Source organism: Schistocerca serialis, chromosome 8 (genome assembly GCF_023864345.2).
Source record: "Schistocerca serialis cubense isolate TAMUIC-IGC-003099 chromosome 8, iqSchSeri2.2, whole genome shotgun sequence".
Lineage (NCBI taxonomy): Eukaryota > Metazoa > Arthropoda > Insecta > Orthoptera > Acrididae > Schistocerca > Schistocerca serialis.
The window spans coordinates 278,462,474-278,606,652 of NC_064645.1; the positions used below are offsets into that span (position 1 = coordinate 278,462,474).

At 39.7% G+C, this 144,179-nt stretch overlaps 1 protein-coding gene across 3 annotated transcripts; it reads left to right on the forward strand.

The window, feature by feature from the left end:
- The first annotated feature begins 5,336 nt into the window (after positions 1-5,336).
- On the forward strand, positions 5,337-116,575 carry LOC126416262 (host cell factor 1-like). Of its 3 annotated transcripts, none has more exons than XM_050083892.1 (7): positions 5,337-5,564; positions 17,026-17,159; positions 68,211-68,719; positions 68,837-69,109; positions 69,220-69,381; positions 93,142-93,346; positions 116,157-116,575. In XM_050083892.1, exons 2-7 carry the CDS (start codon positions 17,027-17,029, stop codon positions 116,246-116,248), a joined length of 1,374 nt encoding a protein of 457 aa, XP_049939849.1. In that variant the 5' UTR covers positions 5,337-5,564; position 17,026; the 3' UTR covers positions 116,249-116,575. The 3 variants fall into 3 exon arrangements, with proteins under 3 accessions (XP_049939849.1, XP_049939850.1, XP_049939852.1); XM_050083893.1 differs by having other exon boundaries at positions 68,840-69,109; XM_050083895.1 differs by lacking the exon at positions 17,026-17,159.
- Positions 116,576-144,179: the final 27,604 nt, after the last annotated feature.

Sequence of the window (144,179 nt, forward strand, 5' to 3'; positions counted from 1 at the left end):
TCTGTAGTGTGGTGAGTGCAAAGTCAGAAATCCGTACTCAGCAGGAACATTCTTTTTTACTCGAAGCCACCTGTATAGTGTTTCGATGTCAATGGCTTGGAGTCAGATGTGGCTGTTTAGTGCACATTGAGTGACATACACTGAACAGTGGAATGATGCAACAGCTCAACAGAAGCTGACGAAGACAGCGCCCTTACTGACCCAGGAATGTGTCACACTGCAGCGTCACAAACCATTGGTGGGCATCTGCTGCTTGTGGCCTTTGGTAGCTGGCAGAAATGTTCTGACCTCCCAGTCTCCCCAAGTTGAACTCTCTGTCCACAGTGTCTGATGGTGGCAGCCACTGGGTAGCCTCACCTTGTATGCAAATATATATTTAAAAAATTATTATTAGTCAAATTAATTACATTATTGTCATGTTTGATTTTTATGAATTTTGAAGTGAATGAATTGTCTTTCACTTTTAATTTACCGATTTTGTAAATTGTAAGTCAGTGGTGGTGTGAGCTTACATCGATTTCACTTGCTTTACACCACTGAGCTTTACAGAATTTGGTTATATGCTTCTTCTTCCTCCATGACTACTTCTCATTTTTGACCATGAATACAATACTGATTTTTATCGGACTTCCTCTTCAGATGCAGGCAGTTACAGTGACATGACATTCGCATAGTGTACGGAAGAAAAGAAAACTTTCGTGGTTTTGCACTAAAAGGAACTCTCACACGTCATACTTTCATAAAAATCATTATTCAGGTAACACAATGTCTACTACACACTCCTCACGAGAATACGTCTTCTCCCCACAGGAACTAAAGACAGAGTCTATGTAATAATTGATAAAAAAAATGAATGAAGTTTTTATCATTTGTCATTTGCCTTCCGGAGTAGCAAAATACATCCTTTTCGACGCTTACAGAGGTCGCGCTAGTGTTTATTATCATTGCTTTTTAGCTTTTGTCGTAGCTTGTTGGGGGTTTCCTTGTGTATCTATACATCTGGATGATTCAGTTCGATGCCCAGCACTATCAGGTTTAGCTGACAGCTTGTAGATCACTGGCTTTCCCTAGTCAGCTGGTGTAATTAAACCATACATTCAATCGATGAATCAGCTTTGCTTCTCTTAAATCCTAATCCCGTGATGAAATTAGCGAATTTATATTTGAGCAATATGGTGCTGGTTTCAGGCCATGTAAGCTTTTCATTAGTCAGCATACTTTTCTAGAGCCATCATTATAACCTTCAGGCTGTGTCATAAATATCGTTTCCTTCAGGTCACTTTAAAGCAAAGCAGTAGTCACATCTATTTGTGCAATGTTCATCTTCTCCTTCGCTGCAACAAGAGTAATGTTTGAGTAGTCAACATCTTCGCCACGGGGCTGAAAGTTGGTTCACAATCGAATCCTTTCTTTTAAGAAAATCCTTCGATAACCAAGCTTGCTTTGAATCTGTCAACTGATATTCAGCATTCTTCTTCAATTTGTAGATCCACATATATGGACTTGCCCTTTTTTCATGAGGTAAATCGTCCAAAGTCCAAGTTTCATTTTCTTGGTGTGCCACCATTTCTTGACCCATTGCTGCTTCCCACTCATCTCATTGACTCATATTCATGGCGTCACAACAAGATTCTGGCTCACAAAAGATCATCAGCTGCATTATGTAGACTTGAATTTTTTTTGGCGATCTCTCAGTTGTGTCCCAACCCTTTATTCATCAGAATGTTCTAATTTCTACTCAGTTTCATCCAGTTAATCATCACAGCTATGGAACACATTTTCTCTTGGAAAACTAAATTCCACTTTGCTCTCTACTTCGTCTGACGACTCTTGATATTTCCTAAGAGGGAGATCAAGATCCACAGGAATTAATGGACTTTCCTTTTGCATAATTCTCTCTTCATAGATAACATCCCATGATATTGTTAGCTGATGACTTTCTTCACACTAGATCCAATAAACATCATCACACTCACAGCCCATCATAATCCTTTTTACCACTTTTCGATCCATTTTCACCATTAATTGTTTTGGAATGTGAACATAACATTTAGGCCCTCTTATACATAGATGCTTCATGGCAAGCTTCTATTGATATCATATTTTGTATGGAGGTTCCCCTACAGTATTGGAAGGTCCCATTCAATTCAGAATGTCTGTTGCAGAATTTCTTATTTCAACCCAAAACGACTGAGGAATGTTTCTGTGAGCATGCATCGTAACCCTGAGTGTTTCATAAAGAGTATGATTTTCTCGTTCACTGCATCCACTTTGCTGTGGAGAGTATGCCATAGTGAAATGTTGGAATATGCCTTACATCTGTTGAATCTCCATTGTCTGTTTATTGTTGAACTCTCCTCCATTGTCACTTAAGAGGTTTTTACTTGTATGCCCAGCAGTCTTTGCTTTGGTTATAAATTTCCTTAGGTTATTAGGAACTTCAGATTTTTCCTTGAAAAAGTAAATGGCTAGAAATTTGCTGTAATCATCTTTGAATACAACAAAATATGATACTGAGACTTGGATTTTTGAAAACCACCACAGACATCCATATGAATCAGCCCTCATGGTTTAGAAACTCCCTTCAACACTCAAATGGAAGCTGATGTGCTTTACCATAAATACAGCCTTCACAGAGCTCAGAGCACAATCCCACATTTATGTTCAAGATCTTGGAGAGTAACATCTCAACATATCACTTAGTGTGATATCCAAATCTTTCATGCTCCAATTAGTAGTAAGTTTTCTCGACCAATTTCATATACTTCAGCAAGAATAAGAGGTGTAATGCTTCTAATCATTAATTTCAATAGTCCTCCATAATGATACTGATTGCCAACTATTTTTGTAAAGTAATCAATTTTAAAATAACATTTTTCTGTTGTGGATAAAAATGTACTTTTTGGATTTTTTTCTTGTGCTACTAAGACAGACAACAGCTTCTTTTTAATTTTTGGTACATATCATACATTACTCAAAGTGATTTTGTGCCACATTCAATTCACTACTGCTCCATTTCTGTGGTGCCCCTGCCAGCAGCCTCAGCAGCTGATGTTAATGTATGTAACGGTATATACTGTAGAAAATGGTTCAAATGTCTTGAAAAAGTTGTCAATATTGGTGATACGACTTATTGTACCATTAGCTACAGACAGCTACCAGTATCACACTCAGATGACATAATGGTAGACGTCTCAGCAAAGAGAACCATGTCCATATCTGGAGTTTCAGCAACTTCTGACACATCACTTTTCTGATGCTTTTGTCACTGAACATTCGTAATCTACTTTTGGCATTTTTTGATCATGTGATATGGCGTCTTACAATGATGGCAAACAATTTTCTTTTTCAACTGTGGTTGTTTAGAGACTTGTTTCAATGAGTCACTTGCAAGTGTCTCTTGAGATATAGAATCTCCTCCTGTACTCAAGAAAGCTTTCTTGTATGGACAAAGTCGAGTTGTCAGGCTGTTAACAGTCCCACCATTTTTTGTTATAAGCATTCAGCTTGATTTGAATGAGAAATACTCATCTGATAGCATACCTAAAATTTTACAAAATAAAAGTAAATTGGGCAATTCTGGATTATTTTCTACATCTTTGGCCATTTCTTGTTTCAAGTCATCCCACACATTTTTCAGTTTTGATATGTGAGTTCCTATATCATCATTGGAGTGTTTCACAATTCCAAAAAATCATATTAAAAGCTCATAAACTTTATCTTCAGAAACACTCTCAAATACTTTATGCTGTTCAGCCTCCACTCCTCCAGATGTATTGAGATACATGTTTTTCTGCAATGTTTTCTCTGTTATATTCGTAGTCAATACAATTAAAGCATTGTTGTCAGCCTTAAGATAATTATTTAATGCTTTCTTACATATCTCTATTTCCTGAACAGAAGAATCTTCTGCAGAGTGTACAGGTTTAACTAACCTACCTTCAATAATGTCAAGCACTTCAGGAACACAATGTAGACAGGCATTTGGTTTGTATTTCCATGTATTCCAGTTTGATTGCCATTCCAACCAATGTTTATCACTCTTGTCGTATCCATAGTCGAAATTCTCAAGCTGACTCCAAAAGTTACTTTGACATATTAAAGTCGTAATATGCTAATTTCAAAATTTTCGCTTCATTTGTGTACGAAACTTACAACTTATGTTTCTTCAATTCACTTTAAATTACACAGTAGCACATCTGGGCCCATGACCTGCTTGATTATTTAGGAATAGTACAAGTTTTCAACATTTAAAAACATTGGTTTATTAAAAGTCTGCTCATTAGCGCTTGACAAGATAACACTTTTGTTGCGGCAATAAGCATAAACCAGACTGTTGCTGGTACGACATAAATATTTAAATGTCATTCAATTTATTAAATAAGACAGTTCACAACATGAAATTCTAACATGTTGTATCAGAATTGAGAAATCAACAACGATAGAGTTTATGAATGATCAAAGCAAACTTCATAACATGTGTTCTTGATTAGTTTTCTGTGGTAAAGTGCTGAGAAGTGAAACAACATTTCAAAAAATCGACATTTATTTGCCAGCGAAAACATATAAATACAAACACATCAGACTCTATTAATAGGGGAACAAATAGAGCTTGTTTGCCTTTACAATCATGTTTATTTTTCCTCGTATGATTTAAAATATTTCTCCTTCATTAGAGCTGACTTTTTCGCTTAATATATTGTTTTATGAAAATTGCGTCACCAGCTTATGTTCTAATTAATATACAGCATAGCTATCAGTTCTGTTATTGTAAAACCTAAATAATTTTTCACTTCCAAGTATTTGACCTCGTTTGTGGAAGACCACTCAATGAAAAAATATCCAAGTCATCATAGAACATTTGCAATTTGATACGAACACAAAACGACACAAATCCACTATTCTAACATGAGTGAGCGCGGCAAATATAAGTTAAGTTTCAATGTTAGCAGATACCCTCAACACTCTCTTCCCGAGAAACTTTACCGAGACGAGACGCCGTGTACGAATGTCGTCATTGAATATGCATTGTTGAATTTTTTGACGTGACGTGAAGGCCAGAGTGAATTGACCTTTATTCAAGGAGCGGTTCCCAATACCAATTAAATTGGCGGCCTTTACTTAACAGTATTACGAGAACAACAGTGAAATATGACGTGAAAGGATGCTGTTGTACTACATTGTGCGGCAAAAAAAAGTTATCGCAATGAAATGCTGGTCTTCTGCTAGACGGTGATATTTTTATTAAGTCTCTGGAAATGATGACATCAAGGATAATATTTAAGCAAAAGTCGATCGGGATATCGTATCGATATTTTGGAAGATTAGATGAGTGAAATATCTTACCTCGGCGTCGTATGATGGCGGAATGCGCGAGTTTCTGTGACAACAGTTCACAAATATTGTTTATTGAACTGTGTTCATTTTGGAAATTGTGTACGTAGAGAAGTTCGCGCGAAAGTGGGCAAGTTGTTGATACCGTTTCACAACATTTAAAAGATCTTTGGATGTAGTTACTGTAGAAAGAGTATTTTCTGCAAACTAACGAGCATCACCAAACCTAGGTATGTGTAGTATATCTTTTAAGTACATTTGCGCGTTCGTCAGTATAAACATTTTGTTGAAGTGTGTTTGTTTTTGAGTTAAATAGGACCTTCGTGTAATAAATACATCTTTGTGTTTATTGGTGGCAACCGTAATATTAAATTGTCACAAACCTCATGAACATAATGAAGTATACCTTTTGTTTGTTTGTTTGTTTTTACCATTACGCAAGTTATTATGAACAGCAACTGATAAGTGTCGCGTAACGTTTATATATGTGCTGTAGCAGTAGACATTCAAATTAATGGCATGATCTTCATCTGGTTGCGAAAAAATGTATCATGAAGTGTTTGTTCTAATCTTAGCAATCCAGGCACAGACCTACATTTATAACTCGATGTAAAAAGTATCTGCTGTAGTATCCATTATTGCAGCTGCCTGAGATAACTTAATGGCGAAACGTTATTTGTGTGTGGGTGTAATGGAAAGAATATTATGAGGTTGTATTCGTCAGATTGATGTTACAGATGTGTACTCATCAGGAATTCGTGAATTTTGTCAAAGTTAAAGGTTGTATTTGCCTCTGGCGATAATCGATTTAGTTATTCAAATGTGAAATAGATAACGTACATAGGCTAATGAAAAATAATTTTCCGTTGATTTCTGGTTGAAACGTCTTTGTTGTGATGGTAGTAAAACAGCTGAGTGAAGTGGCACAGATGTTATCGCACTGTACTGTTATTAGAAGTAAGTTAGTTTGAAAAGGCGAACGACCGAATTCTTTCTCACTCTTATGTAGTCATAACTTGCTCTCCATCTCTAGTAACTGTAGGTCTATCGTTGATAGGACATTGATCCTTTCTTTCTTCCTCAGTAGTAACATCATGTCAGTTGAACACACTGATTGGGACTAGTTTTTCAGTTGTATGCTTAGCCATGTCATAGTGAGTGTAACACAATTCCTGGTTTGTAAAAAAAGTAGGCCTACAGTTCATTATTTTTGTGAGCACTCATCCCAATTTTCTCAGGAGACTCACGTTTAAGAATTCGATATGTAGTGTTAGGTACACTTAACTGTGTAAGGCTCGTGCTGCTTCAATTTGTCAAAGTTAAAAAACATCCTAACCTTTCCATGTCAGATTATATTCACATTTGAGGTGTTTAGCAGTCTGTTCATTTTGTAGGTACTGTCACAACTCATGTCGCTCAGAATATATTACTTCGCCTTCAGGAGCCCATGAAGTCAAGGCATTAAATATTTTGCTGTGGAGCTGTATGATGGAGTACACCCAGTATAAGATGTGGGGGAGGGAAGTGATAGTTCATATTAATTTCAGATTTAATGCTAAAAAGGTGTAAGATATCATGATAGTACACTTGCTATGAATAAGCAACTGTTATGTGTCCCAGTTATCTCCAGACTGATACTGAATTGATTGCACCTCCCTGTCTCAGAAGGGGGGGGGGGGGGATGTGACTTTGGTGTATCAAGATGTTTTTTTGTTCATTTTATGTATGTATTTAAAACTCTGAATCGACATGATTTGCTGGTGGTAAGCAGTTTCATTGCCCTTATTGCTTTTCTTCTCCCCCCCCCCCCCCCCCCCTCCCCAAATATTCAACTAAGTAAACTCGTGGAAACTATATAAGGCATTTGTTCATTGCTATCGCCCCATATTTCAAAGATAATATTGCTTTGGGCTTATGTTCTTATGCCTCTACAGCTAACCCACACAGTTGATCCTCCCTCTCATTTGTCATCCTGCATTTGTCTGTAAATCATATTTCTGCTTGTTTTGTTACATATCGGCAATAAATCAGCTTTATCATGTCCTTTAATGAAAACACAAGGGATGGAACATGGCATGCAATACCACCTGTCAGCTTTGAGCTATGACGTCATATGACATCTCAAAACACACACTCACACGATTGGAAAATAGCAACCAATAACTTAATTGTAAACTATTTCGTAACACATATAATCACAAAATATAGAGTCATGCAAACTCTTAATAATAAACATCAAATCTTATGGACAATTGTGGGAAAATAGAGATTTTGCATGGGGGAAACTAATATCTAATATAAAAACCACAAAATCATATTAAAAGTGAGCTATACAATATGCGGCAACAGAAACGAGAAATAGTGAAAAATGGCAAAAACTAAAAAGAGTATCAACAACCTAAATGGGATTATATTGCTCACCTCGAATGACCAGTACCAATAAAGAAATTGAAATACACACCTAATGAAAAGTGACAAAATACAGTACTGATAACATAAATTGAGCCCACCTAGGAAGAAAAAGTCGTGAAAACTAACGAATCATGGTATCATGAACCCAAGTTGAACCGTATAGTTCAACTTGAAAGACCAATACCGGTAAAGAAATCGCTATACACATCTAGCAAAAAGTCACAAAAACTAATGACATGCAGTATCAACAAGTTGAGTTAAACTATATAGCTCAAGTTGAAAGACCAATACACATAAATAAAAACCATATGCCCACGTAGCAGAAACTAATGAAACATGGTAGCAATGTCATTGACCGACACTGTCCATGTTGCCACAAAACCGAAACTTGCTTATATAACTGTTATCGAAAACCTGGCCTCACCAATGCAGATGAAATAAACTCCGTGATCCCTGTCACTGACAATCTACGTAGTTGCCAACAACTACCAATACAACAGAAAATTACATAATACCTCGTTCTACATACAGGGTACAGCAGTGAAACCTGCGTTTGTTATTAGTGCGCGGAAGCATTGGGAGTAGTGGGGGTGAATAACCGAGGTCACCACTGCATTCCCCAATACCAAGCATTTCAGTAGCCACGGAGCGGTGGACTAAGCAACAGTGGTCATTTTCAGTGAGTTTTCTACCAAATTGGTAGCTATGTAGCCACTCAGCGTCGTTTCTGATCACATTTTCAAATTAATCGTAATAGGCTGTTGCCTTCGGTTAACTCAATAAAAACTTGGGCCAAAACCTTTGAAAACGTTGGTCAAACAAAAAGAAAAAGAGGTGGCAGAGCGCAGAAAGTGCGTACTCCCAAGAATGTGGGACATGCAAGAATTGCTGTGGGAAGAAACCCCACAAGAAGCTTGTTCTGAACCTCTGGATCAGAACCCTCACCAACTCCATTGAAAACCCCTGCACTCAACCAGGGTAACAGTTTGGTGTGCAATGTCCTCATCAGGAATAATAGGCCCTTTTTTGTTTAGAACGAAAGAGGGCAATGTGTTACTGTGGATGCTGAGTGCTATTCAACAATGTTAAGGTCATTCTTCATACCTCAGCTTCATCACTGTGCAGTGAATTATGAAACATTATTTCAACAAGATGGAACAAGAAGTCACACAGCCCATGTGACCATTAATGTTCTTAATGAAGTTTTTGCTAACCTGGTGATTTCCTGATAGTCTCAGATTTGGCTGAAATTTAGCACACCAATGCTACCAAGTGTGGAACACTCGTGTACAAAATTTTAAGGCCCCTGCCAATTAGTTCGAGAATTATGGCTTGTGAAAGAAGGTGGCGTGACCCAGAAATTGCAACCCGCATCTGGCAATCTATCTTCAGACCCAACTTCAGGTCTTAATAACTTTGGAACTATTCCACACAGTCCAGTGAAATTTTTACAACTCAGTAACATCCATTTAGAAAAGACACTCCATGAATCAAAACACCAACAACATATTTCTGAGGGAAAATAAAAATTCCAAAATGTGATAAAAAAATGGGGTCTAGTGCAGCAGGGGATACAACCCGTCGGCTTTGAACAATGACGTCATTCCTTAGTCATAGATCTTAATGTCTTCACTTCGAGGCATAGATAATAAAGCAGTTCTGTGTTCTAATAAGCTTTTGCTGTGATGTTTCAATTTCGTTTTTTTACTGATTGCTTAATAAAGTAGGATCAGTTTATTCTATCTCGTGAGATTTTTTTTTTTAAAGCCAAAAGACACTTATCAGCTACTGAAGGCAGCTACAACACTAGAAGAATCGCTTCTCGGCTTTTGACAAGATATTGCTTAATAAAGTAGGATCAGTTTATTCTATCTCGTGAGATTTTTTTTTTAAAAATCCAAAAAAAAAAAAAATTGCTTAATAAAGTAGGATCAGTTTATTCTATCTCGTTAAATTTTTTTTTTTAAAGCCAAAAAACATTTATTAGCTACTGAAGGGAGCTACAACACTAAGAAGAATCGCTTCTCGGTTTTTGACAAAATATTGCTTAATAAAGTAGGATCAGTTTATTCTATCTCGTGAGATTTTTTTTAAAAAAAGCAAAAAAAAACACTTTTGCTTAATAAAGTAGGATCAGTTTATTCTATCTCGTGAGATTTTTTTTTTTAAAAAAGCCAAAAAACACTTATTAGGTACTGAAGGGAGCTGCTTAATAAAGTAGGATCAGTTTATTCTATCTCGTAAGATTTTTTTTTTTAAAGTCAAAAAACACTTATTACGTACTGAAGGGAGCTAGAACATAAAGAACAATTGCTTCTCGGCTTTTGACAAGATATTGCTTAATAAAGTAGGATCAGTTTATTCTATCTCGTGAGATTTTTTTTTTAAAAAAAGTCAAAAAACACTTATGCTTTTGACAAAATCAATGTTTATCTCTCTCGCATTCCTTTGTTTCTCAACATTCTCCTCAGCTCTTTCATCTCTGTAATACATGCTCTCTGGCGACTTGTGACGTCATTGTTCAAAGCCGACGGGTTGTATCCCCTGCTGCACTAGTCCCAAAAAATGTAATACATTAGAAGGTACATATTGTAGGTGCCCCCTATGCCAAATATAATTCACTCAAAAAGGGTATAAATTTTCTTCTGGTGAACTTAATGGGGCCTAAACACACACAGAACTCATCTTGCCCATATCTGTCACACAGAGTTACATGCACACAAAAATACAAAAATTTGAAAAATTACCTGAAATACATGGATTTTCTAAGTGTGGTAACACAAAAGGGACAAGTGATATCCAAGCCGTATTTCAAACACTGCATAAGTAGGCCATAATATAATATATGGCAAAATTTCAACTTGTTATTGCAAGGCGACAGAGATGTATTTGGTTATGTTTCTTTTAACGCGATTTAGCAAGTAATAGTGATGATGCAGACAGCTTGTGTCAGATAAAGCTGCAGCAATTGTTGGGAACCATTCGGCAACAGAAAGTTAAACAGTGGTAGTTTTAAGGGGCAGAATGAGTCGTTGTTAGGCAGAAACAACAAAGGAAACAAGCAACAATACAGGTTACTCGTGTTTTTAAGATTCTGGTTCAGACTGGTCAGTGCTGTTGTGGAAAGTCAGTATGGAGGCAGAAGAGTGTACTAGTGGTGCTTTTGTTCAAGTAAGTTGCAATATTGGTAGAGCACAAGCTCTTGAATGACATAAAACAACATATGGAACAAAATGTGGCTTTCGCTTTGTACTGTATGATCTGGATGAATCAGACCAAGATTTGTTGCTATGGAGATCCAGGATACATCCTGTGGGCACAAGAAGTACAGTTCCAGGAAACTTTAGTGTTTGTTATCATCATATGAAAGTATTTCTGGATAAGTATTCTTTCCTACAAACAAGTTGTTTTGATCCATTTCAGATTCATAAGAAGACAGTGAAGTGTAGCCTCAGAGAAATTGATATAAAATCAGTATTGAAAGTGAATCAGTGCATGGGACTTAACATGAAACCAGGACAAAAGTTATGTTCCAGGTGTGTTACACTGCTAAAAAATGAAGAATATTCTGATAATTTACATGACAGGGACAAAGAGTATCAGCCACCTACAACCACAGCGGATGAGCAATTAAATACATCAGTGACTTCTCTTGGTTTGTCTCCCATGAAGACACTCAAAGTTGGGAAAAGAGACAGGCCCAGCTATGGTAGAAGAAAACTACAAGAAGCTCAAATGGACTTAAAACACAAAATAGCTGAAACACTAACGGTAGAAGAGGAAAAACTACCTGCTCCAAAGGAACAGAAATCATGCCAGAAATGCTCTGATTTTGACAAAATTGTGCATGATTTGAAAGAAAAATGTGCCGTATCCACACGCCAGAAAAAAGTAGCTATTCTTACCCATGCACCTTCCAGCTGGTCCATTGTCAACACTGCATTGGAATTCAATGTTTCTACATATAAGGTAAAGCAAGCTAGGAAAATAAAAGCGGCCCAAGGAGTGCTTCCACAACTTCAGCAGGCTCAGGGTAAGCAATTGAGCTCAGAAATAAAGGTGCTAGTGTCGGAGTTTTATGAAAATAATGACTACAGCTGAATAATGCCTAGAAAAAAAGACTATGTAACAGTGAAATTGGAAATGTACGTGTACAGATGCAAAAAAGGCTGTTGCTATGCAACATATCAGAACTATATGTAGAATTCAAGGAAAAGTATTCCAATACCAAAGTAGGTTTATCATCTTCTTTCAATCTAAGGGCCAAAATAGGTTGTGCCTGTAAGTGCAAGGGGCACACACAATGTTTGTGTATGTGAGACCCATCAAAATGCTAAGCTGATGTTTGCTGCTATAAAGGATTCTGGTCTGGATTACAAAGGCACAGTGAAGCGCCTAGTGTGTGACATCAGTTCCTACCAGTGCATGATACACAGGTGTGAAAAGTGTCCTGGTAAGGCAAATCTTGCAGAACACAGGAATAACAAACTGTATGGTGAACTATGTATGGATGACGATGAACTTGTTTCTTATAAATAATGGACACACATGGATTGCACAAGTCTTAAAACAAAGTAAAGTGCAGTGGAAGATTTTGTTGAAATGTGTTGTCAAAAAATGGACAAACTGACCCCACACAGCTTCACAGCAACAGCACAATCAGATTGTCTCCAGTTTTGTAAGGATAATTTGAAACAAGATGAAATTATAGTAATACTAGACTTTTCTGTAAATTATGTATTTATAGTTAAAGATGCCATTGAAGAATATCATTGGGAAAACATTAAAGCAACTCTCCAGCCATTTGCGATTTATTGTAGAGGTGGATCAGGTGATGTGTCTGTCATGAACCTGTGCGTTTTTAGTGATTGTTTAATTCGTGATGGCATTGCAGTTAATGCCCACATTCGTGCTGTCATGGCATATGTGAAAAACAAGCTGCCTCACATACATTTTGCGAAATACTTCAGTGATGGGGCAGCTAGTCAGTACAAAGACTGCAAAAATCTCATAAATTTGTGCATGCATTACCATGATTTTTCAGATTCTCGCAGAATGGAATTTTTTCACAAGTCATGGTAAAAATGTATGTGATGGTATTGGTGCTACCATTAAGTGCATGGCATCATGAGCTAGTCTGCAGCACCCTACAGAAGGTCACATTCTAACACCTCTTCAATTATTTGCCTAGGAACAGAAAAATATCTCTGACATACAATCATTCTATGTTTGGAAAGATGAGGTGAAATCAGTCAAAGAGTTGCTAAAAAGCAGACTAGAACACATGAAAACTGTTGCCGGCACAAGGAGCCATCATCACTTCTCTCCAGCTGACTCTGACAATGTACAGATGAGCAGACTGTCCGGTTGTAGCTTTAGGTTCATGCACAACATGTCTCTTCACAATGTGTCTGACTCAGGATTCAGAAGCAAAAGCAGCAACATACAACCAGGTTGCTATGTTATTGCTGTTTATGATGACAAATGGTACTTAGGATGTGTTGCAGAGTGCTCTGATGCAGAAGGTGATGTATTTGTGAACTTCATGGCGCCAGCAGGTCGAGCAAGATCATTTCATTGGCCACGTTTGGCAGACAGGTGTTGGATTCCTTTTGAACATATTCTTATGACAGTTCCTGTTCCTACCACAGTGTCAGGAAGACAGTACAATTTGCCAGTCAATGTACAGAGTACAGTAGCTAAAGTGTGGGAGAACATCTGTTTGAAGCACAATCGACTGGTTTTTAGCAATTAAGGTGCAGTAAACATTAATGATAGGTTGTGTTAATCTGTCTATATGTTGTTGCTTAGTGATTAAACAGTTGTGAGAGAGGATAAGAAGAGGCAGAACAGTTTACGATATTTTTATATATATATATAAATTTTTTTTTTTTTTCTTTCAAAATTGTGTTGTGGAACAATGGCCACATCACCAAATACATCTGTCAACTTCCATTGTACACAAATGTCTTGCAATAATATGCTGAAATTTTGAGATATATGTCATTATGGTCTACTTACGCAGTGTGTGAAATTTGGCTTGGATATCATTTGTCCCTTTTGTGCTACCACACTTCGAAAATCCATGTTTTTCAGGTCTAATTTTTCAAATTTTTGTATTTTCGTGTGCATGTATCTCAGTTTTTGTGACTGATATGGGCATGATGAGTTCTGTATGTGTTTATGCCACATTAAGCTTATCACAAAAAAATTTATACCCTTTTTGAGGGAATTATATTTGGTATAGAGGGCACCTAGAATATGTACCTTTTAACGTATTACATTTTTTAATCACATTTTTGAATTTTTTATTTTCCCTCAGAAATATGTTGTTGGTGTTTTGATTCATGGAGTGTGTTCTCTAAATGGATGTTACTGGGTTGTAAAAATTTCACTGGACTGTGCGGAATAGTTCCAAAGTTATTAAGACCTGAAGTTGGGTCTGAAGATCGATTGCCAGATGTGGGTTGCAATTTCTGGGTCACGCCACCTTCTTTCACAAGTCATAATTTTGCAACTAATTGACAGGGGAAACTAATACTTTGTTCACGAGTGTTCCACACATGGTAGAATTAGTGTACTGAATTTCAGTCAAATCTGAGACTATGAGCTGGAGCCCCTGGTTGAACTGCCATGGAATGACCCTATGGGGTTACCTTAAGAGAAAAGTGTATGAAGAAAGGCCTCATAGCATTGATGATCTCAAAGCAAGAATCCGGCAGCAAATCAAGAGAATTCCTTAGGGTATGCTCCATCATGTGATGGACAGCTTCGTAAATCGCCTGTGAGAATGCCATGATCGAGAACGACGCCACCTTGCTGATGTTATTTTCAAACAATGAAAAAAATGTGTAGATGTTTCTTAAATGCTTTTCAACGTAGAATAAGAGTGTATGAATAAACTTTTGATATCTGCATCCGTGTTTATTCTACACTCATTTAAAAAATGTAGGTTTGACTGCCGCACCTCGTCTAAGAGGTATAGTCATGTAGGGCACACATATTCATATACCATACATACTACACTCATTTAAAAAATGTAGGTTTGACTGCCGCACCTCGTCTAAGAGGTATAGTCATGTAGGGCACACATATTCATATACCATACATACTACAGCAAAAATAAAAACATGCTTATCAACCAAAGTTAGCCAACACATAAGTTGAATGATCTCATGATAACAAAAACAATATTTCATCAACACAAACTCCCAAGCAGAAAGCCTAGACTACTCAAACCAGGAACCCCTCCCAATAGAATGCTATATGTTGCACCCCTAACAATGCCGTATATGCTGGTTGTAGATGCAACAATTTTAATATATATTAACCAAATAATTGTAGGAATTTAATCCTACTCCAGATGTCATTCCCCATTGTGACATGCAGGGACCTACTTGTGAATGTTGCTGTCACATCCAGAACTAACAAAAAAAAAGTAAACCTAAAGCTCTGACCATGACCAATACAGTCCACTAACAATTCCAAATGCAAATATCAGTATATTGCCCATAACTGTAAATATCAAGATATTCACTAATTAACTGCCATAAGCTCTTCCAACATTATCATCGCAGCAAGCACTCGGGAAGTTCAATATTACTAAGAAGTCCTGGAAAAAAATTCAGAAACATAAACAACACAACACTATAGAACAAGTGCGCCACCATGTACTCCCAGTGCTCCCTCCTTAGAAACAATAGATTTAAAAATACACCTCACCACCATGACGTAGCTCAACAGTTACATTATGGGTCAAAGCAGGATAGTGGTACTGGCTATGTCGTCAGTCAAAGCAGGATAGTGGTATTGAACATGTCATGGGTCAAGCCAGGATATTGGTACTGGACATTTAAGTTGCTCTAATGCTGGTATCATCTATGGACAACATTGACTATGCTTAAGGCAGGTGGTTTGGTAAATCATTTATAAAAATTCAGGCTAATGGAGAGCCTAACAGAGAGCCTTGAGGTAATTTATTACTAATTTTCCTGTGGCCGGAAAATACATTTTCATGACATTTCACCTGTCAACATACTAGAAAAATATGATGTGAAATAGTTGTAGGGAACATCATGGATACAACATTTGTAAATTTGCTAAGCAGCAACTCGTCGTTTATCAAATCAATGACCTGAAGAGTAGGAACAGCCCACATTTTAAATAATTTTGATTTATAGCATTTTTAACCCATTTTGAGCATTGACTATCATTTTATTCATATTTTAAAAAGTTAAGTAACCTTTCATGAACATTTCTTCTAAAGTCACTAGAGAAAACTATAACATTATAAATACTAAACTAATTATAAATACAGAGACCTCTCACAGAAAAGCAGAAGCATTGAGTTGTTGGTAGGCACACACAAAAGAAAGAAAACTTGCTATCATTGGTATACTTTGAAGGTTTTGACAGAATTGCTTGCTGAAACTTACTTGCAGGAAGCGAAACATTTAGTAATGCCAATAGACAGACATAGAACATGCCATTATCCCATCTGTTGGAACTATTAATTCATTACTTGACAAGGCGAGAGCAATAGGGTGAAAGAATGTTTTGAAGGAAGGGTAGATCACTTGGACCCCAGGATGAGACAGACCACTTGTTTTTAGAGCCTTGATTTGAGGAGCTCCTAAAGTCCAAGTACAGCATGTTGACTATTGAGACTTTGTGAAATTACCTATAACATAAACAGATATCGGCATACATATTTTGAATGGACAGTAAGGTAGTAAGATACTTGACATCAAATGATCCCTAAGAAAGATACAGATACTTTTCAGTGAAAATTCAATATAGGATTTTAAGAAATAAAAGCTGTTAAGAATAGTATTAGAATAAAGTGTCACATGCTACGTACATTAAATTACTTACATTTTACAAAGATTTGTACACGTTAGACTCTAGATCTAGATATAAAATTGAATGTATTTGAAATTTCATTATAGGATAACTACATATTAGTAAAATAGTGCTAAAACAGACTATTTTTTTCATGCTAAGAAAACTGAGTTTTGCTCTTTTTTTTCCCCTCTGTTTTTGAGTGTGTTTGTGTGTGTCTTTGTCTTGTTGAAAAAGACTGTGAGTGAGCGAGTCAGTAAGAGAAGAATTAAGGAAGATATGAAGAGCACTGTTGATTTAACACAGCTTTTCTCGTAGTTTTTGTGTCCTTGGTCAAGTGATATACGTCCATTCAACATTAATCCCACTTCATAGTTTTATGAGAAATATTTGAAAAATATATTTAATGACTGTTTTTCGTTTCCTGTAACAATGAAGGATGGAGGTAGATGTCAAAGAGACATCTGCAGCTGGAGATACCAGTGATGGAGCAGTTAATGCACATGAAGAGAGGGGAGACGAGAGTGATGTAAAAGATACTGTGATGAATATCACAACTGAGAATACTGCAGGTGATGATAAAGCTATTCTTATTTTTGCATAGACATACTGAATTGGAATGTATTGGGCAACTAATACTAAACCAGCGCAAACTGACACAAGAAAAGACACAAGATTTGTCAATTTCTTGATTAAGTCATATGATGTGTGGTGGATAAAAAAGATTACCTCCTTCTCCCACAGTACTTTTTTGTACGTGATAGATGTATACAGAACTCTGTATACAATAAATGCAGAAATGTGCCAGTAACTTTTGAAAAATCCATATCCTACTGTAATACTCTCCCCAGTTAAAAACCCATTGGTTAAACTAAGTTGTACAATTCTGTCAAGCAAAAATAGAAGACAGTTCCTGAATCTTTAAACAACTGTAGTGTAAGACAAATACTCCTAACTTATTTTTGCAATTTTAGATCTGTTATGTTTGTTGTTTTTATGCTATAACTAACACCTGTGTTTTGTATCCTAATTAATTTTCACTTTGCATTTTGTAAAATACCTGTGAAACAATACTGTTCAGATAATTCATTTTATCTGGTTACCATTCATTTAGCTTAATGTCAGCTTTTCCATTCGTCTTGTGTAATTCATTATCTGTGCCAGTTCAGGTGCATATTTTTCGCATTTACCAGTCAAGTGGAAACATACTGTTTATGAGAGTTGTTGAAGGGTTGATTGCCAGTCCGTAGTGGAGGAAGTAGCGTGCACTGAATAAATACAAGGTTTATGGATGTGTTTGGAATTGATAGGTCTAGGTTGTATTGCCCGGCAAAGTAAACCGAAGATTTGATTAAGGTGGAAACTCCTTCATGTTTACAGAAGCCAGCAGAAGAGAGGTAGTTACAGTGTACACTTAAGAATCCTTAAAAGTAGGTCACACACACTAACACCTTGGATAGCACAATCTTTAATAACATTGACATACATATTTTATTTGGCAATGCTTCTTGCTCGCTGTCACTGTAGCTTCATTTATTCACAGTGTAATGTGCATGAATTCTTGTTTTATCTGAGTGAACCTTTCAACTCCTTAATTCTGTTGCTTCATCTTTCCATAAAAATTTGTGCCTTTCTCTGAAACTAGATAGTCCATGCCATATGATGATTCATTTCCTCTGACACCTTTTAGAAACCAAATCCCATGGCCAGAGTAATTTGTCTCGTAGTATCTCTTAAAACTTTAAGGTAATATTCTGTGTGCCAAAAGTTGTGAAGGTTTTGCAAAGATAGTTTATCTTAGTAACATTCACAATATCGTAGATATTTTTGGCTAATAACAGATTTAATTCATACCCTTAATCAGCTATTTATTGTGTGCACTTTAGCCTCATGCCATAGTTTTCACATAATCAGCTTACTGAACTGTAATATTTTTACTGCATATTGTGTCACAATTTATGTCGACAATGTTACTCCCTCTTCTACTTGGCATAAGTAAATTTAATGATATTAACAGCAACTCATTGTGCCTGCTATAAGGTATCAGTGAAGGGGAGCAAGAAAAAGTTACTGATTTAAAGATTGGAACCAAAAAGCTTGGAAGATGATAGTTAAATCTAAACTTTTCGTTTCACTGGAACAGTTATTAGTGATGACTAATGTTAATAAGCACATCTGCTACTCCCACGGCTGCCTACTTTTCTCCATTCAAACAATTAAACATTGCTCCACCCAACAGAACCTAAAAGCTCCAAGGACATGGTTATCTTAGTACTGCTACCTTGTATTCCCCTACTACATCTTTTCCCAAATTTATCCAAAATCTTGGAAAGCAAAGGGAGGAAAAAATCAGGAAAATAAAAATCCCATAAGATTCTGTGCAACACAAAGTTAATGATTTATCCACACTTAAGCGCCACTATTACAATATCATATTCAGATTTATCAGATAACATCATAGTAATTACAAAGTGCATCAGACAGATCGTCATAATACAAAATAAAGTTGAGGTCTCTTCATCAAGAAATTGTAACAGTTAATGAAAATAGAGTTAATTAGTAAGTAAAGAAATGTAATTAATATTAAGATAATAAACAAAATGTATGAATATCTTTCTCACAGTACTGAAGGTACGTGGCTATTATATATTCAGGAATGGAAACTATTGAATCTAAATGATTATTAACTTTATGAATATAATGGAGGGACACATTCCACGTGGGTAAAATATATCTAAAAACAAAGATGATGTCACTTATCAAACGAAAGCGTTGGTATGTTGATAGACACACAAACAAACACACACGCAAAATTCAAGATTTCGCAACCCACGGTTGCTTCATCAGGAAAGAGGGAAGGAGAGGGAAAGACGAAAGGATGTGGGTTTTAAGGGAGAGGGTAAGGAGTCATTCCAATCCCGGGAGCGGAAAGACTTACCTTAGGGGGAAAAAAGGACAGGTATACACTCGCGCACACACACACATATCCATCCGCACATATACAGACACAAGCAGACATATGTAAAGGCAAAGAGTTTGGGCAGAGATGTCAGTCGAGGCGGAAGTAAAGAGGCAAAGATGTTGTTGAAAGGCAGGTGAGGTATGAGCGGCGGCAACTTGAAATTAGCGGAGGTTGAGGCCTGGTGGGTAACGGGAAGAGAGGATATATTGAAGGGCAAGTTCCCATCTCTGGAGTTCTGATAGGTTGGTGTTGGTGGAAATTATCCAGATAACCCGGATGGTGTAACACTGTGCCAAGATGTGCTGGCCGTGCACCAAGGCATGTTTAGCCACAGGGCGATCCTCATTACCAACAAACGCTGTCTGCCTGTGTCCATTCATGCGAATGGACAGTTTGTTGCTGGTCATTCCCACATAGAAAGCTTCACAGTGTAGGCAGCTCAGTTGGTAAATCACGTGGGTGCTTTCACACGTGGCTCTGCCTTTGATCGTGTACACCTTCCGGGTTACAGGACTGGAGTAGGTGGTGTAAAACCTGTCCCGTGCACCCTCCCACCACCACCTACTCCATTCCTGTAACCCGGAGATGGGAACTTGCCCTTCAATATATCCTCTCTTCCCGTTACCCACCAGGCCTCAGCCTCCGCTAATTTCAAGTTGCCGCCACTCATGCCTCACCTGTCATTCAACAACTTCTTTGCCTCTGTACTTCCGCCTCGACTGACATCTCTGCCCAAACTCTTTGCCTTTACATATGTCTGCTTGTGTCTGTATATGTGCGTGTGTGCGAGTGTATACCTGTCCTTTTTTCCCCCTAAGGTAAGTCTTTCCGCTCCTGGGATTGGAATGACTACTTACCCTCTCCCTTAAAACCCACATCCTTTCATCTTTCCCTCTCCTTCCCTCTTTCCTGATGAAGCAACCGTGGGTTGCGAAAGCTTGAATTTTGTGTGTGTGTTTGTGTTTGTTTGTGTGTCTATCAACATACCAATGCTTTCGTTTGGTAAGTGACATCATCTTTGTTTTTAGATATATTTGATTATTAACTTTTGTCTAAATACTCTTCCCTTTATAGTTTCATATCTTTCTCGTTTGGTTATATTCTCATTTGTACAAATCCTGTTATCAACCCTGTCATTTCTAATGGTCTGCTAAAAGTCAACAAAACCTTACACCTCATTGTCACACATACAGAACCCCTTTCCGTACTTGTGTGATGATATGTCTTATTGCCCAGTGGGGCAGGACAGCTGCACATAGGTGCCCGTGCTACTACTGGAGATTGGTGTTTGTTGACTAGTATAGCCAGGTGGTTCAGTGTGAGCAGAACGGGGTCCATACATGGATGTAGGTCAACAGCTTCTTCCTGCACGTGCACAAGTTGCATATAGTGGTGCTGCTCCACCACAAGGGTGGGAAGTGAGCAGATTTGGCCTGCACAGTGTCTGGACCCGGTGCAGTCACTGTGTCAGAAAACTGGCAGCCCTGCTCCACACCTGCGCAGGCTGTTGTCTGTCCTTTCTTCTGCCACATTAATTTCCTCATGCACACTTCTTTTTCTAGTATTGCTCCATTCTTAACCCCCAAAACATTGCAATCTCACTTTGTAGTTTAATAAACTCACTCAAATCTGTAAAGTTTTTTTCAGTCATCTCTGTGTTCTTGCTGTGACTGATGTATCACGAGGCTTGTGGTTTGTCCTTTTCTTCTTTCTTACACATTTGGTGTTCCTGAGAAGGTTGGCTTTTCTTTCATCGCCTTACATTTTGTGTGACTGTATTCTCTATGGAAAATGCAGGATGGAATAATGACAGAGGCTAGATTGCTACTCAGCACATAATGGAGATGATGTGTTGCAACCAGACACAACAAAAATACTACTGAACATGAGAGTTTTGGTTGGAAGGCCTGGTTCTGAAAAACACACACACACACACACACACACACACACACACACACACACACAATGCAGCTCACACACACATGACCAGTGTCTCTGGCTGGCCTAGGGAGCCAGAGACAGTGGTTTTGTGTGTGTGTGTGTGTGTGTGTGTGTGTGTGTGTGTGTATTCAGGAGAAGGCCTGCCTTTGATGGGGTAGGTGATGTTTGTGACCAGACTGGAGTAGGTGGTGGTAGAAGGATGTATGGGGCAGGTCATGCATCTAGGTCTTCTACTGGGGTATGAGCCATGAGGAAGGGATTGGAAGCAGGGGTTGTGTAAGGATGGATGAGTATATTGTGTAGGTTCGGTGGATGGCGGAATACCACTGTAGGAGGGAGGCCACTGTCCTTCCCACTCGTTCATCCTTACACAACCCCTGCTTCCAATCCCTTACTTCATGGCTCATACCCCTGTAATAGACCTAGATGCAAGACCTGTCCCATACATCCTCCTACCACCACCTACTGCAGTCCGGTCACTAACATCGTCTATCCCATCAAAGGCAGGGCTACCTGTGAAACCAGTAACATGATTTACAAGCTAAGCTGCAACCACTATGCTTCTATGTAGACATGACAACCAACAAGCTGACTGTCTGCATGAATGGCCACGAATAAACTGTGGACAAGAAACATGTGGACCACCCTACTGCTGAACAAGCTGCCAAATATGATATCTCTCATTTCACTGACTGCTTCACAGCCTGTGCCATATGGATCCTTCCCACCAACACCACCTTTTCTGAATTGTGCAGATGGGTACTTTCCCTGCAATACACCCTATATTCCCATAACCCTCCTGGCCTCAACCTTCCTTAGTCACTGTCCTCACACATCCAGCCCCCTCCCTGTGCTACACAGCTGTCATTTCACTGCCACACCCAGGTCTTTTAATTTCTTTTTATTTCTCTCCTTTCTACAACTTCCCCCCCCCCCCCCCCTCCCCAAGCTTCTTTCCTGCCGTCCATTTAAACTGCAGCACTTCACTGTCCGCCACCCCCACCACAGTATCCCTCCCCGCCCTAGCCTCCTCCTTACCCCCACCCAGTTGCCACTCCCATCATGCACTGCTGCTACTGCTCGCAGTGTGGTTTCAGTTGCCTGAGACTGCAGACCTATGTGCGTGAGTGTGTGCGTGTGCGCGTGGGTATGTGTCTGTCGTTCTCAAAGGCCTTAATGGCCGAATGCTATAATTGTGTTCTGCCTGTTGCAACTCAACAACTCCGCCATATGGTGAGTAGCAACTTTCCTCCCAATATTGTGACATTCCATCCTGGATTTTCCATCGTTTGATTTATCTTGTCTCTCTGGCATTTTGGGATACTTATGAATGTGTCTTATTTGAATCTGTTTTTCTTCTGGCCAGTATTCTCGTAGGAATGCTACCTAAAAATCTTATTAGCTTTCTGCTGTCATTCCTGAGCCCATGCAACAAATGACTGCATCTCCCATTACCTTCTTTGATACGGAACTGATCTTCTCACCTACTGTCCAGTCAGCAGGCCAATTTCCTTTGAAGTTTGTCAAAAACATGACAGGGTGGATCAAGCCTTCCAAAACAGATTTGCCGATGCCACTTACCAGAGAGCTGTGATGCTCTATGAGTGCGATTCCATTGTGTAAGCTATGTGACTCTGTTTGTAATTCCTTTTTGATGCATTCCTGTGATCTTATTATTGTCCTTGGTGATTTCAGTCCTCACTGTTCCCATTTGGTTATAGAGCCCACCACATTTCTCGCATGTTCTTCTACAGTCTTAACGATTTTAGCAACATCACTATGCACTGCCTTCATGTCACATTTTACTTTCACATTTTCTGTCTGACATAAACCTGTGCTCGCGCAGGTTTCCTTTCCGTAGCTGTGACTCTTTCGGATTGATTTTGTAATCCTGGTTCTCATTCAGAAATTCTTTCCTGTTTGTCTGTTGCCAATTCCTCACATTTGGCTACAAGATGTTCTAGCTAATGAAATATTGACATAAGATTTTTTGTTATGTTCGTCCTTTTCCTTGTTCTTCCTTCTACTTCTTGTTCTTCCTTTGTAAACTCATTAATGCAACAACACACCCAGGGATGGAACGCACTGCCGCCTTGGTGTCTTTGGAGGCCCAAAGTGATTTTAAGCTTGACACAGTACCTGAAAAATTGTACTCCAGATATGGTTTTTACAACTTTGTTTTCATCTATTTTATTTGTCTTTAGCACTGTAAGTAAGATTTTCCCCCACTCTGGTGTCACTTCCATCCAAAAATCCAGAATCTTTAGCTTTGTCTCCATCTTCCCATTTTGTCATCCTGGTCCTTATTTATCCTGAGAAGTACCTGTGCTCTTTTGGCCATAAAGAGAATTCGCAATGATACATGCATAACATCCACCGTTTGACTTTACTAAATATGTGAATGGTTACAACAGAGGTGACTTTAAACCTTCACAGGCTATTTCACACCCAAAAATATGGTTGTTGCCCAAAAAACTTCTGTTGCAGCAACACTAAAGATTGTTATGATAATTGGCACCTGCTCTAAGGTATCGGTGCGTGTGCCGCTTCATTCACTACTACTATAAAGGTCAGAATCAATAAAATTTTAGAAGACAATAGTTAAATCAAAGTGCTTTATTTCACTGAAACCCTTATTTCTAATAAAAAGTTAATTCATGCAACTGCTTTTTTCCTTCTCCCTTCCAATTGTCACACATTGCTCCACTAGCTTCAACCTTGCTCAACAGAATCCGAAAGCTTCAAAGACACAGAAACCTTACACTGCCCACAGAGGCACTTTCCACAATTTGGTTAGTCTGCAGTGTAATAAAGCACATGAATTAGAACTGGAATGCAGCTGTACCTAGACACGCGGCCACATTAAGTTCCTGCTGTGACCAGTTCTGTGGTTCGCTTTGTTGAATAATGCATTGGCACTAGGCTTGATTCAGACGTGGTAAGTAATAAGGGAAGGGCAAACTGTGTACTTGGGATAACAAATCCTAAATGATGTCCCATGATGTAAAGATTAAAGGACAGTGGCAGAGATGGTTATTCCAAGTTGAATGTAAAATTCTTAAAACTCATAGCATTTTGACCCGTGCCCAGAGTGGCTCTATGTTGGTAAGATGGAATTCTTACAGATAAACAACACAACTTATACGTAATCTGCGTGATTACTGCACTCATGCAGCACTTTTTTTGTGTCTACGGGGGGAGTGTTTCAGGAAGAAAAGAAAACAAACCCTTTGGCACAGAATGAGTTTTGCGGAGCGAAAGCGGTAAGTTGCTAGTCTTTCATACACTGCTGCCTTAAAGGGAAATGGAACCTGTATTTTATGCTTTCCTGTGAGAGTGACAAAAAGGGATAACTGACATCTGATTGTTATGTGTAATCAAGGGCTACATGGTTTCTACACGAAGTTTGTAGTGGTATCTCTGATGGGCTAATATTTGGTTCACCAAAATGTAGCAAAATACTTTTGCCACCCAACAAAAAAGCACAGAAAAAGTGCAATGATGGTTTGTAGAATCTTGTGTTACTGGTTAGCAGTGTGTTATTTGTCACAGTAATTAATAGTTAAATGTTAGGTGCCGGTGTGTATTTGGGTTCTGCTGTAGCTTTTATCATTGCATATATTTCGTGGCATCCTCATTAGTTATTGACTGCCGACAATTGTCATCTCTTGTAAACCCCCCCCCCCCCCCTCCCGAACCCACACACAGACTTACTTCCTATGGTTACATCGAGCTTCTCTTATTACATATTCCATGTAGTGCAATCTTGATCTTCCTCTTGCTTACCTAGCTTCTAATATTGATTTTAGTCATTCCTATCTCACTTTAAATATACAGTAGGCTGCAATAGTCCTGTCATGGCTGATTTTTATGCTTACCCTTGTAACACTCCTTTTCACAACATTTTAAAACGCGTGTGATTGTTATTTTACTGAAAGTTTGACCATGAGTGTGGTGCTATTAACTTAGGCAATTGGACTCAGAATTAATTTGTCTTCTTCAAAACATAATTAGGGTGCAAAGCAATGCGGATAGGCAAATCATTTCTGCTAGGACACGCACATTTGTAATTAACATGTTGTACAGTCTCCAACCCCATTCAGAGTTTTTAATGAGTAACAAACTTACAATAATTAAACCCATAATTTCAATTATTAGTTAACTGTCTACATTAACTATTTCATGAGAAAGCTTCTGAAACAATGTTTAATTGTAATATCGATTATGTACTTTATGGTGAGACACTAAGTAATCAGTAAATCACTGCCTTCCCTTATCAAAACATCCTGTATGGTTCTGAAAAAGGCAACCAAAGAAATTAATCTGCAACCTAACTTCATTTATATTTATGTCCCTTAAACACAAATACACATAAATGAACATGCACTTGTTACATTTTGCAAACATTTAAACAAACCAAAGCGATTAGTTATTTCCCTAGAGTGTTCATTGAGCAAAACTGTCAGAATTAATTTACTTGTAGATTACTGGTTGATTCCTCATGAAAATCTTGTTCTGTTATGACATTATGCAACAGTCAAAATTTTTGAACCTTTTTAATGAGACTGAATCTTTAAATAAAATCATTGTTTTTATTGTGCCTATCAGCGACTCAACATCTCCACTATATGGTGAGTAGCAACATGTCCTTTTCATAATATTTTTGTTACTGAACCTGGAAATAGTTTTTCAAAATGACACAAAATTCCGATAGGCCTTGTAAAGCAAATAATTGGGTTTTTTCTTTAAAATTATGAGGCTAAGGTAAATTTTAAGACTTGAACCAGAAATTTTTCACAGATAGTGTGACTTAGGTAAGTAACAGTCTGTATGCACATGTAAATTGAGTTATATTGATAAAAGAACATACAATATATACTGGCCTGCATGAGTTACAGTTTTAAAGAAAACTACATTGCATAAAGGTGTTGATGCGAAGCGCTCTGTCGGTGTTGGTGAACGATGTGTAGTTTCAGCCTCAGCAATTACAAGGCTCTCATACTGTTTTCCTTCTAATTAACAGTTGCCATGGAATACTGTTTAAACATTCAACTTCTTTATTATCAGAGCCAATGACTGTCAAAGGCAATATTTCCATGAAGTTGTACATATTTTAGCTTCAGTTACAAACCAATGTATGCTCACTATGATGATTGACTACTGCCTTGAGCTTCGTCCTGAGTTAGCGTGCTCTCCACGCTTCTTCCACATTTTCCATTGACACACTTTTGCTCATTAGCACAGAGGGACTTCACTCCAGCTTTTCCTATCCTATTGTTACAATTCTGTTTACCTTATTTATGGATGAGTAACCTTGCAATATATTCACAGGTTATCTTACAGGACGCCAACCCGTGCAATTTAAGATTGAAATTGACGAGCAGATCACAGAACAAATTAATATATTTAAATTTTTAGGGTACAGTATTACATGCATGGAATACAATTAAATACAAAATAAATTAGACCTATTTCACTATTTCTGTGGAATTTTACATAGAACACTGGGAAAGGAAATCCACAGAGACAGTCTGCTAAAGTTCTGTAAGGTTATGGCTACACCAGCACTGCTCTATGGATGTGACAACAGCACTCAGAAGAGAAATGAAAAGAGAATGAAAGCATGTGAAATGAATTTCCTTAGATATGTGGCTGGATATAAGTAAAAAGGGAAATTAAGACACACAAGCTGAACCGCAAAACATAATTGACATAATGAAACAATATCACTAAAGATGGAAAGAACATACGGACCATATACCAGATGCAAGAATTGCTATAAAGCCATAAAACAGTATAAACCAAAAAGCAAACATTAATTCGGAAGACCAATGAAGAAATGGCTTGAACAGTTTTGAAGGACACCAAACAGACCAAAAGGCCCAATCCTTGATGTAGATGACGATGATAAGCTTCTGTGTATATAAATGGTTCATATTTAATACAAAATCAGAAATAAAAATAAATAGTAGCAAAATGTACATGCATTTAGCTAAAACGCCTTCATCCAAATCACTCTGGATCTTATTTTATTACTGTGTAAGCGATGTCTGCTCAGTAACTAGGATGGCAGCTTGAACTACCAACACAGTGAAACAGTTCTGCACACGACGAGGCAGTTGTGAGCAGGCAATGTTAAGTAATCAGTTGCCCAAGACATTCTCCAGAATGTTTTGAAGAAGTGAAAAGTGTGCACAAAGTCTGTCCTTCATACCTTGACCTCTGAACGAAAACATTGATACGTCGACACCTGCAGAGGCTTGATTGAGAAGCAAAATGTATACAATTCTGTTCTGGAAGAAATCATCAGAGCTGACAAGACTTGGCGTTTTCAATACAAACCTACCACAAACGACAAAGTGCAGAAATTCACACGTGTGGTCAATGCTTTGATGATGCAGCTGACCTAGCCAATGTGACATGCTGAGTTGAACAAGATCCCAAAGACGGACTTTCCTGAGAGTGTCTCATGGTTGTGTGAATGTTTTGTGTGTTGTATTAAAGTGGGAGAGACTATGCAGAACACCTGAAGTGTTAAAACAATGACCTTAACTTTTTTAAAGTTCAGTCCCTATACTTTTTGGACTGATGGTGTATAAATGATTGATAATTATGAAAGACATAAGGTCTTCATGTTGCACTCTCTCGTGCATTCCTCAGCAAACCACACCTCAGATGAATTCAGTCTCATCCCTTCTAAAAGTGCTGAAGTAGAGTTGATATGGACATATGAACACCACCATACATACATTTTTTAAAAATATTTTCCCAGTTTCAAAGCTGTTACAGTGGTTAAGTTATATACCACCTCGGTTTGGTGAAAGCACTTACTCAGTGGACAATTATATTTATGTCATTACATATAAATATCACTCGTATAGTATCTGAGATTTATTTTTAACCTGTATGTACACTTGTAAGGTGGATAAGCACATTCTTAGGTCAGAGAAAGACTGTTACATACCACCTGTTGTATTACCATGCCTGCTAACCCATTGTCACTGGGAAATTGAGTTTTAGGTTGATGAGAGCGTTACTATGCTATTGGAAGGAGAAAATATGGTAAATGCTTATAGTTGTTCATAGTTTGAGGATCTTTAATAAAGGGAGAGCATTACTAATACAAAACAACTTTTGCATATTGAAACAAAATGTACAGTTTAATAGTTCTGGTTGCCAAGTTATAGAGCATCACATTTAACTCTTTGAAGTAACTTGATAAAAATACAGCAGCATTTGTATTACGCACATTCGAATATCCATTCCCACGTTCAACAAAGATCATTGCAAACAATGTTGTTTAGCTGTGGTGTGATAATCAAGCAAAAATACTGCCCATACTAGAAGCAGATAATATATTCAGGTTTTTGTCTTGGTCCCTATTGAATAAATATGATGCCACATTCATGATGTAGGTGCTTAATCTTGATATTACTGATAGCTTAAATATTCCCACCCCCCCTTCCCCCGCCCTCCAGTTTTCTACCGTAAAATTGTATATTTCAATTACCTTTTTGTAAATTAATCATATATTTCAAGGCAACAACCTGTGCATGGGCATACCTCATTTATGAAGCAAATAAATATTTAGTGAACACCTAGAAGAAGCCTTTTATTTTTAATTTCTTTTAACCTCTTTTTTCCTCATGTATCACAATGTCTTCGTGTAAGTCCATTGTTGCCTTGGTCACAATGAAGGTCTACATTACTGAACAGTTAAGTGACAACACATGTTGCATACCATTTAATTTTCTGTATTTATCTTTGGTTTGTGCTGTGTGCATGAGACATTTTCTTTGAAAATTGGATTCTCATTAAAAATGCGTTTTCTTCTCAATAAAAGTGGATTTTCCACCTCACAGATTCTTGGCAAAATAATGGGACAGGGTTAAAAACCTTTTCTGATTCTGGTTTGATTTTAATATTTCCATTCTGTTTCTCTGTGTGATAAACTTTTGAACATTATGTGTGGCATTCAGACTTGATTTTGCTTTTATTGTCTCTAAACAAAACCCATAAGATTGTATTTCTAACAGTACCTTGGGAATCCTTTTTTCCTGCGTGTGTTACTTGCACAGATCCTCTCCCTTTTAGAGGCCTTGAATTCTGTAATCAAGAGTACAAACAGTTCAGTTATTGTTGACAATAGATCAATGAAGTAAGTTATACCATCAAAATCATATTACCTTTTCTTTTAGATTGTTTGATTTGTAATTTTGGTTTGCTGTGTATTGCCTTTTGGTATGAAGTTAATTACTGAACCTCCAGACAACTAAGGTAAAAATTTTAATTTTAGAAATGACAAAATAGATCAGTGTTTTTTTGGTCCTTGAGCCTAATTTTCCATTTATGGAGAATTAGCTTCATGTGTGAGACATGTTTGAAAATAATTCTATATTTCAAACCATGATCCCTAAAATTATAGAAGATCAATACATGTAATGAAAAAGAAGTAGCCAGTAGCTGTCTTCAGGAGAAATAACTCACAGTACAAGCAATAAGAACACAACGAAATGAATAATAACACTCTTATATTTTAATATCACAGATTGCATTTTCCTGGCTAATGGTGGTGGTGATTTGAGGGGAGGGGGGGAGGGTCACTCAATAATCAGGCAGATCATGGGACTCCCCCTGCCCTTCTTTGAAGAAGAATAAAATGAGAGACCTGCGTATGGTGTAATATTATATTATGTTATTACATTCTGTGTACAATTACATCAGATAAGGGGGAGGGAGAGCAGAAAGGAAAGAAGTTTCGAGACTGAAAAGTATTCATATGTTGCTGGACTGTTAAATTAATGTTATAAAGAAGGTTAATTAATGTAGACAGACAAAAAGGCAGACCAGTACTTACCTTCACGTGTAATGCTTAATGATACTGTTAGAAACTTTTAATGTGATTAGAGAACTCTTATCTTTTGGAACTACATGTTCCTTCTTCAGAGCAGAAAGGGGGACCAGTCGTGAAAAAGTAAGGGGGAGGAGGGGGCAGGAGCCGTGTTAGACATTGAGTTACACTAAGATCAGTCTGTCATCTCATCCTCCTCTCCAAAAAATTATTTCTTGTCATTACATCACATTGTTTGATGTGTGACCGAACAATCACCACCATCTTGGCCTAGGCCTGCAACTAGGTTATGCAGCAGCTAGTAGCTTCAACCTACAGTTTCAAAAAGTTATAAGAAATATCTAAGCTGTGCCAGAAATGATTTAAGCCAATCTTTCTGGATGTAACGTAACCATGAATAAAATTGAACAGTCTCAAATTTGGTGTTCAAAAATTTATTGCATCTTTTCTCATTCTGGTGGCTTCTTATAAATTTCCTCCTAGTGGTTGTATGTAACTGACACCTGTGTACTGACACGCCTGTGTACTGTAGGGGGAAAGCATCCTGTCTGGTACTATTCCTATTAAAGATTTTAGCACACAACTTCCTATTAAGATAGTTGCTGTCTCGCCTGTCCCCCTTCCCCCTCCCCTGTCCTATCCTTATCTTAAGGCCATCAGTGACTACTTATTAATTCCTGGACAGTCTCCAGTCCTTCAGAGCTTTCCTTTATTTCAGCTTCCAGAGGATGAGCTTTGTGATTTTTTAATACCTGTTCCCCAATTTCCTCTTCTACTTGAACTTCACAAGTAGTTGGATATTTTCATATAAACATTGTAACAAGGAGTGTTTAGTATTTTCATTACTTAAATGTATCAGTAAAATATGCAGTTTCCTGAATGAATATTTCACCCTGCAGCCGTGTGTGTAGTGTTGTCAAACACATGGTGCCAAATTAAAACTGTAAGTCAGACTGGAGTCAAATCATGACTTGTGCCTTTCACAGGCTGTCTTACTGACTGAGATATCTAAAACTTATGAACTGCTTTCACAATATCAATTCTATCAGTACATCTCCCCAACTTTGCAAACTTCACCTAAGGTACATTTTTAATTCATTCTGGATATCTCACAACAGTACACACTTTATTGCTGAGTGAAAGTGTCTGGATACAGCCCATACATTTTTAATGGCCTATTTCTCCACAGTATTCTTTTACCAGTGGAACTAACACAGAGAGGCATGCAGAAAAGTTTCTGTAACATTTGAACAATCAAAAAGTCAGGATGGAATAATAACAATGTTATGAAAAGGATATAAGGAGATATTGAGCTGCAGATAGGCACAACAAAAAAACTGCTGTACATTGAAGCTTTTGGCCAGAAGGTCTTCTTCTAAATTAGGAAACACACACACACATTCACACCAGCATGACAAACGCACATAGGCACTATCTCTGGCGTCTGAGGCCTGACTGCGAATAGCAAGTGCACTGTATGGAAGAAGCAAGAAGCTATCTGTGGGTTGTGGGGATGAAGCAGAGGCTGGGGGGGGGGGGGGGGGGGTGTTAGCAGGGTAGGGTGGGTGAAAATGTAGAGCTGGTTGTGGGAGCCTACAGAGATGCAAAGGGAATGGGGAATGGGGTAGGGCTGCTAGATGCAGTCTGGAAATTGGGGGTGCGAGGAGGGGAGATTAATGGGTACGTTGGTGGACTTGAAGGCTGTGTAGTGCTCGAGTGGGAGCAGGGAAGGGGATAGGTGGGTGAAGGACAGGGTTTAGCCAAGTTTGTGGTCAGGGGAGTAACAGGAACATAGGATATATTGCAGGGAGAGTTCCCACTTGTGAAATTAAGAAAAGTTGTTGGTTGGAAGCATCCGTATAGGGCAGTCTGTGAAGCAGTCATCGAAGTTAAGCATGTTCAGCAACTGAGTAGTCCACCTGTCTCTTGACCACAGTTTGTCAGTGGCCATTCATGTGAACAAACAGCTTGTTGGTTGTCATGCCCATGTAGAAAGTAGCACAGTGGTTGCAGCTTAGTTTGTAAATCCCATTACTGCTACCACAGGTAGTCCTGCCTTTGATTGGACAGGTCTTACGTCTAGATCATGTTGCAGGGATATGAGCCATAATGCAAGGTGCTGGCATAGACAAGAATATTGTGTACTTCCTGTGGGCAGTAGAATACCACTGTGGGGAGGAGTGGGAAGAAAAGTGGGTATGATATTCCGCATCTCAGGGCACATCGAGACATAGTCAAAACCCTGCCAGAGAATGTGATTGAGTTGAGCTCCACTATTGGGTGATACTGCATGATGAGGGGGAGTTTTTCTTTTTTCTTTTTTTCTGTGGTCTAGTCTCAGTCTGGCATATGGTTTTAATCCATCAAAAAGTTCAAGTATCTTTCAATCTTTGTGTTAAGAAGAAGTTTACCACTGAAATCAACAATAGGAACCACTTTAATTCTGCGTATTGTCACCATAACTGCTTAAGTTGCTTACGTAACACATCTGAATATTATATAAAGAATTTTGAACTTTTGGTATTGAGGTTTATAATTTCATTTCTGGCCTCAAAAACCATGGACTTCATTAGGTACTTGCATTATTTGTTCATAAAGCAAGATGTATGATACACTTGTTTATTGAAAATGAGTTTATCACATTACGTGTTGGTGGTTCAGAGCAGTGCTGTCATAACTACATTTTGGAAGAAAATGAAGTTACACCTGCCACTGTGTTGTTGAAGCTATTGTTTTGTCTATGAAATAAAATAATGGGTGTCCGTTTACTGATCTGTCATACAAAGATGATGTTCAAATATTGTAACTACAGATTCTGTATGTTGACAGTGTAGTACCATCATGACTACTGTTAAGAACCTTTTGCACTCATATTTTTAGCAGGTTGTAACTGCTTTGGTAATTTTGTTTCACTGAACAGAAAAAACAAATTTGTATATCACGACACGGTTACGTTAGTATCTCTTCACTCGTTTGTCATTGTAATGTGCAGGAAAAAGTGTTATTTGAATCAGCAAGTTGTGTGTGAAGTACTCTAATACATTCAGCAGCATTGGAAACATACTACAGTAAAACAACACAGTTGCTGTGCCGTGAGAAATTGTTGCTATTATTGTAGGAATTCCACATGCTTGCCAAAAAGTGTAGGACCTCAAACTAAGAATTCAGATGCGATAGACAATGGTATTCATGGGCAGTTATCAGTTAATCTTGATGAAACAGCCAAAACAACTGCAAATAGAACCAAAGGCAACTAATAATATAGAAGTAGAATAAGCCTGCTTCATTCAATCCAACCTTGTGAATTTATTAAATAGATATGTTGGAGTGGTAACTTTTATTTACAGGAATAACTCCCAAATGCAAACGTGAAGAATGGAAATGGAGAAGAAACATTAGAAAAGAAGCTTATTAGAAAGGAAAAGCTTACATTAATTCAAGCAGAAAATAAGTGCAAGAAAAGCAGATCGGTTCACGTTGTGTAATAACTGCAAGGTGCAAGTGTAAAGATAAAGTATCATTAAAAGAAAGAAATTGTTTAAGACATGTTATGGCTTAGAAAGTACTGATAGGAAATGTGATTATCTGGTCAAACTGATAAAGAAAAGGAATTTGTAGCAGATTGGAAGATAGTATTACGTCCAGGCATTCTTGCACATCACTATGTACATTTATTCTTGGAAGCCAAGTAGTAAAGGTATGCAAAACTTAAGTTTTTGCTTATATTTGGAATACCGATTGGTAAGTAAAAATAGTTTTGGGGAAAACTACTCCTGAAGGTGTAGTGAGTGCAAATGTGCCAAGCACAATAATCATCAAAGAGCATCAGATGACATTGTGAGATGTATAAGAAATCATGCAGATTAATTTGATAAAGTAGAATCGCACTACATTAGAAATGATAGTTGATGGCTGTACCTAGACAGCACCCTCAATGTTTGAAAAATGTATGGAATGTATATTCAGAAGTGTCAAGAGGAGGAGAAGGAACACTTATAAGCTTGGGTTTATGAAAACATTATTAATGAAGAATACAATCTTGGATTTTTCGAACCTATGAAGTATACATGTGATGAGTGTGAGGCCTACAAGAATGCTGAACTGTAAAATAAGTCTTCTTTGGAGGAAAAAATACAAAGACATCTGAAAAACAAATACATGGCTCACGCAGGAAAAGATGTCGACAAATTGGAGGTGCAAACTGACAGAACATTTCTGTGTGCCTGTTCTTTGTGGTATCCTTGCTTTGTTACAAAAGAAAGCTGAGTACCTACAGTATAACTATCTGCAATATGGGAATATGAAAGGGAATGTGTTTTATGTGGCACAAGGGAATTGGAAGTAGAGGGAGCCCTTCTTGAAAAGGGGCACACCAAGGACAAAGGATACAGCATGCACAGTGTTATCGAGAGGGCAAATAATATTTTTGAACCACAGCTGTGGTACACTTTAGTTGCGACAGCCAAGGAAAATGAAAGAGGTATGATGTACATGAGATGTCAAAGGATTTTTTTTTCATTTCAAAGAAGCATCATTTATGGCCCAAAACAGGACTAAAGCTGAAAATAGAGAAAGGATAAGATGGTCTGACATCAGAGAGAAAGGAAGAATGATGGATGATGTCATTTAAATATGAATATGACTCAGAAAACAGTGTAATTGCTTTAATGCACAAGTTTCGAGGTCACAAGCCAAATGTACAGCTCGCTGTAGGAGACTTGCCACATGCATATTCATCATCACTGTCAGTTTCAGAAGAAAAGTTTTCTGATTTGAAGCTCCTCTGCCACAAGAACATTATTCCAACAGTTTACCATGAATTCTGTCACACTCTGATATGCCGAATAGTTACTAATATTTAAGAAGAAGAATGAAGTGTTAAAACTATTTTAATTTCAGTGTTAATTTTAACATACCGTCTTTATTTTCTCCTGAGAACTATATTTTGTTGTTATGTTGTGCTTGCATATTACTGTATTCATGTGCTGTAAAGCTTTGGAAATAGGAAATGTTGTAAAAGCATTATTACTGTAAACAGAATTTATGAAATAAAGATATTCACATTCATGGCCACTTGCCGCAGTAGTACGATCTCAGTGAAATATGACCGGACCGTAAGTGACATTAATGTCATACATCAGTACCTTTAACAACAATCCTATCTCTAAAATAACTTCTGTAAATTTTTTTGCTGTAAAGTATATAATAGTAATGAAACAGGACATTCTAAGCAGTATTTGCTGGTGTACGTTTACAGGTTGCTTTCTGGGAAATACTGTAACTTACTTTGTCATACTATAAAGTTTAAGAATTGCTAGTTATGATAGTATTGCTCTGAGCTGTTGAGATGCGTGAGTTGACCCTAATTTTAATCTTTTCTTCGTATTTACACTGAAATTGAAAATGTCCTAGATTTGATTTTGCGTTGAAGAATGAACTCTAATGCACTATTCTACAAACATATTTGCATTATTAGGCAAAGCAATAGTGGGACAAAATGTCTTGGATGTGACAGGGGCTGTAACTTGAATGAAAAATATAAAAATTGTAAGCTTTGCAAGGTACACACACTCCATTCTGTTCTGTGGAATATTTGGGTTTAAAAGTAGTTCTTAACATCCAGAATGAGATTTTCACTCTGCAGCGAAGTGTGCGCTGATATGAAACTTCCTGGCAGATTAAAACTGTGTGCCCGACTGAGACTCGAATTCGGGGCGTTTGCCTTTCGCGGGAAAGTGCTCTACCATCTGAGCTACCGAAGCACGACTCACGCCCGGTACTCACAGCTTTACTTCTGCCAGTATCTCGTCTCCTACCTTCCAGACTTTACAGAAGCTCTCCTGCGAACCTGGCAGAACTGACTTAACATTCTTTTTGTGTATAAAACTACATATTTATATAATAGAGGGAAACATTCCACGTGGGAAAAATTTATCAAAAAACAAAGATGATGTGACTTACCAAACGAAAGCGCTGGCAGGTCGAAAGACACACAAACAAACACAAACATACACACAAAATTCAAGCTTTCGCAACAGATTGTTGCCTCATCAGGAAAGAGGGAAAGACGAAAGGATATGGGTTTTAAGGGAGAGGGTAAGGAGTCATTCCAATCCCGGGAGTGGAAAAACTTACCTTAGGGGGGAAAAAAAGGACGGGTATACACTCGCGCGCGCGCACACACACACACACACACACACACACACACACACACACACACACATCCATCCACACATATACAGACACAAGCAGACATTTGGTCTGGTCTTTAAATATGTCTGCTTGTGTCTGTATATGTGTGGATAGATATGTGTGTGTGTGTGCGCGAGTGTATACCCGTCCTTTTTTCCCCCTAAGGTAAGTCTTTCCGCTCCCGGGATTGGAATGACTCCTTACCCTCTCCCTTAAAACCCACATCCTTTCGTCTTTCCCTCTCCTTCCCTCTATCCTGATGAGGCAACAATCTGTTGCAAAAGCTTGAATTTTGTGTGTATGTTTGTGTGTCTTTCGACCTGCCAGCGCTTTCGTTTGGTAAGTCACATCATCTTTGTTTTTTGATAAACTACATATTTATATGAAATTAATGAAGGTACTGTATGTACACTGAGAAGTGTTGCTATATATTAATCAAAGTGGCGGGGTAAATTGTGCCCAGACACGTGTAAACAGAGGGCATGACAGGTAAATTGAGCCACACCATTGTTTCATTGTGTTAATAGGCAGCACACAGAAATTGGCACACTGGAAGATCCTCCAACTGGGAGAGATGATCATGCAGGGTAGTATTGTATTTTGTAATCATGTTAACGCCACTCCTTTCCATTTGAATCGCTAGTGGGATGTTACCATGGCAAAAAGGCCAGCTTATCAAGGTGATAAAACCAAAGGGGATCTACATCAGTACTCCACAAGCCACTTTACAGTGTGTACTGGAGGATACTTCATGTACTCGTACCACTATCATCCCCCCCATCTCTGTTACGTTAATTCCAGACGATTGTTTGGAAGAACAATTGTCTGTAAACCTCCACAAAAGCTCTAATTTCTCTGTTTCTCATCATAGTCATTTCATGATTTGTATATGAGAGGAAGTAATATGTTGAGCAACTCCTCTTGGTATGTACATTCATGCAGTTTCAACAAGAAACCTTTCCGTGCAGCACAATACCTCTCTTGTTGCAACTGCCACTTTCTTTCAGTGTGTGTGGGGGGAGGGGGAGCTGTACACACACACATCTCCATAGCTCTTGCACTTAGTAAATAATGCTGAGAGGAAACATGCCACTCTTTGTTGTTGCATCTGGTTTAGCTCTTTTATTAAGCCAATCTGGTAAGTGTCTCAGACTAATGAACAGTTCTCAAGAATCAGCTGAATGAATGTTCTGTTGTTATTATTGTTTTCAGTCCAGAGGCTGGTTTAATACAACTTTTCAGTGCTAGTCAGTCTTGTGCGAGCCGCTTCATCTCTGCAGAACCGCTGCAATCTACACGCATTTGAACCTGTTCATAGTATTCATACCTTAGTCTCCGTCTAAAATTTTTATCCCTCAATGGAAGGGACCATTACCAAATAGACAATTTCTTAATGCATCAGGATGTGTTCTATCAAGCAGTCCTTTCATTTAGTCAGTTGTGCCATAATTTGTTTTTTGCCCCTCCAGTTCAGTTCCTCCTAATTTGTTATTCAGTCTACCCATTTAATCTTCAACATTCTTTTACACCACCACAATTCAGCAGCTTCTGTTACCTTCTTGTCTGAATTACCTATTGTCCACATCTCGTTTCCTGTACTCCAGGCAAGTGCTTTCATAAAAGACTTCCTAACACTTCAATTTACTTTAGACTAGTGACCTGCCATGGCTGTGCATGGTAGCACCTAGTATCTAGGGCCAGACAACTTGTCAAGTGTAGCAGTAATTTTCTTTGTGGGCACTTATGTTGAGCTATGATTAAACTATTGACTTTAGCTCTGGCCAGTTGCTGGCCGCTCTACTCCAGCACCAGTCCGGGGCAAGCTAAATTTTCTGTAAAAACCTTTTCTCACGTTTCCCAAGTAATATCCTCGTGAAGCATCCTCAGCCACACGACATTGGTTGAAAGCACTCTGTCACAAAACTTTGGTTTTAACCACCCTCTACCATGCAGCTGGGGTACAAAGCACCTCTACCATGCAATATCAGTAAGGTGTACCCTCTGACAAGCAACATCAGTACAATATACCATCTGCCACTCAGTATCTGTACAAAGTATCCCTGTTCCATGACATTCAGTACGAAATACCTCTGCCACATAACATTGGTGCGAAGCAATCTTTGCCACACGACATCAGTATGCAACATCCTCTGCCTTACAAAATTTGTATGTTGCGCAATCTACCCTACAACACTGGTACAGAGCACCCTCTGCCTCACAACACTGGTACAAACTGCCGTCTAGCACATAAGAATATTGGTGTGAAGCACCCTCCATCACACAGCACTAGTACGAAGAAATCACTGACACATCAATAGGAAGCACCTTCTGCCCCGCAAAATTTGCATGAAACTTTCATCATCATGCAACACGATCCTTCACGATGCAACATCGGTACAAAGCATTCTTTGCCACATAGCATTGCTACCTGCCCAACAGCAGCTCCAAGCAACACCAGCTGCCGCAATTCCAAGAATTATGCCATTCATCGCTAATGTCAGTAGCATATTTTCACTATGGTGGGAGGACATTAATTCATCATGGTTTAGCCGATTTGCATGAAATATTCATGAATTGTATACACAGACCTTACTTGTAATCAGTTCACCTGTTAGTAACTACTGAATCAAATGCCTACAGCAATCCCTGAAATTACTTGAAAATATAGAAAGGATTGTGGCAGGGGTCTTCAATTAATATACATGTAGATGTTAACAAGAACTTTTTTTTTATTTTTGTTTAAGAAATACATGTCTTGCTATTGTCACTGCGCACTTTACATCTTCCCTACTTCAGTCAGCTATCATCAGTTAATTTGATGCCCAAATAGCAAAACTCATCTGCTACTATCAGTGTCTCATTTCCTAATCAGATATGACAACATTACATTACCCTTCTTTTACTTTTATTGAAATTTATCTAATTACCTCTTTGTAAGATACTATCCATTCCAGACAACTACCCTTGCAAGTCCTTTGCTTTCTCTGGCAGAATTACAATGTCATCACAAAACCTCAGAAGTTTTGTTTCTTCTCCCCGAGCTGCAATTTCTTTTCCAAATTTCTCCTGGATTGCTCCACTTCTTACTAAATGTACAGATTGAATAACATTGGGTATTGGCCACAACTCTGTGTCACACCCTTCTCATCCATGGCCTACCTTTCATGTCCTTTGACTCTTATAACTGCAACCTGGTTTCTGCACGAGTTGTAAATAAACTTTTGTTTCCCATATTTTATCCCTGTTAACTTCAAAACCTCATAGAATGTAGTCCATTCCATATTGTGAAAAGATTTCTCTCTCATCTACAAATGCTATAAATACCTAAGATAAGTCATAAGGTCAGTATTGCCTTTTCATGTTTCTACATTGCTCCGAAACCTAAAGGTCATTTTCTACTAGTCCTACTATTCCATATATAATTCATGTCAATATTTTGCAATTATGATTTGTTAAACTGATGGCTCAGTAGTATTCACACTTGTTGGCATCTGTCTTCTTTGGAATTGGAATTAATACATTCTTCCTGAAATCGTAGGATATTTTACCTGTCGCATGTATCTTGCACATAAAATGGAACAGTTTTGTCATGGCTGGCTATCCTGACGATCTCAATAATTCTGAAGGCAAGTTGGCTACAGCATGCCACCACTTACATCTCTCAGTGCTCTGTCAAACCTTTTCTCACAGTATCATGCCTCCCATCTCTTCTTCACCTCCTGCCTATTCCCTTTCTATAATGCTGATCTCAAATTTGCATTGCATTTACAGATCCTCTATATATTCCTTCCACCTTTCAGATTGCCCTTCTATGCTTAGTACTGGCTGTCTTCTGAGCCCTTTATATTCACACAGTTACTTCTCTTTCCTGCAATGATCTCTAATTTTTGTATAGACAGCACCTACCTTTCCCATAGATATGCATGCTTCCTTAGCCATTTTGCACTTTGTCAGTTTAATTCTTTTTAGAGATCTTTATTGCATTTCACTTGCTTCATTTGCTGCATTTTTTATTGTCTCCTTTTGTCAATTAAATTCAATTTCTCTTGATTTACTCAGGGATTCATACTAGTCCTTGCTGTTTTACTTGTGTGATTGTCTGCTGCCCTCTCTATTTCGTCTCTCATAACTACCCATTTGTCTTCTATTGATCCCTTTCACCAGTTTTAGTCGAATGTTGCCTGATGATTCTTCTGAAACTCCCAACAATCTCTACTTCCTTCAATTTATCTCTTTAGTTTCTTGCCTTTTTGTAATGTCTTCAATTTTAGTCTAAAGTTTATGACCAATAAATTTTGGTCAGAGTGCACATCTGCTCATGAAAATGTCTTCCACCCATTCTTTGCCTCCATTCATTGATGACTCCTTTGATCGCCAGTAGGGGGCACGTCCCTCTTCTCTGTTACCTCCTGGCGCCCACTTTTGGCACTTGCTCCGGCGGCTTAACTTCACACTACCTGCAACTTTCCCGGTGGGTGTGAACCCTTCACCACCTTGGCTTCATGCAGTGACCCATGTTCACCTTGGCCTTCATTTGCTTCCTAAGGACACTACTCCAGCTTCCCTCTATCACCTTCAGTTTCACAACGTTCGCATGGAACTTTGCGATAATGCCTTTGTGTACACTGATGGCTCTCGGACTGATTGTTGTGTTGGGTGTGCCTGCCTTCGTCATTGGCGCTAACGTTTTTCAGTATCGGCTTCCAGCACACTGCTCAGTATTTACAGCTGAGCTCTTCGCCCCATATCAGGCCACAGAGTACATCCGGCGACACATGCTTTTCAATTGTGTCCTCTGCTGAGACTCTCTCTGTGTCCTTCAGAGTCTGTGTGCTGTACACTGCCCATCACTTAGAGTAACGGGTCCAGGAAAACTGTTGCTTGCTCACTCTTGATAGAGCTACTGTGATGTTTATGTGGGTTCCTGGTCATGTCAGTCTGCCACGAAATTAGGCTGCTGCCAAGACTGCAGTCCTCGAACATCAGCCCACTACTTCCTATATTCCCTCCAGTGATCTCTGTGTTGCCTTCTGTCAGGAGGTGGTGTCACTTCGGCATCGCCATTGGTCCTCCCTTCATGGGAATCAGCACTATATTATTAAGCCTCTCCCAATCAGTTACATTCCCACTTGGGTTTTCCGTGTGAGTTAGCAGCCACTTTAGCAAACGACATGTGGGCTGTTGACCACGTTTTACTTTTTATCTGTCATAACAATACTGCGAAGGCCATTTAATTTTTAGTTCTGGACCTCCAATTCCCTATGGTGGATTTTGTAGCCCTTTCTCCATGTCCCTGTTTTTACCTGTCTTCTCTTACGTTGATTGGGATTGGCATGTAGTTAAAAAATAACTCCTCTCTTTCTTCGTGTTGTACAGTTTTGACTTGGGCATGTATGACCCCAGTTGTTTTTGCACCCTAAAACAAAACAAACAAACCACCCTCCCTGTCCTAGTGCGAAGAAAGCTGTACTTGACATACAGTCAGCCCAGTAGCTCAGTCACGGACTGTGTACCACAGACTATACTTCACCTACTAGATTTAGAAATCTAATAATCCACGTTCCAGCCCTTAGAATGTCAGTCTTGTTTTTCCTGCTGATAGGATCCTCCTGAGTAGTTCACACCAAAAAATCTTAATCGGGGGCCATTTTTACCAAACAGAATGCCATCATCATTACATCTGCAACTAAATGTACATAACTACTCTGCAAGTCACCATATGGTGCATTCCTGACAGTACTTTACACAAGTGCTTCCCCCCCCCCCCCCCCCTTTTCCCTCTCCCTGCACGCAAATGGACCGAGGGAAACCAACTGTCTGTATGCCTCTGTACAAGCCTTAATGTCTCTTATCGCGTCTCCATGATCATCATGTGAAATATACATTGGTGGCAGTAGAATCATTCTGCAGCCTGCTACAAATGCCAGTTCTCTAAATTAACTCATTTTCCATGGGAAAAAGGGAAGAAGAAAAATATTCTCTCCAGGGATTACCATTTGAGTTCACAAAGCATCTTCGTAACACTCGCATGTTGATCAAACCTACTGGCAACAAGTTTAGCAGCACACCTCTGAATTGTGATGGCTTTCTGTAATTAGTTGCTTTGGTAATTGCATGTCCCATAGATCATTTAATCACTTCTTTTATCGAAATGATGTGGAACAAGCCAGTTTACAGGGTATGTATAAGTTATTTGTGTTAACATAATGAACAAACACATTATTTATTTAGTCCTCATATGATTACAGGATTGTGTTTTCGACTCGTGTGCATTAACCTAATTTCTACATTTAGAGCGAGCTGATATTCATCGCACCAAATGGAATTTCTGCCTTCATCCTCTGCCCTTCTACTGTCACCCAATGACCGTACTTTCCCATAAACTGCAAGCGCTGTCAGCATAGAGCTGCTCACCTATTGATGCTATCAGACTTTCCTGGGGCATTCCTGACGATGTCATATCTTTGTCTCTGGTGAACACTTGCCGTTGAGGATAACATAATGGACTCTATTACTTAAGATGTCTTCGAGCCATCGACATACCTGGGAACCTATTGCATGTGCTAGGACCTTTGTTGGCTGTCTGCAGTGAGGCCCTGAGTCAAACGCTTTCCAGAAATCTTGGAATATGGAATGTGCCTGTTGGCCTTTGTACATGGTTTGCAGGATATTTTGTGAGAAAAGGGCAGGTCGATTTTTGCACAAGTTTCCTGTGTCAGGGAAATTTATTATGTTCGAACTTTGAATATGTTCAAGAATCCTGCAGCAAGGCAATATTAAGGATATTGGTCTGTAATTTTGTGGGTCTGTTCTTTTGTCCATCAGATGTACAGGAGTGATGTGCTTTTTTCCAGTTGCTTGGACTTTGTGCTGGTTGAAACATTCGTGGTGAATGCAAGCCTAGCAAGGGGCCAATGCCATAGATGAATATCTCCACCAAACAGGAGTCTATGCAACAAATGGCAGTATGTCTGTACCAGCCTCCTGCATGAATAATTTCTTTGATGCAGAAATTTAAGCCTTTAGCTTTTTTTGCTGTCTACTGGCACACCAGACAGATCGATGGGCGATTGGATGGCAACCTTCGACCTACTTAATGATTTCGCATATGATCAGAACTTTCTCAGCTTCTTGGCAAGATCTTTCATTAAGATGTGATGGTGGAAGTTGTTGAGTGCTTTGTGTACAAAAATTTTTATAGACACGCGAATTTCTACAAACATTTCCCTGTCTACATTTTCATCTTTTTTATATAAATAGTTCATGTATCTCTTCTTCTTCAGAATTTTATGGCTATTGTTATTACTCAGTGATGGGTCTTTTCCACCTATAAGCCATTTATTAGCGTGCACTGCTCCAGAGTGCAATTTACAATCAGTTTAAATTTTATCCATAATTTCTCATCATCCATCATATTGGAACTAAGTGATACCTATTCAGTGCTACATCAGGATGCTAAAAAAATGCTTATCTGCTCTTTACAGCATAAATACTCTCATAGCCTTCTTGAAATATTTAATATCTTTAGTAATCATCACTGCTGTAGTATCACAATCGCTAGTCCCTCTGTCTATACTGACACTGTCTATAAGGTCAGGACTGTTTGTCGCTATAAGGTCTAAAATATTTCCATTATGTGTGAGTTTTAGAACCAGCTGCCCATGACAGTTTTCGAACTAACCATATAGTAGGGCTGCAGGTGCTCAGAAAAATTATGGCTGTAGTTTCCTCTTGCTTCCAACTGTTCGCAGTACCAGCACAGCAAGGTCATGTTGGCTAATGTTACACGGCCAGATCAGTCAATCATCCAAATTGTTGCCCCTGCAACTAGTGAAAATGCTTCTGCCCCTCTTCAGGGACCACGGGTTAGCCTGACCTCTACACAGACAATCTTCTGGTTTGGTTGCACCTGTGGTACAGCTAGATGCAACTGTCTGTATTACCAATTTTGGAAAATATTTTCTTCTTGTTCTGGGAAGGAAAAAAAATGCCAGATGCCTAATAGAAACCCTACAGTCTTGTTAATTGTATTTCTGATGATACATTTTGTTGTATTCTGAATATATCTGAAATTGCCTTTCATTTTTAATGCCATTTTCACTTGTTTCTTAAAAATTCAAAAACCCATTCCTGTTCAAAATGATGTGAAACCCCTCAGGTGGAGGTAAATATCCAGAACTCAGAAGTTGGTATTGTGAGACAGTTGTTTCACATGCAGCTACAGGAAAAACAGAGATAAAATTCAATCAGTTAGTGCATTATTAAAGAATAAAGACACCCATGGTTATGGTGAAATCCCAAATAGGATTTTAAAGATCGGTGTACCAAATATAAATTACCCCATGGGTATGGTGAAATCCCAAATAGAATTTTAAAGATCGGTGTACCAAATATAAATTATCTTCTCAATTTGTCTTTCAGGTGTGGTCAGTTGACAGATTGATCTATTTGTTAGTGAAATCACTTTATAAAAATGGCAAAAGGAATAATGTAGTGAGTTGCTGACCAATTTCTTTGCTACCAGTACTTTCAAACATTGTTGCTGTCTGATCCACAGGTTTGGCTTCAGGAAAGGAGTATCCACAATAAATGCAATTTATTCTTTTGGGTGTGAAACACTGTCAGAGCTAAACGATAGGTTTAGAACAGTAGGTATTTTCTGGGATTTAACAGAAGTATTTCATTGTGTGGGCCATGCAATACTTCAGCATAAATTGAAACACTGGAGGGTTAGAAAAAATGTCAACAGTGTTTCACTTTACATACAGAAAATTTGAAGGCGAAGGTTATCCTCCAGAGTCAACAAAAGAAATAGGTTTGAATCTGACTGGGGCCATGTAAAGTAAGGGGTGCCGCAGGCTTCTGTACTGGGTCTGTTACTTTTGTTGGTATACGAGGTATCCCAGAATGAATGCTCAGTATTCAGGGATATGACAGAAATGCTCATTTGAAGCAAAAAGAAAATCATATGGGTATACGTCCTATTCTGAATAGTTTCCAAGATAGAACACATTTAATGTACGTTTATACGTGGGCCAGTGGCGCACACACATGTGTCTTACCCACCCAACATTTTTGACATTTTATTCTAGCCCAACCTACCTCATTGGTTTCAGTCTCTTTGCATGGGATGTCTTTATGCCATTAAACTATGTTGCAAGCATGGTGCGTTGTAAGTAAATTAGTGCGAGGGATTGAGAGTTATCAGAGAGAAGCATTGATTAACTGTGTTTGTACGTGTGCTGGCTAAAATGCCACACGTCTACACTAACGAAGAATATGCAAATATGACGTATATTTACAGCTTCGGCAACGGTAGTGCTCCCACTGCTGTCGAAGAATATCGCCGGGGCTTTACTTTCCTGATCATAGGATGTTTGCTGAATTTTTCAGCACATTGGTTGAAACACATTTACTTCCAAGTTCCCATTTTTCTTCTGAATGTGTAGTTCAACAACGCATGCCACATGGGTTGATTTTTGTCACTGGTTAAACAACAATAACCATTTGCTTCCGTTAACACTGTTCGCTGATAAAGCCGTGCTTACGTGGAATGGAATCAACAACATGACATAATTGTCAATGGTCGCAAGAAAATCCACACGCTACAGTGGAAACAAATTTCCAAGTTTATTTTTGGATCAGTGTTTGGTGTGCCATGATCTGTAATACGCTGATGGGCCCCACTCATTTTAGAAGAATGAATAATGGGATGGAGTTACTTGTGTTTAGCCTTAATCACTGGATTGGCCAACTAACGGCATTATATTTCTGTTTATGGGTTGGATGGAGCCTGAAGTGTACAAACAAAAGATGAATAAGTAAGATAAACAGCTTGTTTGCATCATAAATGCTGCTCCCCTCATTGAGGAACATACAGAAGCACTCAGGCAGGCAACACTACATGTTCTCCTATGAATACAAATGCAGTGAAACTGCTTGAAGGATATTCAAACATTTATTGTATCTCGCTGTCATTGAAAAAGAGTAACAAAGCTGTCCTGGTATGACGGATGCATGGATTATAAGGCAGCACACACCCAAAGAAAGTAACACAGGAAAGCAAATAGTAAAATATATTATTCAACTTTGGTACCACTGGCTACAGCAGTTGTAGAATGCGGGTTTAGCGTGTCTGTTGTGCAATGACTACAGTTCCGTGAACATAAACTAAATTATGTTCTCTGAACTAAAGTCGGAAGAACACGAATCCTCTCTCTTCATGTACTATTCGAAGAACAGTTCCAAACTAACAGTGCTCAATTAAATTTCTAGGCAGGTGGTCGCTGTCCATACATGCAAATTCTATTCACAGCACTGTTTCTACTGAAGACTAATAACTGTCTACCTATTAGCCACTGTTTCCATCTCACTCGACAACTTGAAGACGTGACGAACCCTCTGCAGGAACTCCTTAGCAAGACTCGGACCGACTTACAACTTGCAGCTGGCGATGCAGTTACCTAAGTGTGCATCTCTCTTCCTGGTAGCGCTGCCACTTCAGCGGGTACGATTGTTGTGGGCTGCATGATTGATTTGTATGCGGCAATATTCCTGCTCCAGGCAGGTGTCCATGGTACTTCTGGTACCTGTCGCAAACTCTTCTTTTGTGATATCTTGTGTACACCACAGTGAATGTATTAAAAAATACACATTTTCAATTAAGACTTTGTAAAATACATGTTATAATGTTAACTAACTGTTGTACGTATGTAAACCTGACAGTGTATTGAATAATACAGAAAATAAACAACAATGTGCATCAGATGTGTTCTGTCTTTGAAAATATTTGGAATAGGGCATATGTCCATTTGAAGTTTTTTGCTTCAAATGATCGTTTCTATCACATCCATGAATATTGACCATCCCTTCTGGGATTATATAGGTGATCTGCCACTAAACATGGCAAGCAGATTTTACAGATAATACAATTGTTATAGTGAAAGATGTGGAACGTAATATAACTAATTAGCTAATAGGTTAATCAGTAACTACAGAATGTTGCTTTCAGAGAAGATTAACGCTTAACTGCAACAAAATAATGCATACGGTTTCTGACATGAAGCTCTGGTAAAAGCCAAATTTCCTTACCCAAAGTGGTCAATCAGTCAGTGAAGTCGACCCGTTTAAATTATTCTTCTTTCTACACAGTATGACATTCGAGATCTTGTGCAGAAACAGAACTCTGCTATCTTTGCACACTGTCTCTGTTAGCAGAGAAATTTACAGGTGATGCCTTGGAACAGACACATTTTATTATACACTTTAACATGGTAAAAGGAAATTGTAACATGAAGTCTTGCTAAACATTACTTGGATAAAGTCACAATGTCCATTATTACCCATATATTTCACAAAAGATCACAGTATTTGACAAGTAAGGTGTAGATCCTAGAACTGTTAGTAGAGTAACTTGTTGGTGGATAATTGGAATGATGAGATTTATTATACACACATTAACAACACAAAAACATTTAGATGATCTTTTTTACAATACAGTTTCATAGAATAAAAATGTGAAGCATCTGTAGTTACCCATAGCAACAAATATGGTTATTTAAGAAGGGAGGCATAGATCCTAAATTCTCACACATCAACTAGAGTTATGCCAGCCTAACAAATACAAAACTACATTTTCAATCAAAAATCTTGCACCAGCAGATGATGGTGAGGCTTTGTCAGAGATTTTGTCACCTTGTTTGCCAGTATTTGGTCTGAAGGTATGTGCTCCACAGTGACTCGGGCTAACTCTATTTTTTTCTCTTATAAAGTGATGTCTTGTGTCTGGGTTTGGTTTGACTCGTAGCCACTAGTGTTAGACAACTCAATTGCTGTTTTGATGTCCTGTAGTATTTTGGTTGGCTCCTTATTTTGGAGATATTGTCTTAACCTTTGATGCTGTAGAATCTCTCGACACGCTGATGTAATGAAGCCCATATATTCTGCCTCATTATTGGATAAAGCTATTTTCAGCTGTTTCTTACTCTGCTGGGATGTCAGTGCTCCTTAAAATGTAAACAGATATCCAGTTATTGACTTCCTGTCTTCAAAATCTGCGGCCTAGTCTGCATCATATTCACTTCTTATGTGGCAGTCCTCTGCTTTAGAAACGAAAAAATTCATATCCTTGGTACCTTTTTGATATCCAAAGAGCTTTTTTAGTGTCTGCCCATGTGGTATGCCCATATTATTACAAAAACAGCTGACAGTTCATATTGAATAAGTTTGGTCTGGTCCTGTTCCTAATTGAGCATGCATTAAACTTTATGTTGCTTCAGATGAGGTATATTTTTCGTAGCTTCTTGCTCTTGTTGCATTTTTGGATTCGTTTCATGAGTGAGCACTTAATTATTATCCAGTGGCATTGATATCAGGTTACACTCTTTTATACTAAACCTGTTGAGAATTTGCTCTATGTAGTGTATCTGGTCTATCCACTAATAACCTTCTTGTGGTTCATAGTAATTCAGACACTAAACAGTTAGTGTGTTCGTGAAAACCTCTTTGTCTCATGTATTTGTACTGAAAATTAGTGTATCATCCACAGAAGTAGTAACTATTAATATTTCTGAAACTTGATATTTGCAATAGACACAATGGTCGGCTGTTGACCTTAAGAAATTTGGTTTCAACAGTGTACTATCTAATTTCAAGTTCAGTAGCAGCCACCTGGCTTCATTTCATATACTCCTTGTTTTAGTCTTTTAATACCAGTATCTTTTACTTTCTTTGTAACTCAATCTGCTTTTGCAACTGTCACACAAATCTCCTCAAATAAGTCACCTTGTAAGAAAGCCATTGTAATATCTACTCATCATTGTCAAGATTGTGTTTAGCAGACAAAGCAAATAAATATCTTAATCAGGCATGTCTTATAACTGGTGCATATATTCCATTAGAACTTAGTCCTTGCTTCTGAACACAGCCTTTTTAATACTTGTCATGCTTCACAGATTTCAGTTTGGCCTTTCAAATATGTTTTAAACACCTATTTCACATTTCTTGGGTTTTCTCTGAAGGTAAAATAGCAGACTCTGTAATATACATCTTCAGTTTTGCATATTCAATGGCTTATCCTCGAACTGGGTGTTTATCATTATTCTGAACTGAGACACATCAAAGGGCAGATCGACATACTAAGATAGGAATTTTCACTTATCTAATTGTCTAGATGTTGGCTTCATCATCTTCTTTGGAGGCATGATAATGTCCACAGCCTGCACTGGGATGTAGAAAATTAACTGGTGTAAGGATTGTGAATATCTGGTAAATTTCAAATTACAAAATGAAATAGAGAGAACTTTTATCAGTTTGTACTCTGAAACTGTTCACATATTATGACACAATTTGAACTAATAACTCCAACAGTACTTCTTCCTGCAGCCTCACAGAGTAACTTAACTACCATTCACCATAACTTTCTGCCAAGTCTGTACACAGTGAAGAAATGCAAAGATACCAAAGAAAGCTAAGAGTTTACACGTCTGTCAGAGACAATAGCTGGTACATATGTAGCAAAATGAAATAGAATCGAATGTACAAAATTTTAAGTTGAAAACTCCAACATTGTTGCAAAGACATGAAATGTAAATATTTAAGCTTAAAATAATTAATTGTATTTGATTTAGTTTTTATTTGAGTTTTCTTTTGTTAATGAAGAGATCAATACCTGCTGGTATCATGGGATTCACATTGTGTTGTGGTCTTGATTACAGTACAACTCCCATGTGTGGTTCTCTTAGTGAGATTGTAATTCTTCTTGTATTGCCTTCATGCAGCGTCTTTGGCTTTGGAATTCTTGATGACTTTCGTATTGTTTCAAGTTGTTGCTATTGCTGTTATCAGTAATTGAATCATCTGTACCCGATTTCTCATTGCAGGTAGTGTTCATCAAACTACTACTTAAAGTGATAGCCTCAGATTTGGGTTCAGTTTCTTTTAGTTCAGTCAGTGTTATTCTATTTTGCTTCTTTTCTGTCAGTGAGATGGACAATTTACTTTGTGCCTGTGACTTGGGTTCTCTTTTATACTGTTTAGAAATACCTTTGTCAAAAGTAATAGCCCTCATTTTTGTGATTTTCTGGCAGTTAGGTTCAAAGTGCCTGTATAATTGTGAATCTTCACAGTATCCTACCAAGATGTTTGCAATACTTTTTTGGCTCCATTTTTGTCAGTTGTTTCTCGAAATGAGAACATATTCCTTGCTTCCAAATATTTTGAATATCAAAGATCCGGTTGCTGATGTCAGATCCCTTCTTGTCTGGGGAGGGGGGGTAATTGTCATTCACATTTTCTGTGACATTGTCTGTATGTAGAATGCAGCTCAGTTTTCCAGTTTGCTTTTCAACTAGGTTTTTAAAGTCTAGAATCAGCTGAGAGCATCAGTAAAAGGAAGTCACATTTGTTTGCCCTGTAAGCAAATTGCACATGGAGTATGCACTATAAAGGAGTCAGTGTACAGAACACCAGTGTGACCCATTCTTGAGTACTGCTTGAATATTTTGTATCCCCACTGGGTCGGATTAAAGGAATATACAGTAAAGGCGTGTTGCTAGATTTGTTGCCTGTAGGATCAGACAGCATGCAAATATTACGGTGATGCTTTTTGAACACACATGGGAATACCTGGAGGGAAGAAGACTCTTTTTGTGAGGCACTGTTGTGGAAATTTAGAGAACCAGCATTTGAGGCCAACAGCAGATTGATTCCACTGCTGCCAATGTACATTTCACATAAGTATCACGAAGATGACATGCGAGCAGCTACGACTTGTGCGGAGTCTGATCTGAATGACACAAGCACAGCCTCTGAACAGTCCTGTGTAAACTTTAGCCAGAAATTCTACCTGGTGATTTCTCATCGTGTAGGCAGGATATAAGGTCTGTTGTATAGGTTTTTGTCACCAAACTAATATCTTCTTCATGTCTTCGTGAGTGGAGGAACTTTCAGGAACTGAATGTGATAGGGAGAATACGTTATGAAGAAGTTATAAAGCCTTCAGGGCAATGCAACCTCCAGCGTTCAGTATATCTGTTGCAACAGTTCTTCAAAGACCTTTTATCAAGAGTGACACCACAGTCCAAACTCAAGCTTCAGACAGGTACAAAAACATTAACTTCCAGCTGTATCTGCAAAGGGAAAATTCCCTCTGAACTCTCAGTGCTGTGAAGCCAACAGGCCTTCCAAACAAAAAATATTCAGTCCCAAGAAACTAAGAAGCAAGTATCCTTCCCCATATAACCACCACTACCTGCCTCCAAGTAAAGAGAAAAGTTCAGCCAAAAGTCAACTAAACCCCAAGAAAATCTGTTTAAAATCATTGGATTGCCAAGTGCTATCATTTACTGATGGTGAAGATAATGTTATGGACATCCATGCCTGTGTGGAGGAACCAAATAGCGTTGTGACTTTTCCCCCTATTATCTGCTGCACATCACAACAATAGAGAGAAAATAGAAAAACAAGCCCTCACTAATCAAAGGTTACTACGTGAGGGCAGCAGATTCAGAATTCGTGTGTATAAGCTCTGACTACTAGCACAGAAAAGCCACTGTGCCTGTGTCTCAACACTCACCTTAAGGCTGCTAATGCCCTGTGCTAGACACTTAGTCTCTCCGTAGGAAATATTATTTGAATGCTGGCTGGGCTAAGGGTGGAGTGGCATTACTCATTAGGAAACGTACCAGACGTTACCTGTCCCATTCACTATAACCATCAGTGGCTGTTGTCATCTGTGTGTTGAAAATTACCAAATGCACAACATAATGCCTACCTCTTAACCCAATTGATAAAGAGGCTATTGTAGACCTAATTAAGCGATTCCCTAGGCATTCCCACTTGGTGGAAATTTTAATGCACGTTACGTGCTTTGGGTTCAGACAGCACCTGCTTCAGAGTAAAATTCTCAAAAGACTCTTTGTACAAGAAGACATCTGTCTTCTGAACAGAGGCCAAGTTACATGATTACTTCAGCCACAGGATCGTTCTTGCCTAGTGACTTTTCTTTCTGTTTGCCTGCATTCTCAGATGTTGCAGAGTGGGTAGTGGACACCAATGTACAATCAAGTAATCACTTCCATATCTGGTTATACTTTCCTGATAAAAAGACCCTGTAAAACATTTGCTTAAATGGGTGCTCATCATAGTGAACCAGGTGCTGCATTGCCAGTCAGCTTGATGGGAACACAAAGATAGTATCTAGGACTGGGTATCATTGACGCATGCACCAAGAGCGTGGAGCACTGTGAAGGTTCTGGATGAGACCATCAGTAGAAAACCAAGTAGCAATTTTGGTCACAAGGACAAAAGCGTGAGCAATAGAAATGAACAGAGAAAGACCATGGAAAGTGGAGCTGAATTCCATTACTTATTATACACCATCCACAAAAGTATGAAAATAGATACGGAGAGTCTTTGTTGCAAGCAGATCAACACATAATCACTGCCGCAGTGAATGATAAGGTTATCTTTTCCAGGGGACATAGTGTGATTAGTGACTAATAACTTCGGTAACCTAGCATCTCATAGCAACAGATACTACATTCCTAAGTCAGAAAGAAAATGCAGGTAGGGGGCAGTTGGACTATAGTTCCAATGACCAAGAAAAACAGAACCTGCCCTGTGTGAACTGAAATTGCTTTATCTGCTGATGAGGCTACAGTACCAGATGTTATTATGTGTATCAGTAAAATATGAAAAGGAAGTAACACCCTCTTTGGCATTCTTATAAATAGGATAGTGAAGACTTCTTTGTTTGTTGACAATTTTGTGATTTAATGCTCCTCCTATTGTCTCACGGGCACAACTTATCAATTACTGGTTACTAGCCAGAGAGGGTTTTCAACACAAAAGATAGGTATTAAAGTTTCAACGGAGAATACGGTGTATGTTTATTTTAGTCATATAAGTTGCAGTTTTAACGATCCAAAACTGCATTTTAATGGTACCATTCTCCATTTTAATCAGTCATTTAGATTCACGGATGTCATATTTGATCAACAGCACATTGTATAACTTTGAAGTAGCATCACTTGAAACTTTTAGACATTTTAAAGTGTTGAGGTTTCCTTTGTTGGGAGCCAGAATCTTATTAAAGTTATAAATGGTAACACTGCTGACATTTGATTGTACACATTTTATTATTTGCACTACTGAGATTTTGTCTTTTGAGCCATTATCAGGTGCAACTGGGAAAGATGTTGGTACCTTTTCATCTAGACTGAGTATATCAGTTACAGTTCAGCTAAAACTTCACACTGGAAAGATGTTGAACACAGTAAACTATGCAGGCACCAGACAGGGAATCAAGTATGCCATCCCTTGCCTCCTTACCAAACTTACTGTCTTACTATCTGATGGCACCTGTTGATCAGACACAACCTACCTTTAAAGCTAAGTCTGTCAAGTGTCTCCTGTTTTTGTCGTCATAGCTCACCCTTATGCAGAGTAATTATTCTTATACTAGCCACAAGCTGCAAAACCACTAGGGATCCAGATAAAAGTTCTTGTAGCAGAGAGCAAAGCAGCAGCACTTCACTAACCAGCAGTGGAGGGTAAATCTTTGAGTGCAAGACACTTATGCTGGCAAAATATCAAAAATTCCATAAACAAACATAAACTATTAATCTCAAAACGAATCCCAGCAGATAATATGACAACAAGTGGCCACTAAACCCTTGGCATGTGCAGTGCTGAATTGTATGCAGTCTTGATGGCTTTTGAGCAGTTGAGACTTGCTGATATAAAGACCTCCTTCATCTGCTCCAAGTCCAAGAATGCCTTATAGAGCATCAGAGAATGCTCCCAGCAGAAAATCTTTTCCAGAACCTTCAAAGTACAGTGTTGTCTGTACAAAATCATGCTAAAGATGTCATTCTGTTGGGTACCATGGTACACACTAATTCATAGTAACAAGACTGCTGATGCATGTGATGATTGAGATGAGAATTCACTGACGTCATGTGAGGTCCCTCGGCACTCAGTTATGTCAACTGCCCTTTAACTTATGGCTTCCTCCTCCATCATGATGAGCCTACAGACTGTGACATGCCATTGTTATAACTGTTCATATTTTAAATGGATGTTGTTCGTATGCTGAAATGAGAACATCAGATGCTTTGACCAGAGACAAGCCGCACCCCCCCCCCCCCCACCCCCACCCCCCCCTCTTTCTATCTCTCTCTCTCTCTCTCTCTCTCTCTCTCTCTCTCTCTCTGCCCCCCCCCCCCCCACTCTCTCTCTCTCTCTCTCTCTCTCTTTCTCTCTCTCTCTCTCTCTCTCTCTCTCTCACACACACACACACACACACACACACACACAAACACACATAGAGGGAGAGCTTTTTAATTTTTGTTTTAAAATACCTACTTATTATTTTAAAACATAATTTTAATTACATAAAAAGTAACCTTTTATGCTTTTTAGAATCACTTGTACATTATAATTTTGAACTGAGACTGTTTTGAGTTGTGCATTATTAAAATTTTTGGGGCCTATGGGCTGTCAGCACTCTCCACAGCACAAGTCTGGTCTGGAGGGAGTGGGCATTTACAGCCTCCTGTACTTTGACATTTTTACATGTTTTCAAAAAAGTAGTAATATACTTCCACAATGCAACATATGTGAATTTTTTGTAAGGAAATATTTCTTTATTTGGCTCATTAAATACATACTTCAGTATTCAGTAAGGCTACTGATAACCAGGCCACTGAGCAGTCTTAAACCACTACCATCATAACCCAGAAGCTACGTGTACAACAAGAGGCAGCAGGGACTGACAGACTTGGTAGTGAGTGAACTAATGTAACATGAACTGAAGAGCATCATCCTTTTGTGGGGCATTTTCAGCTTGGGAAATACCCAAAAGACACACAAGGAGTAAGAAACCTGACCCACCACAGAAATATTGTGTTTGGCAAGGAGAATTGGAATCCTATGTCCAGAATGAGCAGGTGTGTTGTGATGGAGCTGTCAAGATTTTGCTGCCTGCAAATCCAGTTCTTTGCACAGCACAACATCATCAGACGACAAAGGACCTTTTGGTAATGTTTCTTTATGATGGCTGGGGCCTTGTGCTGCAAATTCACGATGCACCTCCCCTTAAAGTGAGAAAAAAATGGTCAACTTGATGACACTGTTGCTGTGAACCTACTGTACTCATCTGGCTTCAGAGAATGTTGGCTGTTTCCATAATGAGGACTGCATCTTGGTTATAGATATAAACCCACACCCCATCACCAGTGATCACTGTGCACCACTGCACTCGCAACTCCTGCTGCTGTCAACACCAACTCAGTGGAGGGCACATCAAAACTTCACGTGACAAGTGTGTCCCTGGATGCAGTCTTGACTGAGTTAAAAGATACTCAGCAGAGGAAGGAAAGAAACAAACGGCGTACCACGGGAGCGGTGTGGGAGAGGGAGTGCCACTACTGCAAGGCCATGTAGCCCTGCTACAAGGTCAGTCCCCATAGCAGCAAAGAGAGCGGCAGCTAATCAAGTTTTGGCTTGACAAAGAGCGTCATAATGAAGTGCCAAGAAATTGTGGCACCTAATGAGGGTGAACGGAAGAAGCAGCGAGCAGCCCTCATCCCGACAAGGGGCGCAAACAAAAGATTACCATTGACGAGCGAGGCTGGTCTACTCTTGTAGCCACACAAGCCCCAGAGATAGAGGGCTGCCCCAAGTTGCAGCTTAGCAGCTCTGAAAGTCCCTTCACTGCACTTGATGGGATGGCAGATGGTGGTACCACACCACCAATCACCAACGAAGAGGTCCCCACCCCTTCTGCCCAACAAACTAAAGCAAAGGAACTGAGTTCAAGGCCAATCGCCTTCCAAGTGAAGGGTGACTATTCAGTTCCTGCAACAGATATTACAGTGGACAAAGCAAGAGTTCACTGCAAAATCTGCAGGAAAGTACCTCGTGCTCTTTAACCTGTATGACTGCGAGGACTACTGCAGTGTATCTAGAGGGGCATCAGACAATGAGCTTCCTTTGTACACGTACACTACAGTTTCTGACAAGGGGATCAAGGCTCTATTCCTGTAGCTTGCCATGGACTACGAAGACAGATCGCCTACAGAAGGCACTAGAGCGACTCAGGTTTTGGATTCGCACAGTGACACAGTGAAGTCCCCAAACACTGGTGAAGATGGGCCACTTCTGCTAGCTGTGCCCACAAACAATTCCATTAATTGGGGTCTGTTTGGCCTCACATTATTAATGAAGACAGACATCACAGTTGAGGACCTGAAGCCACGGCAAGGGGCGCTGTAGTGCTACAGATGTCATGTCACTGGGCACATGGCAGACCAGTGCTCGTTGCCTGACATCTGCATGAAGTGTGCTGCAAACATCCCAGCAAGCAGTGCACACTAGAAATAGAAGGCGCACTGACATGTGCAAATAGTGGTAGGTCACACGCAGCGAATTACTGTGGCTGCAAATATCTCAAAGCCATGATGGCTCACCATTGTGGCGTGCCATACAGGGTGACTCAGAGGGCAATACCAGCATGTCCCCCCCCCCCCCCCCTCCCGCCCTCCTTTTCCCCGTCCGCGCCCCAGCCAGGGTCAAGACACCAGCAGCGGAAGGATGCACACAATCAATGCCTCTCGGCATGAGCAGGGCACAAGACGATGCTGGTGCTGATGTGCCACAGCAGCTCGCCACTGTCACAGACGTGGCCTCCACACAACAAAGAGGATGGCACACCTGCACCAGAAAGCGCATAATGCATTTGCAGAGGGGCATCTTCTACACAAACTGGAAGTGCACAGCAGCCCTCTTCAGCAGAAGAGGACCAGGCATGATGCTGAAGCAGCGAAAGACAGTTATGGCGGCAATGCCGAAACTATTGCCCACAACATGTCAGTGCCACTCACTCACTTTCCTGATGGCACAAGAGGAGGTGAAATCGGCAACCTGGTTGTAGTGCTAACACTTATGTTCCGTCAAATGATGGGCATGATGGACTGCATGATGCAGCGACCACTGCTGCCATGCGGGTAGTTATGCAAGCAGGTAAGCCATCCGCTGACAGGCAGTAGATGGCACAACACCACAGTTCAGAGCACTCAAGTGTGCAAACAGTGCATTTGGTCGGCCCACCAACTTCCAACAAACTTCTGTGCTGGTGCTGGCACCAGAAGAAGATAAAATTTTGAAAGGGTCAACATGAAGATGACCAACTGAGAGGTCACAGCACAGTCTTACGAAGCTGCAGAACAGGACTGTGATTGCAGCAGCGAAAAGCAAGAGATAGCCTTTGCCCCGTATGTTTTAACAGCACTAACTTCAGAATTTGAAAGTTTGTATTTCAATCAATATTGTCAAAAGCGTTTTCTAAATCTACAAATGCTGTCAATATGGTTGTGCTTTTCTTCAACTAATCTCCTGAAATAAGTCACCGGATCAGTATTGCTAATTTCTCCCCTGCTCTCTCCCCAGACCAGTAATTCCATCCTTCTGTAGATAATTTGTGGTAATATTTTGCAAACATTACTTATTAAACTGATAGTTCAGTAATATGTCTGTCAGCACATGCCGTGTTATTACATTCCTCTTGAACAATGAGTGTTCTTTGCATATAACACTTATCCAGTATACCAGTTTGAATCGCTTTGTCATGGTTGTTTCAAGTTTCTTTCCTTAATATATCTTTTTTACACCTTTCAGACTTCCCTTCTTTTCATAGTACTGGCTTGCCAGTACCTATTTTATCTTCAGAATATTTTACTCAGGATGATACAATAGTCGTTTCTGTGTCTACCAATGTGCAATGAACTAATGTCATTGACAGGTTCAGTGTTTTTGGATAGGTTGCACTTGTAATCTTAAGTAGTGTGGCAATTCAGGTTCATATCTAAGAGACAAAGGGTGACAGCTGCCCTAGCAGCAGCAACAGCAGCAGCACATCAGAATATTGTGAGTTGACACAGCTACTCATCAAAAGCAACTTACTTTTCATTTCATCAGTGTTCTTTTGCTTCAATTCGTATATTTCGTGCATATCTGTGTATTTATCAGGCTGTCTTTAGTCTGGATAGGAACTCTGATTGCTGTGTTCAGATGTGACCCTTCACTCACAGCTACAGGCAGCACTGGCTTGAGGCTATTGCCAATGGGCATCACTGTAGAGGCTGGATGGGGCAATACAAGGGACATCCATCATGACCCACATGTCCTCTGATTGGTCCACTACTGTGGCTGCCCTGGGTACTGCCCACATTGAGGTTGATCCCTCACCGGTGGTTGAGTGGGAGATTGTTCCAAGGTGTGACTGGCAGTGAAATATTTTCCAAGGGGCTGATAGCAGGGCCTTACCAGTTCATCTGACGAGCAGGTTTCAGTTGGTATCTGCGGCTGACGAAGTCCTAAGCCAGATCATGCCACTTGCCCTGTCCTAGAGCAATCCTCCGGTCTGCAAGATCTGGGTAATTCAGAGTGTGGGGTTACCGGTAGTTGGGAGCTTCAGCATTAGGCACATCATGGGGCCCCTTAGAGATATGGCTCAGAAGGAGGGGAAGTGCATACTGAGAAGAGTCTCTCCAGGTGTGCAACAGGTGCTTCCAGATGCCATGAAGAGCACAGTGTGCTGCCAGCAGCAGGTGGTGGTCCATGTTGGTACTGGTGATGTGTGTCACTTTGGATTGGAAGAGATTCTCTCTGGTTTTGGGCAGCTAGCTGAATTAGTAAAGACTGCCAGTTTTGCTAGCAAGATGATGGGAGAACTCGCCATTTGTAGCATCGTCTATGGAACTGACTGTGGTTCTTCGGTACAAAGCTGAGTGAAGGGTCTGAATCAGAGACTCAGCTTGTTTTATGATTGTGTAGGTTGCAGATTCCTTTCAGAAGCCCACTTGAAGTGAAAATGGTTGGGAAAACATACTTGACCTCTTAGCAACAAATAATCCTGACCAAATAAGGAACATAATGGCATATACAGGGATTAGTGACCTCAAGGTTTTTGTAGCTAGACTGAATACCATAACATCCAAACCCACCAAAAATAAACCCGAAATACATTTATTTAAAAAAGCAGATAAAAATTCTCTTGGCACCTTTCTAAAAAGACAGTCTCCACTCCTTCCAGCTCGACTATCTAAGTGAGATGTGGTTTAAATTCAAAGACTGTGATTTGTTGGCAGAACACACAGAAAATGTAACAGGTCTACCAAAGAGACGGCTTACACTATGTTTGCCTGCCTCTTCTGGAGTATTGCTATGCAGTGTGGGATCTGCATCAGATAGGACTGATGGAGGACTTCGGAACAGTTCAAAGCATGGCAGCCCATTCTATATTATCGCACATGATATACGAATTGGGGTTGCGGTCATTAAAACAAAGGTATTTTTGACTGCAGCAGGAACTTCTCATGAAATTTCAATCTCCAACTTTCTCCTCAGAGTGTGAAAATATTTTGTTGATACCAACCTACATAGGAAGAAATGATCATCATAATAAAAATGGAAAAATCAGAGCTCGCACAGAAAAATTAAAGCGGTTGGTTTTCCTACAGTCCGTTCAACTGTGGAACGGTAGAGAAGCAGCTTAAAGGTAGTTTGATGAACAAGATACCTAATTCTGACTTGCAAAGTAATCATGTGGAAATAGATGTAGATGCTCATTTTTATGTGTTGTTTTCTTTCGAGTTTTAGTACTGGGCTGAATAGGAAGAGCACTTGCTGTTGGTTAACACTTACGGGTACAGCCAGCCATCTGAAGGCTGCAGCCTTGGAGTGTAGGGGCAGTGCAGAAAGCGGTGCATTGCATGCAGAGCCTCAGGTGAAACTTGTTTCACTTGTGAGTACTGAGTGGCAGGTTGTAATCCATTGTTACCCATTGACATGGAGGGTAACTGTAGGGGCTGGCCATCTGACCTTGCCATTTTATCCTGCAAGTGGATAGGTTCTTTGGCAGGGCCTGAGCATCTACATCTTTACGCCAAAAGCCACATTGAGGTGCTTGGTGGGGGGTACTTTGTGTAGCCTGAAATTTCCCCGCTCTCCTGTTCCGTTTGCAAATAGTTCACAGGAAGAACGATTGCCAGTAAACCTCCACCTGGGCTCAAATCTCTCTTATTATATCTTCACGGTCTTTTTGTGAGATATACTAGGAGGAAGCAATCTAAACTCTTAAGACAATAAAATAAAGATTCACAGCGGAGGAATTATCCTAATGGGACAGAAATTGGCAGACGTGATGTACATGTACAAACAAACAAATGATTACAATTTCAGAAAAATTGGATGAGTTGTTCAAGAGAGAGATTTTCACAAATTGAGCAAGTGAATGAAGTGTTATTCCTTCTGTGGTCCTTATGCAAGCAGTTATTTGGCTTGGCATTGATTGATAGAGTTGTTGAATGATTTGCAGAGAGATATTGTGCCAAGTTATGTCTGTGGTGCATTAGATCATCAAAATCCTGAGCTGGTTGGAGGGCCCTGTCCGTAATGCTCCAGACATTCTCTGCCGGGGAGTGATCCGGCAATTGTTTGGCCAAGGAAGGGTTTGGAAATCACAAACACAAGCAGTACAAACTCTTGTCTTGTATGGGTGGGCATTATCTTCCTGAAATGTAAGCCCAGTATAGCTTGCCGTGAATGGCAACAAAACAGAGCATAGAATATTGTCAACATATCGCTGTGCTACTGTAAGGGAGCTGCGGATGATAACCGAAGGGGTTCTGCTGTGAAAAGAAATGGCACCCCAGATCATCACTCCTTGTTGTTGGGCTGTGTGGTGGGCTACAGTTAGGTTGGTATCCCCCCCCCATTGTCCACATCGTCTCCAGGCACGTCTTCGGCCTAGAATCTCATCAGCTGGAGTAGAATTGCCTTCAGTGGTGAGTCCCACTTGAAACTGAGTTTGAACAGTCAACAAAGAATGGAGATGACCCTGACAGTCATGGGATACCAACTTGACTGTTGTCCACTATACAGCCCGACAACCAGGAGTGATATACTTTGGGTGTCATTTGTTTTCATAGCATGTCCCCTTTGGTAGTCATCTGCAGCACCCCTACAACACAGCAGTGCATCAGTAACATTCTATGCCCAATTTTGTTGCCATTCATGGCAAGCCATCTTGGGCTTACTTTTCAGCAAGATAAGGCTCTCCCACACACAGCAAGAGTTTGTACTGCTAGTCTTTGTGCTTTCCAAACCCTACCTTGTCCAACAATTTCTCTGGATCTCTCCCTAATTGAGAATGTTTGGAGCAGTAGGGGTATGGTCCTCCAACTGTCTCAGGATTTTGATGACCTAATGCACCAGTTGGTCAGAATTTGGCACAATCTCTCTCAGGAGGACAACCAACTTTTTTTTCTGACTCTTCTAGGAACTTTTGCTGTCAGAATTTTAACAGTAAACCACACTGTTATGCAGAACATCTATCTGGCAACATCTGCTACTAAAGTACGCTGATAATCTTTGTGATGCTTTCATGGTTACTACATGAACCTGTAAAAAAACACGCTGATCTTCTTTGGATCTTCTATATTTCCTCTGTAAGTCCTATCTGGTAAAGATTCCATGCTGACGAGCAGTACTTAAGTATTGGTCAAATGAGTGTTTGTGAGGTACTTTATTTGCTGATGGACTATATTTCCCGCGGATTCTTCCAATGAATCTGTCTGGCATGTCTTCCTCACAATTAATTTTATGTGATCATTCCACTTCAGATTACTCTGTGTGCATACCCCTAGACATTTTATGGATGTAACTGCTTCCAGTGATAGTTCTGCAGTCTATGTATTTGCAGTATGTTATATTTGTTTATGTTGATGGTCAATTGCAACATTCTACAGCCAGGAGGCAGACGAAGGAAGGGTTTTGTAGCTATAGAGGGCTCAAATGTTACAGTCTGGGAGATGAGTCCTTAGTACTGACAGTTCAGTAGCATAATTCCGTTGCCTAGTGACCACAGGTAGCCAGTCAATGACGGACTGCATTCAGGCAGGTAGCAGGAGCCATGTTGCTGCTCTACAAACATGACGCACCCATGCCAGAAATGTATCAGTGAGTGTGTCTCATGCAACCAATGTTGCCGTTTTGTTGTTTATGTTAACAGTTCGGCTCATAATTCACATTTGTTGTTTTTAGTGTTATTTGCCTGTTTCCTTTTAAACAATATCCAGTGCAACAATTTGTGTTGGCCCAGCATCTGATGCGAAACTAAGGAGGAGAAGTGTGCCACAAGCCAGGCCTTCAAACTCATGTGTCTGCTGGTGAAGCTACTTTGAAAAAGAAGAGGAGGAAGCAAGCTCTTATTTTGTTTTGCTCAGGTTTATAAGAGGACTGCAGCAGCATTGAAAATAAGTAAGAACACTGTTGTAACAGTAGAGAAAGATCAATGCAGTATAGATTGTGGTGAGGGTGGCGCAACAAGGCTACACACACACACAAAAGAAAAAAGCACCTGAGAAAGAAGCAAGTGACAAAGTTTCGAGAAAGACTTTATTTGTAGTCATATAGATGTATAGCTGTTATAAGAGAAGGGAACATCCCACTCTATCTATGTTACTCATGTCACTTCAGAAAGATGATCTTTTTAAAGGAAGCAAATTTTTATTACATTCAGTGCTAAAAGACATAGGTTTCAGGACTTCAGCTACTCGGTGTTTAACAGATGCAGTGTGTTGGTGGAAAGGACAGATGGAGGTGCAGACTTCTGCGCAAGGTCATGGGTGTGAGATGTGAAAATATAGTGTGGATAGATGAAACTTGTGTTGTTCCAGCCATTCATTACATACAGGCTGGAGTGATGGAATGCCTGAGGGAATGATGGCAGTGTCTTTTGGAAAATTAGGGCATTAGGTCGAATTACTGTATCATATGCAGGTACATCAGACGTTTTTGTGCCAAACTGCTTGTTACTGTTTTGTTTGGGGGGGGGAGGGGGGGGGTGATTACCACTAAGAGATGATGAACAGTGTGGTTTTTCAAAAGTGGTTTGAGACATTGCTTATGATAAATCTGACTAGTCCATCGTCATGGGCAATGCCCTTTATCATTCCGTTGTTCATTATAGGACACCAACTTTGGCAGTGAAGAAAAAAGATTTTATTCGGTAGCTGAAGCGACAAAAATGTTAATTTCAGAGAGGATTAGAAGAAGGCAGAATTACTTGAAACTGACAGAAAAGAAACCAGGAATTACTCGCAACTGTGTCAGAAAAGAAATCACAATTTCCAACATGTGTAATTGATGCGAGTGCTAAAAGTCACAGGCATGAAACTGTTTGGCTTCTTCCATACCATTGTCACTTCAGTGCCATTGAATGGGTATGGGCAGAGATAAAAAATTATGTTGCTGCAAACAATAAAAAATTCACAATCTATGATGTTGAAAATCTTCTTGTAGCAGCTGTCAATCAAGTGACAGGCAAGACATGGACAAAAATTGTGAGCAAGTACTGCAAGTGTTATCAGAGGGGCAGCCAAAAATGAATACATTGTGGAAGAGTCCGTATAAAATTTAAGTATGGGCAGTGCTAAAGGAGACTTTTAAATCAGATTCTGACAGAAATGACAGTGGTGTTTTCCCATTAGAATAACTACAACACACTCATGAAAGTAAGAAGGGAGCATGCCCTCGATCTGTATCATATTGTGAGTACCATCTTCAGATTATAACTATTAATATACTCATAAATTATTCTGTCACTCAATGTAGAACTAATTGACGTTGCTAATATTTAACATCAGGATTAAAAACTGTGAATGTTCAATGATTTGCAAAAATAGTTTTCATTTTTATTGTGAAGTTTGAAAATAACTTTATATTGCAGTATATTAGATACTAAATAACTCTCTTCACTTTTTCAAAATTAATGTATTACAAGAAGCAACTGTAAATAAATTCAAGCATACAAATATGACCTGCATGTTGTTGATGCTTTTGTTTCTGCTACTAGAGAACGCATATAAGTAGAGACCAAATGCGGAGTACCATACGCCATGTTCGGCAACATTGATGTCTGTCCGCCTGAACTGTCTGTACCAGTCTCATCTTGTGGACTATAGGTGCATTATGGAGCCCTTTTGGGAAAATCGTCCTGAACTGGAAAAAAGTCCAATGAACACCCAGTGTGTGTACTGGGGTCCTATCCAAGATGTGGAGAAGGCCCTGCCTGTGGTTAACAGGGGTGCTGGGTGCAGTCACCTTCAAGCTGTGACTGATGTCAGCACCAGTGATGCCTGTTGCTTGGGTTCTGAGATCCTCTGCAGTTAGCTGGTGGATGTGCTGCCCTCCCTCATGGGATACAGGCAGAGCTTACAGTAGCAGTATTGTTTCCAGAGATGTTTGGAGTCCTTTAGTGTGGAATCAAGTGGAAGATTTTGACCAGTCAGTTATACGATGGTCTTCGCTGCCAATTTCTGGAGCTGTGTTATGTTGTGGGAAATTGTAGGAATCCTCTAGATAAGTCAGGGCCGCATTATGCAGAAAAAGTGGATATTTGGATAGCAGAATACATGTGAAATGTACCTTCTTTCTTTTTTAAAAGAAAAAAGGAGGTTGGAAGCCAGGCGATAGTTTGAGGACCTCTGATAACCACCCTCCAGTTAATACAGACACGTAAAGTGAAACCTGATATGTACAAAGAAGGGGCATTTCAAATGTCGAGATTTTAACAGTAATTATCTGAAGCATTCATAACAAAGTCCCTGAAGTTATTGCCATCCAGGGAAGCACTCGTGCTTATACTTGAAACTGAGAGCTGGATGCAGTGTTTATTGCAGTCGACGAAAATAATTATCTGTCAGTGCCGAAATTGAGTCTGAGTGAGTGAGAAGTTACCTGGACATGAGTAACTGGCTGAGGCGAACTCAAAGTAATCGTAGGTTGTTCTCAACTGTCACCTGATTCCACTATAACTGTTGTAGAGTCATTTAAAGAAAGTCTACACTCAGTAGTGGGGAAGTACCCCTACTGAGTACTGACTAGGACATCTATGAATTCATTGCAGATGGTACAGTCAGTCTCGAAAAGTAATGCTGAATACTTTCTCTGAAAACTGTCTTGAGCATTTAGTGCAACAACTGTCACAAAATGGAAATATCTTAGGCTTCCTAGTTTCAAACAAGTCCAACAGTGTCATTACAAAGAGAGGGATTACTGGTCACAGTATCAAGCCTTAATGGTTACTAAAGTTAATTAATCCATCAGGAAGTTTAAAAGAGCTTTTATGTTGGAAAGAGCTAATAAGCAGTTGTAAGCTGAAGTTTTAAATTTCACATTTAAGAAACCATTCATGCAGGAGGATCATACAAACATACCATTGCATAGACTCCCATATGGAGTAAATGGATATAGGCATCCCTGGCATAAAAAAGTAGCTCAAAGAGTAGAAAACAAAAAACTCACCAAATCCAGACAGAGCCCATTTCAGGCATTTTCTTCATACTTAGCTTGTGTTTATTGTGAATCTCCTCTAGTGTAGCAAAAAGTCCCAAGTGATTAGAAAAAATTGCACACGGTTTCCGTATATAAGAAGGATAAAGGAATGCACCACAAAATTACAAACCAATTCCTTAATATCGGTTTGTTGTAGAATTCTGTAGTGTATTCTGCTTTAAAATGTAACAAATTCCCTTGAGAGAGAGAAAAGTTTCTCTCAGTTCGAATTTATAAAGTATCACTCAAGCAAAACTCTACTTTCTCTATTCTTGCAAATTATCCTGCAAACCATGGATGAAGGGCAGCAGACAGATTCCATATTTCTAGATTTCCATAAAGTGTGTCACACAGTGCCACACTCAGACTGTTAACAAGGAGCCAAGCATGTGGAATATGTCCCCAGAGATATGGGTAGCTCAAAGACTTCTTAAGTAAAAGAAACTGGTACGTTTTCCTGGATGCCACGTATTCATTGGAGACAAAGGTATTGTCAGGAATGCCGCAGGGAATTGTGACAGGACTGCTCTTGTTCACTGTAAACATAAATGATCTGACACACCGGGTGAGCAGCAATCTGTAACTGTTTGCTGATGAAGCTGTAGTGTATGGATCAGTGTTGTATTTAAGTAACTGTGGAAGGATACAGGATGATCTAGACAAAATTTTTATTTGATATAACGAATGGCAGTTACTGACAATGTCAAAAAATGTAAATTACAGTTACTGACAATGTCAAAAAATGTAAATTAATGCAGATGAATAAGCAAAACAATCCAATAATGCTTGACTACAGTATTAGTAGTATCCTGCTTGACGCAGTAATGTCAAGGCATAATGTTGCAAAGCAACTTGAAATGGAACGAACACCTAAGGTCATTTGTAGGATCTGGACCACGAGGTCCAGGGTTCGATTCCCGTCCAGGTTGGGGATTTTCTCTGTCTGGGGGCTGGGTGTTTGTGTTGTCCTCATCATTTCTCATGATCATATATAAAGGAAATGGCATACAGAACACTTATGCAACCCATTCTTGAATACTGCTCGAGTGTTTGGGATCCCCACCAAGTAATATTAACAGAAGACTTTGAAGCAGTTAAAAGACGAGCAGCTAGATTTGTAACTATCTGTCTCTACCAACATGTGAGTATTACAGAAATGCTGTGTGAACTCAAATGAGAATACTGGAGGGGAAGAAGACATTCTTTTTGCTACACACTGTTGAGAAAGTTTAAAAAACCACCATTTGTGACATCCTGCAGAGCAGTCTTACTGCCACCAACATACGTGTTGTGTTAGGACTATAAAAGGCAAGATACAAGAAATCAGGGCTCCTACTGAAACATGTAGTCAGTAGTTTTTTCCTTTCTGTGTTTGAGAGTGGAAAAGGAAGGGAAGTGACTAGCAATGGTACAAAATACCCTCGGTATAGTGGCTTGCAGAGAGTTTATGTAGCTGTGGGTGTATACATAGATTATCTAACGGTACAGTAGAGCTGTATGTCATCTGGAAATATGATGGCTTTACTTCCAGCCATTTGCACACCAGCATAGTAAGGACATGTTGGCTAATGTTTCAATGTGATATCAGTCCTGCCTCCACACTATTGCCACTATAACTATTGTAAAGGCTGCTGCCCCAGGATTTTGTTGTGGTGGTCGTCAGTCCAAAGGCTGGTTTGAAGCAGCGCTACACGCTAGTCTACCATGTAATACTGTAACTTACTTCCATTTGAAACTGCTTACTGAATTCGAGCGTTGGTTTCCCTCTATAATTCCCATCCCCCTCCCTCCCTCCTCCTCCTCCCCCCCTGCATACACACACGTGTGCCCCCCTGCGCGCGCGCGCGCGCACACACACACACACACACACACACACACACACACACACACACACACACACACAAAAGAAACTCTTCACTCCATTACTAAATTGATTATGTATTGATGCATCACAGTGTGTCCTGTCAACCAATCTGTTCTTTTAGTAACATTGTGCTGTAATCCCCTCACCTTCCCCTCCCCAATCCGGTCCAGTATTTCTTCATTAGTTACTCAGTCTACCCATCTAGTCTTCATGCTTGGGATATAGGTGTCCTTATCTCAAGTGTATTCTCTGTAGAATTTTCCAGTGCCTCAACAGATACATTGTGCAGATTTCTTAACAAAATTTACTGAAAATTGTGTATCCTGTTCTTACTCATTCAGAGATTTATGAGAACTTCATAAGGCCGTACACAATTTTTTTGTGTCATTCCTCATTTTCTCTTTCTTGGACAGGTGACAACTGCAGCGTCAGTAATAATAGTATAGCTGATGGGAATACTTTACCAGAAGCTTCAGAGAAAATGTCGGAGCAAGACTCGGACGTGTCGATTACAGTCCATGACAAGTTAGGCAGTGCAAGTGATGAAAAAAGTGAAGAACTAAAAGCTCCAGAGGCAGTAGAAACTGATGCAGAAATGACTGATGTTTCTGAAGCTGTACCATCATCTGGTAATGGCGCTACTTCTGTTACTACTATCACAGAAATGGTACAAAAATCATCCCCTGTAAAGGATGTCCCAATGCTAGAACCAACTATAAAAAAGGAAGATGAGGATGAACAGAAAGAGGAACATTTGGAGCAACCACAACAGCAAGCAAGTGCTGTCTCGGATCTCACTGCACATTTGGCAGCCACTGCTGTGGAACCAAAGCATGAGGATCCAGGTGGGGCAGATGCTTTGTCAACCCTTGCAAGTGCTGCTCTTGGCTGTAACCAGGCACCAACAGATACTCCTGCTGTGGTTAGTTTGCTCTTCGGCAGTTACATTAACTGTATTGATAACATGTATTGATTTGCAACAAATACTTTAATTTGATCATTTGTTTTGTTATGTTCTTATCTTTTATTTTATTTTCAGAAGCAGAGAGATGAAACAGAAAACTCAACAGCAAATAAGAAGAAAGAAAGCTCTGAATGGTATGATGTTGGTATTATACGAGGTACAAACTTCACTGTTAGCAAATTTTTCATTCCTCCAGAAGGCTATGAAGATGACAGGCCAGTGACAGAATTTTTACGTGGTTTGGAACCAGATTTCTCCAAACACACAGAGTTGAAGCTAGAGCCAGGAACTGCATACAAATTCCGGATTGCAGCTATAAATTCTCGCGGCCAGGGACCCTGGAGTGAGGTAGTAAACAATCTACTTTGAGAGACTTAAATAAATAGTTGTTGCTTGAAACATTGCAGATCACACATGCAAATTATCACCCAGAATAATGCATATCCTGTCTTTCAAAGGTCTCTGCTTTCAAGACTTGCTTGCCTGGTTACCCAGGTGCACCATCAGCAATAAAAATCTCCAAGTCGTTAGAAGGTGCCCATTTGTCATGGGAACCGCCTCCTCGCACCTGTGGTCCCATTCTTGAGTATGCTGTTTATCTTGCTGTTCGCAGTACACAGGTTAGTTTGTTCAGTGTATCGTGCGATGGTATTGTTTTGTCAGTCTCTTCACATTTCAGATAAAGCCAGTATGGATGATGACAAAATTGGTAAGAAAACAATATACATTGAAACTTTGTTTTTACATTCTCCAATTTTATAAATTTTGCGACTCCACACCATAAATTTGTAGTCCCTGTGAGAAAACCTATAAGGTCAACGCTAAAAATTTCCCAATTTTACATTTCTTCCTAGTAAGGTTTACCTCATTTCCAAGTTCTTATTCAGTGTGTCACTTGACTTTGTCCCATTTTCTTCCCATTTACATTTGATGAGACTGAACAAGTTAAAAGTGGCTCAAAAGACATGTTTCTCTCCCATGGGTGGTGGTGGAATTAAGGGAATAGGCCTTATGGAGAGGAGAGATGTGAGAGAGGAAACGCTGATGTAATCCACGATCGGTGTTGCCAGCACAACTTGCAACCTTTAGCTTCATCGTGCAATTATGATACAACTACTGTTAGGTTGTAATGGTAATGGAAAAACGAGACAATCGACACGAAGTGTTCTGGATCAAGCCAATATGTGACAAAGGGGCCCTGCCACCACCTTTGCTTGTGCCACATACAACTCGGTCTCATGTTTTTGCATGTATTTCCAATATACTGTATTCAGCAACAGTATCAATCATCAACCTTATAAATTCAAACACTTAAGTCTCGAAGAATATACTCAGTCATAATCAATGAAACATTACCCATTTCCAGCTATTTAATTATTATTGGCTGGCGATTTATTACGTCAGCCAATAGCCAGGGCACACGACATTAACATACATAAAATGAGCTCACCTACTGGATGCATGGAGAGGGGTAGGGGCCCTTCAGTGACTGGAGTGCAGGTAGGGGTGAAAGCGTATTGTGAAGTGCTGAAAATATACTTTTCGTGAAGATGATGTGCTATGACAGAGATGGCACACGGAAATAAAACGTGGGTTTTGTGGCAGAACATTTTAAAGAGTTTCGTGTTCAAATCTCACATGATACATTTGCAACAACTGCATACTCTACTCATGTATGTACATTTAGATAAACACTGTTTGGCCTTCTACATCGACGTAAGTACCACCAAATTATCAATTAAGATGAATGGGCATAGGCAGAGGGTGTATACTGGCATCATGCAATATCCTGTTGCAGAGGATGCTCTACAACATGACAGTTGTGATCTTGGTGCTTGTTTCACCTCATGCACAATCTGGAATCTTCCCCCAGACATCAGTTCCTCAGAACTCCGCAGGTGGGAACTAGCTTTACAACGTGTCCTTGTTTCTCGCCACCCACTTGGCCTTAATTTATGTTAATTTCTTCCGTCTTAGCATTTCTTCACAGTAACTACTCTTTGCTTCACTCCGTTTTAGTTTTCTACGCCTTTCATTGTCGGACCCGTCCATTTTTCACTCCCCCCGCCACCTGTGTTACATACAATGCACTTCGCTTTTCACTTTTGTTAACTCATGCTTGGTGTTCAAGCAGTAACCTCTGACTGCATATTACCCTTTAAGCTCTCAAGTTTTCAAATCTTGCCCAATGCAGTCCCCAACAATCAGATTTTCCTTCTCATCCTATGTGGTAAGCCTCTCCTGACGCTCAGTTTTGGGCGACTTTCACAAAATCCACCCCTTTTCCTAGACCTTCAGAAATTTATTGTTTTCATTATTACATGTATATACTTTGCATCACACACTGTAGATCATAAAGATTGGCAACAGTGATAGAGGGTGTGAAGCGAAACTGTAGCACCTGAGCTTCCTTTCAGATTTACGTTTTACACAGTGTACAGAAATTCACTGAGCCGACTTCTAATAAGCTTGTAATGTCATTTGGGGAATCAAACTCATTTTTTCACGTCTGTTTCTGTCGTTAAGCCTAAAATAACACTTTAACAGTGGTGATTCTATGAAAGCTCATAAGAAAGCATTAAACAGTAACAGCAATGGTGACAAAGTATGCCATTAAGCAGATGTCTGCATTTATGCTTATGGGTTAACCACTTAGCTGTTGTGATATTTTTGGTTTAATTCAACACGCTCACCAATTTTTGCTTTTTTCTTACTGAGCACAAAGGATGATCTCTCAAAAATGCATGTTTTGAACACACAATTTGTAGTCATAACATGTCAGAAAAGTCTAGATTACCTTGTATCCAGGTACCAATTCCAATTTTTTTGATGAGTTCTTACTTGCTGTTATGCATCTTTTACTTTTTAAGAACTGATGAAATTCATTGCCACAAATTATTGTATAAGCATTGTATTGTACATTTAATTTCCTTCACTTGACAGATTTTATGCAAAGTATTGGAGAGAATTGTGATTTTTAATCATATATGCCAATTACATGTGTTTTTGCTCATATTTAGGGGAGTGGGGGGGTTAGCATTTTCCTCAATTCTGCACTATCCTCCATTTTGGGTTTTTATGTCTGGATCACGCAAAACCATAAAATAGGGGTTTCACTGTATTTGAATTCTGAGTAAATAGCAGTGCCATATTGAATAAAACTTTTTAAAAATTGCTTATCACAGCATAGCTAGCTTCACAATAATAGTTGTACAGTAATTATATATCAGATGCAGAAGATTCAACTATATGTTTTACTGATAGTCTACTAACTGATGCAATCCCTGATTTGACTTTATGCAATCAAATGTAATTACATGCCACATATCCCCCCCCCCCCTCCCACACACCCTCTGCCCGTCCTTTTCCCTTGCATTTGTACCCTATGCTGACTTGCATTTAGCTTTTGTGAATAGAGTTTTGTTATTTGTAATTGTTGCCACAAGGAAAGTAGGGCTTCTTTCATATTTGTATTCAATATTTTAGTAGTAGGGTGTTTAGGGAGTATGTTACGCATGTGCAAATTCAGGATCAGTTCGCCTTTGTCCGTGAATAGCTGTAGATGCATTTGGTCATGGTTCCAGATAGCTGCCTTGGGATGCAGAGACAGTGAAGAAACCAACGTGCCATATGATGTACATAGCGTGTTCCATGTCCTGCCCAAGGCAGAACATGGCACATTCGAGTGTGCACAATTAAGTTGCACCACACTGATCTCAAAGTGTGTGACCCTTGTGTGGCCAGTTCAACTAGTTCAACAATCTGTTTGCAGCAGAAGTATTTTAAACATAGTGGGTACAAATATGCCTGACCTAATGAACAGCGTCATCCAAGATGTATGGTTTAGAGAGAACTACATCATTATAGCCAAGATGTTTTCTAAAGCCAGTGAATCTGTCAAGAACGAGACTTTTTATTCTTGATGGAGCAAACAAGCAATCATTAATACCCTGTTTACAAAATTGATGAGCATACATTACTTAGAAATTGTTGTCAAAGTTTTTAACTTACCATGCATCCCACGCTGGGTAAGGAACTGTTGACTAAGTCAGTTAAGGATGAATGTATCAAAGGAAAAGTCCCTCAAGAGTACTAAAAACAATGAGACAGAATTGCTGGTAAGGACTTGCCGTCTGGAGGTGAAATATTTAGTACTACATTAGATACACATAAAAATACACACATTCTTAGCTCTGGAATTATTACTTCCTTCCTCTCGCCTCCTCTTCCATACGGAGGCATACAGGCAATCATTTTTCCTTCACTCCATTTGTGTCTGGAACACTAAAGGGAATGACTGGTAGTGGTGCATAGTATACTACTCTGTGTGCTTTAATGTAACTTTGGTGAGTGATAAAATTAGCGTTGTCACAATAGATAATACTTTACAAAATTGAGCTAAGCTTCTCCGCACAGGTTCCAAAGTGGATTGGTCAGTCAAACTGTACTGATTTTTTACAACCAGAAAAAAACAGTACAGATGACGGGCTAATGACTGCTATCAATTTCAAGATGTCAGTATAGAAAAAAATTGCTCTTCACTCTGTCAAACAGTAAAGTTATAATTATAGATCATCCCTCTCAGCTTAGCTCTCAGGAAAACGCAACACCTGCACATTACTCTTAAGAAGAATATGATTCACTGATTTGAAAATAATGTATTATACAGCAAAAATATGAAGTTTGACCTTCAAAGAGACTGAAAAGGAGTACTACATCATTATGCATTGACGAAAGTCATGGGTTCACAGTAGGTCACCGTATCTCCATGTTTGTGTAAAATGATTGTTACAGATTTATTTTCAGCCATAATAGCTATGTTTGTGAGCACTGCATGTGTGGGATAATTATTTATTTCTGGTTTCTGCTACCACTCACTCACTTATTTTATCTTCAGTCTAACATAATACAACACATTTCGAACATGTTCTGCTAATCTTCAGTCATTTATACATACACTACTGGCCATTAAAATTGCTACACCAAGAAGAAATGCAGATGATAAACGGGTATTCATTGGACAAATATATTATACTAGAACTGACATGTGATCACATTTTCATGCAATTTGGGTGCATAGATCCTGAGGAGAAATCAGCACCCAGAACAACCACTCTGGCCGTAATAACAGCCTTGATACACCTGGGCATTGAGTCAAACAGAGCTTGGATGGCGTGTACAGGTACAGCTGCAGCTTCAACACGATACCACAGTTTATCAAGAGTAGTGACTGGCATAATGTGACGAGCCAGTTGCTCAGCCACCATTGACCAGACGTTTTAAATTGGTGCGAGAGCTGGAGAATGTGCTGGCCAGGGCAGCAGTCGAACATTTTCTGTATCCAGAATGGCCCGTACAGGACCTGCAACATGCGGTCGTGCATTATCCTGCTGAAATGTAGGGTTTCGCAGGGATCGAATGAAGGGTAGAGCCACGGGTCGTAGCACATCTGAAATGTAACGTCCACTGTTCAAAGTGCTGTCAATGCGAACAAGAGGTGACAGAGAAGTGTAACCAATGGCACCCCATACCATCACGCCTGGTGATATGCCAGTATGGCGATGATGAATACATGCTTCCAATGTGCGTTCACCATGATGTCGCCAAACATGGATGCGACAATCATGATGCTGTAAACAGAACCTGTACTCATCCGAAAAAATGACGTTTTGCCTTAGGCGCTCCTGTCTGTGGTGCAGCGTCAAGGGTAACCACAACCATGGTCTCCGAGCTGATAGTCCATGCTGCTGCAAACGTCGAACTGTTCGTGCAGAGAGTTGTTGTCTTGCAAATGTCCCCATCTGTTGACTCAGGGATCGAGATGTGGCTGCACGATCCGTTACAGCCATGCGGATAATATGTCTGTCATCTCGACTGCTAGTGATACGAGGTGGCTGGGATCCAGCACGGCATTCCATATTACCCTCCTGAACCCACAGATTCCATATTCTGCTAACAGTCATTGGATCTCAACCAACGCGAGCAGCAATGTCACGATACGATAAACCGCAGTCGCGATAGGCTACAATCCGACCTCTATCAAAATTGGAAATGTGATGGTACGCATTTCTCCTCCTTACACGAGGCATCACAACAACGTTTCACCAGGCAACACCAGTCAACTGCTGTTTGTGTATGAGAAATCAGTTGGAAACTTTCCTCATGTCTGCATGCTGTAGGTGTCGCCACCAGCACCAACCTTGTGTGAATGCTCTGAAAAGCTAATCATTTGCATATCACAGCATCTTCTTCCTGTCAGTTAAATTTTGCGCCTGTAGCACGTCATCTTCGTGGTGTAGCTATTTTAATGGCCAGTAGTGTACATACATAAGAGAAATGTTACTTAAAAATAAATGGTCTTAAACGAGATTAATCTAGAACTCTTTGTCCATTGTTTGTTACTGTAGCTGCTGAAGCTGGTGTGGCGTTTGGGAGGGGGGGGGGGGGGGATTTCTAGCCATACACTTTCCCCCTTGGGCAGGACCTGCTAGAAATCGCCCCCCCTCCAAATGCCACACGAGCTTCAGTAGCTACAGTAACAAACAATGGACAAAGAGTTCTAGATTAATTTAGTTTGAGACTGTTTATTTTTAAGTGACATTTCTCTTATGTATGTATGAAATGTATGTATGTATAAACGCGTGAAGATGAACAGAACATGTTCCAAACACGTTGTATTATGTTAGACTAAACATAAAATAAGTAAGTGAGTGGCACAGAAACTAGAAATAAATAATGTTACAGATGATGGCCTGCATAGAAAATTTAATAGAAAATTTAAGAAATGTGCTGACACACATTATGTGTCATGATTGATGGGAGAGACAATGCAGATAAAATTGCAATCAGCTTAAGCAGAATGATCTCTGGCAATGATCATGGCGGCAATATCATGTTTCATATTCAGATCTATCTCAGTGATTGGGTGACAAGAAGAACAGTTAATGGATTCACCTGAAATGTTAGTTATAATTACTAAATATTTGCTAAGGCAAATAACAGGACGAAGTTCTAAAAGTAAATTTGTCATAGTGTATATAAACATGTTTTGGCCATTAAATGAGTGTTAATAAACAGGGCAGTATGCAACACACACTGATTGATAATATGTAGAATGTATCAATATATTGGAAAGCTGGGTTGGTATAACGCCATTACATCACTTTAATCTCACAAAGTCAATTACACTTACAACGTAGTCTAAACATATTCTTGAAAATGTTTTATTTTAGAGTGTCATATATCATTCTGTGTGATACGTGAACCCAAATCACTGCTGCATTCGTGCTGCATACATTTCATTCGCTAATGGACAGTAAGAATTTCAACAAAATAGACAAAAGTCGCTTTTGCAGCAAATGTCACTTTCAGTAGAGGATAGAATGACTTCCTTAAATTACATTGCCGTTTGTGCACTCAGAAGTGAATTGAGGGGTCATTGATTTAGACATGTAAAACGTTAGCAAGCACTGTTAATGTAAATTCCTATCATTATTTTTCTACTTGCAGTGATATTAACTGTCTTTATAATCAGGTTGCCACCAGTGCTTTCATCTTGGCCTTTGAGGGTGATACATTACCCGAGAAGGTCAAGGTGATGGTCTACCGCTGCTATGTAAAACCCTATGACCCTCCCCCAGTGCAGTGCTTTAAATGTTGGAAGTTCGGTCATATGTCTTCCCACTGTACTTCCAGCATCACACATCGAGATTGTGGATGCCCATCACATCCCAATACTCCATGTGCTCGCTTCCCATCTGTGTCAACTGTGGAGAGCACCATTCGCTCTGCTCACCAGACTGCAGGATTATCCAGAAAGAAAGGAAAATCTGGAGTACAAGACCCTGGATCGACTGACGCTAAGAGGAAATTTGAACACCTAGGCTACATTCTGTATGCATGGCATCGTCTTACGCTGCTGCTACAAGTTCTAGCCCCATGAGCTCTGCCAACTCCACGTCACCTCTCAGAGCCAGAAGACAATGCCTACGCCCTTGATGGTGGGGGGCACTTCCCTCCCTATTTCTCCTGCACCACCTAGTTCAGGAGCGATACTCCACCAACCATCGGGGACGTCTGTCCCCAATTCTAAGCCAGAGAAGCATACAACTCCTTCGACTGCTCTCACTAGGAAAGGGGCCCTTGGGTCACTCCCTTCCCTTCTGCTAGTGGAATGATGACACCCGCCAGTGGCTGAACAGCCCAAAAGCAGCTGATCACAGGGCTTCACGCTCATCCTCAGTCTCGGAGACTGAATCAGTGAACTCCTACCAGCCAGGGAAACCCAAGGAACAGTAAGATAAATCCAAAAAGAAGGTCCCCAAGACCAAGGGAATTGCAGTGGCACCCACACCACCGCTACCACCAAGCTCTGCATCTGTCGATGAGGTGGAGATTCTGGCGCCCGCTGAGGACCTAGATCTTGCCAGACCCTCAGACAAAATGGATATAAACCGCTCAGGCAAAAAGTCGGTAGCAGCAGGTGGTCCTGAGGTGTAAACTGCCTCATTGAATGTTCCGTGCCTTCCCAGTGTCATGATGACGTCATCCTCCAGTGTAATTGCAGTAGTTTTTTCCACCGCCTGGCTGAGCTACAGCAACTGTTAATCTCTACACCTTCTTCATGCATTGCCCTCCAGGAAACGTGGTTCCCAGCAGTGCGGACCCCTGTCCTCCGCAGTTATAAAAGTTATTACAGGAACCATAGCGGCTATAATCGAGTGTCAGGTGGAGTTTGCGTTTATGTCCTAAACTCGGTCTGTGGTCAACATGTGCCCCTTCAAAGCCATCTTGAAGCTATGGCTGCCAGAATAAGGACGATGCAGAAAATAACTGTCTGCAATGTATATCTTCCTCCAGATGGTGCAGTACCCCTAACTGTGTTAGCTGCGCTGATTGATCTACTCCCTAAACCTTTCGTACTTCAGGGAGATTTTAATGCCCATAACCCCTTGTGGGGTGGTACCATGCTTACTGGCTGAGGCGGAGATGTCAAAACTTTACTGTCTAAGTTCAACCTCTGCCTCTTAAACACTGGAGCCGCCACACATTTCAGTGTGGCTCATGGTAGTTACTCGGCCATTGATTTATCAATTTGCAGCCCTGGACTTCACCCATCTATCCACTGGAGAGCACATGACGACCTGTGTGGCAGTGACCAGTTCCACATCTTCCTGTCACTGCCCCAGTGTCAGGCCCACGGATGCCTGCCCAGGTGGGCTTTAAACAAGGCGGGCTGAGAAGTTTTCACCTCTGCTGTCACCATTGAATCTCCTTCACACAGGAATATCGATGTGATGGTTGAGAAGGTGACTACAACAATCATTTCTGTGGCAGAAAGCACGATTCCTCAGTCTTTAGGGTGCCCCCAGCGAAAGACAGTCCCTTGGTGGTCACCGGAAGTCACTGAAGCAATTAAGAAGCGTCGGCGAGCTCTACAGTGGCATAAGCAGCACCCTTCCCTGGAGCACCTCATAGCCTTTAAACGGCTCCGTGCTCGCGTTGTCCAATTTATCAAATGATGGAAGCAGGAGTGTTGGTAGAGATATGTCTCAGCCATTGGGTGCCATACGTCACCTTCCCAAGTCGGGGCAAAGATCAAATGTGTTTTCGGGTACCAAACCCCAACAGGTGTTCACAGTGTTAACATAAATGGCGTGCTACCTACCGATGCAAATGTGATTGCCGAGCATGTTGCTGAGCAATATGCTCAAGCCTCGGAATTACCCCCCCAGCCTTTCATACTCTCAAACGGCAGCTGGAAGGGAAAGTCCTCTCATTTACACACCATAGTGAATCCTATAATGCCCCATTTACAGAGTGGGAGCCCCTCAGTGCCCTTGCACATTGCCCCAACACAGCTCCTGGACCAGATCGGATCCACAGTCAGATGATTAAACATCTCTCATCTGACTACAAGTGACATCTCCTCGTCATCTTCAACCGGATCTGGTGCGAGGGCGTCTTCCCACCACAATGGCAGGAGAGCACCATCATTCCGGTGCTCAAACCCGGTGAAAACCCACTTGATGAGGATAGCTATCGGCCCATCAGCCTCACCAACATTCTTTGTAAGCTGCTGGTGTGTCGGCGGTTGGGTCGGGTACTGGAGTCACATGGCCTACTGGCTCCATCTCAGGGTGGCTTCTGCCAGGGTCGCTTTACCACTGATAATCTTGTGTCCCTAGGGTCTGCCATCTGAACGGCCTTTTCCAGACGCCAACACCTGGTTGCCGTCTTTTTTGATTTATGAAAAGTGTATGACATGACCTGGCCACATCATAGCCTTGCCACATTATACGAGTGGGGTCTCCGTGGCTCACTCCCGATTTTTATCCAGAATTTCCTGTTGCTTCGTACTTTCCATGTCCAAGTTGGTGCCTCCCATAGACGGTGGCCCATATATTGGTGAGCTGTCCTTCTTTGGCTGCCCTGCGACGGACTCTTCAGTTACCGGACTCTTTGCCATTAATTTTAGCTGACAATGCCTCATTGGCTAATTTAGTTTCACATTTTATGCACGGCGGTGGTTTTTATCATTCTATATAAATTTTATCGCATGTCCTTTGTCCCTTTGTCTTGTCCACTCTAATGCTTTTAGGGTGGATGTTTTAATGTGTCACAGAGTGGCTGGCTTTTCCTCTTTATTCTTGTGGTCGGCCAGCCATGGTTATCTGCTCTCTTGTTTTTACCCCTTCTACCTGTTTCTTGCTTCTCTCTATGGTTATTTTCTTGTTTTTGTCCATAGTAGGATTGGTTGTCCTTCTGTCGTTCTTCTGGACCTTCCTTTCTCTTTCTATTGTGTTGTATGTCTCCTTTCTTTTCTTCTTTCCATTGTGTAATTATTTTACCGGGAACAAGGGACCGAAGACCTCGCAGTTTGGTTTCCTTCCCCCCCCCCCCCCTCATTTAAACAAACGAACCACCGGGACTCGTGAAGTCGCACATTGCACTGGGATTCCACTCACTACTGTTTGATAATCATGAAGGCATACCCGTTATTGCTATCCATACAAAATCCAGTGTCATCATGAACCGTTAGCCACTCATTTTCTGGCAAGAGAGCATCTGCGGTGTGGGCACTTCAGAAAATGAAAGAAGGCAACAGTTGGTTGCCTAACGTGTTGTGGACCAATGAAACCCATTTCACAGCCACAGCTGCAGAATTTCGGATACCCAAAGTCTAGAACTGTTGTTGAAACCCTACTGCATGTTGAGAAATTCATGGTGTGGTGTGAATTTACCACATCTACATCTATGTGTATACTGTACAAATCAAACTTACGTACCTGGCAGAGGTTTCATTGAACCACCCTCACAATAATTCTCTATTATTCCCCTCTCGAACAGTGCATGGAAAAACAAACACCAGTATCTTTCCATGTGAGCTCTGATTTCCCTTGTTTTATTATGACGATCATTTCTCCCATTGTAGGTTGGCATCAATAAAATATTTCAAAATGATGGAACCCAACAATCAGTTGTCCTTTCAAAATATCCACGGGTGTACTGCCGGTGTACAGTGTCCAACGGGCACAATATTTCGGCAATCATACATGTCGCCATCATCAGGTGAACTGACGGACTGAGCTCCTGTGAATGTGCCGGCAGGGAGATCCGTATGCTATGGCTGCTCGGGGGGAACTGGGTTCGGTCGCGGCGGCGGCCAATTTAAATACCCTCCGCCCGCGGCTCGCTACCCCTGCTGTCCGCGCCCCGTGCCATGGTCACGCAGTGGAACAGATTGCGGCAGCGTCTGAGATGATGTCGGTGTGATGGCTCTGTCTGCCGTGGTCATCACAACTATACGTTTGCTCGATTTACTCTTGCTTAACCCAATCGCTGGTTCCCAAGCCTTGCTAAGATTATAGCCACAGTCATGGTTTATGAGGTCATCATTGGTGCGAATTTCGATGGCTTCTCTAACAACGCTGTCCCAGTATCTTGACGTCTGTACCAGAATCCTCGTGCGGTCCTACTCCATAGCGTGATTTTCCGACAAACAATGTTCAGAGACCGCCGACTTGCTCGGATGCATCAGTCGAGTGTGCCTGTGGTGTTCACGGCATTGATCCTCGACGGTACGCATCGTCTGACCAATATACGACTTGCCATATTGACACGGAATGTGGTACACGCCAGCCTTCCTCAAACTGAGGTCATCTTTGGCGCTCCCCACCAGTGCACGAGTTTTATTTGGAGGACAAAACACAGTTCTGACCCAGTGTTTCTTCAAAATGTGGGCGATTTTCCCCGAGAGTGCGCCTGTATATGGAATAAACGCAGTGCCTACCTCCTCCCTCGTGATTTCATCCATCTCCACAGGTTGTGCTGTAGTGGTTGAGCGGAGAGCACGTTGAATCTGCCACTCTGAGTACCCATTTTTTCGAAATACAGTTCTCAGATGTTCCAATTCCTGGGGTAGACTCTCTGTGGCAGAGATAGTGCGCGCCTTATGTACTAGAGTTTTAAGTACCCCATTCCTCTGTGAAGGGTGGTGGCAGCTGTCTGCGTGCAAATACAGATCAGTGTACATTGTCTTCTGATACACCCCATGACCTAGGGTGCCGTCAGCCCCTCTCTTGACCAAGACGTCAAGGAAAGGTAATTTACCCTCCGTTTCAGTCTCCATAGTGAATTTGATGTTGGGGTGTGTGGAGTTTAGATGTGTAAGGAAGTCGAGAAGTTTATCCATACCATGTGGCCAGATGACAAACGTGTCGTCCACGTAACGGAAAAAGCAAGTAGGTTTCCATTCGGATGACGACAGGGCTTCCTCCTCGAAGTTCTCCATGTACAAATTCGCTACCACCGGTGAGAGTGGGCTACCCATGGTGACTCCCTCCATTTGTTTGTAGTATTCTCTGTTAATAAGAGAATACCTGGAAGTCAAGACAAGCCTAAAAAGTTCAGTGGTCTTCTCATCAAACTTCTGACTAATCAATTCTAGTGACTCTTGCAGGGGTACCCTCGTAAACAAGGAAACGACGTCAAAACTCACCATGATATCTGACTCATCCAATCTGAAGCTATCAAGGTGTTTAACAAAATCCACGGAATTACAGATGTGATGAAGGCATTTACCCACATAGTCGGGGCGCGGACGGCGGGGGGAGCGCGCCGCGGCTGGAAGGTATTCAAATCGGCCGCCGCCGTGACCGAACCCAGTTCCCCCTGAGCAGCTATAGCGTACGGATCTCCGTGCCAGCACGTTCACAGGAGCTCAGTCCGTCAGTTCACCTGATGATGGCGACATGTGTGATTGCCGAAATATTGTGCCCGTTGGACACTGTAGACCGGCAGTACACCTGTGGTTATTTTGATTATCAAATATGCCGGGAGAAACTCAAGAATCACAGTTGTCCTTTCCTTTCAGGCTTTCATAAAGCAGACCTATATTTCGGCTGGTGCCTGGCTGTTATCAATACACTATTTCGTAGTGTCAATACATGTCCTAGTTCATCAGTCCCCTTTTGTTCGGTCGTCTGTCACAGTTCATTCAGTACTACTCAGTCTTAGTCTTAGTCTTGAATGAACTGTGACAGAACACCAAACAACAGGGCAGTGACTCACTAGGACATGTATTAAACCTATGAGGTAGTGCTTTGATAATGGTTAGGCACTTGCCGAAATGTGGATTTGCTTTAAAAAAGCTTGAAAGGAAAGGATGACTGATTGCTGTGCTCAATCGTTTTTAAAGTCTTGTCACATTCATTGAGTGCATTCCACATTCCAAATGGAAGGTAACTTGGTGATTGAAATTTTGTGAGAAAATTCTGGTGCAGTGAGAAACACCTTTGTTTTAATTACGTCCACGCCAAATCCTGCATCATGTCCACGACACTATCTCCCCTATTTTTCGATAATACAAAATGTGCTGCTGCTATTTGAACTTTCTCAATGTACGCTGTTAACCGTATCTGGTAAGGATCCCACACCATGCAGCTGTACTCCAAAAGAAGACTGACAGGCATAGTGTAGGCAGTCTCTTCAGTAGATATGTTGCATGTTCTAAGTGTTATGCCAATAAAACAAAATCTGTGGTTCGCCTTCCCAACAACACTTTCGGTGTTTTCTTTCCAGTTTAAGTTATTCATAATTGTAATTCCTAGGTATTTAGTTGAATTAATGGCCTGTAGATTTGATTGATTTATCGTATAATTGTAGTTTAATGGATCCTTTTAGCAGTCATTTAGATGACCTCACACTTTCCATTATTTAGGGTCAATTGCCAATCTTTTGCACCATACAGACGTCTTGTCTAAATCGTTTTGCAGTTTGTTGTGATATTCTAATGACTTTACAGGCGATAAATGACAGCATCATGTGCAAACAACCTAAGACATTCTCTCAGATTGTCTTATAAACTGTTTATGTATAGATAAGGAACAGCAGAGGGCCTATAACAATACCCTGGAGAACACCAGAAATCACTTGGTTTACTAGATGACTTTCCATCACGATATTCCATAAACGTACAATTTTACTACAGGCCTCTTGTGTGGTACAGTGTCAAAAGCCTTCTGGAAATCTAGAAATACGGAATCACATTGAAATCCCTTGTCAATAGCTCTCAACACTTCATATGAGTAAAGAGCTAATTATGTGTAGCAAGAACATGCTGACTGTGTGTCAATAGACCATTCCCTTCGAGCTAATTTCTAATGTTCGAACACAATATATCTTCCAAAATCCTGCTGCATACCGACGTTAATGATACGGGCCTGTAATATTAGTATGACTTGGGCAACTTCCCAGTTATTGGGTATGGATCTTTCATCGAGTGAGTGGTTGTATACAATTCTAAAGTAGAGAGCTATTGCATCAGCATACTCTGAAAGGAACGTAATAGGTATACAGTCTGGACAAGAAGCCTTGCTTTTATTAAGTAATTTAAGTTGCTTCACGTCTCCGAGGATCACTACTTAAAGTTATTGGCAGCTGCTTTTTATTCGAATTCTGGAATATTTACTTTTCCTCTTTGGTGATGGGATTTTTGAAGGCTGTGTTTAGTAACTCTGCTTTAGCAGCACTATCATCGATAATATTTCCATTGCTGTCACACAGAAAAGGCAGTGTTTTTGTCTTGCCACTAGCATGCTTTACGTATGCGTACCTGTGAATTTAAACAGACATTTTCACCAATTTATCAATGGTAAATTGAAGTCACCACCAACTATAATTGTATGAGTCGAGTATGTGTTTGAAATTAGACTCAAGTTTTCTTTGAACCTTTCAGCAATTGTAACATCCGAGTTGGAAGGTCAGTAAAAGGATCCCAATTATTATTTTATTCCGGTTGCCAAACATGAGTTGTATCCATACTAACTCACAGGAACTATCTACTTCAGTTTTGCTACCAGATAAACTGCTTCTCTCTGTCCATCCCCCCTTCCCCTCCTCTCTCTCCATCCCTCTTACCCCCCACTTTGCCCATCAACTTCTCTAAGCTGTCTGCTCATTCCCTCCTAGCTTCCCTTTTCACTGTCCCTCTCATGCTTCCACTCTCTCTGTCCATCTTCTCTTCCTCCTCCCCCCCCCCCCCCCCTCTTTGCTCCCCACATCACCCTATTCATCTCCCCCATGCATCCCCTTCATTATCTATTTCCCTAAACCTTCATCTCCCCATCTACCTCCTCTTCCCCCGCTCTCAGCCCCTCCTCCTCCCCCCCACCCCCTCAACATCTCCTCCTCTCCCTCTCTGTGTCCTTCGTGTGCCACTTCTCTCTGTCAGTGTCCTTCGTCCACCTTCCTTTGTCCATCCCAGCGGATCCCTGTCTCTGTGCCTCCCCTTCTCTATCCATCTCCATATCAATCTGCATCCAGCCGTGACCATCTACATGTATAGCCCCTGCAGAACAGGTGAATGAAGCAAGCATAGGCTACTGCCACAACACATCTGTCGTGCAGGGCAGCATGAACAGTGGGGGCTTGGAGAACCTTTTTTCCCGTAACAGGGCTTTCTGATTCTACTCCCCATACAACCTGCCACTCGTGCAGGCAGCCTGTTTGGTTGGCGGGCTGAAAAAACATGGTTTCGCCTGTATCTCCACTCCTGTTGGAGCTAGGAGAAACCACTGTGCTGATTTTGTAAAGTTCACTGTTTGTGTTCAAATTTTGGTTGAAATCGATCCAGGGGTTTGGGAGGAGATCATAATCATACATACTTGCAATGTTCTTTATATGGTCACACAAAAATAATCAGTTTTGTTTTCACAAGTAGATTACAGAGTAACTTTATTGCACCGTCACTACAAGCAATAAAAGTGATGTGATATGTTGCTTCGTTATCTCAGTTGGTACAAGAGTTACCACAATTAAATTGCAGTTTCGGCCACTATCCGGTCGGCTGCACTTTCAAATGCATGCACCGCCAGCTACGCCACAATGTTTCCTGCAGCCACTTTAAGTTCAAACATTCATACACTGACCCCATTTTTGTGTGTTTGCCAGTTGAATAACCTTTACAGACTTTCATAGTGGCCCGGGCTCAACATCTTCTGAACAGACTTTGTATTGAGGTTATCAGTGTCAAATGAGCACAAGGTCTAAACCCCACCATCTCAGATTTTCTTGAAATTTAGCACGTGTGTGTTGTTGGTATGGATGTAGAAAAGTATGAAACTTTACTGAGCTATGTCAACTCTTTCCTGAATTACAGAGCCATAAAGTTATCATAAATGGTATGCCTGAATTGAATTGTATTTGTAAATGGTCAGTGGTTCAAAAGTTTGTGATAAATGTAGGAAGGAAATTACTATGTTAAAAATGCGCAGTTTTTAAGTGCTGAAAATGTTGAACATGATCATTTTCACTCAAAAGTATTATTGTACATTGATACAGAATTTATAACTACTTCAGAGGTTAATCAGTCACTTAATACATCTCTTGAACGGTTAGGTGAGTCTCCCACTGAAAAGAGAAAAATGAAATACGAGAAGTATTGGAGATCTAAAGCAAGAAAAGTTTCCGCAACTGTGAAACATAAACTCTTTTTCTGCTTGTGCTGAAAGTTTGTCATCAGAAGCAAAAGTGATGTTGAGAAATGTAAAGTTTTAAAAAATCTGGAAAATAAGTTTTCCAGTTGTACAAGTTGTTCAAAAAGGCTAATGCTTCTAAAATGTTTACCAGATAATTGGAACATTAGAATGGTAATGCATGAGTACAAATGCCCAGTCAGTCAAAAAGAATGCAAAAGAAAAAAGCTTTTCAGAAGGTTCAAATTTACAACCCAGGGAAATGCTTGCCATTAGACACAGTGGGAATTGCACATTGATTTTATGAAGGATGTAATTAGCAGGGCAGTGCCAGGTATTAATGGCTTTGTGACAGTTAATGAATCAGACGGAAGTATAGCAAATGTTTTCGAAAAACATCATATTGTGTAACCTTAAAGAAGCATACAAAAATTTTAAAAAGAAGTTTGACAGCATGAAAATAAGTTTCTCTAAATTTGCTAAATTGAGACATAAACATTGTATGTTAGCTAGTCAAAGTGGCACAGACACTATTTGTGTGTGCACAGACCACCAAAACATGAAACTAATGATAGTAAATACTAAATTGAAAACTGTAACAAGAGTTAAAATTCAAAATTACAAGCAGTGCTTCACAAAAGTGCTTTGTAACACATCGTCTGTTGATTATAAGATGGGGAAATGTGCTTACTGTCCAGGTGGGAATGAGATGTGTAAAATTTTGGAAGACTCCTTTGCTGAAAATTGAACTAAAAAAGTACAATTTCACCAGTGGGTTGTAGTCTTAGATATTTTGGAGAAAAGAAGAGCTTGATTTATTCTGCAGCAAGTTGTCCTCTTAATCTCAGCATTACCTCATTCTCAGGCAGCAGGAATATTTTCTTAACTGCACAAAAGAAAATCTGGAAGAATCTGAATTCTTTGTCATGTGTGATTTTTCTGAAAATTACCACACAGTTCTACAAGATAAAGCTCAAGAGTTACCACTGGACAAAGCAATGGGTTAATATGTGGCTCTTTGTTATATATTTCAAAGAGGAAAACAAAGTTGAACATCTTACTCATGACATTGTTTCTGATTCACTAGAGCACACCACAGTTGCTGTATATACTTAAAAGAGAAAAAAAGAACATGACAGTCAAAGATCAAAACCTTCCAAAAAAGTTATTCTATTTTTCAGATGGGTGTTCTGCCCAATACAAAAACAAAAAGAGCTTCTCAAACCTCAGTTTCCAAGCGGAAGATTTTGAAGTGTAAGCAGAGTGGCACATTTTTGTCACAGCACATTGCAAAGGGGCTTGTGACGGTGCTGGACGATCTGCAGAGAGACTGGCAGCTCATTCCAGTTTGCAAAGACCCTGTGAATACCAATTACGAAGCCCACTGCAACTTTTTCAGTGGACAGTAGAAAACATTATCAATGTAAACTTAGCATATGTAACTTAAGAAGACTATATTGAATCAGAATGTTTCGTGTAAAATTGCTTTGAACAATCATTGGCTATCAAAGGAAAGCATCAGTACCATGCCTTCATTTTGAAAACTAGATCAAAAATATTGGTGAAAAACTTTTCTTAGAATTCAGAAGTTTGTTAAAAGGAAGTGTCAGAATCTCACTCAAAAAACTAAAATTACCAGACACATCAGGCTATACCACTGTTGTCTATCAAGCAAACTAGTGCCTCAAGTACTTCTTGCAGAAAAATGAAGAACCTGATGAAGTAAAAATAATTTTTCTTCATCCAGCTGGGCCATCTACATCCTCCTTATATCCAAGAAATGCTGATGTTCTGGTGACAGTAAATCCTGTGACTCCTACTGGAAGAACTTATACTTTACTTGAAAGTGATGTGTACAAAACGAAGCCTTTTCAAACTTAAAATGTTAAACAGATCCTGTTACTTAATAGTTAGTTTTACTGTGGACTATTTATGTGATCTTTATCACAACAGTGTTCATGTTTAGTTTCATGAAAATGTCCGTATTAGTAATGTTGTAATAATTAACATGAGTACGAATTTGAATTATTGAAAAAGAGAGCTTCAGTATTGTTTCTTTCTTTCCCTGTTTTTTTTTCCAATGAAGAAATTATCATCCCAAATTTATATTTTGATATGTAATTTACAACAATACTAGGTACTCATGGAATAAATTTTGAAATTGTAAAATGTGTATTTCTGAAAAAAAAAACTAAAACTTTAAATTTTGTATAGAAAAGAATTTTCTTATTAACCTTTATATTATTATATTTGGTAGGGAAGGTTTTGAAAAATGACACCTATGCATCCCAGGTCTGTTGCAGTTGGCTTCTAAAGCAATTCTAAAAAGTACCATTTCCTGTTTTTGTGCCCATTTATGTTAACTTTGCACCTCTGTAATTATGAAACAAGTTGACACAACTCAGTAAAATTCCATGTTTTTCTAACAAGGGAACCTCCCAATCACACCCCCCTCAGATTTAGTTATAAGTTGACACAGTGGATAGGCCTTGAAAAACTGAACACAGATCAATCGAGAAAACAGGAAGAAGTTGTGTGGAACTATGAAAAAAAACAAGCAAAACGTACAAACTGAGTAGTCCATGCGCAACGTAGGCAACATCAAGGAGATCGGGAGTTCAGGAGTGCCTTGGTCCCGTGGTTAGAGTGAGCAGCTGCGAAACAAGAAGTCCTTGGTTAAAGTCTCCCCTCGAGAGAAAAGTTTAATTTTTTATTTTCAGACAATTATTATCTGTCTGTCTGTCCGTCCGATGCGAGGTAACTGCCCCGTAGTATGGGGACGCTACACCTAAACAAACATCGAAACACACGACGTCAGTTGACTACAGCACACGGAAGAGAGAGTATTCCTGCTAACGAGGCTCACTGGCTGGCAGTTGACTGTTCGCTACTTTGGACGAGAGTGCATTAAATAGGTGAGATGTATTCCGTGGGCAATATGAATCCAGCAAATATAGCTCGCGACTTAAATAACAAGGTCAATGAATATTTTCCGAACCATACTACATCGCATTGGACGGACGGACAGACAATAATTGTTTGAAATTAAAAAAATTAAACTTTTCACTCGAGGGCAAAGTTGAACCAAGGATCTCTCGTTCCGCAGCTGCTCACGCTAACCACGGGACCACGGTGCTCCTAAGCTTACATATCCTTGATATTGCCTATCTTGCGCATGGACTACTAAGTTTGTATATTTTGCTTATTTTTTCATAGTTCCACACAACTTCTTCCTGTTTTCTCGATTGATCTGTGTTCAGTTTTTCAAGGCCTATCCACTGTGCCAACTTATAACTAAATCAGAGGGGGGTGCGATGTGGAGGTTCCCTTGTAAGTCTATGCCAACAGAATGCCTTTGCCAGATTTCCAGAAAATCTGAGATGGTGAAATAGAAAACGGTCTTTTTCTGTGTTGATTTGTCCATTGAAGAGTGACAGGTTCATAAATCTTTTGTATATGTGTATGTTTCAACATTCAAGTCTACTGTTAGCAGCTGATGCTGCTACTAATGGAGCAAAGTTAAGTATTTTTATTATTTGCTATTAGATGTAGAATAAATTAATATCTGAATTCTCTGTTCATGAATGGCATCTGTTCCCCGCCCCTGCATCTACTAAAGAACCACACATTGTTCAAAGGAAGACATAATATAAATCTAAGACATAATTATGTTGCCCTCTGCGTACTATCCCTTGCCATATCCTGGTTTCACTACCTTCAACTGTTCAGAAAATAAAAGGAGCACTATATCTTACATGACTCGTCCTGGCAAGAAAAGTGTCATAATCCTGAAAATCGCTTCAGTAATGCATCTCAAGTTTTATGTATATTAATCATTTCAAAAATTGGTCATGTGCGATTAGGGCTTGCCTTTGAGGGTTCTATACGAACTTAATTATGTACACAGACAGTTCATCCATTTCGTAAATTGAGGATCTTGACAATTTTTACCTGTTATCGACATTGATATTGCCAAGATATGGGGCCCGCAGATTCCAAGACTATTGAGGGTGTTTTTATTTCAAGTATGAAAACGAATAACAAATAACAGAAGAAATGAACAATTTTCTAATATTTTCCTTGACTTGTACTGTGAAAACTTCCTCCTTGCCAGATTTCATGATTCTACATCAAGGGCAAGTACCCTGTAGATGCAAATGAGTGAGTCTGCAAGTATCAAAATATGTGAAATAAATGGCCATATCTTTTGATTGCTTTGACTTAGTAGCTAACATTTATTGTGCTGCCAAGGGACCATAGACCTTAGTGTGTGACGTAAATTTCAACTTGCTATGTCTACCTGTTCCTGAGAAAAAGGAATCTTAACAGACGGACAGATAAATAGACAGTCTGATAACAAATGACAATTTTTTTCATGTGATGCAATTACAAATTAATAATTTTTGCACTTTTTTTCTTTGGCTGTAGTGTGAAACCTTGCTTCATTTCACGATGCTAGGTAAAGGCAAGTACCCTTTGGGTTTTAATGAATGAGTTTGTGAGTATTAAAATATGTGATAGCCGTATTTTTTGTTGACATTGACATCGACGCTTCCCTTTTTTGCATTTCCAGTGGACCGTAGACCTTAATATGTGACACACATTTCAACTTGATAAAGTTACCCACTCCTGAAGAAAAGGATTTTGAACAGTGAGATGGACAGACAGACAGACAACAACAAAGTGACCCTATAAGGATTTTATTTTTGCTGATTGATGTACAGAACCATAAAAAGTAGAATTTAGTTGGATGACATTGTTGACTAGGAGCCTCTAAGGCAGGCTGTTCCAGCTCGTTGGCTCCGTTGTGAGCCGCGGAGCGCTCCCTGCTCCAGGGAGCTGCGTCGCTCGCTGTGACCAATCAAGTGGGCCGGCACGTGGCACGGCTGGCTGAGGCAGGCGGCAAGGCAAGTGTTTTGATGTGCCAGCTGCGTCTTACAAGATCGACAGCCTCATACTCTTTGCTGCTAAGACGTAGTGACACGCTACACCAGGAAATACGATGTTCAGGAAATAAATAAGGAACAACTGTTTTACAAATTTATTGGGCCTCTTTAGCTTGACATTTTCTTTTCATTACAAGATCGGAAATATCTGGCGTCAAAGTGTTCACAGCGTTAATGCGGAGGATGGCTTTCATTGTTGCATCCTGAAGAAACGATCGTTCCTTACTTTTTACTTTTTTCATTGCTGAGAAAAGATGCTCACAACAATACGTAGATCCCAACATGCAGATGATCTGAGTGGCATTGTTGTGAAGCTTGGGAAATGTTTTTTGCTGTAATGAACGATACCATCGTGACAAATCCAACGTGTTGTAGTACCTCTCTTTCAACAAAGTTGAATTTTGCAAATCAATAATCTCCAATTGAAGTGACGATGACAAGTCATCGGGGGAAACTGAAAAAGGAGTGCTGAACACCGTAAGTTCCATTTCCAAACTAGTGAGGTCTCGGAATCGTGTTTCAAACGACGTGATGAGCTGCTTTAACTTTGCTTGGTAATCGCCGAAAGTAGTACCTTCAGGCAGTTTTAAAGAAGCAAGACGATTGAAGAACGTTAAATGTCCATTACTCATCTGCGTCTCAAATAAACGTAACTTTTCCATGAACGCTTTGATCTGGTCGTGCATGTCGACGATTAGCTACCCTTTGCCCTGCAATGACAGATTTAAATTATTCAGATGCATAGTTATGTCAGCTAGGAACGCCAGGTCTGATATCCATTTTATATCTTTCAGACAACGCATTTCTTCCCCTTTCATTTCGAGAAAAAGGGATATTTCCTCACGAATGGCAAAGAAAACATCAAGAACTTTTCCCCGACTCAGCCAACGAACTGTACTGTGGTAAGGTATACCCCCATATTCCGCTTCCATATCTTTCAGGAATCCTTTGAATTGGTGATGATTCATACCATGACGCCGCACAAAATTCACACATTTCACGACATCTTTCATTAGACCACCTAGCTCTACTGTTTCAGCACACAGTGCCTCTTGGCAAACAAAACAATGAAGAGTCAAAATCTCTTTCCCGAATTTGACCCTGAGTTTATTTTTCAAACGAGAAGCAAAACCTTGGTGACGCCCGATCATTTGTGGTGCAGCATCTGTCGCTACAGAATGGAGCTTATCCCACAGCAAATTTATATTGTCCACTGATTCACAAACAGCTTTAAAAATGTCACGTCCTGTTGCGGTGTAATCGAGTGGTACCACATCCAAGAGTTTTTCAGTTACTTGCAGCTCCATGTCGACACCACGCACAAACGCTTCCAGCTGAGCACAGTCCGATATGTCGGTGCTTTCGCCAAGCGCTAGCTAAAATGCAACAAAGCTCTCCGCTTTTTACCTGAGCTGTGTCTCTAAATCTGCTGCCATATCCAGCATTTGACGAGACATTGTTTGCTTCGACAGGCAAACTCAGGCAAACCCCTTCAATTGCCTGCACCTCCCTTGGAAACAAACATTCTGCAACTGCTACCATGCACGATTTTACGAGTGGTCCCACCGAAAACGGCTTACCACTTGTCGCAATGACGTGAGCGACCCTGTAGCTTGCTCGAATTGCAGATTCAGTAGTGTTTTCTCCGCTCTCATTCACCTGAAAATTATAAACGCATTACAGAACACAAACTATGTTGCATGTTTCGATACCCTCCGTATTACGCCTCCTGGTATGTCGTTCTTAAGCCTGGCTACCAATTCTCTGCGTGCAACGCCTTCTACCTGATCGTAGTGCGCTGCTTGAAGACATGTATAATGTCGGTGTATATTTTACCTCCTCGCAGAATTAAATACTTTATGACATACAAGACACTGCGGATGCCCATCCCTCTCGATGAATAGAAAGGCATCCTCCAATAGAGGTACAGGGCTCCCGCGGCTAGTCGTAGTTGTCATTGAACACGGATTATTGCGTCAGTTGCGGCTGCATGCGGCCAGGGGGCAGTGAGTTCGCTTTCCCCCTCCACGCGGGCTCCGAGCTGCCGCAGTGTGCGCTCCAGAGCGCTCCGGCTCCCTGGAGCTCGGTTGGAACAGCTTGCTCTAAGGGGTACATTTGGCCACTTAGCCAGCATGTTACTATATGGGAAAGAAGTGTACTTTGTGTGTGTGTGTGTGTGTGTGTGTGTGTGAGATATATATATATATATATATATATATATATATATATATATATATATATATATATATATACATGTATGAAACCAAGAAACACAAATAGTAATTAGATAATTTGTTTATTGCAGTTTGGAGCTAAATTGTAGCACTTCGTGGAAGAGAGAGAGAGAGAGAGAGAGAGAGAGAGAGAGAGAGAATTATTTACATAATAAGTAAGTTTTAAATGTTGAATATGTTATTATTACTTGTATACAAAATGATAAACCCTCTCTGCTTCACAGTCTGATCCAAAAGTACAGCCAGGACAACCAAGCCAGTTAGCATTTGTTCGTGTATACTGTGGTGCAACAAATCAGTGTACAGTGGGCAATGCATCACTTGCAGCAGCACATATAGATACTACAACAAAACCAGCCATCATATTCCGCATTGCAGCAAGGAATGACAAGGGGTATGGACCAGCAACACAAGTTAGGTGGTTACAAGGTAAGTTATGACATAAAAGTTCAGCAGTGTAAGCTATATTTATCTTCTCTTTAAGCAGCATCACCTTTTAGGAGTTATTTATGGACTGTGAAACTGGTCATTAACATGTCAGGTGCATTAAAATTTAAACCATGAATGTAAATTTGAAGTACAGCATAACAGAACATAGTTCATGTAATTATCAATAGATTGAACAGCTGCTGTTGGAGCATAGCTCACAAGTACATACAGCATAAAACCAGACATCTTGTGTTGAGTTTCCAGTTTCTTAAATGTAGGAGCAAAGGACTGCATTAGAAGATTTTAGGGAGAAACAGTAGGTTCTGCACAAGAACTAGAAAGTGGACTCCCAAAATTTAGGTGGAAACAAAAGTTGAATGATGGGGATGGGGAGAGGAGTTGAGAAAAAAATGGCAAATAATATGAATGTATGTGATACTGAAGACAATAGCTCCAAGAAAGATAATTGTTTATCCTTTTAAAGATACCTTGAGCATTAGAAAAACACACAGTAAATTGGTGCTGTACGTAACTTCTGCTCCTAGTGTTGCTGTATTGGATCTGTGAATTTTATAATCTGAGCTAATCATAAATACATTATTTATATGCCTCTTTAGTGGTTATCACAGTCTCAACTACATGATTTGTTGTCTTCCTTGATATCATTGCTGATACAACATACAAGATTCAAGATAAATTGTTAAAGAAAAAGATAACAATAAGAAATTTAGATGCACGGAATCCTGTACCAAACAGCTAGAAAGACAAGGAGTAAAATAAACAAGCGTAATTAACACTTTGGAGAGCAAGCCCAAACATAGCTCAGTCTAAAACTGTGTTTTAAAAAGGCCACATCTGAGCATACATCAGGCCTTGATTTTCTCGTTACATGAGCCACCTGTCACTCTAAAACTGGACAAATTTCATACGAGAACAGTTTACAGATGTCTCGCTACATGTCCTGTAACTGGAGCTGCATTCTTTTGTTAGTTTCTAGAATTATTTTGAAAGAAGCATTAGTGAACATAGCAGCTGCTGACGCTAATGGTTGAGCCAATATTATCACATTCTGTGCATGTACTTGTTAGATTTTGCAGTTTGCTGTTCACCTGCCACAAATACGTCAAGTTTGTGGAATGAGCTCAGTAATTAACCTAACACTTTTTACTTAGGAGGATCATTATACTTTCTGTCATCATTATTTTAAATTTTTAATCCATTGTGGAACTACAGTAACTATGGAAAATAAATCTCTGATCCTTTCTTATTATGTATTACTCTCAAAGCTACATCAATTATATCTGTGCCAGTAATGCTTTAAATAATGGCATCAATGGTCGGTTTCTTAGGCCCAGTATGGGGAGGTCTCTAAAGTGTTAATATCCAGGTGACTATAGAAACAGAGTATTTGCTAGACAGTAAACTCCCATCACAACAATTTTAAGTTATGTTTGCATTGTGGTGTCTGGTGTCTAAATTTCTGAATGGTGTAACAAGTCCTGAACTGTACCAATATTCAGCAACAAAATATGGAGTGGAAAGCTAGTCTGCATTACTTTATTGGTGATCACATCAGGATAGATTATGACAGAAGTTGTAGGTAAAATTAGCAGATTATGTGCGAGCTCAGGTATCACTACCATTGTTTGACACTTGACCATTGGTGTAATCGAAATGTGTGGTACTGAGGGTGTGCATGTTTTAAGGTAATACCAACTGCACAGGTGAAAACTATGAAGGTGAACCATGTTTCAGGGTATCATAGAGGCCTGAAAAATACGTTATGTAGCTTAAAGGCCGGTGTAATGTTATCCCGGACAGTGCTGGAAGGGGTCAGCTGAAGTAGCCATTGAGAACATAGAAGGCTATATTTGTCTATAAAAACAAATAAATATAAAAAATATAATGTAGTTCAATATAATAGAGGGAAACAATCCACGTGGGAAAAATTTATCAAAAAACAAAGATGATGTGACTTTCTAAACGAAAGTGCTGGCAGGTTGAAAGACACGCAAACAAACACAAACACACACACAAAATTCAAGCTTTCGCAACAAACTGTTGCCTCATCAGGAAAGAGGGAAGGAGAGGGGAAGACGAAAGGATGTGGGTTTTAAGGGAGAGGGTAAGGAGTCATTCCAATCCCGGGAGTGGAAAGACTTACCTTAGGGGGAAAAAAGGACGGGTATACACTTGCGCACACACACACATATCCATCCACACATATACAGACACAAGCAGACATATTTAAAGACAAAAACTCTTTGTCTTTAAATATGTCTGCTTGTGTCTGTATATGTGTGGATGGATATGTGTGTGTGTGCGCGAGTGTATACCCGTCCTTTTTTCCCCCTAAGGTAAGTCTTTCCACTCCCGGGATTGGAATGACTCCTTACCCTCTCCCTTAAAACCCACATCCTTTCGTCTTCCCCTCTCCTTCCCTCTTTCCTGATGAGGCAACAGTTTGTTGCGAAAGCTTGAATTTTGTGTGTATGTTTGTGTTTGTTTGTGTGTCTTTCGACCTGCCAGCGCTTTCGTTTGGTAAGTCACATCATCTTTGTTTTTTAAAAAAATATAATGTAGTTCGATAGATAAAAAATCTATTCACCATATGATTGCAAAATAACACATGTATAAAAGGTATTTTGTATGCAAGCTTTCAGAGCCAGTTGCTCCTCCTTCTGGTTGAAGGGTAAGGAAAATGGTGAAGGAAAAGACTGGTGATGTTTAAGAAAAGGGGTAGAATTCGAAAAGTCACACAGAACCCAAGTCAGGGAACAGGATGAGAAGGAAAGATAACAGTACATTCTACTACAAAGAAACTATTTTTATTCCTTTTTAATTTTTTTTCAAAATCACCTCTGTTCAACAGTACTACTGTAGCAATTCCATAAGACTCTTCCCTTCTCATCCCGTCCATTAAGTTTCCTCTAACCTGGGGTTCTGGGTGACTTCCAAGCTCTACCCCTTTTCCTAAACCTTACCAATCCTTTTCCTATACCCCTCTTCCTTCCCCTTCAAACCCTTCTGCCAGAAGCAACCACTGGCTCCAAAAGCATGCATATGTATTAAAAGTGGAACCTCGCTTAAAGAGCACCTCTCAATAATGCGCAATTTGTATAACAAGCAAAACAAATTGTATAAAAAAGATACTTACTTAATGTGTGATGTTTCGCATAACGAGTGACAATGGTTTAGTATGTTGTCACGAGCTGTTTGCATGTAGCGGATGAAACATTCAACAATATGAGCGCCTTTCATTGTCAGCACTGGCATATGAACAATGTCTTTCATATGTACTGCATTCTGGGGGGCTAGCACTCTTTTTGATACCCTCCCTCTTAGTGCAGCTTGTGATCACACACTTTTCTAAACTTGTGTTTTCACTTTTTTTTGTTCACATTTTAATAACCTTTGTAGAAATGTCCTCAAAGATAAAGCCGCGAGAAGACTACCTCAAGAGAAAGAAAATGACCTTAGAAATGAAACATGAAATGATTGAAAAATGTGAAAGTGGAGCATTGCTGATTTAGCATCCACATATAATTGGTCTACATCATCTATTTTCACTATTAATGGTGACGAGATAGGTCTGTTCTGGAAAAAGATGCCAAAGCAGCAGAGGAGAACATATTCCCTGGTCACAAGCAAATGAAAGACAGTCTCACACTGCTATTCTGTGCCAATGCAAGCAGCGATTTGAAAATTAAATGCTGCTTGTTTATCGTTCAGGAATTCCATGAGCCTTCAAGAAGTATACAGTTCAGAAGAGCAGGTTAAATGTGATTTGGAGGTCCAACAACAAGGCTTGAGTGACACGTGATCTTTTTTGTGATTGGATCAGTGAAGTGTTTGGTCCTTCGTTGAAAAAATATTTGCTTGAGATGAATATGCCAATTCACATTTGGTGTGTTACAGACAATGCTCCTGCCCATTCTCCAGGCCTACCAAATCACCTTCTTGAAGAATTTCAATTCATCGATATCCAATTTCTGCCTCCCAACACCACTCTGTTAGTCCACCCTGTGGACCAGCAGATTATTTGTAACTTTAAGAAGCTCTACATTAAAGCACACTTCGATCATTGCTTTGAGTTGACTGAAGCTAACAATCTCACTCTCAGAGAGATTTGGAAATATCACTTCAACATAGTTGCATGCCTCAAGATGATCAAAAAGACTTGGGAAGGGGTTACCAAGAGAACTCTCACTTCTGCTTGGAAGAAGCTTTGGCCGAAGCGTGTTGTCGAATGTGACTCTGAGGCATTCAACTCAGTACCTGTGGAGCCTGTAGTCAATAGGATTGTGTCTTTGGCCAAGAGCATGGGGCTAGAAGTGGATAACAATGATATCAATGAGCTTGTGGAAGATCACAGCCAAGAAGTGACCACCAAAGAGCTTATGAAGTTGTAGAGAGTAGTCCTTCACAGGAGGAAGAGGAGGAGGCAGTTACAGAAAAGCTGCAATCTTCTGGCACAATAAGAGAAGTGCTGAAAGCGTGGGAATCAGTTGCATCGTACATTGAAAATCATTACCCCATTAAAGCAGTGGCCAGGCATGCTACAAATTTATTTGACAATAATGCTGTGGCACATTTTTGCCAAGTGTTGAAGCATCAGCAGAAACAAATGACTAGGTTGCTTTCTAGTAAAAAGAATTAGTTATGTATCATGAATAATAAAGTACATAATACTATATGTATAATTTTCTGTGAATAAATGGCATGAATAAGATAAAACTGTCAGTACTTTTCCTGCATGGAATGCATTATTGTTTTTTACATTAATTTATATGGGATAAATTGTTTCACTTAAAGGGTGTTTTGCATTACGAGTAAGATTCTGGAACGAATTATGCTCACTATGTGAGGTTTCACTGTACCCTTTATGTGTGTGTTCTCCTGCCGTTGCTTGGTGAGTAGATTTTTTATCTGCCCAATTAAAACAAATAAATAGTTGTTTATTGGTTTATTCCATTGTGAATTGGTAGATTTCTTTTCAGTGTGTTTATCATACATTCTTTTCAGTATGCTTATCACGTATTATTTGAATCTTATTACGATTGACTTACAGGCTTACATTTAAATTTGCTCTCTGAAGGAGGCAGATACAGCTTAAAGCAGCAAAAATTTGACAAAATTCACCAATTTTTCTTGTGACATAGTAAACTTGGAAGAATGAAAGTTGACCCTCTCAGACAATTGGTCTTCTTGTACAAGTTACAAATACAATCAACCATAAAGAAACTATTTTTACCCCCTTTTAAATTATTTCAAAATGACTGCTGTTCAGCAGTAGTACTATAGCATATTCATCATATTGGGAGTTAAATGTTGTGCTTAATTTACTTTATTGGCAAAATACATGTTTACAAAACTGAGTTCTTTTAGGTGCATACCAAAATACGTAATATTTTTAATTTGTTTTAAATTATGAATTTAGTTTTCTAAACTTTTTTTAACATAGTAGTATGTTTTTAACTGAGAAGCTATCCAATAGAAGAACCTGATGTTGCTTGATTATGTTGATATTATATAGTTATATACATCAAATTCATTCAGAACCAGTTTTTTGTGTTAAGAGAGAGACAGATCAAGAAGATATGAAGCGCAAGAAATGATCAAAATACATTGCTAATTCATTTTTGTACTTTTGTTGTTGTTTTAATGTAAATCAAAAGCTAGAAGCAGAGTAAGTTTTCCCTTCTGATGATGACTGGTTGTCTGTCTTCTCTAATCTGATCTTAATCCTTTTTCTTGCCTCTTGTGTTGTTTCTAGTTTTTTTTTTTTTTTGTCTCTGCTGATTTTATTCACACTCTATCCACTTGGTCCGACGTAAGTCTATAAAACTTTGAGGCTTAATTCCTAATTGTGTAATTACTTCCGTCTACCTTTCATGCCTCCATTAAGGGTAATTAATGCATCATTAGTTGCAATTTTAATAATAATTTTTCCACAAAATCCACTTTTGGGGAAACCTTTCTAAATTTTGCTGTTCAGTGACTCATTATCATTTTGTGTATTGGCTCCAACACACATTTTTAAGAGCTCTGTGGAACCTACATTTTTAAATACAGGCTTGATAGGTTCCATCACTGCAGGTGGTAAAGTATTTTTGTGCCTATAGCTACGGTAGTACAAGTTTATATGCCAACTAGCTCTGCAGATGATGAAGAAATTGATGAAATGTATGATGAGATAAAAGAAATTATTCAGGTAGTGAAGGGAGACGAAAATTTAATAGTCATTGGTGACTGGAATTCGACAGTAGGAAAAGGTAGAGAAGGAAACATAGTAGGTGAATATGGATTGGGGCTACGAAATGAAAGAGGAAGCCGTCTGGTAGAATTTTGCACAGAGCATAACTTAATCATAGCTAACACTAGGTTCAAGAATCATAAAAGAAGGTTGTATACATGGAAGAATCCTGGAGCTACTAAAAGGTATCAGATAGATTATATAATGGTAAGACAGAGATTTAGGAACCAGGTTTTAAATTGTAAGACATTTCCAGGGGCAGATGTGGACTCTGACCACAATCTATTGGTTATGAACTGTAGATTAAAATTGAAGAAACTGCAAAAAGGTGGGAATTTAAGGAGATGGGACCTGGATAAACTGACTAAACCAGAGGTTGTACAGAGTTTCAGGGACAGCATAAGGGAACAATTGACAGGAATGGGGGAAAGAAATACAGTAGAAGACGAATGGGTAGCTCTGAGGTATGAAGTAGTGAAGGCAGCAGAGGATCAAGTAGGTAAAAAGACGAGGGCTGGTAAAAATCCTTGGGTATCAGAAGAGATACTGAATTTAATTGATGAAAGGGGAAAATACAAAAATGCAGTAAGTGATGCAGGCAAAAAGGAATACAAATGTCTCAAAAATGATATCGACAGGAAGTGCAAAATGGCTAAGCAGGGATGGGTAGAGGACAAATGTAAGGATGTAGAGGCTTATCTCACGAGCGGTAAGATAGATACTGCCTATAGGAAAATTAGAGACCTTTGGAGAAAAGAGAACCACTTGCATGACTATCAAGAGCTCAGATGGAAACCCAGTTCTAAGTAAGGAAGGGGAAGCAGAAAGGTGGAAGGAGTGTATAGAGGGTCTACACAAGGGCAATATTATGGAAATGGAAGAGGATGTAGATGAAGATGAAATGGGAGATACGATACTGCATGAAGAGTTTGACAGAGCACTGAAAGACCTGAGTTGAAACAAGGCCCCGGGAGTAGACAACATTCCATTAGAACTACTGACGGCCTTGGGAGAGCCAGTCCTGACAAAACTCTACCATCTGGTGAGCAAGATGTATGAGACAGGTGAAATACCCTCAGACTTCAAGAAGAATATAATAATTCCAATCCCAAAGAAAGCAGGTGTTGACAGATGTGAAAATTACCGAACTATCAGTTTAATAAGTCACAGCTGCAAAATACTAACGCGAATTATTTACAGACGAATGGAAAAACTGGTAGAAGCCGAACTTGGGGAAGATCAGTTTGGATTCCGTAGAAATGTTGGAACACGTGAGGCAATACTGACCTTACAACTTATCTTAGGAGAAAGATTAAGGAAAGGCAAACCTACGTTTCTAGCATTTGTAGACTTAGAGAAAGCTTTTGACAATGTTGACTGGAGCACTCTCTTTCAAATTCTAAAGGTGGCAGGGGTAAAATACAGGGAGCGAAAGGCTATTTACAATTTGTACAGAAACCAGATGGCAGTTATAAGAGTCGAGGGGCATGAAAGGGAAGCAGTGGTTGGGAAGGGAGTGAGACAGGGTTGTAGCCTCTCCCCGATGTTATTCAATCTGTATATTGAGCAAGCAGTAAAGGAAACAAAAGAAAAATTCGGAGTAGGTATTAAAATCCAGGGAGAAGAAATAAGAACTTTGAGGGTCGCCGATGACATTGTAATTCTGTCAGAGACAGCAAAGGACTTGGAAGAGCAGTTGAGTGGAATGGACAGTGTCTTGAAAGGAGGATATAAGATGAAATCAACAAAAGCAAAATGAGGATAATGGAATGTAGTCGAATTAAGTCAGGTGATGCTGAGGGAATTAGATTAGGAAATGAGACACTTAAGGTAGTAAAGGAGTTTTGCTATTTGGGGAGCAAAATAACTGATGATGGTCGAAGTAGAGAGGATATAAAATGTAGACTGGCAATGGGAAGGAAAGCGTTTCTGAAGAACAGAAATTTGTTAACATCGAGTATAGATTTGTGTGTCAAGAAGTCGTTTCTGAAAGTGTTTGTATGGAGTGTAGCCATGTATGGAAGTGAAACATGGACAATAAATAGTTTGGGCAAGAAGAGAATATAAGCTTTCTAAATGTGGTGCTACAGAAGTATGTTGAAGATTAGGTGGGTAGATCACATAACTAATGAGGAGGTATTGAATAGGATTGGGGAGAAGTGAAGTTCGTGGCACAACTTGACTAGAAGAAGGGATCGGTTGGTAGGACATGTCCTGAGGCATCAAGGGATCACAAATTTAACATTGGAGGGCAGCTGGAGGGTAAAAATCATAGAGGGAGACCAAGAGATGAATACACTAAGCAGATTCAGAAGGGTGTAGGCTGCAATAGGTACTGGGAGATGAAGAAGCATACACAGGATTGGGCAGCATGGAGAGCTGCATCAAACCAGTCTCAGGACTGAAGACCACAACAACAACAACAACATATAGCTATTAACAGTCCTTTCAGACACTGAACATTGATAAGGACATCTTGTCTCATTTTGCTTGGGCCAAAAATATGACATTGGAATCCGAAAAGAATTTGTGATACCGTGTATTCCATATAGCTGCTCTCATGTTAATAACAAAATCAGAATTTAGGACGTCCCTAATATGAGATTATTGTGTTTATGGCAGCATCTGCCAATCTCATTTTACCACAGAGAGGTTTTCCACCAGAATACTTTTTATCCTTGTATTCTCAATTCATTTTTTTCAGTTGCGCACCCATTTTGTTTTGGACATGACCAACACATTACAGTTTAGTGATAGGTTTATTAGGTCATGTGGCTTTAATTCTGAAACAGCCTTGAAGGATTTGGTATCACCACCACTAATGTAATGTGTTGTACACCATGTCTGATTTCTGATCATAGGAAAGTTTTCTTCATTCTGTCTACTTACATGGCACCTGCTGGTATCCCTGTGGTTAATTGAACCATTTTGTTCATGACTTTCCATCCATTCTGCATAAGCCATAGTATTTTTCCTCTTTCCCTATTTAACAACCTTTGTAGTAAGAAGTGAGCTATTTGGTATCCACAACTATTCCAGATTTACTTTCTGTTACAGTGCTTTCCCCGTGTAGTGACTAATGTTCACTTGTAAGCCATGTACCATCACATGAAACTGGTAACTTCGTGCTTTTGTTGTGTCTTAATTTCTTCTCCTGATGCATTACTGGTACACAATTTCTTCACAGGTGCTGTCAAATAGGTGGCCTCGTATTCATTATATCTTAGGCCTGTCACATTCTGTCCTAAACATCTCATTCCGTACACCACACATATTAATAGCATAAACATTTCTCATTTTCCCTGAAATGAGGCAGTTATAAAATCAGTCTGGTCTTCTTACACAAGATAGAAATACAATTTACCACAAAGAAAAGTACCCATGTTACAACAAATTTGTAGTAAAAAAAAAATATAGATCTGAAGAATTTTAATGGTGTACTTCCAGATCTTCAGCTGACTTATTTTTCTGTTATGTATACATGCTGCCTGGTCTCTAACCAGTCTACTAACTATTGGTGGTCCCACACTGCTATTTATAGCTGAGTGTGAATCCAACTCCTGACACTCACTATGCTCTTTCAATGCTCTTTGTTTTCCAGAGCCTGCACTGATATTCTATGAAACACACATTCTTTCAGCATTTGCCACCTTTGGTGGATGTGACGACCGTTGAGATCTTAACAAAATGAGTGCCACGGCCCAAGTCTTGTTTAAATCTAAACCCCCATCAGTGTATTAGGTTTCCTGCCATCTTTTTGTTGATAGACTTGTAATTACACGGTCCTGGAGATTTGGCTTTTGATGCAGGAAACTGTCTCATGATTTTTCTTTTCATCATTATATTCGAGGCCATGCTTGATGAAAGCTTATTTGCTTGGTTGTTTTGATAAAGTATGGTGCTGATGTTCCTTCCATCCCTCGTTGACTGTTCCAACAATCAGCCTTACATAAGACCTCCCATATTCGCATGGAAAGCGATGCTCACCCTGCCTTTGCTGGCCTAGATTATGTTTAATATTACAAAGAAGATTTTATCTTCGTTCCTGGGAGCAAAATACACTGGATACCATCTTTCCATAGGAGCCTACCAATCATTCTGGATATTGAGCCAGACCTCCACCATGTGGATCAGCAGATCATTTGTAACTTTAAGACCTCTTTCTCATGCATTCCTGGTGTTGAGCATAACCCCTTTGGAAAACTATTTGTAGATACAACTTGTCTGTGTGGCTCTGTCTGTCAGAAAGTGTTCAAGCTTTATGGACCAGAACACCATATTTCTTTGTGATTGGATAGTGATGGCTCAAGGTGTGGGTGTGGGGACAGAGAGCGAGAGAGAGAGAGAGAGAGAGAGAGAGAGAGAGAGAGAGAGAGAGAGAGAGAGAGAATCAGTGCACATGCATTTTCCATATACACTCCGATGAAGAAATCTGACCAGTCTACTTTAACTAACCATTGATGAAAGGTTAGCTGCCCTTCTTTTCAAGTTCCAATGTGAATTTTATATTATGATGAAAAGAATTTCAATGTTCCATGTGTTGCCCAAAGCACTTCATGGGCACTAGTGCCTTCTTCAAATTACTCCATCCAGTGGGCTACTCGTTGTCAAGCCATCACTGACCTCTCTCTCCATGTTTCAAGCTATCACCATCTGACAGAAAGAAATTCGTTGTTAAAGACTCTACTCCATAGAGCTTAAACACTTCCAGAAAAGAAGTGACTCACCGAAGAATTAAGATACCTACAAATAGTGTTCTGGGGTCATTCCATGTCAATTCAACCAATTTGAGAAAATGTTCCAGGTGGTAGTCTCAGATTTGGCTGAAATTTAGCACACCAATGCTACCAAGTGTCGAACCCTCATGTACAAAGTATTAGTTTCCCCCGTCAACTAGTTCCAGAATTATGGCTTGTGAAAGGTGGCGTGACCCAGAAATTGCAACCCACATCTGGCAATCTATCTTCAGACCTAACTTCAGGTCTTAATAACTTTGGAATTATTCCACACAGTCCAGTGAAATTTTTACAACTCAGTAACATCCATTTAGAAAAGACACTCCATGAATCAAAACACCAACAACATATTTCTGAGGGAAAATAAAAATTCCAAAATGTGATTAAAAGATGTTATACATTAAAAGGTACATATTGTAGGTGCCCTCTATGCCAAATATAATTCACTCAGAAAGGGTATAAATTTTTTGTGGTAAGCTTGATGTGGCCTAAACACACACAGAACTCATCTTGCCCATATCTGTCACACAGTAACATGCACGCAAAAATACAAAAATTTGAAAAACTACCTGAAAAACATGGATTTTCCAAGTGAGGTAGCACAAAAGGGACAAGTGATATCCAAGCCAAATTTCAAACACAGCATAAGTAGACCATAATATAATATATGGCAAAATTTCAGCTTGTTATTGCAAGGCGACAGAGATGTATTTGGTTATGTTTCTTTTAACGCGATTTAGCAAGTAATAGTGATGATGCAGACAGCTTGTTTCAGATAAAGCCGCAGCAATTGTTGGGAACCATTAGGCAGCAGAAAGTTAAACAGTGGTAGTCTTCAGGGACAGAATGAGTCATTGTTAGGCAGGAACAACAAAGGAAACAAGCAACAATTACAGGTTACTTATGTTTTTAAGATTCTGGTTCAGACTGGTCAGTGCTGTTGTGGAAAGTCAGTTTGGAGGCAGAAGATTGTACTAGTTGTGCTTTTGTTCAAACAAGTTGCAGTATTGGTAGAGCACAATCATCTGAATGTCATAAAACAACATATGGAACAAAATGTGGCTTTCGCTTTGTACTGTATGATGTGGATGAATCAGGCCAAGATTTGTTGCTATGGAGATCCAGGATACATTTTGTGGGCACAAGAAGTACAGTTCCAGGAAACTTTAATGTTTGTTATCATCATATGAAAGTGTTTCTGGATAAGTATTCTTTCCTACAAACAAGTTGTTTTGATCCATTTCAGATTCATAAGAAGACAGTGAAGTGTAGCCTCAGAGAAATTGATATAAAATCAGTATTGAAAGTGAGTCAGTGCATGGTTCTTAACATAAAACCAAGACAAAAGTTATGTTCCAGGTGTGTTACACAGCTAAAAAATGGAGAATATTCTGATAATTTACGTGACAGGGACAAAGAGTATCAGCCACCTACAATCACAGCGGATGAGCAATTAAATACTTCAGTTACTGCTCTTGGTTTGTCTCCCATGAAGACACACAAAGTTGGGAAAAGAGACAAGCCCAGCTATGGTAGAAGAAAACTACAAGAAGCTCAAATGGAATTAAAACACAAAATAGCTGAAACACTAACGCTAGAAGAGGAAGAACTATCTGCTCCAAAGGAACAGAAATCGTGCCAGAAATGCTCTGATTTTGACAAAATTGTGCATGATTTGAAAGAAAAATGTGCCATATCTACACGCCAGAAAAAAGTAGCTATTCTTACCCTTGCACCTTCTAGGTGGTCTATTGACTACACTGCAAAGGAATTCAATGTTTCTACATATATGGTAAAGCAAGCTAGCAAAATAAAAGCAACCCAAGGAGTGCTTCCACAACTTCAGTAGGCTCACGAATAAGCAATTGAGTTCAGAAATAAAGGTGCTAGTGTCGGAGTTTTATGAAAATAATGACTACAGCCTAATAATGCCTGGAAAAAAAGACTATGTAACGGTGAAAATGGGAAATGTTCGTGTACAGATGCAAAGAAGACTGTTGCTATACAACAGTAGGTTTATCATCTTTTTTCAATCTTGGGCCAAAATGGATTGTGCCTGTAAGTGCAAGGGGCACACACAATGTTTGTGTATGTGAGACCCATCAAAATGCTAAGCTGATGTTTGCTGCTATAAAGGATTCTGGTCTGGATTACAAAGGTGCAATGAAGCTGCTAGTGTGTGACGTCAGTTCCTACCAGTGCATGATAAACAGGTGTGAAAAGTGTCCTGGTAAGGCAAATCTTGCAGAACACATGAATAACAAACTGTATGGTGAACTCCTTATGGATGACGATGAACTTGTTTCTTATAAATAATGGACACACATGGATTGGACAAGTCTTGCAACAAAGCAAAGTACAGTGGAAGATTTTGTTGAAATGTGTTGTCAAAAACGGACAGACTGATCACACACAGCTTCACAGAAACAGCACAATCAGATTATCTCCAGCTTTGTAAGGATAATTTGAAACAAGATGAAATTATAGTAATACTAGACTTTTCTGAAAATTACGCATTTATAGTTCAAGATGCCATCCAAGGATATCATTGGGACAACAGTCAAGCAACTCTCCAGCCATTTGCGATTTACTATAGAGGTGAATCAGGTGATGTGTCTGTCATGAACCTGTGCGTTTTTAGTGACTATTTAATTCATGATGCCATTGCAGTTCATGCCAACTTTCGCACTGTCATGGCATATGTGAAAAACAAGCTGCCTCACATACATTTTGCGAAATACTTCAGTGATGGGGCAGCTAGTCAGCACAAAAACTGCAATAATCTCATAAATTTGTGCATGCATTACCATGATTTTCAGATTCTCGCAGAATGGAATTTTTTCGCAACAAGTCATGGTAAAAATGTATGTGCTGGTATTGGTGCTACCATTAAGTGCATGGCATCACGAGCTAGTCTGCAGCACCCTACAGAAGGTCACATTCTAACATCTCTTCAATTATTTGCCTAGGAACAGAAAAATATCTCTGGCATACAATCATTCTATGTTTCGAAAGATGAGGTGAAATATAGTCAAAGAGTTGTTAAAAAGCAGACTAGAACACATGAAAACTGCCGCAGGCACAAGGAGCCATCATCACTTCTCTCCAGCTGACTCTGACAATGTGCAGATGAGCAGACTGTCCGGTTATAACTATAGGTTCATGCACAACATGTGTCTTCACAATGTGTTTGACTCAGGATTCAGAAGCAAAAGCAGCAACATACAACCAGGTTGCTATGTTATTGCTGTTTATGATGACAAATGGTACTTAGGATGTGTTGCAGAGTGCTCTGATGCAGAAGGTGATGTATTTGTGAACTTCATGGCGCCAGCAGGTCGAGCAAGATCATTTCATTGGCCACGTTTGGCAGACAGGTGTTGGATTCCTTTTGAACATATTCTTATGACAGTTCCTGTTCCTATCACAGTGTCAGGAAGACAGTACAATTTGCCACTCAATGTACAGAGTACAGTAGCTAAAGTGTGGGAGAACATCTGTTCGAAGCACAATCGACTGGTTTTTAGCAGTTAAGGTGCAGTAAACATTAATGATAGGTTGTGTTAATCTGTCTATATATTGTTGCTTAGTGATTAAACAGTTGTGGGAGAGGATAAGAAGAGCCAGAACAGTTTACAATATGTTTTTACAAAATTGTGTTATGGAACAATGGCCACATCACCAAATACATCTGTCAACTTCCATTGTACACAAATGTCTTGCAATAATATGCTGAAATTTTGAGATATATATCATTATGGTCTACTTACGCAGTGTGTGAAATTTGGCTTGGATATCATTTGTCCCTTTTGTGCTACCACACTTGGAAAATCCATATTTTTCAGGTAATTTTTCAAATTTTTGTATTTTCGTGTGCATGTAACTTAGTTTTTGTGACTGATATGGGCATGATGAGTTCTGTGTGTGTTTGGGCCATATTAAGCTTACCACAAAAGAATTTATACCCTTTTTGAGTGAATTATATTTGGCATAGAGGGCACCTACAATATGTACCTTTTAACGTATTACATTTTTAATCACATTTTGGAATTTTTATTTTCCCTCAGAAATATGTTGTTGGTGTTTTGATTCATGGAGTGTCTTTTCTAAATGGATGTTACTGAGTTGTAAAAATTTCACTGGACTGTGTGGAATAGTTCCAAAGTTATTAAGACCTGAAGTTAGGTCTGAAGAGAGATTGCCAGATGTGGGTTGCAATTTCTGGGTCACGCCACCTTCTTTCACAAGCCATAATTCTGGAACTAGTTGACAGGGGAAACTAATACTTTGTACACGAGTGTTCCACACATGGTAGAATTAGTGTACTGAATTTCAATCAAATGTGAGACTATGAGCTGGAGCCCCTGGTTGAACTGACATGGAATGACCCTATGGAGGTACTCATAAGGGAAACTCCCCACATCAAGGTGTAAGAACGGAACCTCCAGATGTACATACCTTCTATTTGTTCCACACAAGTACCACGTTATGACCTTTGTGTTGCATTTGGAAGTTTTGACTCCAGAATTCCTTTGTTGTAACATGGCTCACACCGTTTATTTGTTGTCTTCATTTCTGTGAGAGGTTATGGGGTTGGGCAAGAGGAAGATTTGGACGTGGATCTCCCATTTTGTAGTCCAGCACCATGACTACACAACCACAACACCGTTATTCCTGTATTGTTGCTCATCTCAAGCTTCTATTGTCCATTGTTTATAATTTGCTTCTTTTTTCAGATTTCAGTACACCTTCTTCCAGTTTTTATGCCGGGCTATCCACTGCTAGGACATTTTACAACTAAATCTGAAGGCAGTGCAATGGGGAGTTTCCCTTGTCAGATCATCAAATTGAGTGGGTGTTGCAGTCAAAACCTAAAATATCTGGGAAATAAGTTTTGGTTGAGACTGAGACAGGGAAAGAGAAGCCAGGAATCACTTACCTACCTTATGCTGGGCCAACATCCAGAAATATTGGTAGACTCCTACAGAAACATGCCCTCCAATGTATTTCACTTCTGTGAACAAAGATTTTTAAAAAATCTTCATTGTAATGTTAAGGCAGTTTAGGTTTCTAAAATCGAGGTGTGTGTACCGCATTTCATGCAAATGTGGCATTTCATCAGTGGAGCAGACTTTTAGAATAGTTGAGGAGAGATGCAAGGAACACCAGCAACACACCCAACTAAAACAACCAAGCAAATCAGCTGTTGCCAAACAGCCCTCAAAATTAATCAGGAAATGAAATGTAGAGAGACCAATATTGTGGTGCAAACACAAGTTTCTGGGACAACATAATGTAGGAGTCTGTCAGATAAAAGATGGCAGAAACCCTAGCACTCATGTTGGGAAGTTTAAATCTAAACAAGTTTAGTGTCTTGACTCTCAAATTTGTTACAGTCTTGATGGCCATCACATCCACCAAAGCTAGGGAATGCTGAGAGAATGTACATTTCATGGAATATCGGTACGGGCTCTGAAAAGCTAAAGAGGTTCAAAGGTCTTAGTGGGTGTCAGAAAATAAACTCACAGTCAACTATAAATAGAAATAATTGCAATGTGAGACCAGCAATAGTTCACACTCTGGGTGGAGTCAAGGCAAAGAGTACACATAACAGCACAATTCATAGCATCTGAAGAAGACTGGGTAAGTTTTTGAAAAATTGTGCATAAAAGACAACAACAAATTGGAAAACCTGGAAGTACATCATTAATCAATCTCATTGGGAAAACATGATAAATCTGTAGGATTTTCTTTGGTGAAAAAGGAAGGAAATAAGGAAATACTGGCAGCATATTCAAAACAAACAAATTTAAATAACATAGCTCTACTACTCAATAAAATGCTTAGGTGAAACCAAATTATGGAAATTTTTAAAAGTGTATGATTCCAGAATTTCAATGTACTTGACACCTGCCTACTCTCATCTACTCAGAAGGTGATCTCAATGTTTGGTGCTTCATTGTCACACAGTATCAAAGATCCACATTGTGTCTCTCCACATGCAGTGTATGTCCTGCAATCTAAGTTGAATTTTATAAACAACATTGTAGGAATTTTCGTGATTTTACTTCTTGTCTTCAGCTTGTTCCAGATACCATCCTAAATCATTACATTAGCATTTAAAAAAAGGATAACATGTAACATCACTTTCAAAACTTTATGTACACTCCTAGTGCTGGTTAAACAGGTAAGGGGGAAGAGAAAAGACTCATAAATGATACTTAGTTCGTGGGGCAAGTGATTCTGAATAACTTCCTCTCTCCCTGCACTACCAGTTCTGCTTGTAATATATGTTGCTCTCAAGGACTGGGCTACTGGCTTGAAAACCTAGAGACTGGTATCTTTTCTTTCCTCCCCCCCCCCCCCCCTTTTTTTTTTACCCGCACAGCAGTACTACATTATATTTCAGTTTCAGGCTACCTGTTTCTTTTTACATTTCTGTTGTTGGTGGTGGTGGTGGTGGTGGTGGTGGTGGTGGTGGTGGTCTTCAGTCCAGAGACTGGTTTGATGCAGCTCTCCATGCTACTGTAACCTGTATAAGCCTCTTAATCTCCGAGTAACTAGTGCAGCTTACATCCTTTGAATCTGCTTAGTGTATTCATCTCTTGGTCTCCCTCTACAATTTTTACCCTCTATGCTTTCCTCCAGTACTAAATTGATGATCCTGCTCAGAACATGTCCTACCAACCGATCCCTTCTTCTAGTCAAGTTGTGCCACAAATTCCTCTTCTCCCCAGTGCTGCTCAGCATTGCCTAATTAGTTATGTGATCTACCCATCTAATCTTCAGCATTCTTCTGTAGCACCACATTTCAAAAGCTTCTATTCCCTTCTTGTCTAAAATGTTTATCGTCCACATTTCACATCCATACATGGCTACAATCATATAAATACTTTCAGAAAACACTTCCTTATACTTAAATCGATACTTGATGTTAACAAGTTTCTGTTCTTTAGAAATGCTTTTCTTGCCACCACCAGTCTACATTTTATATCCTCTCTACTTCAACCATAATCAGTTATTTTGCTGTCCAAATAGCAAAACTCATCTACTACTTTAAGTGTCTCATATCCTAATCTAGTTCCCTCAGCATCACCTACTTAAATTTGACTAAATTCCATTATCCTCATTTTGTTTGTGTTGATGTTCATCTCGTATCCTCCTTTCAAGGAACTGTCCATTCCGTACAACCGTTCTTCCAAGTCCTTCGCTGTCTCTGACAGAATTACAATGTCATCGGCGAACCTCATAGTTTTTATTACTTCTCCATGCATTTTAATTCCTACTCCAATTTTTTTATTTATTTATTTCTCTGGCTTGTTCAGCGTACAGATTGAATAACATTAGGGATAGGCTACAACCCTTTCTCACTCCCTTCTCAACCATTGCTTCCCTTTTGTGCCTCTCGACTCTGCCTTTGGGTTTCTGTACAAATTGTAAATAGCCTTTTGCTCACTGTATTTTACCCCTTCCACCTTCGGAATTTGAGAGAGAGTATTCCAGTCAACATTGTCAAAAGCTTTCTCTAAGTCTACAAATGCTAGAAACGTAGGTTTGCCTTTCCTTAATCTAGCTTCAAAGATAAGTTGTAGGGTCAGTATTGCCTTGTGTGTTCCTACATTTCTTCAGAATCCAAACTGTCCTCTCCCGAGGTCAGCTTCTACAAGTTTTTCCATTTGTCTGCAAAGAATTCACATTAGTATTTTGCAACCATGATTTATTAAACTGATAGTTTGGTAATTTTCATACCTGTCAGCTTGTGCTTTCTTTGGAATTGGAATTATTATATTCTTCTTGAAGTCAAAGAGTATTTTGTATGTCTCATGCATCTTGACCACCAGATGGAAGAGTTTGGTCAAGGCTAGCTCTCCCAAGGCTGTCAGTAGCTCTAACGGAATATTATCTAGATCTCTCAGTGCTCTGCCAAATTCTTTACACAGTATATCATCTCCCCTCTCTTCTTTATGTATGTTCTCTTCTATTTCCATAATATTTGCCTCAAGTACATTGCCCTTGTGTAGACTCTCTGTATACTCCTTCCACCTTTCGGCTTTCCCTTCTTTGTGAAGGACTGATTTTCCGTCTCAGCTCTTGATATCTGTACAGGTGGTTCTCTTTTCTACAAAGGTCTCTTTAATTTTTCTGTAGGCGGCATCTATCTTATCCCTAGTGATATATGCTTCTACATCCATCCCTGCTTAGCCATTTTGCACTTCCTGTCCATCTCATTTCTACTAGCCCTGGTGTTTTTATCTAATTCAGCCTCTGCTGCCTTCACTATTTCATTTCTCAAAGCTATCCATTCTTCTTCTACTGTATTTGTTTTCCCTGTTCTTGTCAATTGTTTCCTAATGGTCCCTCTGAAACGCTCGAAAACCTCTAGTTCTTTTAGTTTATTCAGGCCCCATCTCCTTAAATTCCCACCTTTGTAGAGTTTTAATCTGTAGTTCATAACCAATAAATTATGGCCCGAGTCTACATGCACCCCTGGAAACGTCTTAAAACTTAAAACCTGATTCTTAAATCTCTGCCTCGTCATTATATAATCAGTCTGAAACCTTCTGGTGTCTCCAGCTCTCTTCCACGTATACAACCTTTTTTCATGATTCTTAAACAAAGTGTTAGTGATGATTGAGTTATGCTCTGTGCAAAATCCTACAGGCGACTTCCTCTTTTATTCCTTGACCCCAGTCCACATTCACCTACTACTTTTCCCCCATTACTATTAAATTTTCATCTCACTTAACTATCTGAATAATTTGTTTTACCTCATCATACATTTCTTCAATCTCTTCATCATCTGCTGAGCTAATTGGTATAAAACTTACAGGGCTATTACAAATGATTGAAGCGATTTCATAAAGTCACTGTAGCTCCATTCATTGACATATGGTCACGACACACTAAAGATATGTAGAAAAACTCATAAAGTTTTGTTCGGCTGAAGCCGCACTTCAGGTTTCTGCCGCCAGAGCGCTCGAGAGCGCAGTGAGACAAAATGGCGACAGGAGTCGAGAAAGCGTATGTCTTGCTTGAAATGCACTCACATCAGTCAGTCATAACAATGCAACGACACTTCAGGACGAAGTTCAACAAAGATCCACCAACTGCTAACTCCATTCAGCGATGGTATGTGCAGTTTAAAGCTTCTGGATGCCTCTGTAAGGGGAAATCAACGAGTCGGCCTGCAGTGAGCGAAGAAACGGTTGAACGCGTGCGGGCAAGTTTCACGCGTAGCCCGCGGAAGTCGACGAATAAAGCAAGCAGGGAGCTAAACGTACCACAGCCGACAGTTTGGAAAATCTTGCGGAAAAGGCTAAAGCAGAAGCCTTACCGTTTACAATTGCTACAAGCCCTGACACCCGATGACAAAGTCAAACGCTTTGAATTTTCGGCGCGGTTGCAACAGCTCGTGGAAGAGGATGCGTTCAGTGCGAAACTTGTTTTCAGTGATGAAGCAACATTTTTTCTTAATGGTGAAGTGAACAGACACAATGTGCGAATCTGGGCGGTAGAGAAGCCTCACGCATTCGTGCAGCAAATTCGCAATTCACCAAAAGTTAACGTGTTTTGTGCAATCTCACGGTTTAAAGTTTAAGGCCCCTTTTTCTTCTGCGAAAATAACGTTACAGGGCACGTGTATCTGGACATGCTGGAAAATTGGCTCATGCCACAACAGGAGACCGACAGCACCGACTTCATCTTTCAACAGGATGGTGCTCCACCGCACTTCTATCATGATGTTCGGCATTTCTTAAACAGGATATTGGAAAACCGATGGATCGGTCGTGGAGGAGATCATGATCAGCAATTCATGTCATGGCCTCCACGCTCTCCCGACTTAACCCCATGCGATTTCTTTCTGTGGGGTTATGTGAAAGATTCAGTGTTTAAACCTCCTCTACTAAGAAACGTGCCAGAACTGCGAGCTCGCATCAACGATGCTTTCGAACTCATTTATGGGGACATGCTGCGCCGAGTGTGGGAGGAACTCGATTATCGGCTTGATGTCTGCCGAACCACTAAAGGGGCACATATCAAACATTTGTGAATGCCTAAAAAAACTTTTTGAGTTTTTGTATGTGTGTGCAAAGCATTGTGAAAATATCTCAAATAATAAAGTTATTGTAGAGCTGTGAAATCGCTTCAATCATTTGTAATAACCCTGTATATTACTATGGTAGGTGTGGGCTTCATTTATATCTTGGGTGCAATAATGTGTTCACTATGCTGTTTGTATTAGCTTATCTGCGTTCCTATTTTTTTATTCATTATTAAACCTACTCCTGCATTACCCGTATTTGATTTTGTATTTATAACGCTGTATTCACCTGACCAGAAGACCTGTTCCTCCTCCTACCGAACTTCACTAATTCCCACCATATCTAACTTTAAACTATCCATTTCTCTTTTTAAATTTTCTAACCTACCTGCTCAATAAAGGGATCTGACATTCCACGCTCCGATCCATAGAATGCCAGTTTTGTTTTTTCTAAAAATACATCCTCCCGAGTAGTTCCCAACTGGAGATCCGAGTGGGGAGATTACTTTACCTGCAGAATATTTTACCCAAGAGGACGCCATCATCATTTAACCATACAGTAAAGCTACATACTCTCAGGAGAAATTACAACTGTAGTTTCCCCTTGCTTTCAGCTGTTTGTAGTATCAGCACATGTTAAAAAGTCAGGTCAGTCAATCATCCAGACTGTTGGCCTTGCACTACTGAAAAGGTTGCTGCCCCTCCTCAGAAATCACATGTTTGTCTGGCCTCCCAGCAGATACCCCTCTGTTGTGGGTGCACCTACTGTACGGCTATCTGCATTGCTGAGGCACGCAAGCCTCCCCACCAATGGCAAGGTCCAAAGTTCACTTACCAGGTGTCATCTGCCTCTTATATGTCATGCTTACCTTAAAATCCGACAGTTTCCGTCACAAATACCAGTTATGTCCGCTGTATACTACTTTTTATAGCTGTGAGTTGGCTTTTACTGATATGCCTCAGTTGTATTCGAATGGTGCACTATTCTGACGTCGCAAAGCATTTGTTAACAGGTAATATGGGACTGTATAGTAAAGTCATAAATGTCTCAATAATAGCAGTGTACAGGGGATAAAATGATGATTTAGAATCCTGGGGAAGACTGCATGTGTTGACAGATGCTGGTATTGTGCAGACTCTTGTCTGAAAATTCTACGTTTTGGCACTATATTCTTGCTTCTTTAAAGTTGGTCAGCTTTTCGAAGGAAGCGTTAAGGTCGTGATGTAATTATATTAAGAATTTACCTACACGAGATTGATGTTGGGGAAAAAAGAATGAATTTTCCACAATGTATAACAGAAACGTATATATATAGTAAAACTTTGTTTATATGTTTTTCAGGGGGCTAAAAGAAGTATAAGTGTGAAAAATGTATACATGAAAGGAAGCGCCATATTTGCAAATTACACAGTAAAACCACAAACGAAAAATACAGTAAATGAAAAGTTACATAACAGGAAACATAATATTTGCCTATTAAGTACGTAAAAATGAAGAGAAAAAGGTACATGTCTACATGGAAGGAAATGTCACGTCTTAAAGTATTACTTTTTTTTTGGAATTAAAAAGTAATTTTGGGTATTGTGACTTCTTAATTTCTGTGTAAAAAAAAAAAAAAAAAAAAAGTTGGAAAGGCATTTCTCTCCAGTTTTCTAAAACATAGTAGCAGGCAGTTTTGACTGTATCTGTCTATGACAAATTTTTAGTCATTTGTACTTGTGTTGCGCATTTTAAATATGTGAGTTGTATCACTGTATTGCATATTGTTATTACAGATGCTGCAGCACAAATGAAAGTTGGAGCCATGAAGAGGGGACAAACGAGATCACATGTTGGACTGAAAAGAACAAGGGATGAAATGTCGTAAAAAGAGGATCAGAAAAACAAATACTGTTTTAATCTAAATGCTTGGAAGAGGAGTATGTGCTTCATTATTCAAAGACAATATATTGCTGTCCTTAATCAGGATTTGTGAAGGTATCCCCTGTGGACATGAAGAGATCTGTTTCAAAATGCTGTTTTATGTGTGTGTGTGTGTACATAAAAGTGACATGAACTGTAAACTACTGCTGTTTTATGTCATTTAAGACAGTAGTTCAGTTTAATACATTGGATATTAGATGTGACATGACTGTGAATCAACAATGAACTTTTTTAAAAAAATAAATGAGGAAGACTCTTGTATTGTCTTAAATGTTGGTTTACTCTGTAATGTCATCCTTATAATATAAACCCGGATATATAAGCACAGACATATTAGTTGGTTTTTGTGAAATGGGTCCCTTACTAGCCCTGCCTTCAATAACTTATCGGAATATCTGTACTCAGGAGTGTAAACTTGTAACTGTAAATGTACCCTCTAAAGTTACATAAATGCTTTGTCATAAGTATTGGATAAAAATATCATCTGAGTTTGTAGAACAAGGAACAATGGACCCCCCCTCCCCCCCCCCCCTCTCTCTCTCTCTCTCTCTCTCTCTCTCTCTCTCTCTCTCTCTCTCTCTCAAAAGATTGGAAGTTGTACAAATACTGTAGCAGTATTGTATCAAAAGACCTTTCACAGAACCAAAATAATTTTCTGTTCATGTGTAAAATCTGTCAGTTACACAGTTCAAGAGAGATGCAAGGAATCACACTCGACTAAAACACCCAAGCAAATCAGCTGTTGGTGTGCACTGCCCCAAAAATTAATCTTGAAATGAAATACAATGAGACCAATATTGTGGTGTAAATGTCAATTTTCTGAGGCAGCCTAGTTAAGGAGTCTGTCAGAAAATTAGATAGCAGAAAACCTAATAAACAGGAATGGAGTTTTAAATTTAAACAGTCTGTTTTTGACAAACACATCTAATAAAGCCACAACCTGCCAGATAATTTGACATATTGTTTGACCATTTACTGAGGCCTTTGGAACATACTCTGTGCTCAAACAGCATAAGATATCTCACACAGAATAATATCATCAGTCATAAGTACAGGCCAAAATGGATTCCAAAACACTGGTCTGCCGACATATACATGCATACTCTGCAACCCACTGTTTGTAGCATGGCGAAGAGCACTTTTCATTGTACTTCTTCCAAATCCATTCCACTTATCCACTTCAGGAAGCATGATTGCTTAAACTTCTCTGAGCACACTGTAATTAATCTTATTGTGTATTCACAAACTTTATGGCAGTGATACATGAAGAATTGTAGTAGACTCCTAGTTTCATCACTGGTTCTTGAAAATTTGTAAGTTGATATTTTCAGGATAGAGTGTGTTTATCTTCATGCGTGTGCCAAAGTTTTCTCAGCATCCATGCGATGCTCCCACATGCGTCAAGCAAACACAAACAAACCTGTGACCATTCCTTCTGCCATTCTTTATACATGTTTAATGTTTCTTGTTAGTTCTATTTTGTACAAGTCCCACAAATTTGAGCAGTATTATAGGATGAGTCTTTTATAAGCAATCTCCTTTGTAGACTGATTACATTTTCTTAGAATTCTACCAATGGATCGAAGTCTGCTCCCTACCTTATCTACAACTGAGCCAGTGTGACTGTTCCATTTCATATATGTACAAATAATTACAGCCCGGCATGTGTTTGAGCTGACCAATTTTAATTTTGACTCAATTATATAGTAGTCATAGGGTACTAAGTTTTTTCATTTAGATAAGTGTACAATTTTGTCATATTACAGACAACCACATAATCAGTGAAAATATGGAGTTTACTATTAATAGTGTCTTCATGGCCTTTAATATACAGCATGAAGAGCAGGGGTCCCAACACACTTCAAGAGCGTCAGGGTCGACTGTTTGAAACTATCACCTCGCTGCCATTCATTGTGGTGGGCCCTCACTATGCAAGTAATTGACCAAAAAAATTTGGACTTTTGTGTTGTCCTCAGTAGTGTTAAAAATTTAGTATTGAGTAGACCGGTTGTGTTGTGTAATGGATACGGTAAGGATTACACATATGGAAAATTGTGGGTTTGAATCTCATCAGGTTCATGACATTACTTATTTTTAAATCTTTATCATAATGACTTTGATCATCATTTTTATTTGATTAATTTCTTTAATTTTAATTTTTCATTTGTATTTCTTTGTCACGTCAATTTAATTATCATATCAACTTTTTCATTTGTTCTCATTTTTTCTTTATAACATCCTTTTTTCACTCAGAATTTTTGTGACTGTGAGATTAATTATTTTTGTGTGTTATAATATTCAAGTATTTGTAATGCTGATCCATTGGTTAAAAACCAAAAGACAAAATAATCTATGTGGGTCATTCCGAAAGTAAAGAACATTCTGTTTTGACACGTGACCCCATCTCCACACCACCACCACCACCACCACCACCACCACCACCGCCGACCGACCGCTGAACCTTGGTACTCATCCACTTCAGTTTGGTGGCAGTTATGACCCAATATGATTTATTACTGTGTAACTGTGCAGCTTGAACATGTGTAACACAGTTGATGATCCCACCAAGTGTGAGGCACACAGTGTTATCCACTTTTTAAATGCACAAAAAGTCCAACCCACCGAAATTTAGAGATAGATAACTGAGGGTTATCCTAATCTGATGAAAGAAGCATCAGTTTGAAAGTGACGTATCATGTTGAATGGCGGATGGAAGAACATCCATGACAAAGATTGCAGGGGCCGGTACTCAGTGATGACTGATGGACTTATTACCAAGGATTGAAACAAAAATCCAAGAATATTCACAGTTAGTGGATTACAGCAGCCTACTGTCAGATGCTTCAATGACTTCGCAACACCACTTAAAACAAGCAGTGCAGAAAGCTAACCAGTGGAGTAATCATCCCTCACAATAATGTACATCTGCAGGAGTGACATAGGGCTCGCTTCAGTGGTTTCAGTGGGAAATGTTTCAACATTCACCATAAAGTCTGATTTAGATTCTGTAATTATCAATTATGTTCCAAACTCAAAGATTTTTTGAGTGGACAGTGCTATGGAAGTGATAATGAACTTTGAGAAGACATTAATCACTGGTTCAACAGCTTGGCAGCAACTGAGTATGCAGAAGGCAGTGGCCACAAAGAAAGGTAGCTTGGGTATCAAATTCTATGTAAAATACAGTCTTGTTTAATTTTATCAAATAAAAATTTCTGTTGAAAAAAACATTTTTTACATTCCGAATGACCCTCATATTTATATTGAGTGGAAAGTGGTGTCAAAAATGTATTTTTTGTTACAACATGTGCAATGTTTGGGATGTTAGTTGTCATATGAACATTTAAAACGTAGCATAAATTCCTAATTGCATTAGGGACAAAATAACTCAAATGAAGTGTAAAATGAATGAAGATATTATGAGTAAAATGAGATTCAAGCAAAATGAGGACTAGAAATAATGAATGCAACAACATGCACGAAAAAATTTGATGGTAAAACGACAGGAATTAAATCAAAATTAACACATAAAATTAATTAAATCACATGAACAAAGATTTCAAGCAAGAAAAGAATGGAGGAAGGAAAATTGGAGCATACAAAGAAGTTGATATAATAATTAAAATGATGTGACAAAGGAATAGAAATTTAAAATTGCATTTAAACCAATTAATTTATTAAAAATAATGGTCAGTCATTTCAATAAAGATTTTAAAATAAACAAAATTCAAAGGATATGATGAGTTTTGAACCCACGACCTTCTGGATGCAAACAGTCTTAGCCTATTCATTATGCCACACTACCACTTTGAGTGTCACACAAAATTCCCTTACCACCCCCCCCCCCCCTCCTCCCCCTGCACACACACTTACTTGCAAATGGCAGCCCACCAAGGTGAATGGCTGCAGGGTGTATGAGTCCTGGGACAACCGGGAATTTTTTCATCTGGGAGAAATCAGGGAAAAGTTTGGGAACTTTTTAGAATTCTGGGAATTTTTCTGTAATTTAGTTTTCAGTTAAATTTTTGTAATTTTGACTGGTAATAATTGATATTCTAACAGAGAATTTCACTTTAGCCCACTACTGCAGAATAATACTGCAGCAACATAACATAAATGAGAGAATAATACCAAAGTAAAATGCAAAGAAAATGTGCTATTTACAACAAAATGCTGTGCACTCCCAAGCGTCTGCCAAACTTCGTAACAATAATTGCTTTCACTTTGTCTTTCTCGTGGGGCTTGTTTCGATGAACATGGCGTCACGATTGTTTACATTTCTAACAAGTTGTGGGAAATTATTGTGAATGATGGTTTGAGAAGCATTACTTTCAAAGTAAATTTCCTTTTGCACAAGAATGTGCGATAATTTCTTAAATCGTGAAGCCTTGCTCTCATTCAAAAGTTAGCACTGGGGGCCAGCCATTTACGTCATTACTTAAAATTTTACTGGTTAATTTGTGTTTGATATATCTTAAAAAGGTAACAAGCATTAAGAAAGATCAAAAGCATTAAAAAAGATCAAGCTTCAGGGTTAGTTTTTCGTATTTATTGTAGGTATTTCATAGAGTACAAATTATGCAATAACGATGGCAAAAAGTATAATTAGTCTTAAAAAAGGGTGAAGTGAGTTATTGAGCAGTTTCACACATAATTGGCTTTACAATGGAAAAGTCAAAGTGCTCAATGGAACATGTTTTCAGCCAGATAACCACGAAATGTTCAGTGCACAGCAGTGGAGTTTATAATCATGCTTGTCAGAAATATTCAGCTGCTGCAATTTAAGCTGCTGCTCCAAGGTTCCTTCCTAACTACACCATTGGGAAAAAAAGGGCAAAAAATTTTTGACAACCAATATTATACATGAAAGCCTAGCTGTTTTTGCTTATACTGTATGTATACTAATTTAAACCATTAACACTTTCTATTTGTGTGTTCGCACTACTTAACAGTGATTTTGCTATTGGCTTTTGAGATCAGGTAACATGAGCTATCATTGGCTGACAAAAGTGCACCATAATCTCAATTTCAGTACTTCAGAAGCTACCATGCTATAATTGGTGGAATTTGTGTTTATATTTCCGTAATGTGAAGATTTTGCCATGCATCAAAGATCTTTCCAAAGCGTTGCCCTTGTATAAAATCTTCATCATTCAAAGGATTGATAAGTTTTACAGCTTCGAGGGAAAGTACATTGTCATTTTAACACGGAAAAAAATTTACTTTCATCTGGGAAAAATTGTATTTTCACTCGAGGAAAAGTGTATTTGTAACCGAAAAATCCAAGAATTATTTTTTATACATATATATAATTTTCTTGTCTGTGTACGCAACCTGTGATACCTGGGGTTTAACCTACGTAGCTGTATAGATGGTTTCAAAATGTTTATCCCACCACTGAGGACCTCTCCTTGTTAGACATGAACATAATTCATTAATATATGTACACATTGTTTCTGCACTGTTGTCAAAACAAAGGCGGAATTTCTAAACACTGAAGTGCTTTTTTTAAAAGGTGCCTAGGCTGAGGTTCTGTGGTCAGATTTCAGAATTTCTCCGTAAAATATTTGACAGAAGACATCAAAGTACTGCTTCATCATTCCTTATTAAAAGATCAATAATACTTTCAGGGAATGGAACCCTAAGACTGTTAAAATCAGAGTGGAATTATTCTCTCTGTTGATCATATTTCCAGCAGGTGAAGATTAAATGATTAACATCCCCCGCATCTGAGATGTTACAGTCACAGGTGTCAGAATTTCTTAGTTGTAGACAAAATAGATGTGTAGGAAAGCTGCGGTGATTAAATTTCATCCTCGTGAGTATAGAGATAGCTCTGTGGTGTATACACAAGTTGTGAAATCACAGAAAGCTGGGTATGTGGGGTTGTACCCAAGTATAATATTTTCCTTCATTAACAGATGATATCTTCCATTCGTCTTTCCATTGGGGTCGGATATCCATTTTAGTTTGAAGTGGTATAGCTGTCAAGCACTAAACGGTCACCCTTCTACATGCAGTTCATGGTGTACAGCAAGATGTCACTTAACATGTACTTACATGTTGCAGAGCACCACTTCTGTGGTACACATCTGAAGTTGATGTCTGTCCATCCAACAAATCTCCAATTCAGTCACAAATATTGTACATGATAGACTATTATTTTAAACTTGAGCCAGAGTTCTTCTGCGTGCTCCTGTCCAGAGTTAATTTAAAGTCCATCAATGACATACAGCACTGTTACCTCTTTATCTAGTTTTCTGTACATATAAATCTTTCTGTTTTTGTTGCCCTTTGTACTTTAGTAATCATTGCTGCTGCAACTGCCACAAGGTCATCCTCAAATAGGCCAAGTCTATTTGTTGCTTTTGGATCCAGTACATTTCCATCATTAATGGGCTTCCAGTATAACTGTTTTAGTGAGTCCTCAATAGTCTTTCTCAGGATGTCGTGTCACTTCCTCTACTTATAAAATTGTGATTTTCCCAATTGATTGATGGATGATGACAGAATGATGGAGGATGATTCGTACTAGCAAACTTAGGTTTTCTATAAATCTTTCCGTAAGCCTTGTGGTCAATTCAATAGAAAGATTCAGTTACAAGTTTATGTTCAGTCTTGATACTTAGTCTTGCCCAAACAACCTCATATACAGCTTCAATTTCTATTTTGTTGGATTTGAGTTTATCTACTACGACAAATACAGTACTTCCATTTTCTTGTCCTTTTGATACACTCTTGCGGCGGTGTGAATTTCTACCTACAGAAAATGTGTCCACTCACTTTTCAATCCTATGACTCAAGTCTAGGAACATGTATCGTTGCTTCTCACACAAGCCTTCCATTCGACACAAAAGCAGGGGGCCAAGATCAGTTATAGGGACAATGCTGCAGATGGTGAGTTACACTGCAGCTCTGTGAGCAAGGCTGGTCTTCTCAACCTTCTGTCATTTGCTGGAATGGTTAAAGTATGACCTTTGAACACAGATGACAGTCATTGTTTACAGTGTGTGCCACGATCTGCAGTTGGTTGTTTCCTTTTCTTCAATGGCTGCCGAAACAGCATCTTCAACATGTTGGATGAGACCCCAAGCCATGCACACTGAATTTGCAGCATATTCCTTCTCATCCCTTGCTGCCATTTTCGTAAGGGGTACCATTATTCAATGAAAATTTGAACTGCAGATAATTAATAGATGTCGGTCCTTTTGAGTTTGCCTCCCCTTGACACTAGATACAGCGCGTTCCCTATTGATAAAGTGATTCACACTGTCTTTGGTTTCAGTGGGAGACAGTCCCTTGAACTTGTTGGTTACAGGTGTGGGTGTAACACCTTGAGTTCTCCCTTGTCCCTGCCTCCAGTGTACAGGGCACTTATCCCTATCACAGACCATTATGGTCAAGTGGACATGTCCATTCGCAGAAGCTTCCAAACATTTGACAGTCATCATGGCAGTTCCTAGCCTTCTATGTTTATCAGCTAACTCATCCTGTGCCAAACAACAACATTCACAGAGGCCTACATGGTGATTGGTGTGATGTTTTACAGAACAGTACATAAATAACCTTAATCTAAGCTTATCAATTCTCTCTTTAGTTCTGGACCTCATAATGTTTTGTAATGATGCAAATTATTTGCATGTTTTAGAATAAAGAAACCCACTGATGTTAGCAGTATTTCGTTGAAAGTAGTTTGGGGAGGAAAAGAAGTGTTTTGCATAGAGGCATACCCACAATCACATACTGTTTATGCTACAAGTATTAGAAGTTTTCTTTAAGAACCGAAGTGATTTAATCCCAAAAGAGATGTCCATTGAAACAGCAGAAAAAGGGATAAATGTTAATGAGTCCTTAAAAACATTTTTTGAGGTTATTGTCCCTAACAAAATTCTAAAACAGACACTATTCACGATAAGTCCAGACAGTATACAGTTCTGTTGAGAAGGAAAATTAAGTGTAACATGAGTGTTGATTGTAATATACAGGCCACGATAACATATATGACAAACACAGATTTATTACAAAATACAGTGGCGGTCAAAATAATAGAGCCACCTGGCAAAGGTTTGGAATAAAGTGCACATTTATTACTAGACATGTTTGAACTATGATGGAAACCATTACAACCGAGTCACATTGTACTATAGTCAGTTATATCGATAACACAACACAAAATAATCAGTAATAACCAATAATATTCAAAAGAATACCAGACCACAGGGTCAAAAAAATAGAGCCAATTGAAACAAATATATTGTACTTGATCTCAGTCTTATGAAACGTACAGGAACAGTCTTTTTTGCATAGGACTGCATTAGTACTTCGTGGGGTAACCCTTATTTTTGAGGATTGCCCTGCACCTCTTACCCATAGAGTCTACTAAACGCCTGCATTCGTCACTACGGATCGCATACCAGGCTCTCTGGATTTCTTCCCACAGTTTTTCTGAAGATGTAGCTTTTGAGCGGTCAATTCTCTTGTCTAAGATCTCCCATAAGTTCTCAATGGGTGATGCGTCAGGGGACTGAGGTGGCCACTCTAATACTTTGATATTGTGCTCTTGAACAAACTGCCTTATGATCCTTGCAGTATGCTTTGGATCGTTATCGTGCTGAAATTTCCATTTCAGCGGCATTTCCTCTTCAGCATAAGGCAGCATCACATTTGCCAAGATGTCTTTGTACATTTCTGCGTTCATTATGCCGTTGATACGGTGTATTGGACCAATGCCGTACCACGAAAAACATCCCCATACCATAACACTTCCGCCACCGTATTTCACAGTTTTTAAAGTGTACTTGGGATTAAATTCCTGGTTTGGTGGGCGGCGCACATAGACTTTTCCGTCTGAGGCAAACCTATTAAACTTGGATTCATCGGACCAAAGGATGTTCCTCCACCAAGTATTAGGTTTTTGTTCATTTCTCCGGGCAAAGGCTAACCTTTTCCGAACATAAGCTTGTGAAACATGTGGCTTCTTTCTTGCAATGCGCCCATTCAATTTTGCAGATCTCAGTCGTCTTTGAATCGTTGAGGTTGATGGTTGAACATCATGTTCGTCGCAAAACAAAATGGCTTTCAGTCGTGGTGTTGACAAAAATGGGTCTTTCTTCACTTCCCTAGTGATGAGTCTGTCTACGCGAGGAGTAGTTACACGAGGTCGCCCCCTGTTCTCCACCTGCGGCTTTGTTTGTTTTGACCGTCTCATGGCGTTCTGGACTCGTTTTCGCGAAACGTGCAAGACATTGGCTATTTTATTCATGGACATCCCACTTTTGAACATCCGGAACATTTCTATACGCTCATCTTCACTGGTATGCTTTGCTCTGCCCATCTAGACGAATGTAAACAAAACCACACGTCAATTTACATACAAAACAACTGCATAAAAATCAATTTAAAGGCACATGTGTAAAGCGGCTCTATTATTTTGACCCATAAGATTCTTACCTTTATGCCTCTTTTCACACGTCTAGCTCAAACGCTTCCTTTCGGACGACTAAAGATAGCAGCAACGTCTTCCCTGATGTTGTCTACAAGGGACTGACAACACGGCACTCGTGGCGATTTCGCGAACTGATAGATATCCTAGTTCTTAATCTCGTCAATAGAGGTGGCTCTATTATTTCGACCGCCACTGTATATCACCATATTTATTGGATTACAAGACCAGTCCCCCCCCCCCCCCCCCCCAAAACTCGTCTTTCAAAAAGTACGGGGCTGTCTTACGTTCGCAGATTGTACTATCACTGCTGAGGTCAGCGTTTTTACTTTGTTTAGTAGATGCATAACGAGTAGAAGCAGTTTCTTCTACTCGCTATGGTAGATGAATAACGGGGTCGTCCTTCATTAACAGATGAAGCTTTGGAAATTGAGATTGTGTACAAATTTATTTTTAACAACTCTGTAATAGTAGTGCATATCACACAATACCTGCGTTCGTACACGCTCAGGATTCCGCGATTTGCCGATGTGCTCGATATAGTATCGACCTTGCTCGAACAGTCACGTGACATTTGACTCGCGGCGCTAGTGCAAGAGATACGCAAGAATCTATGGACTGGCGACTACAAACAATCTGGTGTGTTGCTTAAAAATTGACAATTTGGTGAAACACAGGAGGAAATAACATTAAATTCTATCAGCTTACAAACTTTTGTTGTTTTTCAACAGATTTACAGTGAAAGTTGTCATCATATATGTATATAGTATACATAACATTTATGCGGATTTTTAATTAAAGTTAATATTCAAAGGCGAAAATCTTCTCCTTCAGAAACCATTAGTTGACTCCAAACCCAAATCAGTATCTTATTTGGTTATGGGAAAGTAATAATTTGCGAAGTGGGTTGCAAATGAGAAACTCGGTTGCTGTACACGTATTAAAATACCACCGGAGAAAGCCATTACCAGCTTTTAAACAGGCATAGAACAAGGTAATGACATTTAGATGAAACGAGAAGGAAAATTAATCCAGAATTAAATGTCCGACAAACAAAATAAGCCATATTAAACAAACTGTAATTGTTGTCGCGAGGATAAATTAGCGGAAAAGTCCTCCGTTGTGGAGTACGAACAGACGGCAAGAGATCGCGGGATGAGCGAAAGTTCGGGAATCAGACTGAATAGTGATTACGCTCTTTTATTTAAGTATTAGTTGCTGTTATTACATACGACCTGCGCCCTATAAGATATTGCCGTCCATGTGTCATTGTTGCTCAAGCACAGCACTACTGAAACTTGGGGGGTGGCGGGGGGGTGTTGAGGGACAGTAGCGCGGGTTAGCTGAGAACTATGATGAATGTGGGGAGGGGAGTTTTCAGCAGGGAGAAATTTCGTTGTCATTAAGCTTTTTATGAACATGTACTACGTTTAAACTGCAGTTTTTCAGAATCCATTTGCACTCTAAAATTGGACTAATACTCAACAACAAGATACATTTCTGCAGGAGATGCTACTACATGGGGGCCAGCAACGTTGCTGCCGCTTATCGAGGGGCATAACGGGAACGGGTGGGGTTTGTCAGCTGGTGGTTCTACACAGTACACAGCCAATGAGACGGCGGCGGGGCAGACGATGTGTTTCTAAGTAAGATACACTGTAAAATTCTTACGTCAGTATGGAAATGAAATCCGCTATGTGTTCAGAAAAAAATAGCAGCATTCTCGAGTCCTACCATAACCACATCCTCAGAAATCGCAACATAATTTGGAAGAAACTGCCAAATATTTGTAACAGCAGAGATCACATTTCACAGCTGACAGCTGTCATGTTAGGAGTTCACGATGACGATTAAAAATAGTGATACCACAGGCAACAGCCTAAATAAACAAAGAAGGCAGTGAAAATAAAAATTAATGTAAACAATTTTCTTTCGTTTATTTTATTTCTCCGTGTATTATCAAAACATAGACTCAATACATCAATAAAAGGTTTGTAAATTTGATTTGTTAATGTATATTATAAGATACTTTTTTCTCAAGTAGCCTCTTAAAAAAAAAGAGGGTCATCTTATATTCAGGGTCATCCTATATTCTGTTAAATGCAGTATGTACAACAGATAACTTCCAAAAAATCTCAAAAATATACGAGTGCCAAAATTGTATGATAAATCATGAATGTAGATTACAACTGATATTAAAACACAAAACACATTTTTCATGGCACTCACTGTTTGAAAACATACACAATATCACAACATATAGTCTATAAAACAAAATTTGTGACTGGATTGAGGATTTGGTGGTGGGTAGGATACAGAAGTTATCTTGTCTTGGAAGTCATTGACAGTTGTAGAAACCGAGCGAGGTGGCGCAGTGGTTAGACACTGGACTCGCATTCGGGAGGACGACGGTTCAATCCCGCGTCCGGCCATCCTGATTTAGGTTTTCCGTGATTTCCCTAAATCACTCCAGGCAAATGCCGGGATGGTTCCTCTGAAAGGGCACGGCCGACTTCCTTCCCTAATCCGATGAGACCGATGACCACGCTGTCTGGTCTCCTTCCCCAAACAACCAACCAACCAACCAACAGTTGTAGAAGTACCTTTAAGTGTGCCCCAGGGAAGTTTGTTGCTCCATATCCCCATGTTGCATGTTAATGGTCTGACAGACAATATTAACAACAGTCTCAGTCTTTTTTGCACATGAAGCAGTTACCTAATATGAAGCACTGTATGAAAAAATGGTGGACAAATATTCCAGGCAAATCTTGATAAGATTTCAAAATGGGTCATAGATTAATAACACATTTTAAATGTTCAGGAATGTAAAATCACGCTGTTCAGGAAATGCAAGAGCATGGTTTTTTATGACTGCAGTATCAAAGAGCCAGCTCATAGAAATACCTGGGTGTAACAATTTGTGTGGCTACAAAATGAAATGATTACGTAGCCTTAGTTGTAAGTAAAGCAGGTAACTGCCTTCAGTCACTTTTTAGGATTCAGTCAGCCCACAAAGGAGGCTGCTTACAAAGCACTAAAAGTGACTCACGATAGAATATGGCTCAAGTATGTGGGAAACACAAAATGGTCTAATGGGGGATATTTAATGTATACAAAGAAGTGCAGCATGATTAGTCATAGGTTTGTTTGCCCAAGGGAGAGTGTCATGGAAATGCTGAAATACCTAAACTGCCTGGAACTTGAAGACAGACATCAGCTACCTGGTGAACATCTACTTACAAAGGTTCAGGAACCAGTACTAAATGAGGAATTTGGGAACATACTACCATCTACTACACATTGCTCCCACAGGGACTGTGAGCACAAGATTAGACTAATTACTGCAAGCACAGAGATATTTAAGCAGTCTTTCTTTCTGTGCTTTATATACAAATGGAACAAGAAGAAACTAATCTATTGTATAATGGGAAGTATCCTCTGCAGTGCAATACACTGTGGTTTGCAGATTATGGATGTAGATGTCAACTCATTCCACATCCTGAAGGCTATTCTTCACAATGGGATTTATGCAACAGTGTATGGATGTTGCATTTTGGGGTAGCATAAGCAAGATGTTACCGTACACTGTCAAATGGTGCTGATTTATTGGCATGGGAACTGATGAATACATCTCCCAGGTTATGGACAGTGAATTGGGCCTGTGGGGGGACAGGTGTTACTGTGTATTTTTGAAACTTAATGGAATTATTCTTATTGTAGCTCATTCACTTATCAAAGTCACAGGAAAATGACTTATCTGTTACTTTCTGTGAGCTGCATCTGTGTTAGTGAAAACTGACTAGTGCTTACCAGCGATCTGTGAATGAGAACACTATCAGTTACTGAGGTTCATTCCATAAATCATGGCAAATATGGTATGTTGTGCAAACATGTGGCATCGCCAGAATCACAATAAATACATTCAGGAGCCCACTGGAAACTGTATTGAAATCAACCAACATTCGATGTGAACTTGGCCATGCTACTAGATGGATATTGTCATAGGAGAACAGCAAGCATACATGTAAATCATCTTTCTCGCTGGCAGAAATGCTACTCAGTTTCAAGCGTAACTATGAAGAGCTGTGTCGGTGATGGCATTGTCTGTCAGAGCAGTTGCATGTTGGGTGGGGGCTTTCTGACGTGGACACACAGCAACAACAAACTTTCCATGAAGTGGGCAGCCCATGTCTCCTATGTTGACCAGTCTATGGTTGTTATTGAAAAGTGTTCACCAGAGGACTGTGCAGGAATTAGTGACAGACAGGAAGCTAAGGGCAACAGTGTTCCTCATTTTATGGCAAGACTTGAAGGTGCGGAAGAAGTGTTCAAAATGGATACCCCATCAGTTAACAGAGGGGTAGAATTGGATGCATTACGAGACCAACCATATCAACCTGGAATGATTTAAGCAGTGAGGGAATGGCGTGCTCAGTCACATTATTGTGATTGCTGAAACCTAGGCCTGAGCGTATGAACTAGAATTGAAGATCCTGTCAGCAGAATTGTGTTATCCAGGTTCATGATGACAACACAAGGTGTGACACAATCCATCAGCCAGGAAGGTCACATTCTGGCATATGACAGTCTTGGCATTCAAGAGTGACACTGTTAGGGGTGATCACACTCTCAGTACCCAATACTTCCACAACTTTCGTGTCTACCATCTATGATGTAAACTTTGGGGAAAACGTCTGGAACTGCTGGTTATGCAAACATATTCCATGATAATGTTACACCCACACTGTAGATGTCATCAAGAATTGTGTGCAGTGGTCACGGTGGGAAATCCTCCCCGCAAGCCCCCTACGCAACAGACATCAAGCCAAGCAACTTCAATATCATTCCGCAAATGATGAAACTATTGTGTGAGTGGTGCCTTGCAAACAGGGTGTACATCCTGACAACATTTCAGTGACAGGTGGCACATGAGGTAATGCCAGTGGCATTCAGTGCCTTCCCCATCATTGGCAACACTTTTTGGATTCACTGAAGAACTATTTTGAAGGACAGTAATTGATTTCAATTTTTTCCTCCATTTGTACTTGTACACAATAAAGTTATGCAGAGTTCCAGTGTATATACTTCATTTCACCCTTTGTTGTGACTTCCTGTGCTGGAACCCTGTTTTATCTCAGCATTTAGATAAAAACTGCCTTACCAGGTCAATGCACATTGTGGAATTCCCATATTGCTGCATTACTGCAGGATGTACCATAGTTGCCATGACTTATGGAATTTCTCTTATGTTTTAACACTACATACAGTATAAACAGATTTTTTCACTTCATATGTTTGGTAAGCATTGTAGCACAAATTTATACGTAGTATGTATTTCGCTGGCCATTGAAGTCGCAAGGTATTTTATATTCTGGGCCTCTGCAGCTGTTGCAACATGTGAGGTTAAAAATAATTCCACTGACAACTGCGTTTTATAAGACTTAACAAATAAAGCTTTCGGTCAGTAAGGCCTTAGTCAAAAATAGACGTGTAATGTTGGAATTAAGGCTGTGTAATGCTGGAATGGTTACGGGGGAGGGGCTAGATGAGTGAGGACAATGATTAACGAAGGTTGAGGCCAGGAGGCTTATGGGAACATAGGATGTATTGCAGGAAAATTACCACCTGTACAATTCAGGAGAGCTGGTGTTGGTGGGAAGTATTCATATGGCACAGGCTGTGAAGCAGTCATTGAAATGAAGGATTTCATGTTTGGCAGTGTACTCAGCAATAGGGTGGCCCACTTGTTTCTTGACCACAGTTTGCCGATGGCCATTCATGCAGACAGACAGCTTGGTAGTTGTCAAGCCCACATAGAATGCAGCACAGTGGTTGCAACTTAGTTTGTTGCCCTGCCTTTGATGAGATAGGTGATGTTTGTGACCGGACAGGAGTAGGTGGTGGTGGGAGGATGTATGGGGCAGATCTTGCATCTAAGCTTTATTTATGAGAGTTTTTCTGTAGTGCCTATCTGCGACCCAGCATCTCTGCTATATGGTGAGTAGCAACTTTACTCTTCATAATATTGCTACATGATAAAGAATAATATATAGCATCTCAACTTTGTAGATATTAAAGTTAATAGAGATAATATCTAAAATATACTCACAGAGTTAAAATGTCATAGGTGTACGCATCACTCCTATTCAAGATATATAACTCTGCAACTATTGTCTACATTACAAATGAAGGGTGACAAAGACAGGATCCATTAATTTTCTAAAAATTGCTGGTGGGTGGATCATGTAGTTATAGACCCTTGCTTTAAAATTTGACTGCAGTCAAAAGAAGGGAATAAAAAATATTTTATAATGAGAGTATGATTGAAATTTTTTAAAAAGCCAGATTGTCAATAAAAATGGTCACTAATAACATGATTAGTTGGGGCACATTGCAAATTACTTTGTGGAATGGTATAATGTGGCACTTTCTTACTGGTGTGATGGCAGGGTAACCCAGTGTTGAGAAGAGTAGGAGATATCTTAAAAATTTGAACTTCCTCAAATATACTAGTATGACTTCTTCCTTTTTTATGAAGTATGTGCCCCACTTTGCATAATTGCTTTGTTAATCCAGATTGGGGGTTATTTAAGTTAAGATGCTTTTGAAATCTCTTGTTTCCTTATGCATTATGTTAACAAATTGTAGATCGTAACCATAAAAAATGGAAATATTTGTTGTGATATTTACCGAAAGCCAACCATACAGATCTTATTACACGTAGGCAGTCATGTCACCATACAAATCTGCGGCATTCTGAGCCCTGTGTACTGTGTATATTGCGTATCAAAACATTATGATATATACTCAATAATACATAACCCACTTCCAAACCATAACCAATTTTTTTTTTCCCCCGCTTTCAACACTACTGCTGCTATAAAATACACCATTTCTAGTTCACAAACAGTTCCTTTCACCTAGTAAACAACCGTTTCAGCTAGTTCTATTAACTTTTGCTTTATTTCCGTTTTTCCCAAATCACTGATCATTTTTAGCCGCTTCCCACAGTTTTTAACGTCATTATTTCTTCGCCAGACAATTGTTAGCCTCATTTTCATAATCTGCCACCACAAAACCACTCCTTTTAATACATTTACACGTAGTTTTTTCGAAATTTTCCCGAATTTCTCCACCCTTTAACGTGTTTTGGTGGCAACACAACAACCTAACCTTTATGCACATCGTTGTCTACCAACCCAAGTTCACCACAGGATCAACATAGCCCAGCTTTAACCAACACTTTTTCGCCTTTTTTCACACCAGATCTCCAGTTGCTTTCTAGTTCACTTTTATCTCTCCCCATATATTTTTATTTTTATTTTCATTTCAGCCTCATTTTACACTTTCCACCTTCTAATACCATGTCACCCTCACAACACCCCCACAATGACCCCATTAAGTTTTATTTACATTCCCTCCGTAAACATGCCTTCGCCCTAGCCAGATTACGCTCCCATATTTTATTTTCTCAGGCTTGTCTGACATTTGGCATTATCCCCAAAGGCCTCACACTTAAAGTTCCCATCTCTGGGTGCAACCCTTCTTTCCATCAGTCCCTATACCAGTTCCAAACTGAACACTCCATTGCCCTCACCCACCTAATCCTTCACCTACACATCAATTCACCCAATGAACACACCCGTCAACTCCTATCCTTAATAAAAGTCCTCAATCTTTCCTCTCCCACATCCACACCAGCTGTTCAGAGCATCCTCCTACAGGCCAACTGCAAATTAGAACAGCATGCCACCCTCCACCTCAAAAAACTATCCAATGTCCTGGTTTCCCACCTCCGGAAAGGCAACTCACTCACCCTTCACAACCTTTCCAGCAAACCTCAACCTCCTCTCATTGCACACAAACCCAGTCTCTCCCATCTACTCAATCTCCCACTTCCAGCTCCACTCCCTCCAAAACCTCAAAATTCCAATCAACACAATCTGGAACCACAACACCCTAATTCAGTAGTTAACCTTTCCTCCAAACCTCTCTCCCAATCCGAAACCTCTGTCCTATCCAAAGGCCTCACCTTCAGCCCCACTCTCAGATTCAACCAAACAGCCCTCGTCAAAGATTTACTGTCCTACACTCGTACTCTCTGCTGGAAATATCACTTTGCCACGAAGAAAAATGATCCTAATCCTACTCCTAATGATCCAACTCCCCACGACACTATCCAAATTGAACCCTGCCTGGAACAGTTCCGACCTCCGTCACAGCGGGACCCACCTCCTCTTCCTCAAAATCACCCTCTCCAAATCTTCCAGGAATTTCTGACTTCCAGCCTTGCCTCTCAATCCTTCTTAAAAAAAACCTTAATCCTACTCCCAACATCACCACTGCTGAAGCCCAAGCTATCCGTGATCTGAAGGCTGACCGATCCATCGTCATTCTTCCGGCGGACAAGGGTTCCACGACCGTGGTACTTGATCGTCGGGAGTATGTGGCTGAGGGACTGCGTCAGCTTTCAGACAACACCACATACAAAGTTTGCCAAGGTAATCCCATTCCTGATGTCCAGGCAGAGCTTCAAGGAATCCTCAGAACCTTAGGCCCCCTACAAAACCTTTCACCTGACTCCATCAACCTCCTGACCCCACTGACACCCCGCACCCCTACCTTCTACCTTCTTCCTAAAATTCACAAACCCAATCATCCCGGCCGCCCCATTGTAGCTGGTTACCAAGCCCCCACAGAACGTATCTCTGCCTACGTAGATCAACACCTTCAACCCATTACATGCAGTCTCCCATCCTTCATCAAAAACACCAACCACTTTCTCGAACGCCTGGAATCCTTACCCAATCTGTTACCCCCGGAAACCATCCTTGTAACCATTGGTGCCACTTCCTTACACACAAATATTCCGCACGTCCAGGGCCTCACTGCGATGGAGCACTTCCTTTCACGCCGATCACCTGCCACCCTACCTAAAACCTCTTTCCTCATTACCTTAGCCAGCCTCATCCTGGCCCACAACTTCTTCACTTTTGAAGGCCAGACATACCAACAATTAAAGGGAACAGCTATGGGTACCAGGGTGGCCCCTTCGTACGCCAACCTATTCATGGGTCGCTTAGAGGAAGCCTTCTTGGTTACCCAGGCCTGCCAACCCAAAGTTTGGTACAGATTTATTGATGACATCTTCATGATCTGGACTCACAGTGAAGAAGAACTCCAGAATTTCCTCTCCAACCTCAACTCCTTTGGTTCCATCAGATTCACCTGGTCCTACTCCAAATCCCATGCCACTTTCCTTGACGTTGACCTCCATCTGTCCAATGGCCAGCTTCACACGTCCGTCCACAGCAAACCCACCAACAAGCAACAGTACCTCCATTATGACAGCTGCCACCCATTCCACATCAAATGGTCCCTTCCCTACAGCCTAGGTCTTCGTGGCAAATGAATCTGCTACAGTCTGGAATCCCTGAACCATTACACCAACCACCTGAAAACAGCTTTCGCATCCTGCAACTACCCTCCCGACCTGGTACAGAAGCAAATAACCAGAGCCACTTCCTCATCCCCTCAAACCCAGAACCTCCCACAGAAGAACCACAAAAGTGCCCCACTTGTGACAGGATACTTTCCGGGACTGGGTCAGACTCTGAATGTGGCTCTCCAGCAGGGGTACGACTTCCTCAAATCCTGCCCTGAAATGAGATCCATCCTTCATGAAATCCTCTCCACTCCACCGAGAGTGTCTTTCCGCCGTCCACCTAACCTTCGTAGCCTCTTAGTTCATCCCTATGAAATCCCCAAACCACCTTCCCTACCCTCTGGCTCCTACCCTTGTAACAGCCCCCAGTGTAAAACCTGTCCCGTGCACCCTCCCACCACCACCTACTCCAGTCCTGTAACCCGGAAGGTGTACACGATCAAAGGCAGAGCCACGTGTGAAAGCACCCACGTGATTTACCAACTGACCTGCCTACACTGTGAAGCTTTCTATGTGGGAATGACCAGCAACAAACTGTCTATTTGCATGAATGGACACAGGCAGACAGTGTTTGTTGGTAATGAGGATCACCCTGTGGCTAAACATGCCTTGGTGCACAGCCAGCACATCTTGGCACAGTGTTACACCGTCCAGGTTGTCTGGATACTTCCCACTAACACCAACCTGTCAGAACTCCGGAGATGGGAACTTGCCGTTCAGTATATCCTCTCTTCTCGTTATCCGCCAGGCCTCAACCTCCGCTAATTTCAAGTTGCCGTCGCTCATACCTCACCTGTCTTTCAACATCTTTGCCTCTTTACTTCCGCCTCGACTGACATCTCTGCCCAAACTCTTTGCCTTTACAAATGTCTGCTTGTGTCTGTGTATGTGCGGATGGATATGTGTGTGTGTGTGTGTGTGTGTGTGTGTGTGTGTGTGCGCGCGCGCGTGCGCGAGTGTATACCTGTCCTTTTTTCCCCCTAAGGTAAGTCTTTACGCTCCCGGGATTGGAATGACTCCTTACCCTCTCCCTTAAAACCCACATCCTTTTGTCTTTCCCTCTCCTTCCCTCTTTCCTCATGAAGCAACCATGGGTTGCGAAAGCTTGAATTTTGTGTGTATGTTTGTGTTTGTTTGTGTGTCTATCGACCTGCCAGCGCTTTTGTTTGGTAAGTCACATCATCTTTGTTTTTAGATATATCAAAACATTATGATGTAGAATTTGTTAACTTTGATTCTTTCTTGTCATGATTTGCTTCAAGTGTGGCTCGTTTCATTCTCTCCCTTCATTTGTTTACAAACCTAAGGGATATGTCAGAGACACTATGGATGGGTTGGCATTCCTTCAAAAGATATCTTCTGCTTATGGCTTCCTTGACGGTAATTACTTAGTTTTGATCACAGCAATAGGTATGTGGATGGAACAGTTCAATATGACATCAATAGAGAACAGTAGCACAGCTATCTGAAATTAAGTACATGTTAGGACATGATCTGGTGACACTAATCAGCTGCCTAAGGAAAGGGATACTACCTTTCAAAACAAACAATATATTCCTAACACAGCCTAACTTTATTAATATGATCCAGAGATAAGGGACCGAGTGCCAATTTGGACTGTGAGAGTAAATTATACTGCAGTGAGCTTGCAACACTAAACTATTCTTCATGTAAATACATAATGTAACAATCACCATACCAAGCAATGCCAGCTCTTTGGGCATTTTTAATAGATTATTGATTGGTGATGGTTTACCAATTTTGGCACAGCAATCTCCTGTAAGCTCATGGTGGTTTTGAAAAATAGTAGGGTGGTGCCCTCAAGCAGGCCATCATGCCACAATCTATATGTTGGTGCATAAGTTCACAGCATTTTTGTTTTGAAAGTTGGGATACCAGTTGATATGGATTTGCTTACCTATCATCATTTTTTACTTGTACTTATCTGTTGCCATTTGAGCTTACATTTTTTAATTTGGAGATGGTGAGTGGAGCTGGGGACACTAAAAAATGGAGTGCCAAGTGAAGGAATTAGGACATTTCTGACACATTCTTCTCTTTGAGTTCAGTAGATAGATGACAGCAGAAGAGGCAGCCAGAAACATTTGCACCACATATGGCGATAATGCCATTGGACAGAGCACACCAAGAAAATTGTATTCTCATTTTAAGGAGAATCATTTTGACATTAAAGTTTCTGTTACGTGTTATGCTTCTTTAAGTTATGAAAAAGTGCTACAGCTTATGCACCAACCCATTATTTTCACGCCACATGGATAGTCACTACTCTCAGACGCTCTGCTGTTTTTGCAAATAACTCTGGCAAAATGACACTTAGATATGGAACTGTGTCCAATATGGTTGGCTTCTGTTCTTCATTCAGATTTCTTTTCATCAATTCCCCATAATGGTATAAGATTAGTTGTATCTTCAGATTTTGCATCCTCTCTGGTCACTCTTATTAATTTTCCAAATGCCAAAACTCTGTTTTTCCCTTCTTCTCTTGAATTCAAATTTGTTCAGTACTCTGTTCAACGGTGCTCTCTCAGATTAAACATTTTGCTCACAAGCAGCCCAGTGGTCTTCCTGCTTGGCTAGATGTTGCTCCTTCTGAGAGTAGCTAGTGGTAGACTACTTCTTCTTAATGTCAATTGCAATTTTTTTTAATTAAAATATTTTAAGTTGTCTGTCTTAGGCATCTCTCTGTCCCACTATTTGGTTTTGTCAAAATTATTTTTGAAATAACTGCAAAGAATGTCAGAGCTGCTCCTGTTAAGTTCTCCAGAACTTCATTGCACATTCACATTTGAATGCCTTGAACCAATGCTTCACTGGAAATGCTTGCTCAAAGTAAGCATAGCATTGTTGACTTTCTTATAGGCAAAGGGCCAAATTGCCCCGCATATGGCTAACTACAAAGCAGAGTTTATGATCATCATTCCAGCTGTCAGGAAAGATGCCTCAGTGACTTTACAAACATGACCTGTTGTACATTCTTCCATCCTGATGTGAAGATACTAAACTGCCACTGCCTCTGCACAGTGTCCTCCCCTACAGAGACAGGTCCTTGTTAAAATTTGATATCAGTTGCTGCTTTGTTTGTAGTTGAATTTGAAGTTACAGGTTTTCAACACCAACTTCAAGTTTTACCTACCTGTTGCACCCACTTCTTAATGTCATTGACCTCTGATTGCCCAGTGTCTAAATCTTTCGCGAGTTTCATAGTGGCAGAAGTTTCTTCATATTGACTTTTTATCCATGCTTCACATTACATGTTGATTTTGTCCACAGCTTTAACTAGCTACCTATAAATCTAACAATGAATATCATTGATGCTTGAGTTCTCTTTGCCTTCCATACTGCAATCAGTTCTCCTTTCAAAAATTTGTTTTGGTAATACCTCATCTGTTTTTCCGTTTCCTTCATCTGAGATGCGAACGCCTCCTAAATGGTGGACTCAGCGTCACTGTCTTGTTCTTGCCATCAGAGGTAAATGTCTTTGGCTTGTATATATCTCTCAAACCAGATGTTCAATTTTTGTTTTAATATTTCTTTATCTTATTTATCTCAGAAGCAATCCCATTTAGACCACTCCTCCTATATGAGGACTGCTGAAACATCATCTGCTTTCTGGACTAATTGTTCTGGCTCTGCCTTTAATTAAGTGGGAACAGATTTTATTTTCCGTCACACTTTCTCTCGTCAGAGATTGGGCTACATCTTTTCAGGTAATAAGTTTCCTTTAATTTACGTCTATGCTCACAAATTTTTTGTTAACAGATTACCGGTATCAGTCTTTAATGACCATCATCAGATCTGTTTCATGAAAACAAAGTCCTAATGTACTGCAGCCATAGTGGCATCGTCAAATGTTAAATGTTGAATCTTTTCAGGTAATAGTTCACCTGCTTCAATAACATTTTCCTAATATGTTCCACAATGTCTCTAAATTCCCACACCAAAAGGGGTGGCGCAGTGATTAGCACACATGACTCGCATTCAGGTGAATGATGGTTCAAATCTGCATCTGGCCACCCCGATTTAGGTTTTCCGTGATTTCCCAAATTGTTTCAGGCAAATACCAGGATGATTCCTTTGAAAGGGCGCAGCCAATTTCCTTATCTAATCAGAGCTTGTGCTCCACCTCTAATGACCTTGTTGTCAATGAGACATTAAACACTAATCTCCTCCTCCTCTCTAAATTGCCTAGTTGCTGGTGTTGTAAATGAACAGCCAAAATTTGTGTATTTATGCGGGAAAAAGCAGATAAGCGGTTGTTAGCAGCCCACTTAGACAATGAAAGGACATCAGTTAGCTCCGATATGACTGATACAGAGGAATTATGGGCAAAGTTTAAACTGATTGTAAGTCTCACTCTGGAGACATACATGCCAAGTAGGTGGGTTAAGGATGGAAAGGATCCTCTGTCATTTAATAATCAGATTTGGAAAATACTTAGGAAATGGAGATTGTTGCTTTCTCTATTCAATAAAGAATGTGCAAATGTCAACAGACAAAGGTTAGTAGATATTCATGAATCCATAAGAAGATCAATATGTGAAGCATACAACAGCTTCCACTGTTGTACCTTAGGAAAAGGTCTTGCTGAGAGCCCAAGAAAATTCTGGTTATACATAAAATCTCTAAGCTAGTCAAAGATTTCTATCGAGTCACTTGTCGAGCAGTCTGGCATGGCAATAGAAAGTGGGAAGAGGAAAGAAGAAGTTTTAAATTTCATATTTAAGAAATCATTCATGCGGGAGAATCATTCAAACACATTATCATTTGACTGTCACACAGACTCCCAAATGGAGGACACAGAAATAGGCGTTAGTGGTGTAGAGAAGCAACTAAAAGGGCTGAAAACAAATTAGCCACCAGGTCCAGATGGAATAAAACCTTCTGTCCTCATATCAGCACTGATTTAGAAAGCATTGCTCATGGAGAACTCAGCTTGCCCTTTTTTCATGCAATACCCTTCAAACCATAGATGGAGGGGAACAGGCAGATTCCTATATTTCCAGACAGCTTTAGACCCACTTTAGACTTTTTAAGTAATTGGACTCAGTATGTTTTTCTCAATGATAAGTGTTCATCAGAGAAAAGAGTGTCATCAGGAGTGACCCAGGAAAGTGTAACAGGACCACTCTTATTCTCTATACACATACATCATCTTACGGGCAGGGTGAGCAGCACTTTAACTGTTTGCTGCTGCTGATGTAGCCTGAGGCAAGCTGATTCAAAACTGCTGTAACTGGTCATTGATATCCTTTATATTGGCACTAGACACACTAGCTGATCCCACACGTGGTGTATCTGAGACAGATTTTGGGATCTTGCTGGCCACAAGAGTATCTTAACATTAAGCAGTGAGTTCACAGAGACACATGCTGTGTGTAGATGAGCATTGGGTGTTGCAAAATGGCACCACGATACTGTGCGTGAGAGGTAACGCAGGAGGATGCAAGAAGCCATGATATACTGTTGTGCCATCATAGTTCTCTCTGTCACTACTAGATGTGACCTGAACTCATATCCAATGGCTCCCACACCACAGGGCGAGAAAGACACTGTGTGTTCCTGCCATACTTGCTGAGGACCATCATCCAGGTTAATGCAGAACAGCGATTTGTTGTTGAACACTAAGCAACACCTTTCATCAACAGTCTGTGTTTCCTGGTCATGACACCACTTCAAATGTAGCCATTTGTGTTGTAGTGTTAACGGCAGCCTACATACAGGATGGTAATTCCGTAATCCAGCTACTGCTAGTTTCTGACCAATGGTGCTGGATGGCATAGAATGTTGCAGGAAGTCCATTGTTTGTTTTCAGATAGCAGGTGCAGATGTGAAGGGAATACAATGTAGTTGGTGCACAATACGGCACTTCTGCCTTGTTGTGGTTGACTGGAACCTTGATAAGGAATATCCCTGTCCCCACATTCCCATGCAGTCCAGCGTCAGGCCACTGTTACATCCAAATGGCTCACAAATTTGGATACTGCACAATTTGACCAGCCAGTCAAATGGAGACCACAATGGACCCCTTTCAAACTGTCAGATGCTGATAGCACTGTCCTACAAGAGCACAAGTGTATGTTGCACCTCCATCTCCTTCAAAGTGATCACTCAACATTTGGTGCTTTGCAGCTCTAATATTTTACATACCCACCCATGATGTGTATGTGTATGAAGGTACATTTACACCTGACGATGACTTCCAGGTTCTTCACTTTCTTGGAAGACTGTGTAGTTGATTTTTGCTCTCTTGGAGCGTTATGAATGTTTTTGCCACTTTCACTTTTATATCCAGTGCACACTTGTCCATACAATCACAGCATTTTATTAGCATTTTTCTTTGAAGCTATAGACTTCCTTCTCCTGTAACAACTTAAATCACCATAAAATGCCTGACAACCACTTTCACCATCTTTGTTTCCATTATCTTCTCATAAGATACCTGAGTTATATAGTTAGATGCAGTGTTATCCCTTAGCAATAACTAAAAAATTACTGTTGTCTCCAAAGGACTGAAGTATCATTTTGTGCATTCTTGACTAAAGCCCATAGAGTTTCTAAATGAAAGATACTTAAAAACCAGTTTAAGAAGATCAAATATGAAGCATAAGTTAATGTATGTCACACAATGACTATACCAATAATAATAATAATTGAAGCTTCCTGGCTGATTTAAAATGTGTGTCAGACTGCTACTTGAACTCAGTACCTTCACCTTTTGTAGGCAATTGCTCAAAATGACTGAGCTATCCTGGCACAACTCACAAACCACTCTCACAGCTTTACTTTCACCAGTACCTCTCACTCACTTCATAGTAGTTCATTTCATCACAACCAAATTTGTCAATGGATGGTTTGAGATGAATAACTGAGAACCCCATATATGAAATTATTTCTTTCTCTATGTAAATTATTTCATTTACTCCTGTTTAATCTGTCACAAATTCTGCACTTACAGGAGAACCTGACAATGTCTCTCCATATTAATCACCTGTTTGACATTAGAGTATATGTTTGTCAACTGATCCAGTAAAGATCACCTATTGTATGTGTGGGGCTACTGCTGTTCAATTGTTTTGTCAATTAGGTCATATCGAGAAAGACATCCTGCTCCCCCAGCTATTGGCATGAGATTTAATTTACGGAAGAAAGTTTTGTATGATCTCGAAAAGTACTGATGTAATCTGTAAATGGAGGCTATGGAAATGTCGAAGGTCTTGCAACACTGCTCCTTGTTACTTACTTACTTTCATTTTAAGTAATTGATCTTCCTTATCTTTTTTATGAGGGTTCTGTGGGATGGAATTGTTTGTGCATTTATGGCCTTGCAAATAGAGCCTGCAGACATTCAAAATTTGCTGTGAATATTTCCACCTTTCAAATGCAAAACACACTAGACTCTCACTAATCCAGTCCTCAGTAGTCTGGCCTCTCAATAATCTGCCACACATCCAAAAACGTGCACAATGTATAATCGTGCACAACAATGCTTAATTGAACATTGCTTATATACTATATTTGAAATTGTAGCTTTCTTTACAGTTTGGAATCATATCTCCTAAAAGGAACCATGTTATGCTAGACCTCAAGCAGAAACTCGAAATTTTAGATAAGTTAAATCGAGGTTCTTTGCAGAAAGCCATTGCTGCTGAGTTCATTGTTGGACGAGCAACTATATATGACATCAAAAAGAAAGATGATGTTATTCGACAGTACTCAACACAGGTGGATAGTGAGTTGGGAAAACGGAAGGTTATGCGCAAGAGTGAGAATGAAGAACTGGATGTAACTGTTTATAGGTGGTTTATACAACAGTGCAGTAAAGGAATTCCAGCCAGTGGCCCGATTACAAAGGAAAAAGCAGCTGCATTTAACAAACAACTTGGCAGTAGTAACTTGTTTTCAGTGACCGAAGGTTGACTATTAAACTGGGAAAAATGACATGGCATTTGGCAGCTGACAGTCACTGGGGAAAGTTACTCAGCTAACAATAAGGATGCTGATGAGTTTGTAAGCAAGATACAGAAGATAATAGAGGAAGAAGTTTTAAATGCTGATGCCTTGTATAATGCTGATTAAACAGGACTCTTTTACAAGATGCTTTCTTCAAAAATATTAGCTGCCAAGAACGAGAAGGAAGCTCATGGTTACAAGCAACAGAAACATTGTGTAACATTAATGGCATGTTGTAACGCAAATGGGAGTCATAAAATACCGCTTATGGTGATTGGAAAATTCCAACATCCATGTTGTTCTCAACACACTGACTGTACTCTACCAGTACAGTATTGCGCTTAGAAGAAAGCGTGGGTGGGCAGACAAATATTCTCTCAGTGGTTCCATGTAATGTTTGTACCAGCAGTGAGAAAAGAGCTAAACAAGAAAAAGCTTCCACTGAAAGCTATCCTTCTAATTGACAATGCTCCCAGTCATCCTTCAGATGTTTCTCTAAAGTCCAATGGTATACAAGCACTCTTTCTCCCACCTATTTTGACAGCCCTAATTCAACCTATGGGCCAGAGAATTTTGAAATCAATTAAATGTCATTATCAACATACGCTTCTCATCCCATTGCTGAACGAAAGTGAAAATGACTCTATCGAGACTAAGCTGAAGGCATGGAAAGCAATTAACATACATGATGTTGTTTTCCAAGCAGCCGAAGCATGGGATAAAGTGGAGAGCATCACTACCATAATGAAGAGCTGAAGAAAATTGTGGCCATCCATTGACACCAAGTTGGATCCAGTAGTGAGTGACAGCGATGATCCAGTCAATTCAGAACTATCAATTACTTTGTACACTGAAATGTTCCACAACCTTCGAGGAGGAGAAGAAATTGATGATGGAGATGTTGCCAAGTGGCTGAATGAGGAAAACTGTGATACTGACCAAACTTTAACAGATGAAGAAATAATCAAAAGCGTGCAAGAAAGTAATGTTGAAAGTGACCTGAAGGAGAGGACACAG

Bases quoted from the DNA above. Each gene is read 5' to 3' on its own strand.
- LOC126416262 (XM_050083892.1), top strand. From the start codon at position 17,027: ATGGAGGTAGATGTCAAAGAGACATCTGCAGCTGGAGATACCAGTGAT. The intron at 69,110-69,219 runs GTAGTAAACAAT...TGTCTTTCAAAG, and splicing joins GCCAGGGACCCTGGAGTGAG to GTCTCTGCTTTCAAGACTTG. The intron at 93,347-116,156 runs GTAAGTTATGAC...TTGTTATTACAG, and splicing joins ACAAGTTAGGTGGTTACAAG to ATGCTGCAGCACAAATGAAA.